A 144,179-nucleotide genomic window follows, 5' to 3' on the forward strand; every position below is an offset into this window, starting at 1 on the left:
TGACTGGTTGTGTGTATGTATAAGTATACAAATAAATGTTATGTTCTTATTAAAATTGCAGCTTGGGTTTACTTGATTATCCATACATGATTTTTTTTTTTTTGAAGGATTATGTTGAAACTGGAGAGTTAAATACTATACAAACATTTATTTATACATTTTATTGCACTTAGCATAAAACAAAGCATTTAAATATAATTTTATGAAGACATTATTGGGAAATATATAATGCATATAAATATCAGTTTTTACTGTAATTAGTCTGCTAGACTGTTATAAAGATCTCATTGATTTACAGTACAAGCTGTTAGTTCATCTACCTTTTGGTCATATAAATATTGGCAAATGCCCCGAATTGCATATTTTTGTGCAGGTTAGGCCTCCAAATAAAAAGAGGTGTTTATTGGAGTATGAGCTTCATGTTCTCTGTATCATACTATATTAGCCATAAAAGCAACTGTGATGTTTACTTTTTTTTTTTTCATTAAAAAACTAATATATATTACGTATAATTACTTTATACGTCAGGGTTAAAGCAGCGGTTAACCCAAAATTAAAATGACCCTCATGGTATTCCAAACCTGTAAGACTAACTTTCTCCTGCAGTGATATTTAAAAGAAAATATTTAAGATATCTTACCTCAGGTGTGCAAAGAATTGTTTTAGCTTTGCTGACAGTATAACACAAAATGGAATTGTACAGTTATGGTATTCATCTGTTCACATTGGCAGAAAAAACTTGACCATTTGAAAAGTCTTGACCTTTTCAATTGCGAAGTCACAAACTTGAATGACTACCGGGAAAGTGTCTTCAATCTCCTTCCACAACTCACATATCTAGACGGCTACGATATGGAGGACCACGAGGCGTCAGACTCTGACGGAGAAGCTGATGGAGATGGGGTCGATGACGATGATGATGAGGGTGGGTTTGGCAAGTATTTTTTTTTTTTTTTTGTTAACTTAGCAATGTTCACTAATATCACTTTAAATACAGAAGGAGAAGAAGAGGAGGATGAAGATGGAGAGGAGGAGGAGTTTGACGAAGAGGAAGATGATGACGATGATGAAGATGAGGTTGAAGGGGAGGAGGATGATGAGGATGGGAGTGGAGAGGACGAGGTACAAGTTAAATTGTATGCATTGCTTACGGAAACATAACAGAACAGCTGATTTAATTACATGGGCTTGTTGGTTTCAGGAGGAAGACTTTGGTCAGGATGGAGAAGTAGAGGATGACGAAGATGATGACGATGATGATGATGATGAAGGTGAGTTGTATTGGATTGAGCACATATTTTTGATTTCATGACTTGGTTTGCTTCTTTTGGTGTGTGAGTGATTATGAATTAATTGTTTTATCTCACTCAGAAGAAGAGCAAGGAGGCAAGGGTGAGAAGAGAAAACGAGAAGCAGACGATGAAGATGATGACGACGATGATGAGGAGGACGATTAAGAGCCAATGAACAACTCTGTTACCAACTCTACCCTCTCCTTCCTTTTCAACAACTTGGCTATCCCGTCAACCTTTCTACCCCTCCACAACTCCCTCTCTACCCAAGCGCTGAGCTCCCTGTGGGGGCAAGACTGTACCGGACGGGTGGAGCTGTTCATATGGAGCCTACAAGCTGAATGAAAGCCTTCTGGATCGGTGGCTTACTCAGCATTCCACAAGTCCACTGTCAATCCCCTGCCCGTTTGTGTTTCAAAACCTCTGGGGACTTTGGGGACTGGTATTTAGTTTTGGGTCTGTGCTTTTAATATTTTGTTGAAAGTGTTTTTTTCTCTCTCTCTCTCTACTTTTTTTTTTTCTTTTCTTTTTTGTTGACATTTCCTCCCCCTTTAGTTTTTGTTCCAAATTTCCCAATAAGATTGCTATAGCAACTGTGTGACAAGCGGGCCATAATTTTAGTGTGGCAGCCTGTTGCACAAATCAAGGTTGTAGCTACATTTTTACTTTCTGTAAGACAAAAACTTTGTAAATAAAATAACATTTTGTGCTTTGCTCTCTCTCCTATTTCTCTGTCCTTTTGTCTTATCATTTATTTGAAGGCTGACAGTGAGAGTTTAAGAGGCCCGAGTCTGTCTAGAGACACTCATTGCCTGATACAATAAAACTAAATCTGATCTTTTTCATCACATGCACAGTTCAGTATTGCTTGTTTTTATGTTGAAGTGCCTTATTTTCTATTTTCATTTTAGTATTTTCTTGAATACAATCAAAACAATGAAGTCAGAAGAGATCATCATTCAAGTTAATTCTTCATTGGTTTAAATGTATAAATATATGACTTATTTCATATATATATATATAAAAAAAAATATATATATATATAGTGTGTGTGTGTATACTAGGTCTTGAAGAGCTCATTTATAATCAAAATGCAGTGACCAACTTCTATATTCATAAATATCAAAGACTCTTTCTTTAAATACAAATCACAAGCGTTCTCAGAAAATGCATGTCGGTAAATCTGTCTTAATGTTTAATCAAATCCAATCAAGACTAAGATGGTAAATATAGTGTTTAGTGTGCAAAAGAAGGAACTGCTCAAATGTTAACAATTTCTAATGAACTCCTATAGTTCAACATGATCCTGTCATAATTTGTACATGTGTCATGTGATTTTAGCATATTGTAGTTTCAACAATAATGCAAATAACTGAAAAGCTGAAAAATATTTTGATTAAGCACTTTAAAATTGGTATTTTTTCTAAAAATTGTTTGTAAAATCTAATGGAGCTTGGGTCTAATTGCGGCTTTGATTAGTTTTGAAACCGAACCTGAATGCCTATCGAATATTTCAGGTTTTGAGAAGACAGTGTTTTTTTGCCCAGAAGAAAAAGATAACATTCATTATATGTATAATGGTCTTTTGTAATAGGTGGGGTAATTTTCACAAAAGAAACCTATCATTAAATGGCTATTAAATGCTTTATCAGTTAAATGAAAACAGTAAAACAGTTGTGAAAACTTTAATTGAAATTATGATTTAGTTTTTGGTTTATTATTGTTCAAAGTAGGTTTAAAGACAAATGAATTCAAAATTACCTTCACTTTCTGTAACTGATGAGATGTGGTTGTGTTTCCTCTCACAGCAACATGAGGGCACCATATCTTTTGGTAACTGTCAGTGTTTGGACAGGAATGTGAAGTTGTGTGTGCAGGGATCATGTAGAACAAACATCCTACAGGTCACAATACAGTCCCACTGCTGTCCACATACTTGTCCTGTTGAATTTTTTAACATCCAGCAAGAAATATATGTAATGTAAATTGTTAATATGGTTTGATTAGGACTTATTACTATTGCCATTTTTCAGTGGGCTATAATAATAGTGGTAAAGAATCATGGAGGACACACCTGCAAGATAACTGTATTCTTATAAGCACAGGCAAAGCTACAAATTACACGTTCTCCACCAAGGGCCCAGGACCCACTTTAGGGTGCCAGAGTAAATAAATTATATGAAATAATTTAACAATAAAAATGTTGAGATCTGTTCAACAAAGTGTGTTTTTACATGAACTTTACATGCACCTCTAGATTCACACCCCTATAACCTTTTAATTTGCCCATTCAACAGTATATATAATTCATACTCTGATTCTAGTAATACTTAGATATACTATAATACTATAGGCATTATAAGAAATGTGTTTACGTCTGTGAATTTGAGTATTACAATAAGATGAATTAGCAGTTTAAAGGTATATCAATGGAAATAACATGCATTTAAACAGCATTTACTGAACTAAATAAATTGCATTTATTTTCAACTCATTTTGACCAGTTGTCAAAGCTGCGTGTGTTTGTCAGGAAGGCATGAATATCTCCCAAACTGCCTGGAAATGGATATCAGTCACAATTTATTATAAATATGAGTGGCAAGTGGAAAAAAAGGCAGATACAATCCAGTGAAATTCCTGCAATTTGTGAAAAAAGAATGGTAGAGGCATCTGAGGGCCACATATTGCTCATTCATGGAAACTTTTTGTATATGAAGCACAATTGAAAAAAAACATATCCAGGCTTAAATCTGGATTCTTTCGATTATACTTGACCAATCTTAAATTAAATTCTGAATATATATCTGAGTTAATAAAAAGTGGCCCATTCAAGATTAAACTAGAAGGCAGCAGCCAAATGCTCTTTCATGTAATAAAATTGTTTTGTCGGTTCTTATAAAGATCATTGATCTGAAACATTACTTTTACATTTTATAATTTTTAATCATTGTATGTTTTTCTGTGACAACAGCATTTATTATTATCAGCAATGTATTCACAGTACGTTAACTGTTTTCCTAATGTTGTTCAGTTGCTTTGGCGCAATCTTTTTTGTTTAAAGCGCTATATTGATAAAGGTGACTTGACTTGACTTAATGTTATATATTTTGATAAAAAAAAAAAAAAAAATATATATATATATATATATATATATAAATATTAAATGTTGAAATTAACAAAGATGAATAAATAATGTCTTGTTCATTGTTAGTTTATATATTAATATAGTTCATATACGAGTGTAGTTGTGGTAATCATTTATTTGAATGCCTTATTGAGTCTCCAAAAGCCTCTTTATTTTGCTATTTTATCTGCTTTTATCCCAAATTATTGTATTCATTTTAGTTTAGGATTTAAAAAGAAAAGACCGCAATCAAGGTTGTTTGGACAACATTTAGTATATATCTTGAAATATTTCAGCTCTTATTCGATTATATATTCTGATGTGTGCATATACAGATCCATATATAAACAGAACATTATTCAAATAATTTGTAAAAAGTATGGCTTGTTCAAATTTGTGAAAAGCTTTTTTCTTTTTTTGTGTGTGAAAATTTTGAGTTAAACACGGTAAACCAAAAAAATGAGGTGGTACTTTCATGCATTTTGACCAGTTTGGCAGTTCATAGTAAGCACGTTGCACTCAGTAGATGGTCCATAATGCTTGAAGGAATGACTGAACCTAAACCCGATTTTCCTCAGATATTGTGTGAACCCCAGCCAGTTCCCACAACGCTACCACTTCAGTGCATGCTGGGATTTGGTAAACTCTTTTATAAGCATTTGAACACACAGAAAACTAAATATCTTAAACATAATATTACAATGCACATTTTCAAATGTTCTTAAAATTTCCATTTGCATAATTATCAAACTTTTATCCCACATTGCTCATCCATTTGCACAGAGATTTAAATAGAAAATAATCTGAAAAAAAAAAAATTCATTACAATTCTATACAAGCCAAATCTCAAATAACCCAATTTATAAAACAAAACACACATATGTTCATTTAGGCCATTTTTAAAATAGTAAAAAAAAAAAAAAAATGTTGATCACAAGCTAAAAAACAACAAACATTTGCATAGTGCTAAAGTCTAATAAAAATCTCAGAGAAGGTTGTACAGTATATATGTGCACAAAACGTGCATACAAGGAATGACTTTCCATAAAGAGACACTAGAAATGTGAATGTAGCCCATGTGTTTCCTTAAGGTGTGGTCACATTAGTGAAATTTTCGTGGGCAAAAAGGTCTACTGTCCATTGTCACAAGTGTAGCGATGCATGAAGCTCCTTTCAATCCAAGCAACTTGCTTTTGGTCAGTGGCTCAAATTTGTGTGACTAACTTGAACACAAACTCTGAGGGCAACTGTTTTGCCATCAAATGAAACTCCCGATCACAAGGATTCCTCTAGAAATGACTAACCTTCTGTACATGTGACCGCACCTTTACAGCATAATTCATGAGGCAGAACATATGTTATGAATGAATGTTAGTGAAGCAGACAAGGCTTTTGACACTGGGCTGTATTACTTTCTTTTAAAGATTGGCTTGTGAGTTTCTCACATTTTTGATCTCCAATTCCAACTGTTTTATCCGCACATCCTTCTGGTTAAGCTGCTCCTTCAGCCTTCGGATCTCTTCCTGCTGCTTGTAAAACATTTGTCGTAGCTATATGCAGAAACAGATACATAAATGCACATTAGAGGGAAGTATGAACACTTTTTTGTGCTAAGGGGGATACCTGTTCATTGCTAAGCTATATTAGCATACCTCATTCTCTGTTTTTGGTGGCGAGCAGTGTGTGGAATCTAGTTGTCCGTTGCTGACGTAGGTTGTAGAGCTGCTCTTTTCATTTGTGGATGGGAAAAGCGAGGTAGGAGGGGATAGTTTACGTGTGTTCCCTTCTTTGGCATCCAGCCGTTCCTGAATCAGGGGTGATAGTCCTGGCCGACTACAAGAATGCTGTGCCTCCATCGAGCCTATTGGGTCTTTTTCTGAGCCCGGGTCCACATATGACTCCAGTTTACTTCCAGGCCTCAGAGACATCATCACAGGACCTGCAGAGCAAGTGTTTTATTATTTCTGTGAAATTTGCAATAATGCACACAGTAAGCAAACAACCATTTAAAAAAAAATCACTAAGGATGCATTCAGCTGATTTAAAAGTGACAATAAAATATTGTCACGAATAAATGTTCTTTGGAACTTCCTATTTTTCAAAGAATCCTGATTTATCATTGTTTCCACAAAAATATTAGGGAGATATCAAATATGAAATATTAGATTAGTATACATTTCAAAATATTACTTTTCTGTTTTTATTTTGACCCATTAAATGAAGCCTTGGTGAGCATTAGAGACCCAAAACACACAACTAGTAAATAAATATTAAAATCTTTTATTTTTATTAGACTCTAACCTTTGTCAAGACCAGCGATCCACTCATCTGCTGTCACAGAAGGCTTGTTCCCAGCTGTCATGGGGTAAATGTCCTCTTGATAGGACTCTGACTACAGAACAGAACACGATAACATCTGTGAGGCTGCTAGGGATCCTCATCAACAGGGATAGCATAGTAAAGTGAGAACTAGCTATACTTTTTGTCATATTTCTTTCTATTTGAATGCGTGTGTGAACAGAATTGTGTATATACCCTTCGTGGAACAATCATGGATAGAGGTTCTATGAGACTTTTGATTGTCACTAGCTTGTAGAATCTGAAGATTTCACAGGAACACACATCAAGACCTCTCTTTGGCATGACACCTGGAAGAGAATGCAAAGAAATGTTCTGATTGAAGCAATACCAAATAACACACTACAGATAAAATTGCAGTCAAGTATTTTAAATGAGCTTAATTATGTCATAATAAAGATGAAGCTGAACATTCTCTATTGAACAATTACAATTAGTATAAATATCTCTGTGTGTCTTCTCCTGAAGGTAAAATATAGTACAGTACTTCTCTGACATCTAAAGTATTTAAACCTTTTACTTACCAATCCTGATAAGTGAAAACAAGATGCTGATTTGTGCAAAGGAACATTGTAATTGAGTAATAGATTTAGGATGTTGTTATAATTGTTTTTGTGTGTGTATACATGTAAACTATACAAAGAGTACTCACCCATTCCCTTCTGTGGTAGAAGAGACCGGTATTCAGTCAAATAGTGCACATATGGCTTCTCTGGGCTGATTTCATAATATCTGATATTTCCGTCACCCTAAAAATTAAGGGAGGATTGTGTTATCCATTAATAACCTGTATCATCAATACAGCAGTAACAAACTATTTGCTGATCTGGTAGTTTAGGTTATATGTACTCACTTTTCCAGCTATGTAAAGCATGTGTGTGTCAGGGTCATAAAACGGGAAGAGAACACCAGAGGAGCCGTCCAAGTCCTCGGAATAACACGGCTGAGAGAGGTCCTCCTGGAGAACACGCACGCACATGTGATTTTGGCACTTAATATGTCTAATACTGTTAGATTACAATTTTATGTTATTATTATTTTTTAAGCAAAACCACCAAAAATATCAATGTAAAGTTATTACTACCCTGGATCAGTATTTAACTCATCTCAGAAAGATAGATGAGTTGCATTGTAATGGTCAGTAAAATAACTGCTATGTCATGATTGTAACAATAGGGGGAAATCTAAAGTGATGATGAATGTTGTCAGAACAGAGCTTATATATAGAGGACAGGTCCATTCCAAACAGTCAGACATTAGCTTAGGGCAAAAATGCCATCAAAAGTGACAAAAATGTCACATATTTCGATGTGAACAAAGATAACTCAAAAGTGACAGTTAAAACATTGTTACAAAACGTTTCTTAAAATGTCAAATAAATGCTGTGCTTTTAAACATTTTGTTAATAAAAATATTCTAGACTGATAAGAAAAATCTTACTGGAGCCAAACTTCTGAATGGTAATGTATAATTATTTAAAGGTGCAATAGGGGATTGTCTTCGGAAACATTTTTTGTTATTCTGGGTGAAAGTCTCTTCACAGTCCTATAGTAATCATTAGGTTAAGTGGTATAAATGTTTTTATCTGTATTTTTATATTCTGTGGAAGGCGTAGGACCAAGAAATGTACGTCCAATTAAAACGCTGTGTCCGAGCGTTTTAAATGGCTTTCCTACCTGCCTGTCAACATATGTATCTGCATACCTCTGCGCATCCTGCTCGCGCAGACAGGATACATCATCAGCGCGTTCACGCACGCTGTGCAGACAGAGCCAGAATGGCAGACAAACATCAACAACCCGTTCTTCCTTACTGATATTGTAGTACTTTTTGAGTTTTCTCACTGGTGAATGACATGATGTAGCCCAGCGGTTCCCAATTCCAGTCCTTGCGCACATATTTTGCATGTCGTGTTTAGGAAACACATGCATTCATATATTTAAGAAAACTATGTTCCTTTTCAGGAACTCGAGCTGTGTCGAAGCGCTTTGGGGAACGTCACTGACGAGACCGACTCTGAATATCGTGTACAATCTGTCCAACGGAAGGGTGTGTCTGTCCCTTAGCCATTAAAAGATCGCTAAAACAGCTCAATATGCCTAAAGTCAAAGCAAAGACCAAACATATAAAGGGTGATTTCAAGCCACGTTATAGATTGTGTGTTCCTCCCTGCCCTCGCTACATTACGAGTGGGCATACACACAATCTGTGCGTGGCTTGCCTGGGAACTCTCGAGGGGGCCGACTGTCCGCATTGTGAGCGATTGCCAATGCGGAAGCTTCGATCCCGGAGGGCTCTCTTCGAGGAGGGAGCCTTTACCAGCATTCCTCGCAGTGCTGGCCCCGAGGCATAACGGCTGCTGCACTCGTGGGGTTCGCAGGTGGATCTGTCTGAGGGAATGGAGACGGGCCAGTCCTTATCTCCTTCCTCATCTGCCAGATCAGGTGCCCAAACCCTGGGTTCGGAAGCACACTCGTCGGTTTCTTCCCCCCAGGGTGAGGGATGAGCTCTTCACCTCTGAAGACCGTGACTGTTGCTGGGGATTCGCCACCCCTGTCGCCCCAGTATGAGGAGCTTCTGGAGGTGGTTACACGGGCAGTAGATAAATTAAAAATCGAATGGCCTGCCGAAAAACATACTGAGCCACAGAAAAGCAAGCTAGATGAACGCTTTCTGCAGCCGAGGCAACCACCTCCTCGTCGGAGCCTTCCGTTTTTTCCCGATCTTCATGACGAGTTATCGAGATCGTGGAATCATCCATATTCGACCCGCCTCTTTGGCCCCGATTCACTATACTATGGCAACGTGATGGGGCTGGGAGAGCGGGGTTATAGAGCGATGCCACAGGTCGAACAGACGCTCGCGGGCTATCTGTCGCCTGGCTCGGCATCGTCTCTAAAGGCTCCGACATTGCCCACTAAGCCGCTTCGTGTTACATCATCGCTAGTGGGCAAAGGTTATGTGGCAGCAGGTCAGGCTGGGGCTTGCCTTCATACTATGGCAGTCCTACAAGCTTATCAGGCCAACCTGATGGGAGATATCGATGAGGGAGAAGGGAATAAGTCTGAGGATATTGAAGAACTTAGAAATACCGCTGATCTCTCCCTCCGCGCCACTAAAGAGACCGCTCACGCAATTGGGCGGTCTATGGCAGCCTTAGTGGCTGCGGAGAGGCATTTGTGGCTAACCCTGTCAGAGATAAAAGAAAGAGACAGGGTCTGCCTCCTGGACGCCCCGCTTCAAGCCTTGGGCCTGTTTGGCGACACAGTCAACACTGTCGTCGACAGGTTCTATGAGGCACGCAAACAGGCGGCGGCGTTCCAGAATCTCCTCCCTCATCGCTCTCGTGGTGCATCTGGGCAGGAGATGACCACGCCACATACCTACGGCACCTCATACCGGGAAGTTCAAAAACAGAGTGTCACCGCTCGTGTTCCCCCACGATGGGACCGAGGGCCTCAGCGACGCTCTGAGTCGGGGACTTCCAAAGCTAAAAAGCCTGATTTAAGAACAGTTATCGAGGCCCGGAAGTCCTTGATGAAAAGATCCTGACGTCCAGAGGGTAGCCCCTACTGGGGTAGAGCACGGTTCACCTCATTATACGGTGCCCGCCTCACCTCAGTGCCCTCAGGAGGTCGGTCTGCCAACCCTGCCAGAGTTTCAGGACGCCGGGGCCTCCAGCGAGTGCTACTCGCCGCCTCTTCGGGGGCCTCTTACACCAGAGGTCAGTCTCGAGAGACTGATTCCCTTAGTAGATTATTTAGCAGCGTTGAAACTACTGCAAATGTATCTCATTGGGTCCTGCGTACAATAGAAAAAGGCTATTGCATTCAGTTCGGTCATCCACCACCGAAGTTTAACGGGGTTACACCGACTGTGGTCGGCCCCCGGCAGGCTCTGGTTATGGAACAAGAAGTGAATACCCTATTAAGGAAGGAGCCCATCGAGGTGGTCCCTCCTCTAGACAGGCAATCCGGATTTTACAGCTGGTATTTCATAGTTCCAAAGAAGGATGGGGGGTTGCGTCCGATCTTAGACTTACGTCACCTGAACCGCTCAGTTATGTCACTGAAGTTCAAAATGCTCACTGTCAAGCAGGTTGTAGCTCAAATCAGATCCGAGGACTGGTTTGTCACAATAGATCTCAAAGACGCATACTTCCACATTTCCATTCTTCCACAACACAGGAAGTTTCTGAGGTTCGCTTTCGGGGGCAAAGCTTATCAATATCGAGTACTTCCCTTCGGCCTTGAACTCTCACCCCGCACATTCACGAAATGTGTAGATGCGGTTCTGGTATCCCTCCGTATGCAGGGCATCCGCATTCTAAATTATATTGACGATTGGTTGATCCTAGCTCAATCAGAGCAGATGGCGGTTTGACATCGAGGTGTTGTTCTCGCACACATGGGGGAGCTGGGTTTGAGACTAAATGCCAAGAAGAGTGTACTTTCTCCAGTTCAGAGAACCACCTATCTAGGCGTAGTGTGGAATTCGACCACGATGCAGGCACGTCTGTCTCCTGCTCGGATCGAGTCGATCCTCACATCAGTCGAGAGAGTAAAAGAAGGCCAGTCACTCACTGTCAAACAATTCCAGAGATTGTTAGGGCTGATGGCAGCTGCGTCCAACGTGATACCTTTTGGCCTGCTGCACATGAGATCCCTACAGTGGTGGCTCAAGTCCAAGGGCTTTTCCCTGAGGGGAAATCGTGGCGATGCCTTCGTGCCTTAGACATGTGGAAGAAACCTTGGTTCTTGAATCAGGGCCCGGTGCTGGGAGCTCTTCGTCACCGTGTAACGCTAGCGACAGATGCGTCCCTCACCGATAGGGGTGCGGTCATAAGTGGCCACCCTGCCCGCGGTCTGTGGAGTTGTTGCCAACTGACATGGCACATCAATTGCCTAGAGATGCTAGCAGTCTATCGAGCATTTAAATATTTCCTCCCAGACCTGAGAGGTCACCATGTGTTGGTGCGCACCGACAACACATCAGTGGTCTCTTATATCAATCACCGGGGGGTCTGCGTTCACACCCCTTGTACAAGCTGGCACACCAGATCCTTCTCTGGTCCCAGGGCAAACTCCTCTCGATCAGAGCAGTGCATATTCCTGGGAGATTGCATGTGGGAGCAAACATACTGTCGAGGAAGGGGCCGAGGCCCGGGGAATGGATGCTTCACCCCGAGGTGGTGAAGCAGATATGGAGAGTGTTTGGCAAAGCCCAGGTGGACCTCTTTTCGACTCAGGAGACATCGCAATGTCCCCTCTGGTTCTCTCTAGTTCATCCAGCTCCTCTGGGACTGGACGCTATGGTAGATACCTGGCCGAGGCTTCGTCTGTACGCATTTCCCCCTATCGCTCTGCTCCCGGGAGTTCTGGCGAGAGTACGCCAGGACGGGGTCCGTCTGTTGTTAGTAGCCCCGTTCTGGCCGGGCCGAAAATGGTTCTCAGATCTAGTCTCCCTCCTCGACGGCTCTCCGTGGGAGATACCGATCAGGACAGACCTACTCTCACAGGCGCAGAGTACGATAATTCACCCTCGCCCGAATGTGTTCAAGCTGTGGGTGTGGCCCCTGAGGGGGCACAACTGTTAGCAGCTGGTCTCTCAACCGAGGTTGTTGAGACCCTCCTCCAATCCAGAGCTCCCTCTACGAGGAAACTGTATGCCCTGAAGTGGAAACTCTTCACTTCATGGTGCAGAGATCGCCACATTGACCCTGTTAACTGCCCAGTTGGTACAGTTCTGGAGTTTTTACAAGCTAGTCTCTCTGTGGGGTTATCCCACTCCACCTTAAAGGTGTACGTGGCGGCCATAGCTGCTTTCCATGTCCCTTTCAATGATCAGTCAGTGGGTAGACACCCCCTAGTTACACGTTTCCTCCTCGGTGCGCTGAGGCTACAACCTCCAGTACGGTCCCGTGTTCCCCCCTGGGATTTGGTTGTGGTTCTAGAGGCTCTTTGTAAAGCTCCATTCGAGCCAATACAAGATATCTCAGATAGACATCTGACACTTAAAACTGCCCTGCTACTAGTCGAGGCTATCAACGTCTCCTATGAGTCCTCTGGTCTTCCCCCTCCTTTGGGGGCCAAGGCTCACTCTACTCGGGGTATGGCGGCCTCCAAGGCCTTCTCAGCAGGTGTGTCCCTCTTGGACATCTGCAACGCTGCGGGGTGGTCCACGCCCTCTACATTTGTCAGATTCTACGATCTTGATATGCGAGCCACTCCGGGCTCTTCTGTTTTCTCGCCTTAGCTGTGCTCTCCGGATACACACTAGGCAGGGATTTGGTAGTCTAGCAGCGTGGGCACATCGTTCCCCAAAGTGCTTCGATGTAGCTCGAGTTCCTGAAAAGGAACTCCTCAAGGTTACGTATGTAACCCTAGTTCCTTGAAGGAACGAGACGCTGCGTCGCAGAGCCATACTCCCGGCACCCCTGCCGGCGCTTGCTTCTCTACTTGAAGCTGAAGTCAGCTGCACGGCACATGCTTTTATAGCTTCCTGGTCGCTACGTCACCCCGCTCGGTGACGTCACGCCCTTCCATTGGACAGATTGCACACGATATTCAGAGTCGGTCTCATCAGGGACGTTCCCCAAAGTGCTTCGATGCAGCGTCTCATTCCTTCAAGGAACTAGGGTTACATACATAACCTTGAGGCGTTATGTTTATATATTTAAATATATAAATATATTTATAGATAATATGAATATAAATATATACAGTACAGAACAAAAGTTTGGACACACCTTCTCATTCAAATAGTTTTCTTTATTTTCATGACTATGAAAATTGTACAATCACACTGAAGGCATCAAGGGCTATTTGACCAAGAAGGAGAGTGGGGAGAGCGGGGTGCTGCGCCAGATGATCTGGCCTCCACACTCTACAGTCACCGGACCTGAACCCAATCGAGATGGTTTAGGGGTGAGCTGGACCGCAGACTGAAGGCAAATAGGCCAACAAGTGCTAAGCATCTCTGGTAACTCCTTCAAGACTGTTGGAAGACCATTTCAGGTGACTACCTCTTGAAGCTCATCAAGAGAATGCCAAGAGTGTGCAAAGCAGTAATCAAAGCAAAAGGTGGCTACTTTGAAGAACATACAATATGACATATTTTCAGTTTTTTCACATTTTTTGTTATGTATATAATTCCACATGTGTTAATTCATAGTTTTGATGCCTTCAGTGTGAATCTACAATTTTGATAGTCATGAAAATAAAGAGAACTCTTTGAATGAGAAGCTTTGTCCAAACTTTTGGTCTGTACTGTATATGTAAATATATATATGTAGTGTCCCTGTAGCTCAATTGGTAGAGCATTACACTATCAAGTGTAAGGTTGGGGGTTCGATTCCCCGGGAACACATGATAGGTAAAAAATTGATAGCCTGAATACACTGTAGGTTGCTTTGGATAAAAGTGTCTCCTAAATGCATAAATTTAATTTGAAATGTAATTTTATTTAAATGTTTTCTAAATATATACTTTGTGTGTGTGTGGGTGTGTTTATATATATACATAATAAATATACACAGTACACACACATATATTATGTACACAAAATGGATACGATTAATCATTGCCCAGCACTAGTTTTTAATTTAAAATATTGTTTGCAAATGGTTCAAAATGATTACTTCCCTACTAGAATTAGACCTACTATTTCCTTTACCATTTTATTATTTTATACTTTATTCCATTATTGGATAATGGTTCCCTGATGTTCAAGACATGGTTACAGTCCTGTTTTATAGGCAGTCTAGCCATAGTTGCTCAGATCACAAATTTATTAATAATTAATAAATAAAAAATTAGCTTTTCACAAAAAAAGCAAAATAATGAAGCCTATTTTTGAGAATCACCTACCTGATCCCAGAGTGCAATCTGACGATGGTTCCAGCGTGAATTGCCCGTAGAGAGGAGCATTTTCAGGTTTCCAAGAAATAGCACTTTACTGGCTTTGTGTGATTTGCAGTTGGTCTCCTGAAAACACACATTACACTTAAGTGAGATTTAAAAGTAAATGCACATTCTCTTTGATAAAAAAATATACTGTACTTGTTGAAGAAAAAAAATCTATCAACCATGTCTTATAAAATGACTTTAATCAAGTTTCTATAAGTCTTGATTATCTGAGTCACATGAAGAGACACTACAGTGTGAATGGAAGATCTCTGGGTAAAGATTTTAAGGTGTTAGTTTTGGATGTGTGGTGTCAGAGGGGCACATTTCTGTGCAAATACACATATGATATTCTGTGTAAGTCCCAGTTCATAATTTAAATTAAGTGTGGACTAATTACTGGGATAAAGTTGTGTGATGATAAAAATATGACCCTCAAAAACATACGCATGACAGACAGAGAAGAACATGAAGCTTAATGCAACACACCTGTAAAAGTGTGCCAGTACGTGGGTCAATCACTCTGATCTTCTTGTCCTTACAAGAGGTGGCGAGTCTGCTGCCGTCTGTGTTAAAAGACATGGAAAGAACCACGTCTGAGTGCACACTGATGGAACGCAGAGGGTTCTTGATCACCTGTTCAGGAACATCGAGCTTCCACACCATAACCTACACATCAACACACAAACAAGCACACTTAAGGTAAATTAATTTACTTTTACTGGCATCTAATGCATGTACACTATACCATACAAAAGTCAGTAAGTGTTTTTTTTTTAATTGTTACAAAATTTCTATTCATCAAATAATTCTGTACAAATCTGTACAAAAGTTTTCACAAAAAATAAAGCAGCACAACTGTTTTCAATATTAATATAATAAATATATAGTTTTTTTTTAATTAGAGTGTTTTTGGAATGCTGCTTGTCTAACTAATTGCTGTATGTATAATCAATTATTTAAGAGATCCCCCAGCAATATTAATAAGGTCACTGCAGATTTTTGGGTCTCTTTCAGGTTGTAAATTAAATATACCAAAACTGCAGGTTTACAATTGTAACTTGTAACTTTTAATTAAATATTAACACCAATGGTATATAAAGACTATTAAACCCTAAAGACTATTATTTACCCACAAATATAGTGTTATTTTGCCTGGTTTTGTTTGGTTTATGTTTTTTTTTTATTTATGCCTTAACCTCTGATGGAGAGTTGCACTTATTAAACAATGAAATTTTATTCTTAAAAAAAAAAAAAAAACATTTAAGTAATAATTTAACCATTATCCTTAAAAAAATATTTAAGTATTTTACTTGTTTTGCTAACATACTGAAACAATACAACTATTTCGACTCTGGCCACTGCAACAAAAGTTTAGGATTTAGGATTATTAAAGGTGATGTGTGCTAAGAGCTTATTATCACTGTGAATATTTTAAATGTCTACCTGGGGACCATTTCTCAGAAATCTTGTCTGCCTTCATTCCATGAGAAAGGATGTTTACCTGATAGTCATAGCCAGTACTGAAAATGATGTTGTTAGCAGTGGGATGCCATTCAATAAGTCCGACACGTCGTGAATGACCCTGCAGCTCCTTCCGAGCCAGTGTCATGTTCTTCAAAACACCATGTTCAGGGATATCCCAGATCTTTACCTGAACAACAAACATGGGCACAAATGATCAACTGTAGATACTTGTGAAAACACTGTTAAAATGTATCAAGAACTTCTGTCTGAAATCAGCTACTGATCTGAAGGTAGAAAGTGGGATATGTACGATATGAGATAATCAGATCCATTTTAGTCAGTAAAATGTGAATATTTTTGGCATGAGTGTATGCACACTATATGTTCACAATATTTAACTGAACAGAGATGACATCACTGAATTCAATGATGACCCTTACGAAAGGAAAATATATTTACCAATATATTTCTTAAAATATATTGTGATATATTGATATATATTATTTTCCCTTTTTATTTTCTAATATATTATATATTTGAATACATTTAATAATATATTGATGATACATATATTATATAATATATTGCAAAATCATTGCCGCTTTCAATATATTTAAATATATTGGAAAAAATAAATATATAAAAGAATATATGCCTAATATATTACATGATATTTTCCAATATATGGCAATATATTCTTGTTTCATAAGGGGAACTGCCCTTAACTTTCATTTTGCATTATTGACACACTGTGTTCCTAATGAATGTTGTTCAGTTGCTTTGACGCAATGTATTTTGTATAAAGCGCTATATAAATAAAGGTGACTTGACTTGACACTTACTGTGGTGTCCTCTGAACAAGATGCTATGCAGAAGTCATTAAAGGGATTCCATTTGATGTCAAGTACATTGCCTCTGTGACCAGAAACCTTCGGATGATGAGGGTCAACCTTGCCGGTCTGGGAAGACACACAGATAATTACACACTGATATTTGTGTAAATATAGAGAAGACAACCATGGGGTCAAGGTTTGAAGTATATTTAGCATGGCCTAGTTAGTCTGTGCTGATAAAATTATCTACAACATAAAAAGCTGTAACCAGCGATTATCTTAAATGGAATAAGTAATGTTAAATCATATATTTAACCTAAATAAAAACAGGTAATTATTTAGGTTAATATTATTTTCATTGTTACAAAAAAAATGCTATAAAAATTTTATAAAATGTACAGTTTAAAAAATTAGGAGACGGTTAGATTTGCAAAAGAAGTTAATACTGGAAAAGACATAATGTTATAATGTTACACAATACTTCTATTTCATATAAAAGCTATTTAAACTTTATAATTATCAAAGAATCCACAATAATATAAGCAGTTCAGCATCAATACTAAGAATAAACGTTGCTTAAGAAATTAATCAACTATTAGAATGATTTCGGAAGGATCATGTGACACTAAAGTATATACTATATATAAAACATTGTTTATGTTTTGCCTGTTTTAAAAAATAAATCTCACAAAATTTGTATTAAAACAAATGACAAGATTGTTGAGGACACTTATATTCAATTATACCTTCTACATTCAGATTTCTCAATTTACTTTTTATACAGATATTTAGATATTTTACAGATCAGACTGTTTGTAGTGTAGTACGGAAAACTAGATCTAAGTCATTGCAAGTCTGACCAAGACTCATAGCATAGAAATGTGTTTACAAAAGACACAAGTCTCAACAAGGAGAACATCCTTTAGTAGCCAAAAAACAATTACGTAACACATATGACTCAGTTAACAGGTGACGAAACTTGACTTTATCATTTTTTTATATCTAAACTGTGGGCATTGGTTCTGGGTAAAGGCACTGAAATGTTGAAATGTTGAAACATGCATTAACTTGAATTGTGTGGTTAGACCATTGTATTTTATATGTTGTTACAAAAGCATATTTAATTGTGCACTTAAGTAAACAATAATATAACACTACTTTTTAAGACAGCATTTTTTTATTGGGGGAAAGGAGAAAAGACAGACAATACAGAAAGATGCCTCAAGGCTTTCATGTAACCTGTGCCATTCTTGAGACATGAGGTAATACCTGACTGAACATGAGAGACCAACAGACCAATAAAAGCACACAGAGAGCTAAAGTGTGTCAGAACAGAAGAGTGTGTGTGACAAAAAGAAAAGGTCGAGAAGCTATTTTTGTATGTTAGGCTATAAAATAATAGAAGCTCATAAATATGCAGATTAAAAGGTTTTAATTTACCCTAAAGAAAAGTGATACATAAAATACTATAGTATAGTATATAGTAACTTAAGTAGCTCACCAAGTTGTCCTTTAACCTAAATGTAAAAAAACTGGGTACAACTTCTGAGTTTTGGTTCATATAGACCTACCTTTGTTTCCATCCAGTTTACCAAAAATGTACACTGTGAAAACACTAATGACTTACCTAAAACAAGAAAACTTCTATTGTAGCTTGTTAGAGAATGAAAAATTGAAACAACATACTTATTCTGACCTGTACATATTAAAATATATAAAAGAATAAGTGAGCATACTATTTTTTTTTTAAATGACTAAAACAGTATTGCTGACAAATGGCCAAAAATTAATAGTATAGTATTTGAGGGAAAATTAATTAGTCTTTTAAAATGCCATAAACTGATTCTTGTGGTAAATATGCCTGACAAGATAGTTTCACTGAATGACATCTTAGTGTCTGTTTTCTGTAAATCATGGTAAAAATGTATGATTTTTTTTTTTCTTTTTAACTTTAATTCAACAGGATACTTTCTAATCTACTGAAAAACAACAATACATCACAATATCATGACACTAGAGAAATATTCAAAAAAATGTCAAGAAGAAATAAATAGTTAACCTGTGTTTTAATCAGTCTTAAAATTTAATGTGGGTATAAATGATGCAAACACAACAGCATTTACAGCCCATATATTATCAGTGCTAGTCACGGATATGAGTGCGTTTCACTTACGTGATTGATGGACAGTACCAGGAAGGCCCCACCCCCTGCACATTCAGTGATGACGGCGATAAAGCGAGGGTTGACGGTGCAGAGGTGATTGTCATGAACACTCCGGGTGATGGGGACACCATCATAGCAGTTCTCTTTTGTGGCCGGCTTTCCAAACACATGGCGATACTTGGAACTACGGTACTGAGGACGCCATGTCATCTAGATTGAAACAGAAGATGGATACACATTTGACATTACTGCTGATGCCAAAATGCCACAGGTTAAACAAAAAGACATAAACAGGCCTACGGGGGGAGAGAAAACCTTGCATCACAAATTTTTAACCTGAAAAAAACTTATTCATAAGTGGCTCCCATGAGGGCTGAAAGTTCTGTGTAGAAAGAGTATTTTTCCTGGGTAACTCTAACATTCAGTGAAGATCATGAAATCAGCTTATAGAATGCTGAAGATCTTACAGAACACTAACATAAACGTTAATTGGCCTGCAACAACTGATCAGTAAAGATTAAGGACACAATCTGAGAATGGAGACCATACTAAGTTCTAATCAATGCCATGTTTTTTCCTTATTATTATGATTTCATTTATTACTTTTCCAAAGGATCTTAATAGAGTTAACTGGAAGTGAATGTCCATGACGCAAATATAGCAGCCTCCAGGTCAGAGTGAAATATGCAATTGCGTGCATCAAAAAACTGCAATAATATTGACTAAAATTACTCTATTTAATAAAGCTGTTGTTTTTAGTTTTAGTTTTAGCCTTATATGTCCACATCTGTCTAAAGAAGGACACTGGGCTAAATGTATTAATGTATTTTTTTCAGTAAATACAGGGGAAAAAAACGAATATTGCGAAAGATGATTATAATTCAAAATAACCATTTCCTAGTTTAATATATTTTAGACCTTTAATATTCTTGTGATGGCAAAGTAGAATTTTCATCATTGTCACATGAGTCATGATCCTTCAGAAATAATTTTTAAATACTTGGTACTCAAGAAAGTTTTGCTTGCTTAATACTTTTGTGTGGTTCATTTTTTCAGGATTTTTTGATGAACAAAAAGTTCAAATTAATTGAGAAAAAAACATACATCTACAGATTAATTAATTATCATTAGACTTGTACATAATCTTAACTTGGCACAAATTCACAGAGAGCTACACAGATTTCCACAGAATTCTAACTACACATATCCATCTGATACGTGTTTGATTATAACATTTTATTGCTATTTTTTGATGATACTCTCAGCTGCCCCGTAAAGATTTCCACGTGGGCATAATAAGTTTCACCTTCTGCAGGAAACAAACAACAACAAAAAACCTCACTAGCCAACTTTCTAACAATTTCACAAACAAAATGCCTGTCAGAAACATCTGCAACAACCCTGATGACTTTGTAGATAAATGCCTTGTGAAAACAGCATGACTGATTTTGATGGAAAGATAAAGTTAACAGGTACTAGATAGACAAGCAAGATAAAACTGCCAAAAGTCTGGTGTTTCCACGACTGGATTTACATATCCGAGTTGTGTGCAATTTAATTCTGAGTGTGGAGATTCAAATCTGGAGAACATGGTGACTAAAACAGACGGTTTATATGCCTGACTGGAACTGCAACTATATGCAACTAAAAATGTTCAGCTGATTTCATAGTATACCGAAGTACACACACACAAAAAAAACAAAACAATTGCACATATATTTAAACACACCTGTGATTAACATACTAATCTTCCCTTAAATGCAATGCATCGTGGACCAGAAAACAGTCTTAGGCAATACAGGCCGAGCATGGAAAAACACGTACTGTAATTCATTAGAAATTTTTTACCATAAATCCATACTAAAATATATTGAAATTAAGTAAGGAACATGAAACACTGCAACGCTGTCAAGCATATGAGGAAATCCTTCTGTGGCAGGATTTGTATATGTTTGAGTTGTTCAGCTTTCAAAGCCTGGTGTAATAATTAACGAAGTGATGGATTATCTAGTGTGGGTGTGGTGGTAGGTAACAATAGATATAAAAATCATGGCAATACCACAACCTTCTTATTAATGTTTGAAGCATAATCAATAAAGTAACTTAAACATTAAGAGTAGATGCCATCCAGACACAATGTGGAACATGACATTTAAATCCATCTTTCTAGACGAAATGTTTACAATTATTTATTTTTTTCTGTTGTTTGTGGCTTGTTTGTAGCAGCTCCTGTTGTTTACTGCATTAACATAACCAAAAAAAGTTTAAGCCTCGACATGCAGATAATAATAGTAACAGTATCAGTACCATATGTAGTACCATTCTCCAAATTCCTTGTATGTGTGAACATACCTGGCAATAAAGCTCATTCTGATTCTGATAACTATAATTATAGTACGCATTGTAATATCTCTCCAAACTCCATCTGCCCTGAAATGGACTAACATAGTTTTTAAAGATCTCAATGGTTCATTCGAGTGAGAATGCAATCCATCTGTAACATCAAGATGAATTGTGTAAACTACTCACCCTGTCTGTGCCGAGAACACGAAGACCTGAGAGAACAGAGGTGAAGATGGAGAAACAAAACTAGAGAAAATCTGCCTATATGCCACTTCCACAGGCAGAGTTATTCCATTTAAGATCTCTTTTAAAACATCACAGACAAAGAAAAGATGACAATAAAGGAAGAAAATCCTAAAGACGGCTAGAAAACTGGTGTTAAACCTCAGTAAATGTGGACAGAACGCCAGCAGCATGTCCAGTGTTTGTGAGCGAAGCAGGTAAGAGATCATGTGTGCACACTCCCTAAATGGGTGGCGCCTCACAGCAGAAAGCACAGGAGATGGTAGGTGTGAGAAAGGAAAGATAGGAAAAAATCCCCTCAGTGATTTCCTGTACATTCATCACTAGGGCTAGGATGTTAAAATGTCTTTATACTTCTATATTCAATATATGTATTGACAGTTGTGTATTTTATTTGAACTCACAAATGCATCAATATAACAATCTTCTAATAAACAGCCAAAGGTATCAATATTTTCACTGAAACAAGTCACACAAAGATCATGCATACAAACTACTCAATCAGAATATGAATCAATTCAGTGAACAGACCGTTAGATTTTATTCACAAGAACGAATCTCACAAACAATTATGGCATTTTAACTGCTTTAATATAAAGCGATTAAAACATTTGAGGCAAGGAAAGATTAAAACCACTGCAATATTTACAATTTTGCTTGATTCTGTGAGGTTTTAAATAATTATTTATTCCATGGAGTTGTGGTGAGACAACTTCTTTTCATTTGCCTTTCTATTTTTGTTCAAGGACCTATATTTAGTTTCTCTATTCTTCTGGATGTGCGTGCTTTTGTTCATTTTCTCTCCCCAAAGAATATATTGTGAATTTTTGACATCACCCATTCTCATGGCATTCAAATCTGAATCTGTCTGCTGAGCCGAAGAAAAGGCTGTTTTTCTGTTTTACTGTACAACAAGGAAAGCTCAGGTCATTACCAAGTGTTATCTGAGAACAGCAAGAGGCTTGATAGAAATATGATTATGCTATGTAAATAAGCAGGGTAAAACAAATACACAGGAAATGAGGACTGGAGTCGTAAAAGGGGTAGAGTTACTGGATGCAACTCAATATGAGAAGCGTAAACACACACAGGGACGGAGTCCAGTCCAAAGGTAAGGTAAGGTTTAGTCTAAAAAGAGCAGACGGAAGTAGGAGAAGTATCATCTCTATCAGATGACTTCAAGTTTTACCTGGAAGGCGAGTTAGTAACTGAACACCTGCAAAGCGCAGGAGGATAGGAATCAATGACTTGCTGCAGGCGAACGTCAATCACAAAAAAAAACTAAAAAAAATTAAAAGACAGAACCATTAGCGATGAGGTCAGGATGTGTTATCTAAGCAATTAGAGAGCAGCTTGACACAGCTTTCTGGAGGCCTCCAGAGCTGACTAATGTGCAGAGATTACAGACATTATGCTAACAGCCAGCTACAACAGAGGAAAAGCTCTATGGGTCCAGATCTTTCAGTGTGGAAAGGTGCTTGATCTTGAATGAGGAGATCTGCATTTTGACAATACACCGCCTGGTTTCAGTTTCTGGGCCATTGAGGCCTCAGTAAATCCTGACCGTGAGGATGGGGCACTGGCATTAGTATTGTCTTGAAGTATCCAAGTCACTGACTGTTATGTTAATTGCCCCCCAATCTTGAGAAAGACTGTGTTTTGATATGATAAATCTCAGCGATGGGCTCTAGGAGGGTCTGGTTGAGTTTGTTTATCCTGTCTCAACTCTTCACTCTTGCAGAGAAGGTGAAGTAGGTGAAGTTTGATCTGGAAGGAGGACATAAGTGCATGTCCTGAATAAGTAATGATAAAAACGAACAACTTTATTGCTTTATTGCACCTACGCAAGATCATGAAACTGAGTCCGTAACAGTATCTGTTAACTGACACCCCTTAAGTCCAAAAATAAGCCAGTGACATGATAGCGGTTGTAGATAGCAATAAAAGCTTGATCATGTCTACAGATTTCAACACAAAATGTTACAATAAAATCTTGTTCTTATCTGTAAGTGTAGTAAAAAAAAATATATATTTTTTTCTAAATAAACAACCAAGGCTCAATGAAATTCAAGGCGTTTCTGCACAACGAAATTTCTTCTCGCATGTTTCAAAACATTGACAAAGTGAAATGCCAGTCAGTTGCACAAAAAGAGCATTTAGTTTTATCAGGAAAAAAGGATCTGGCAATGTTATATTACACTGGTTGTTGTACGTATTGTGGCAGTTCCGAAATGAAATGTTCTGTAAGCGGTGCTTAAAGGTTAACACTCTTTGAAATAAAAAAAATAATGTACTAACACTAAACCCTAACCTAAACATAACTGAAAAGAAAACATGAGATTAAAAAGTAGTTTCTGAAGCAACCATGTTAAAACCTAAATTTAAATTTCTCTCTCTCTCTCTCTCTCTCTCTCGCTCTCGCTCTCTCTCTCTTGCTGCTTCTGGACCCGGGCTGGCTGTGGCATACTGGTCCCATGTATGGTTTTGATTAGCTGTGGGTGGGTGCGATGTGGGGCCGGGGTCCTTGGGCTTTCGCCCTCCAGTTTGTACTTTTTAACCTGGCTGGACCAGCACTTGCCTCGCTGTTTTAATGCATCACATGTTAGATGATGTGCACACACAGTCATTTGGACCATAAAGCAAGCCAAAAAACAAAACAAAGAAAAGAAAAAAGAAAAGAAAAAAAAACACACATAGGGTAAGTGTGGTGTGGACATGGCAGCTTGGGCTTTGTGCTGGGCTGCTCCATGTTACACGCCATACTTTTTTAAATGTATTACACACTAGTTGACAAACATATCATGAGGATTACAATGAAAGCAGACATATTTATATATATATATATATATATAAAAAAACAAAAAAAAACACACTAGACAGAGTAAGCGTGGCATGTCTGGGACGGCTGGGAATGAGTGTGGATTTGGTGACCCTGGGCCCCGAAGCACCTCACCTTGATAACCCCTTGCAACTACACCCTGGCGGGGGTCTATCATATGCCATGGCCACGAGGGATGTCAGAGGCAGCTTTACAATACCTTATCATTAATAGTTGTATCAATATTATTATTATTATTATTATTGCAACTACTACTTAGCATTACTTTCAATGGCTGCGTCAATATTATTATTATTATTTTTATTATTATTATTACTACTACTACTATTTTATTTGTCCTTTTCCTGATCCTTTAACCTCCCCCTCATTCTGGAAGAAATATTTGTTGATATATGTTCATCATTACTACGACTGATAGTACTATTATTACCATTTGTCTATTCTTATTGATTGGATTTATCATCATCATCATTATTATTATTATTATTATTATTATTGTTATGATTAGTACTATTGCTATTGTTATGTGTGTATATATGTATGCGTGTATATAAATCTTTTTTTTTTTTCTTTTTTTTTTTTTGGTTAAGTCTGTTGTACTTCCCTACAGCCCCCTTTATTCATATATTTCTACTCCCTCACCCAGTTACACTAACACACACGCACACACACACACACACACACACACACACACACACACACACACACACACACACACACATATCGTACTGATATGTATGTTATGTTGGTCTCTGAATTTGTTTTCTGCATTTTGTAAATATTGTAATAGTCTGTTTGCATAAATAAAAAAATAAATAAATTTACAGGTTAGAACACATTTTGCACATGCCTACCCCATACATTCTGTCTTACATATACATTATTAATTTAGCAGATACTTTGACCCAAAGTGACTTACAATTTGTGAATACATCAAGCGATTCATCTTAAAGAGGCAAACAGACACAGGAAGTGCTCGTCATACCAAGTTTCAAGCATTGTTCAAATAAGTACAAGCTAGACAGAGAAAGGATAGGGGTTGTAAAAATCATTCCACCAGCCAGGAACGGTAAACTGTTTGCTCCATGCGATTTACTTAGCAAATATTTAAAACTTTTCATTTGGGACTGCTATAAGGTGATCTACTTTTGGGTTTGGTGAAATCTTTAAGGTGAGCAACAGTTTGTCAACGTATGTGTTGAGTAAGGAAAAATGCAAATATATAACCAATGTACTAAAGCTGAAGGACATGACTCATTTGCACTGCTCTTTTTTTTCTTCAAAAAGTGGGACTGTTTAATTTGACTTTCAAAGCTTACATTTGAATTTCCCTTTTAAGAGAGAAAATCCAGCTACTGAGGCTCACCAATCTGCTAGTCCTGAAAGAGAAACTTTTGGATATAAATATCTCCAATTTGTCCCTGAGAAACAAAACAGTCTATGATTATGTATTCAGCTATATCAAGAATAGTAGTTGCTTGTTAAGTCAAAATTGTGCAACATCACTTGAAGCTCACAAAGTGAATCACAGGATATAATAATGTTTGCAGTATGGGTGGAAAGTACATATGTGTCACATGGCTTCACTCTGCTAGCAGACACAGTATTGATTCGTATAATATAGCTAATATGTTAATAAGGAACTATGGCTTCCTCGAAAACTCAGTGATCAGTATTTTTAGTTCATAAATTAAGTGTGCTACATTTGTGCAACAACTGCTGTTTATCAAATTTATGTTAACATGATCAACATAACAAAATAGTAACTTCTCCCCTAAACAGACGATGAAAGGGAAACGTCTGATGTATTAGTGTGTATCATAATAGACATTGGACACTAAATACATCCACATAAAATTTGTTTATATACATCATGAATGTCTATTAATTTGTTCACCTGCCTAAATGAAGGAAAATGTACATCCTAATATTGCAAACAATAAAGCCATCTGCTCATCTAAACACTACGACATTTAGAAGAGTTTATGAAACCTGAAACTAAATCAATATGTTTATTGACTAATACAAAGCAGGGATGTGCTGCACACACAAACTATATAATGACTAAAGCATTACAGAGGGATGTGAAGTCAGGAAGATTCCATGCCACTCAATAACCCATTTAAGAAGAGAGGAGGCTGGGAAAGGCTGCTTGATGGCTTTTAGAGTGGGTACAGTAACTTTAATGTGACGCTAAAAATACAACAAACTGCTTTGTTTGGTAGATTATGGATGTATCTCTCTCTCTCTACACACACACACACACACACGCACACGCACACACACATATGTATATACTGTAGGGATATCGAATAAGCAACATTGTTCAGTATGAAATATGAAACAACATTTATGTATGTATAAGAGTTGTTTCATATTTAGCAATGTTGCTTATTTGTTAAGAGTTGTTTGTAAGCTCCCAGCATGCATAGCAGCATGATTGTTTTGCTGTTTGCTGACTTGATTTATGTTGCTGTTATTGTCACCATTGTAAGTTATTAGTTTTGTATGGGTTATGAGCTCTTTTTTTAATGATGTTTGTTGATTGTTATTGAGGTTTCTGTGCTAATTTTTGAGGACCATGTGTCTATATTTTATTACTGCACATAGTACCATTACTCAGAGGTCAAGATCATAGTTCAAATGAACTGTGTATAAGAATGAAATATTTCTAAGGCTTATAAGAAGATTTGAGGCATAGCTAATTTATTATTTGCTCAGCAAGAACTATGTACTTGTTCTGACATTAACTTTTTAGATGAACGAGACATTTTTATTTATTGCATGCTCAGATTAAATTTGGTCAAAGAAAGTAGTATTGCGGTATTACGATTACGTCAAGAGAACCTAACATTATTGTCGAGAATACGTAGACTTGTTTCTTTGCCCAACAGCTCAACAACTGAGTGATGGACTGCTATTCTAAAAAAGAAAAAAAAAACAACAACCTTGAATCAATATATGGGTGTGCATTTCCATCCACAGATGTCCACCTTCACCAAAAGCAAGACGAAATGAAAGAAAGTCCCTGTGGATTCCATGTCAGGTCAAGACAGAGCGAATGTCATCTGTTAGATTTGATTCAGTTTTTTTATCTCCAATACCAAATCAGCATTTTAGAATGATTTCTGAATGATCAGAAAGAAGTATTTTTAATTTGTAATAATATTTCACAATATTACAGTTTTTACTGTATTTTTGATCAAACAAATGTATCTTGGTGAACTTTTTCAAAACCATAGAGACAAAATCATGTATCGTTTATCCTCCTCAACTGACTGTTCGGCAATAATCTGCTAGTCCATTAACTGACCACCTCAACTCTAGTTCTTGTATTTGCTAAATTAATAATAATAATAAAGAAATAAATAAAAAAGCCTATGCTGAGAATATTCACTGAACTATTGCAAATGTACAGACAAAGTATCATTAAAAAGTAAGAATGGAGGAGCCAGAGTCATATATGTATAGGTAAAGACCCAGACTAAAGCAGCACTCATGGCTCATGGACGTGTCTGAACACGACCAAACCTTTCTTTGACATGTTTCACCCTCAGGACTTTGACACCTGGCAACCCTTCTGAACTGTCTTTCTTTACCTGGCCTCCCCTGAGTGTCTGTCTGTCTCAATCAGCAATACAACCAGGCCATTTCCTCCATTTAATAATAAAGAATGATCATATTCAAGATGATTCAACTAAACATTAGTGCTCTGACAGACGTGTTTTATGATAATGATTATTTGTATTAGTATTTTTAAAGAGTAGGCTTAAAATTAGAATACATGTCCAGGTTGCTTGTTTGATAAAAAATATAATTTGTATTCAGATTATCACAACTGTGGTTGTGGTTATAATGGGTTACAAATGGAAAATGGACACTCAACTGGATAGTTCATCCAAAAATGAAAACGATGACTGAATTTTCATTTTAACGTGAACTAGGACTATCGTTCTAATTGATGTGATATATCTGTCAATGTTACAAAAATAAATAAATAAAAACTTTTATCCTTCATTTTAAAGAAAAACATTGAAAACATTTTCGCTACAGAAATGCATCTAATGTAAGCGTCAGTTCAGCTCTGGAAGGGATAGTGAAAAGGTCTAAAAAAAAATAAACACAATAAAACAAATATCACTTTAAAATAAGTTTTTATGGGTTGACATTAGATAACTAGCCTATTAGTTAACATGTACTAACAATAAAAATAGCCTACCTCTAAGGCTTTTATTAATTTTAATTAACTAATCAGGCTCATGATGTTACAGATGTATTGCTAATTGTTAGTTATGTCAGTGCATTAAAACTAATGGGATCTTATTGCAATGTTACCAAAATTAACACAGTAGACTATATAAGATGAGATAGGTTACAAGAAAACAATCTGGAATATCAAAGAAAGCCTTCTTCAATCAATTGGTAGAATTATCTAATGTACACTTATTTGGCAATTTATCAAATTATATTCTAAGGTCTCCAAAAGTCGCTCTATCACCTTCAAAAATAGCCTCTAATAGTAATAATAAATTACATAAAAAACACAGTTTGGAACACAGTATGGAAAACTACAGCTAAGTGTAGGCCTATATATAATTATGGGTTTTCTTACCTTTGTGATGGTCATGCAGTATGAAGAGAACTGAGAATAACCCAAGGCTACTAGATCCGCGTCTTTTTAAACACTCACTCGCAGAAGTGTGTCAGAGAGAGAGAGAGAGAGAGAGAGAGACAGAGAGAGAGAGAAGGGGAGAGATTATAGGATGATGCCGCAGTGTTTGAGGTGAGGTGTGAGCATCAGCTGGCATCTGTTAGTGTTCATTATGGGACGCAAACTTGTCTTCCTAAAGGGGCGCTTGGGCGCTCAGAAAGACAAACGCACAATTGAGTTTCATTCAAATCCCAAAACACTGTTCTTTTAATTCGATACATATATACACTATAATGTGTAATCGTTTAAATGTATTAATTCAGAGAACTGTTATCCGGGAAACAAATATAAATATTATAACATAATCTCTATAAAATCATTAAATAAAAGTCTTAGTCAGTAATCACAAAACTACTATGATTGGTCCAAGCTTCTACAGCGAAGTGAAAAGTAACATATACCACGTGACACGGCGGTGTGCATGTTATACGAGCATTTGTCTGGACAATAATTGCGAATGATTAAGAGCATTCTCGACAAACATTAATACTAATTTTGTTTAAATATATGGTTAAGAGTCAAAACAAACCTTCGTTTTTGTGATAATTAGACCTGTCCAATAAGAAAGTACTTGCACGCACTAAGACCCGCCCATGTTCATTCTGTGTATTCCGTTCACCGTCCGTCCCGTCTTTCGAGGTCTATGGGTGTGAGTCGGCGCTGCGGTGGAGCAAAGGGTGGGGAGATGATGAGAGATGATATAACCCATAGCCCATAACCTGTGTTTGAGAACACTGTCCCCTCCCCCAGTCCCACAGTAAACAATCAGAGGGTCACATATGAACGAAAAACATGCAAATAAATAAATTAAGTATATGTGCGTGATACACAATAAATTATAAATCCGGTCGGACTTTTTTTTTTAGTTACATCGGCAATCAAGATCATGCCTAAATACGATTTATATCGTATTTACGTTTTTTTTTTATCGATTTTTTTGTAATAGCTTATTAATATTTGTAATACTGTATTTATTATTTCTAAACGTATTTATTTATTCGTTTTTTTTAACAGTATGATGATGGGGTATTCAGTGTTCTTTTTTTGATTAATCACAGAATACATAGTTTAATCTGAGGATTTGGCTGGTCAGAGTGGTCCCGGTAGGCCCTGCTGGTAAATATCAGAAATACACCAGTTTGTTTAAATCTTTCTTGACTGGTAGCTGTTCAAAGATGCAAATTCTTATTCTATAGCTTAATGTTTATATTTCAAATAAATGCTGTTCTTTAAATGACAGAATTACTCTATAGTACAGCGTATCCATTTGGAAAAGGGGGCCACTTTCTGTCACAGGTCCATGAATTTTAGCAAGGATTCTGATACACTGGTCTTCTTCTTGTTGTCTCTCTCTGCACTGGTTCCTGAAAACAGGGCTTTCCATCACAGGTAAATGTTTTGAAATATAAAAATAAAAACACACTATTAATATTTGTAAAAAAGAAAAATATTTAAAATAATAAAAAAATTATAATATTGCAGTTTGGATACTTTTGCTTTTAATACTATCTTTAACAGAAAAAAACGGTGGTGTACAAATAGCAAACATTTAATTATATAGTAGCAGTTTTTTTTTTCTTGCCAGCACACAATGTTTTATGGGATTGTTGTCTGTAAAGCTGCAAAACCTGATGTATGAACTTTAATATTACAATTCCTAAATTATTGTTGTATAATTCATTATCCAACATGATCATGAATGCAGTTCATGGCAAAATTATATTTGTGGGAATTAACAGTGGGAAAGTTCTCACTCATTCCTCAAACACATCTGTATATTGAACAAAACACAGATCAAGAACATGAATTAAAACCTTTAGTTTAAAACTAAAACATCACAGACAAGCATTTATATAGTTTATTCTAAGGAGGCGTGTTTATCCATAAATTAACCAAAACTTCAATCAAATTTCGCAAGTATACCTCTCCAGTTTTTTAGGAACCTGAAAATGTAGCATCCCGACATTAAGTGGGACTTCAGAAGTGTTATACTGAAGAACGCACACATAGTATTAACACAATGTAATGCAAAGTGGGTTGAGTGTGTCTGAACATTTGTGGATATGAATGTGTGAATGAACAATTCTGATAACTGCTGACCTGGAGGAATAGATGAAAGAAAAAAAAAACAACAATAGCCATTTGAGCAGGCAGTAATCTAAGGCGAAACAGGAAAAGGACAAAACTTGAATGAGATGTTAAACAGAGTCCACTATGCACCTGAGCAGAGAAGGCATGTCTTACAGAACACATCCATCCATCATCAAGACACTTACAAGTTGTCAAACTGTAAGGAAATGCAGACTGAACTTTCTTTGTGGCTTTGCACTATGTATAACAAAGAAGCAAATCTTTTCTTTATTGTCTCTTTTCCATCATTAGTGCAAATAGCTCTCCAGAATCCTCCACAGTATGTTACCAGGACATAAGCACTGGGAATGTTGATCAAAAAGAAAGTATCTATCTGTATTTATTATCTAAATAAATTCTAAGCTTGAAATGAGTCTGGTTTAGTTAGTTGGATTGTTCTGTCCACTGCAAAATAAATTCTAAAAATTAAAAAGCAGTGATGAAGAAAGTAAAGAAATAAAGGATTCTTCTAAAAACCAGAAGGCTTACAAATCTTTCTCTAAGCGTGTAAGTGACAGGTTAATATTAGCAGTCTTTCACTTCAATACTCAAAGTCAATACTTTTTTTATTCATTACACCCCTCGTCCTCCTCTTCATCATCATCATCATCATCATCATCATCAAACTGGTCCCTTGAATCCAATTCATCCTCATCTTCAATCTGTGGGCGAAAAGTCAAATCAGAACCAAGAATAGACTGAACTGAAGAAATGCAAGAAGCCAAAATGACATTTGATGAATACAAAGCCAGTGAAACTGTGTTCTGCATTATTGTGAGCAATGTACCGTCTCTCCCAAGTCCTTGAGTCTCTGTTTCAGGCTCAGAATCTTCTGGTCCTGGTCAGCGAGTAGCATGAGAAGATCGTCCTGCTCCTTCTTGGACTCCTGCACCTCCTGCTGCAACTTGCTCTTCTCTGCCTGCATGATGGCAGCTGTGCTCGTGGCTGAAGCAAGCTCTTTCTCCATCAATTCCTTACTATCTAGAAGTGTTTTAACTTCCCCCTGAAAGACAGGGTAGGACAGAAAAAAAAGAAAGTGTTAAATGGGAAGTTATGTAAAATGTAAAAGCGCATAAAATAAGTAAACGAGTGAAAGATGAAAAAAGGAAGGCGGCCATTCTTCTAGGGAGAAGTCACCTTGAGCTTTTGTGTCTCTGCTATCTGAGCAGAGAGCCTGCTCTCTAACTCTGCAGTCTTCTCTGTGTAGACAAGGTCTCCTCCTGGAGCTGCAGCCTGAAAGACAGACAATACTGAACTATTTCGTTCAAATGTTTAAGGTCAGTTACATATACAAATGCATTTATTTATTTTTTGCTTTTACTAAGCAAGGGTGCATCAAAAGGGACAAGACTTTACACGGTTATAAAATATTTTATTTCAAATAACATTTTTATAAATTAAATCAGGAAAATCCTGAAAAACAATCTGTTTTTAATATTAATAATAAGAAATGTTTCTTGAGCACAAAATCAGCATATTAGAATGATTTCTCAAGAATCATGTGACACTGAAGACTGGAGTAACAATGCTAAAAATGTAGATATGCCATCACAGAAATAAAATGACATTTTAAAGTAGCTTTAAACACAAAATGTAGTGAAATTTGAAAATGTGTGTGTATTGTAGGATCAGGTACCTTGTGAACGGTTTAGTTTTTCTGGTGGACTTTGAATCAAACTTCAATTCAGTATCTTACTTAATTGAAATGTCAGGAGTTACGTAATAAAAGTTACTTAAAATTTCAGGTTTTTGTCCTGCCTCTTTCATTTCTGGATGATAGTATTCAAATGTGACACTGCAGAGGTGGCACAGATGCTGCTTCTAAAGTGGCATTTACATGTATTTACAAATGAGAGTATTACAAAAAATTGAATAATACTTTAAATATTAAACTAAAACCATTAATAGATGGTGGCAAGTTCTTGTCTAAATTCTTAAGTAAGGTGGTAAGTTCTTGTCTGGTTCCATAGCAAGCATAGGCACACTATCTGATAAAACTAGGTTTAAGACGCCCAGGAATGTGGCTAAGCAACTCTCAACTCAAGTCTCTAAAAAACAGACACATAATGCACATAAAAAGGGACTCTAAAAAAACTCTCTTTTAATTAATTCACATATATTTTAGTGCATTGTGCATGCTGTTCCTGTTCTTGTATATTGTGTATTGTGTATGTTGTATACATGCTTATGATGGATAACTTGTTAATATAACCTTACTTATATGATGTTTGGTATCTATGAGTTTGTATTTTCATGATCTAAATGAGAGTGTATATTATATGTTGATGCCTATGCAACACATTAGTTTCATAAGAATCTTAAAGATTCTTCTCTTGAACCCCTCAATCTAATTTCATATGCAAGACACCATACTGGAAAAAAAAAAAAAAAGGTTGTAAAACTTTCCTCCAAAAGGTACCATTACTCATTGGCTCATTCAAATCCTGAGGGTGTGACATCATCACTCTATATAGATCACTGATCACCAGGTCAGGCGGGAAAGTAAAAGGAAAGTAGTTTCCTTAAAGTAACATTCTTAGAATTGACAGACAGTTGACACTAAGAGGTCAAGTAAATACTTACAGCGGATCTAAATATTTATAATGACAACTTGGTATGATTGATTATTTATATTTTATATTTAAGGTTGCGAGTTCGAGTCTCGGGTCGGCAGGAATTGTATGTGGGGGGAGTGAATATACAGCGCTCTCTCCACCCTCAATACCATGACTTAGGTGTCCTTGAGCAAGGCACCGAATCCTCAAATGCTCCACAGGCACTGCAGGATAAATGGCTGTCCACTGCTCTGGGTGTGTGTTCACGGTGTGTTTGTGTTCACTACTGTGTTAGTGTGTGTGCACTTTGAATGGGTTAAATGCAGAGCATAAATTCTGAGTATGGGTCCCCATACTTGTCTATGTCACTTTTTTTTTTTTAATCTACCCAACAGCTGCTCATGGAATGAAGTGCCCCCTTTAAACTGTCTGAGTGCTGCACTGCTCTCACAGCTGCCAATTTTATTTTGTTAATTATTATTTAGAAAATCAATTCTCATCATCTTGTAGCAATTTGAATTCTTAAAAATAGAAGCACAGTGTTTCCCCTCCACTCCTAGTGGACTGATGAAAAAAAGCCTGTCCATGATGACTCCTTTAGATTGAAATACAGGTGGTCTGTTGGAATGCTATCTGAAGATGAGACTGCACAATTATTGGAACACACTTACTGTGGTCTCAGATCCTCGGAGTAGCTCCTGTCTTTCACTCTGTAGCTGTGTGATCTCGGCGGTCTGGCTCTGCAGCTGTGCTTTCAACAACTCCACCTCCTGCAATCAAACATAAAAAAACTAGATTTTCAACTCTGTTCAACGTGTTTGGTATATATTATTAGCGTTTTGTATGAAATATATTGGAGAAAAAGGTTGGAATTTTACCTTTTGTAATTCTGTGACCTCTGAAGTTGAACCCTCTGCTGATGGCACTCCTTCAGCTTTCTGTTGAGCACAAACCAAATATACCACTACTGTTCAGGTCTGTATGATTTTTCTCACACAAGTATCCCACAAGAAAGTTTCCACAAAAATATCCAGCACAACAACTTTTTTCAACATTGTAATAGTTAATGTTTCCTTGGGCACCAAATCAGTATATTACAATAATTTCTGAAGGATCATGGGACATTGAAGATTTAAGTAATGTCTGCAGTAAATTAAATACAAATATATATTAAAGGTACTGTATGTAGGACTTTCACAGATTGGTTGAACTAGGTATTGCAGACCCAATTCTAAATATTGGATAGGGGTTTTTTCACCAGACCCCTCCTCCTCAGACTTGATGCACATGCAGGTTGCCGGATTGACGACACAAACAGGAATGAGCGCACTTGAAAATGAATACACTGTGTTTTCCGCTAAAAGGCAACTCATGGTGCCAAAATACAGTTGAGTAAACTCACAATACACCCGGCTGCAGCTTGAAGATCGGGGACGGGGCTGCACGTGTTGTCCACCCCATACCTACTCTAATTGGTTCGATCATCTTTCATAAGCATACATGATGTGTTGGTTTGGGGCGGAGTATGTTGTTTAAACGCTGTGCAGTTTTGCAAAGACTTCATTAATGGAAACAAAGTCTGAGAAATAGAAAATACAATGAACAATCTCATACCAGACTGGTTATTAGAGAGTCCTTTTCAGTCAGCTGTGTCTGCAGCAGCTGGTTTTGTCTTTGCAGTTCCTCAAGTTGTTCTCGGAGTTGGCTCAGCTCTTCCGGTTGCAGGCCGTTCACATGTGCTGCCTCTGCCTGATTACCTGTCTGCTGATTATCTTTACCTAAAAAACGTGAAGAAAGGGTAGACCAATTGTAACAGTAACTCCTAGTCAAATATTGCTAATTCTGCTGATATATATCTGAAATCTGCTCAGTACCTAGTTTGAGTTTGAGTATGTTATACTGATCCTTGTGCTGCTGGATCTGAGATAACTGCTGTGCTGTGGTGTTCTGCAACTTTTCATTCTGGGAAGTCAGCAAAGTTACTTGCTCCTTCAGCTCATTTATCTGAGAATCCTGCAATTAAACGGAGAAATGGAAAATTAATGTGTGATTTAAACATATGCCTATTTTTCCTTCTAAAACCCTACAGAGGAAAAAGAAACCAGTGATGTCAAGAAGGGGTAACCCACTTTTCTGCAGTCATAAGTTGTAAAGGTTTAGTTATCCTTATACCAATTATAGCCCTATAATACTATAATCATATTAGCTATATTACAAGCCAAATACATAAGGATTCACTTGTCTGGATTAAGATCCAGTAGGGCTACCTATGGTAGCAATCAAGAGCTCTAAATAAATATAGAAAATAGTTGTTTGTTCGCCAATTCTTGGTAACATTTGCACACTTTTGAACATCATCATTTGAAGGGGTAATCTCACAAAAGTTGCTCTAGGTGCATTGATTGAATCACAACATAAAAAATTATTTGAATTTAAGTGTATTGACATTTCAGCTTTAAGATAGGTACAGATAATAATCAAAAGTTCAATAAATAACTTAAATGAAGAGACAATTATGTGCAAGAGACTCTTTTTACAAGACTCTTTACATCTGCATGTAAATTGTGTGTGATTTTCATATAAAAATAGACTCATGAGGAGTGCAAATTATTGTTGCTACAGGAATAACCAAAAATAATTGAATATGCTACATGCATTGAAAATATCAAAAGGACTACTTTGAAACCTTGCACAGACATAAATGTGGGAATGGAATATAGTTTGATGTATTTTTACCTGTTCTCTAATCAACTCTTTGTACTGGGTTACAATGCTGTCATGCTGTTCTAGTGTTTTCTTCACCTCTTCTTCCTTTTTCTCCTCCTCGCTTGACCTAAGCACTGCTTTTGTTATCATACCTATAAACAAATAAAGAACCACAGAAAATTGTAAAATAACATTGATACAAAACTAAAAAATTTTGCTATATTGGACATCACTTTGAGATAGTCACCACTGATGAGCTATTACTAAATATAAATGTAGAATCTTTAATTTAATGAAAAACTTTAATTTTATTGAATGGAAGACATTAACAAAATGAACATTTTATGGAGCACATAATGAAGAGTGAACAACAACATAATGACACTTTAGTACTAAAACACAAAATGGCAGTGATAATAATGCAGTTATTACTTATGAGTGATGGTGGCTATGCACCCCTGGATTCTTAAAAGAATAATTAACCCAGAAAATAAACTTTTTTTTTTTCAACAATGGAATTTCTATAGTTCTGCATCATATTTAGATTTAATTTAAAACAGTGCACTTGTGATCGGATCACTCACAGATGTTAATAACGAGGGAAAAGTGTTATTGGTTTGTGTTCAGGGCTCCAGGACTGACCTTCCAACTCTTTAACAAGTTTGGTGAACTCATGATCAAACAGCATGTGTTCTGGGGTGGAAAAGGCTGGCTGAGGTTTCTGAGCGGCACGAGAATACAGTTCGTGTTTGGTTATAAAGGCCAGCTTCTCCACAAAGTTTTCTTTTCCTATGCGCTTCTCAATCAACTGCTTCAGCTTTTCTCTGTGGAGAGATATTTTAAAATATTTAGTGAAACATTGAAAGATAGGAGGCACAACTGACGGCACTGGGGTAAATGTTATAAGAAGGGCTGTCAATGGTAACATGTTAATTTCTCAGATTAATTAGACTGCCATTCAAAAGTTTTGGGTCGGTAAGACTTTTCTGATGTTTTTTTTTTTTGATATTTCTTACACTCACAAAAGCTGCAATCGTTTAATCACAAAAAGCTTTATTTAATTATTTATTTCGGTGTTGGCAAAAAAATTTTTTTTTACAGCAGCCATTACTACTGTCTTCAGTGTCTAATATCTTGATATGGTGCATAAATAGCATGTTATTATTGAAATTTGAAAACTGGTTTGCTTCTTTTTACAAACATAAAAATGTTTAGCATATATTTAACACCAAATTGTCCAATTAATTTTGTACCTAATTTTACACAATATAAGAAGAATCTTATCTGCTTTCTAAAAAAAAAATCTGTGTTCATGTAATGCTAATGTATTAATACAATAACATTCAATTATATGTAAATTAATTACCAATTAAAAGATTTTAAATCAACTGACAGCCCCATTTACAAGACAATTCAATATGTAATTAAATATAAAAAAAGGGTAAAGTAAGAACATACTTTGTGTAATTCTCTAAGCTGTTGTCATTATAGTAGATACAAATGCCCAACAACAGAGCACACAGACCCTGAACCAGTCGCTCATCCTCACCAAGGTTTTCTGAGATTTGACCTGTCAGCTGAAAACATAAGTTAAGGATAATGCACAGAGCCTGTGACAAACAAGTAACTGTACTTGATGACATGAGCCATCAAAGTCACAGACAAGTCCACACTGGTTGTAGTCTAGTTTGCAAAGAGCTAAAGATGTAATGTGGTTACTGTAAATGCAATTCAACAATTAGCTGTAACCAGAATTGGTCACATTAAAGCCCATAGTCGCACTGTGAATTATTAACCAAGATTTAAGCTTTATCATCACTGTACAACGAGATAAGTCATTGTATGTGTGTACATCAGCTTAATAAATCAGGTGTGTGTGTGTGTGTGTACACGTAGATAGAAGGATACAAAGGGAACATTGTCTTGATTATGCAGGAAGTGCATGACAGCAATTGGACAGTTGCTGATCCAGGTGCAGAGCAACATGAGGAGGCCGACCTTCGTCTGCACCCTACTGCCCTGTAAACAGAAACAAAAACAATTATAAGGTCTTAAAAATCACACACTCATACTGCCATACACATTTATATTGAGACACGCACATCTTTAACATCTGAGAAACGAGCAAATAAGAATATAAGAAACTACTGAAAGAAATTTATATTACATTGTACATGTCATTTTTAATAAAACTCATTTTAGACAATATTTCAAAGGTCCTCCGAATCATATTTGCTCATTTCTGTAGTAATACAATAAACAGCAAGATTGCACACGGTTGCTTTTTTGAGTTAGAAATGTGCCGAGCAGTTGAAGCCCATCTAACCCTTGTCTTTGACCTGTTTTGCAGTTGATTAAAAAAAATAAAAAAAAATAGATTAAAAAAAAAACAACAACAAAAGGACTTTTTCTTTCTTTATTTACAGATAATAAAAAATGTGAATTACAAAATGAAAAATGTTTGCTGTTAGAGGGGCAAATTATATGCAACACCTGTGAGCCTAAGACTAAACAAGAGCAGTCAGAGAGAACTGAGTTTGTGTGCCATTTCAATTTTAAGTTACAAAAAACCCAATCCATGTTCTATCACAGCATATTTGCAGTTAGTAACTGTGAATAAGTGATGCGCTTTATTTAAAAGTCAAAAGAAAAGGTTAAAGGCTTTCCAAGATTTGAAAATGTTCTGTTCTATCTACCGGCCTGACACACACACGCACGCTCTTTTAGTTAATTAGCTTGAGGATAAAATGCCATCAGGATAATCTTATCAAAATTAGATTAGGTTTATTACTTCTCATTAATAAAATATAAAGGTGTAAAGTATTTATAAGTCATGTGAAAAAAAAAAAAAAACAGTAGAAGAAAACATCAAACACAAGCTCAAGTCCACTGAGAGAGATACCTGGAACACAAACACAAAACCTGGACTTCCTCAAAATAAAACCAAGCCTCTACAGAAAATACAAGAGTTGCATCCCAAATGATGTATTAATACATTATTATAATGCTACCATCTACTTTATTGAATTTTAGAAAGGTAGCATAACTCAAATGGAACACAACATTTTTAGTACATGGAAGCATTCAAAGTTTTTCAGTTGCCGATAATTATGTCAAATTAATGTTTAGACTCTCCTCTTCTTAAAGAAAGCTGTGACTGAGTTTAAAAAGTATTTAAATTTTGAAATCATCCGGATATCCATACACACTACACCTCACTGCATATTTCAGTGTTAACACACATCAGGTCGATTCCCACCGCACAGACAAATGCCAACAAACACATTGACTGTTGGATTTAGAATTTTATGAAAAATAATGTTCACACTGTCACAAATCATGTTCACACTGCCCCAGCAGACACCAACAAACACTGACTGGACCTGTCAGTCGGGTAAAAAACAAACTCCGACCAACTGCAACATACACTGACAACTAAAAAACCCAACAAAAGTGTTTGTAGACATTTGTCTGTGCTGTGTGAATTGGCCTTTATATGCGTTACTTACACTAATGTTTGGTTTAATTTTTTATTTTTTTTTAAACAAAGCCTCTGATGCCAAAGTCCCTTTAAGACAAGTCACATGACGTGGCAGCCATCTTTGAAATGCCTCTCGTGCATTCAAGAGCAGCTCCTATCTCTTGGAATGGGGAAACAAAGTCCTCCAAAACGGTTTACAAAGCATGTTATTAAATTTCATATTTGACATCTCCAAAGAAATCTGACAACAACCTGTGTCATAAACGTTGTTTATTTTGTTCATATGGTGTTATAAAAAGCTTATTTTTCAGGCTAGATCAGCCAGTGTTGAATGTGTCTTTGATGAATGTATATTTCTTTACAAAAGAAAAAAAAAAAAGAGAAATGAATGGTATGCAATAATTTCGAGTTTGAAATGAAGCAATTTCCATTCAAACACTATGCAGTAGGTTTTACAGTTCAAAATATCCTTCAACGTTTATACCATTTTTCAAAGAAACAGCATGTGTTAGTGTGAGCTTATGTGAATTATGGGTTAAAAGCATGGGATGGCGGGATGGGAGAGAGTTAATTGCTCAACAACTGACACAAAATAGTCAATGTTTTTATATATATATTAGTGCTGTCAATCGATTAAAAAAAATTAACTAATTAATCGCACAATTTTTTACAATTAATCGCGATTAATCGCAATTAAAAGACTGAAACTTTTTGGATATGTAAATGTAAAATGTAAATAATTAATGTAAACTCAAGACAAAGAAACTATTTAAATTCAAAATATGATTGTTTATTGGAATTTTTGTTTAACTTGTAACACAGATTTTCTCATGTAAACAACATACCTGCAATAAACCATCAATATCCTCCAAATTAACTGTTGGCTTGAAAGCCATATTTATTACAGAAATAAAAACACAGGCATGTAAGTACCATTTGAATTTCAAAACAATCAATGCCAATAAAAAACAAAAATGATTTCCATGTTGAATTCTAAGTGGACTGCAAAAAAATTCCAAAGTATAGTCATTGCCAGTGCTTTAAGTGGGCCAGTATGCACCCATACTCAGTACCGCCACTTCCAAATATAGCTCTTGAACGTACCGCCACCTCTCCGTGCGCCCAGAACGTGCTTGTAGCGTACCGGTACGCTCATTTGGACATCTGTTTTAATAGAGGTTTTAATCTTTTACCTGCACTGCCGATTTTCAGAGCGCCCTTCACAATGCAAGCTTCCTAATTCATCCCACCGAGAGCAGAAAATACATTACCCATTCACCCTTAAGTTATACAAGTGAATAGCGCATTTGTGGCGCTTTCCCACTGTTAAGTGTCAACAACTCAACGTGGCCGGAGAAGGTGTGTGAAACTCGTTGTGAGTTATACTAAAGCAAAATCTTGAGTATTTATTGTCTGATAAACATTAAAAGCTGTCTGCGGAGGTTGAGTCGTCCTGCAGCCAGCCCCCGCAAGGCACAAATTTAGATATTCATTTATCTAATTAATCTATAGCCTATGCACAAAGACAATATGATCTTTTTGTCCCCTTTTTGTTTTAAAGCTTGATGAAGAGAGATAGCGCAAGTTGCTGCAGCTGAGGAGGCCAGTGATGCACGCGTACAGGAGTGATTGACAGTTCGCGGCACTGTGTACAAAAAATACTCCGCTACACAATTATTTCGTTATTTTCATTTAAGCTTATTAACGTTAGCGTTACAGAAAGGTCTGATTTACGCACTGTTACAGTCATTGTTTTTTTGTTTTTTTTTAAACAATGACATTTGAGATCATGATTTTAATGTTGCTGTTTCTTGTGGCAGACTAAATGAAGAGTAATGTTTCTTGTGGCAGACTGAAGAGTAATCCGGCAGAGTTTTATACTGAAACTTTCCGTCTAAAAGTCCTTCCTTGGTCTTATCCATATTTCTTTGCACGTTGAACACACATAGGCCACAACTGGAAATAAAAAAAAACTGCAACCGCGTTAATTGCGTTATTTTTTTTTTAACGCGTCAAATATTTCAAATTAATCGAATGCGTTAACACGCTAATTTTGACAGCACTAATATATATATATATATCACAAAAGCAAAACAGGAAAGTACTGGGCAGAAGAGAAAGCAATCAGAAAAATTTGTTTTGAATAAATATTTGCTGTCATCAACTCATTGGACTTCCAGCCACCTGGAAATGGGTGAATAACAGAAGAGATTTCATAGACTGAGTCCGAAATAGACATGTGCCGGCATTCTGCAATGCAATACATAATGATAATGAATATTCACAATATTGTTACTGTAGTCTCTTAAAAATATAGAGAATAATTATTTTTAATCAACTGGTCACAATGCACAACACCGATGTATGCGTAGATGCATGTGCACTGTTAACAAGCACGGTTCAGAAGTGTATGGCTGGATTAAGGCGCACATTCACTCAGAATGCAGCTCTTACCACCTAGACAAAGCGCTGTGTTCACCAAATATTTAGATTTAATACGCTATTAATTTAAAAACATTTTTACATTTGATTCTGGACTACAACATGCCCTAAATATTGTTTGAAAGTGTTTTGATTCTTTATTGTTCAGTCACACTTTCATTCATTAGTTAACATAAACTGCCAATGGAAATAATATTCTAAACATTTATATTAATCTAAGGTAATTCCCATACTTAACACGTTGTTGGAAACAAAAATGGCAACCGTGTTATTTAATGAGTTAACAGAGTTGTATTTAAAAAATTTTTTTAACAAAGATTATTAACTCCTGTAGCAAAAGTAGCTATTGCCCATTGTGAATGTTAATGCATTAACTAATGAGATCTTATTGTAAAGTGATACCTATTGGTCTTTATAATTATTTTGCACTTTAATATGTCTAAAAGTTGTAACTATACATTTGTGTATAGCTTATGTTTTTAAATATTCAGTTATTTTTGTTATAAGAAACAGTTATTAAACATGTTATATTGCATTATCACTTTTGTTCAACTAAATTTCAGTATTGTGATAATACCATATACCGTGATAAATGCATTAGCAATTAATTGCAAAATGAAAATGTGGTACCGGCATATCCCTAGTCCGAATAATCTGTATCTTCCAGAACGTTCCCGAAAGACCAGAGCATGCTGTGAGCAGTTGAAAATCAAATGGTCAAAGCAAGGGCTGCCAGGGTCAGTAAAGGGACACAACAAACATGGCAGAAAAAGCAAACAGAAAGAACACAAAACACCTAATGAACCCCCAATGTAGAAAATGAGGCCAAGCCACACCATCACATTAAACTGTCCACGCTAAAATACTCACCCTCCGGTTGAGCTTATCACCCTGCAAAAACCACAGCACATTTCATTTTGAAATTTAGTGACAACCACAAGGTACCATTCCCAAACGAGTTCATAGAGTCTCCAAAATTTTGACACCTGCCCCACACACCTGTTGAAAAAACAGCTTAGACCAGTTTGAACTTGATGGTCCAGGCTTGTTAATGCTGGGTTGCTCTTTTCCTCAGACATGTCCTCTTTTTGGACATGAAAAAAATTTCTAAATTGCCCAAAATGTCCGGGATTCGGATTTTGCTTTCAGTCACCATGCATTGTGTGTGATTTTATATTAGAGCCCCGCCCTGTTTTCTTAATCCCACTCCTGCTGAATTTCTGACCATTACCTGCACCCACAAACCTTCTAATAATGCATATCATTCTTGCGCATCAGGGAGCTGCTATCAGTATGCAGAGTATTTAAATCCCTTTGGATGCAGCTCGTGTTGAATGCAGAGTTGCCAAATCTGCATTTTTTGCATGGAATTTTTTGCTGATTGCTACGGGTTGATTTTCTCCCGTGGGTTACAGGTTTGAAATATTGCATGAATTACAACTGACAGAAATGCTTGTATTGAAACTTTTTGCATTCTACCTATGATAAAACGGTGGTAAGATGTTATGGTAGATGGCCACTGGTTGGAAGCTTCATAGTTGTGTTTATGATCAATCTGCATAACAGTGACTGTAAAATATGTATTTTACGTATGGAAATTACATATTTTGAGTTTTGATATATTTTGGGGGCTACTTTAACCCTGTAATCGTTACATTAAAGAAAAATGTATCATTTTGACACATACAATATATTGTTGGCCAGTGCTACAAATATACCTGTGCTAGTTCTGACTGGTTTTGCAGTCTAGGGACACATTTATTATTTAATTGATTTACAAAAGAAATGTTATCAACAAACAATAATAGTCAGTGATACAAACCACTTAACTTTTTTTTTTGTCAAATTTAGCTTTAAATCGATAATACAAGCTGTTATTTATGTAATTCTTTAAAATTAATGTGACGAGACAGGAAGATATTTTTTGCATGTTTGCAACATTATGCATACAAAAAAGAAAAATGGTGTATATTTATAAATATTATGGTTCGAATTAGTGCCTTTACCAAAAAGTTCTTTGTTCTTGTTTAGTTTTCTTTAACTTTATGTTTTTTCTTTATTCCTCTGAATCCATGTCAACCTTTTTTTAATTTTAATAAAACGAACATTGGGGTCTTTTCAAAAGACCCTTTAAGAAAATGCCCTCCCCTACCATAGCAGAAAAAAGTGGATTTGACAGTTAGTCTGAGAACAAACAAAACATAGTCTGGTGTTTTCAACAGTGAGTGTCTGAAAAAAAGTGGATAGTACGGTAGAATTACTGAGGTAAAAAATTCTAAATCCAAAAGTTTCAATACCCTTTACTAAAGTCCTCAAGCTCAGAGCCTTAAACCTAAAATGTCGACTAAACAGTCATGAAAACACACACTGCCACATTCTGAAGTTGAGAGAGGGTACCTGGGACAGGATATTGGTGCACTGCTGGAGAAGGGAAACGGGTGGCTTGCCGAGACTGGTGGCCAATTGTACCCGTAGCAGCTGTTCTTTCTGGGTGAGGTTATCCTGCAGCGCATGAGCCAGAGCCACAGCGGCACACCAGTTTGACAGAGAGTCTGCTGAGAACAGACCTCCACACAATAACTGTCCCGCTGAGATAGAGTTAGCTGAGGGACAGAGAGACATGACATAGGTCATAAAATGTATACAAATGAAAAAGGGCAAAAAATTATTTTGAATGTAAAAGTTTGCCTAGAGAAATCAAAAATAAGAGCAGAAAAATGTCCTCCTACTGTTCCCATGTATAAAACAAACATAACCAGTCAACTGATGCATGAATAGTCGACACCAAGTCATCCACTTATGGCAGAACTAGTCAGGGCAACCCTTACCATCTATAGTGGAGGGCAGCAGTGTGGCTACAATCTCCCCCTGTCCTTTATGGTTCTTGTACAGGAAGCATTGGAAGCAGTAAAGTACAGCACAGCGGAGAACAAATGGCTGTCTCTCGTTCACCATCGACATTAGTAGAACCACAATCGCAGGCCTGGAGGAAACAGCCAATATGTTAATATTAACTTCCTTTTTTTTTGTTACCATTTCAATAAACAGTGCTAAGTACAAAATCAGACCTTGGTGGATTGGATGGTGCGTTAACTGATGCAAAGTAGTCCTGATTCACTTCAGAGCCACGTATGACTTCTGACACAGTATTGATGGTCTGCACAAGGAATACAAACAGAAAATATTTGAAACATTTCAGTTGGTACATCACTGGTACAGTGACATTTGATGCAGGTAAAAATAAGCAAAAAACATCCGCTTTGTGTACATGGTGCAATACTGCACTTTTTTTAATGAATGCTACACAGTTAGGGGTAATGTTTTGATAGTAGTGCTGGAAATTTTACGTTTTAATTAGATTAATTAATTATGGCAAAAATAACACATTAAAACTATTAATGCATTTGACACACTTGCCCTGCCCAAGACCTTTGTGGATACTCTGCCCTTTCATACAGTCGACTGAGGACTAATATGAGGCAGAGCAACAACTTACTCTAGGAAATGTCCCTAAAATTCAAGACATGGGGCAAAACGCCCATTTGAGATTGTCTCATATTTACATCACATAGTATTACACATAGTTAAAAAATATCACGAGAAGTAGGCCAAGTTCAATATAACAGTGCAAATATGATACTCGTCTTATACAACAGTTCATTAAGAAGTTAATATTGTGTAATTTTAGACAAAACGTTGTCTGTTGTGCTCAGTTTTGCCAACCAGAAGATAAAGACAAAACAGAACTGTTCATCTCCGAGCAACCCACAGCGGCATTTCATTTCTTAATCCACAAAAAGTTTTGAGAGAATTTGGTGAACCATTTGGTGAGTTGAACCATTGGCCATAGTCACATTGGCTTAGAAGTGGCGCTGCACAGACCAATGTTATATGACATCAAAGCACCACGAGAGTAGGGCTGCACGATTAATCGCATGTGATTGTCACAAAAATTTCCATTACATGCTTTCAAATGGAGCGGCACTTACTACACAGAGCCTTAGTTCACTGACAAGCTACTCAATATTGTGTCATAATCGCAGATGTATCGCTCTCAAAGCAACTGAACAACATTCATTAGGAAAACAGCGTGTCAATAATGCAAAATGACAGTTAAAGACAGTTTATCATTGAATTCAGTGATGCCATCTCTGTTCAGTTTAAATAGTGTCTGTGCATTTATTTGCAATCAAGTCAACGATATCGCTGTAGATGAAGTGACCCCAACTAAGCAAGCCACTTGTCAGCAAACTACGACTCTGTATATTAAGTGCCGCTCCATTTGAAAGCAGGTGATGGGTATTTAGTACTAATCACAGAACTGACTTTACTGACGAGACACTTATGATGACAATTTTGTGCGATTAATTGTGCAGCTCTCTCAAAACCACAAGGAGTCGTCTGCTCTCTAAGCTCTTGCAGTACTTTGATGTCACACACCGATCGGTCTGATGGTGATTACCCGCTTCAAGCTAAACAAGCCTAATGATTTAATGAACCATTCATAAAGAACCATTTACTTCACTCCTAAATGAATCAGCCATTTGAACGAATTAAACGAATGAATAAATAACTCGATGACTTAATCATTAAGACATTTACCACCACCTACTGGCAGTTTTAGTTTATTATATAGAGTATAATTTCATTAAAGAAATAATTTCATATTTTCATAGTAATAATAATAAAATTTAATTATAGTTCACGCAACCAAAAATTACAATTCTGTCATCATTTACTCACATGGTCCAAAAAAGTACCGTATTTTCTGGACTATAAGTCACACTTTTTTTTCATTGTTTGGCTGGTCCTGTGACTTATAGTCAGGTGCGACTTATTTATCAAAATTAATTTGACGAACCAAGAGAAAACATTACCATCTACAGCCGCGAGAGGGTGCTCTATGCTGCTCATTGATCCTGTAGCCTCTCCCTGAAAACATAGAGTGCCCTCTCGCGGCTGTAGACGGTAATGTTTTCTTTGTTCTTGGTTCTAAATAAATGGGACTTATAGTCCAGTGTGACTTATATATGTTTTTTTCCTCGTCATGACGTATTTTTGGACTGATGCGACTTATACTAAGGAGCGACTTATAGCCTATACCGTATTTTTCGGACTATATGTAATAAATTTGATCAAACAAAATATTTCTTGCTGAACGTACTTTTTGTAATTTCTGTTTGATGCTTTACACAACAATGACTTTAAATTATCTTTTGGGAGTAACTTCTCCAAATTTGATGTGCGATTAATTCAATTAATTAATGGCCACATCTTGTAATTAATAAGATTAAAATTGTAATCGCTCACCAGCCCTATTTGATAGTTTTGCTAACATCTCGCATCATTTTCAGTATCTCACATGTGAGCACTGCATTTTTAGAATTTGAAATTGGCGTTACATTCTTTTTTTTTTATTCCACTACTCATGCCTCTCAATTTTAAATGCAAAAATGTGTACTGTGTGAATGACCAATTACTTCGTAAAAGCTTAATAGGGATCCATTTCTTTGAACAGTGGTTTCATATCTGATGTATGTTTACTGGTTGCTATAGTATTGACACAAGTGAGGAAAGCATGATGTCAAGTGACATAATAAGAGTAGACAGTTTTGCTTCATGTCATCTCACAGCAGCTATGAACTCATGAGGTGCATGAGAGCATAGGCGATGCAGGACATATTACTAGAGTCCACACACCCACATTTAAACACTACTGCACACTGAACGACAAAAAAATTAACAGACTTTAACTAATGCATTACATTAAAGGGTTAGTTTACTTCCAGAATAAAGATTTCCTGTAATTTACTCAGTCTCATGTGATCTAAGATGCTCATGTCTTTTGTTCTTTAGTCGAAAAGAAATTAAGATTTTCAGGTTTTTTCTCCATATAGTGGACTTCAATGGGAGCCAATGGATTGAGGGTCCAAACTACACGATCTTCATAATCCCAGCCGAGGAATTTGGAACTCATCTAGTGAAACATTTGGCCATTTTCAAGCTTGACCTCATGCATTACGTAATAATGTTGGAAAGCTCAGGTGTGGACTAGGCAGAAATACTGACCCAGTAATTACAAAGTGAATGTGCAAAGAAAGGCAAACCCATTACAAAAAAATGGGTAAACAACGATGTCGGTTGGTTTTGAAGTTGGAGTAGAAAATAAGATGGAATTTTTCACCCGACCCTACCTTTTAGAACCACAGCGCAGACAAAAAAATGACCAGGCATGACCTTTCCATCGTGATTACATAATGCGTGCACATCACAGAGCTAGTCCAAGACAAGAATTTGTAAAAAGTAAATACATTTTTATTTCTTTTAGAAAATGACCAATCGTTTCGCTAGATGAGATCCCTACTCCTCGGCTTGGAATGTGTAGAGCTGAAGCTGCATTGAAAATGCAACTTGGACCTTAAACCCGTTGGCTGCTCCTAAGTCCACCCTATGGAGAAAAATCCAGGAAACATAACTTCTTTGTGACTGAAGAAAGATAATCTCGGATGACATGGGGATGAATAAATGATCAGGAAATTTTTATTCTGGAAGTGAACTAATTCTTTAAGATTGAAACTGATTCATCAGAATGGATTTGGGCAGTTACATCGAAAGTACTGTTCAAAACTCTCTACATGTGGCAAAATATTGTGGTAGGTGACCAAATAATGCCCACTATTAAATTTCACTTGCAGGGATTGAGTTAGAGGCTTAAAATTTTAGCACAGATATATTTTCGCTCACCTACACTACGCTCTGATTAAATGCTTGAGTTTCTCTCTCTGTATTTTCAGTGCACTTTTCCTATTATGGCTGTGCAATCGATTTCGACGTCATATCGCCTAGCTTGTCAGTGAACTACGGCTCTGTGAAGTGAATGCCTCTTAATCTGAAAGCATGTGATGGTGATTTACTACTAATCATTGAACCGGCTTTACTGACGAGATGTGCATGATAAGCGAATGCAATTAATTGCATAGCCCTAATTGCTATTGATATCAATAGAAGCTCAACAGTAATCAAAAGCACTGTTAACTTTGAAAATAAGGTTCTGACAGCAATCTGACCTCTGTGAGGATGTCTGCAGGAACACCTGTGGCCATGAGGATGGTGCATAACTGCTGGAGGAGATCACACTGGAACATGGCCTTCTGACAGCTGGCTGTGGCCCCCGGAGAGTTCACTGGAGAAACCATCACTCGTACCAGCTACAGAGACAAAACACAACTAGAGATTTTAACTCATCTTCACATACAACAATGCTCGCTGACTGTAGCTTCTATGCAAACTGGAATTTGTTTGGTTTTTTTTGGATATGAAAGAATCATTAGCTGGTATAGGTAAATAACTAGAAGAAAAACAGAGTGCAGTAAACGGTTGAGCTATTTTGTGTTTAAAAAAAAAATTCATAATATGATGACAAATAGGCTAACAGGTTAAAATATAAATTAACATAACAGCCTGCCTTTATAGCAAGCAAAGCAAACAACGGATCAATCGTACATTCAAATTACCAATAGCCATGCCTACACTTATACTAAAAATAAGGTGAGTGATATTACAGGATCATCAATATAATAAAAATAAAAAATTTAATAAATAATCAAAATATTATTATAATTACTATTATTATTACTATGATAACTAGAACTTTTCACATAATCTTTTTACACAAAAACTAAATTCACAGTAAATTTTAATTCCACAATAAATCTTATTGTGACTAAAAAGCATTGTAATACTAAGCACAACATATCAAATGGATTCTTCATATCAGACCTGTAGCATTAGATGGAGGTTGGTGACCTTCTGTGCCGACCAGCCAGAGTTGTCATCCCCCACTTCAAACCACGGCTTCATCTTTTGAATATAGGAGCCTTCTTTAAAAAAATTCTGGTTTGAGCTATTGTTCTTCAGGAGGTTGAGCAACAATAAGAGACAGTCCTCCACCACAATACCTGTGAGGTGAAGATGTAGATTAATTAATAATCTGTGGCAATTCAGGATGGAAATTCATTTTCTGTTTTACAAATGAAAAGTATCTGTTAACTGGATACCTCCGTCACTTGAACCCTCCTCTGTAATAATTTCAAGAAGTCTCTCAAATGCATTTTCAAAAGCCACAATTTTCTGTATTGCAGTGTTGCCTTTCGTTAGCTGCTGCAGCAGCAAGAGACCCTTAATGGGGAAAGAAGTAAAATGGTTAAAAAAACAAAAACAAAAAAAACACACACTTCCTCTTTGAACATTCATGTTAATGTAGAGTAATAACACTTACATCATTACGGATAACCTCTCTGGAGTCAGCAAGTAGATCCATTAATCTGGATACTCCTATCGAGTGGTGAAACACAACATTATAAGAAACCAGATATCTAGAAAACAATCCATACAACTTTAAAAAATGAGAAAGTTGAATTCTGTGCAAAAGTCATCATAGATATTGACCTGTGAGTGGAAAATGAAAAAAATGAAAACGGGTGTGAGGAACAGAAATAACAGTTCATGTAACACTGAAAATATTTATCCTCCAAATTTGGTTGTGAATATCCCAAATCGACCCAGTGGATCTATACATTGTTTTTAAATGTAGTTGAAAAATGTTCACCAAGGCTGCAATCATGTGATCAAAAACAGTAAATCAGTGGCATTATGGAATGTTATTAAAATAAAATATTTTTTTCCATTTTTATATATTTTAAAATGTATTTTTTTCCTGTGGTGATTTTCCTGTGAATTTTTAACAGCCATTACTCCAGTCTTCAGTGTCACATGATCCTTCAGAAACCATTTTAATATGTTGATTTGGCGCTCAAGAAACATTATCTTTATTTTTTCAGTATTCTTCGAAAGAAGACAGAGTTTTAAAAGGACAGTTTTCATTATTTTGTAACAATGTATAAGTCTTTACTGTCAATTTTGTACATCCTTGCGTAATAAAAGTATTTATTTTGCTGCATATTAGCAAAGTCCCTATTTCAAGGAAAGTCTGTTGACCACCATATTTGCAACACCTCCGGTCAGCTTAAACAAGACCAAGACCTATCTAAATGAATGGGGGAATCCTGAAATCTCAAAACAGTTCACTGAACTTGTAATTAAATTACATATTTCAAATCAGCAACAAAATCTGAAATGAACTGCCCCATGAATATTGTTTCTTATTCGCAAATAGCTTTTAAACAGCTTATTTTTTTCAGGCTAGACCAGCCAATACGCATGCATAGTCCCAACAAGCTTTTGACTGTGCATGTGCATCGGCTGGTTCAGCCTCAGGTTTCTATTGGAAACGGAGCTTTGGCATTTGCAGTGACCCAATGACTTTACCAATCCACGAATGGCTCTTTCATTTAGTAGGCGGGACTATTCCGCCACATTGTGCACTTTCTCCCATTCATAAGTACAAGAGTACTTACGTCTTTGCATTTCTCTAGTCACTGATTAGTCTTTAACCACTAAACCTATAGTCACCTCAAGCCACATATAAACAGCTTTTGTGCCTGCTTACATTTTTGGGAGTGGCATTTATTCAAGGATTAACTGAACAAAAGGGTGCTGGAGTTGTCGCATTGTTCGCTTTAAATATGTATTGGTTACATTGCAAACAAGCAGTGCAATACCGAACAAATCTCAAATCATTTCAAATGACCACCAATGCTTTGGTTTTAAAACTTTAGGTTATTCTTTTTTTTTTTAAATGTTAGTTCACCCAAGAATAAAAGTCCAATGTATTCAGAAATAAAGCCAGTGAGAGTGAATAAATGAAGACAACATTATTATTTTGGGGTGAATTATCTCTTAAAGTACTTATTTTCATGATGCCAATGTGAACATCTGAAACTTGTATGAACAGCACCTGTGCCATTGGCTTCTGAATCCTGACTTGCCCCTGCATTCATGCACCCTATTATGTGGTGCCCTGCTTTTTGTTTTGTGTCTGTGTTGTGTTTTCTATTTACAAGTCCAGTTTGATTTTTTGATGAGAATATGTGGGCTATCATATCCTTCTTAATTGTAAGTCTCTTTATGTTCACCAAGGCTGCAATCATGTGATCAAAAACAGTAAATCAGTGGCATTATGGAATGTTATTAAAATAAAATATTTTTTTCCATTTTTATATATTTTAAAATGTATTTTTTTCCTGTGGTGATTTTCCTGTGAATTTTTAACAGCCATTACTCCAGTCTTCAGTGTCACATGATCCTTCAGAAACCATTTTAATATGTTGATTTGGCGCTCAAGAAACATTATCTTTATTTTTTCAGTATTCTTCGAAAGAAGACAGAGTTTTAAAAGGACAGTTTTCATTATTTTGTAACAATGTATAAGTCTTTACTGTCAATTTTGTACATCCTTGCGTAATAAAAGTATTTATTTTGCTGCATATTAGCAAAGTCCCTATTTCAAGGAAAGTCTGTTGACCACCATATTTGCAACACCTCCGGTCAGCTTAAACAAGACCAAGACCTATCTAAATGAATGGGGGAATCCTGAAATCTCAAAACAGTTCACTGAACTTGTAATTAAATTACATATTTCAAATCAGCAACAAAATCTGAAATGAACTGCCCCATGAATATTGTTTCTTATTCGCAAATAGCTTTTAAACAGCTTATTTTTTTCAGGCTAGACCAGCCAATACGCATGCATAGTCCCAACAAGCTTTTGACTGTGCATGTGCATCGGCTGGTTCAGCCTCAGGTTTCTATTGGAAACGGAGCTTTGGCATTTGCAGTGACCCAATGACTTTACCAATCCACGAATGGCTCTTTCATTTAGTAGGCGGGACTATTCCGCCACATTGTGCACTTTCTCCCATTCATAAGTACAAGAGTACTTACGTCTTTGCATTTCTCTAGTCACTGATTAGTCTTTAACCACTAAACCTATAGTCACCTCAAGCCACATATAAACAGCTTTTGTGCCTGCTTACATTTTTGGGAGTGGCATTTATTCAAGGATTAACTGAACAAAAGGGTGCTGGAGTTGTCGCATTGTTCGCTTTAAATATGTATTGGTTACATTGCAAACAAGCAGTGCAATACCGAACAAATCTCAAATCATTTCAAATGACCACCAATGCTTTGGTTTTAAAACTTTAGGTTATTCTTTTTTTTTTTTAAATGTTAGTTCACCCAAGAATAAAAGTCCAATGTATTCAGAAATAAAGCCAGTGAGAGTGAATAAATGAAGACAACATTATTATTTTGGGGTGAATTATCTCTTAAAGTACTTATTTTCATGATGCCAATGTGAACATCTGAAACTTGTATGAACAGCACCTGTGCCATTGGCTTCTGAATCCTGACTTGCCCCTGCATTCATGCACCCTATTATGTGGTGCCCTGCTTTTTGTTTTGTGTCTGTGTTGTGTTTTCTATTTACAAGTCCAGTTTGATTTTTTGATGAGAATATGTGGGCTATCATATCCTTCTTAATTGTAAGTCTCTTTATGTTCATCAAGGCTGTATTAAAAAAATTATAGTAAAAACAAAACAACGGTGAAATATTATTACAGTTTAAAATAACTGTTTTCTATTGTACATGACTCACATGATTTATTTACTACTATTTATTACTATTATCAATGTTGGGCTTCACAATGTATTTGTGAAAGCAATGTTTTTTTGTTTTAGTTTTTTTGACAAGGATTCTATGATGAATAGATTTTATTTAAAGTAGATTGTTTTTTAAATATTGTGTTTACTGAAAAAAAATAAAAATAGAAAATACTGACAAACATTAAGACTGTATTTGAAATGTGATAAAATATTAACCGCACATTAGTCATTTTTTAAAAAAAATAAATTTTCAAATAATAAAAGAAATTGTGATCTATCGCAAGAAATTTGCATGGAATGCTAAGCGCTTTCAGACAAAACCAGGCCACTTGGACCAGCAAATAGCTCTAAACAATCAGACACATTAAGTTTGCAATGATGCTTTCATAATTACAAGAGAAAGGGAAATTTTTGAACTAACCCATTGGGCTGACCAGGATGATGCCTTGGACCGGAGCACACTGGCTTTTCAAAAGTGCAGTTAGGAGCTTAACACCTGGCCAGCGGACATGGAAGTCAAACTCCTTTCGCAGGCAAAACAGTCAAACAATATCAGGAATAGATGTTAGAGAAACATGGAAAGCAACAAGACAACAAAAGTATAATTAGTAGATTAAACATCAGTTCTAGCTTACCTCCAACAGTGTGAGGAGAAGTGTGATATTATCTGGTTCCTGAATGAACTTCTCAGTGAACTGAGCTCCCAAATCATCCTCCTGCTTTTGCTGGTTCTCCTCTGAAAGAGAATATGAGATGCAGAAAAACTTATTCTTTGACATTTTTACTTTTCTTTGATAAATTTAGGACTTAAAAAATTTAGAGAGGAAAACAAAAAAGAGGAAGCAGACATGAAAAATATATGAAAACTAATACAAGGGAATAGGAGTAGCAGTGTGCTGAAATAAAATATGATTTCAAAATTTTTTTTATCATCAACCTTCAGAAGGAAGAGCAGTGGAACATGTCTGCTGACAAGAAGTATATTAATACAAAGAGAGACAGAAAAAAAAACACACATGGACCCACAGGTTAGTAAAGTGAATAAATAAATAAAAAAATAAACAAACAAAACCACACACCAGTTAAAGCTTAACCTCTTCCACACAGAGAAAAATGTACAGTTGTGGCCAAAAGTTTTGGAAGTGACATAATTTTGTGTTTTGCAAAGTTTGCTGCTTAAGCTGTCATGGGGTTCATTCACATTGTTTCTATTATTATTATTATTGTATATCAGACACATTTTATAAAATTGCATAAGCTTCAAGGCCAAAAAAAAAAAAAAAAAATGCATTTTTTACAAAAAAAACAATTTCACTGTTTTTTGATCCTGACACAAAATGACCAGTTAACATTAATTGACTAATCATAGCAGCACATGTTGAAGTGTGAATAAATACTAGTCAGGTTAATCACTACAATACTAATTAGGTTGCTATAAAAGGATGGAAGAAGCGCTCTTGAAGTGTTCTTGTTAGAAATGGTTACCTCCAAAGAAAAACGCGCAACCATCACTGCTTTACATCAAAATGGCCTCACATGCAAGCGAATTGCTACAAAAAAAAAAAAAATTAAAGTGAAAGAACCATTTACCAGATCATCAAGAACTTCAAGGAGAGAGGTTTAACTGCAGTGAAGAAGTCTTCAGGATGTCCCAGAGTGTCAAGTGCCAGGACAGTCTCCTCCTGAGGAGTTAGCTACAGAATCGTGTCTCCAGCAGTGCAGAGCTTGCTCAGGAATGGAAGCAGATTGATGTGAGAGCATCTGCACACACAGCGAGACCAAGACTTTTGGACAACGGCCTGGTGTCAAGAAGGGCAGCAAAGACACCACTTCTCTCCAAGAAAACAGACTGAAATTGTACAGGAAGTACAACGATTGGACAGCAGAAGACTGGTGCAAAGTTATTTTCTCTGATGAATCTCCCTTCCGACTGTTTGGGACATCTGGAAAATCGATTGCTCAGAGAAGAAAAGGTGAACACTACCATGAGTCCTGTGACGTGCCAACAGTGGAGCATCCTGAGACCATCCATGTGTGGGGTTGCTTTTCAACCAAGGGAGTGGGCTCTCTTTTATTCTTCCCCAAAACACTGCCACGATTAAAGAACGGTATCAAAATGTCCTGCAAGAGCGACTTCTTCCAACAATCCATGAGCAATTTGGTGAGGATACGTGCATTTTCCAGCCTGATGGAGCGCCATGTCACAAAGCAAGAGTTAAAAGGAAGTTGCTCGAAGATAATTACATAAAAATTTTGGATCTGTGGCCAGGAAACTCCCAGGATCGCAATCCCAGAGAGAACCCCTGGCCAGTCCTCAAAAGGCCTGAACAAGCAGAAGCCCCAAAATTGTGATCCACTCAGAGAAGTAATAAGACAAGAATGGATCGCCATCTGTAAGGATTTGGCCCAGAAGCTGATTTCCAGCATGCCAGAGCGAAGTGCAGAGGTTATGAAGAACAAGGGTCAATACTGTAAATATTGACTCTACATTTTTGCCAATAAAAGTCTTTATAACATATGATATGATTATCATTGTTTTTCAGTATACCATAGAAACATGTGAAAAAAAATCTACAAATACTGAAGCAGCAAACTTTGAACAACATAAAAACAGATGTCATTGCCAAAACTTTTGGCCATGACTGTATAACACTAAATGCTATTGATTATTATGCTTACAAAGCAAGGACAAGGACATAGCTAGAGAAGCGCAGTTTCCTTTGCCGTTTCAATAGAAATGTGATTTTGGGGCCTTTATTAAAAGTGAACAACCTAAAAAACTGCTAAATATATGGTTCCCTATATTTACAGTAGATGCAACCAGATTAAATCCAAGTATTATTCAATTATTACTAATTATTGTTAAATTACAATTGTTTATTAGTGGACAATGTTATTTATTTTATTCTTACAATTTAATTATCATTAACTTAGAAGTCCACTTACAACTAAACCATGTAATCCGTGCAGTAGCTCAACCTTCGATTGAGCTGAACATAAGGAACAAATGTCTGCTACCAAATCTTAAGAAGCTAAATGAATATCTTGATCAAAAGAAATTGTAGGTTTTGGATCATTTTCTAAACTCCCAACCATTAACTGACACATCTTTTCATTTAGGCATCTAAACAACATTTTAACACATTTTGGAAAACTGTGGAATTCCCTGAATATCAAATGCATAGTGGAGGTATTCTACAGGGATTTAAAAGCATGGATGGGCTAGTGGTTAGACAGCATCATGCACAAAAAAGTGCTTTACCTTCAGAATCGTCTGGTCGATTAAACATGGAAAGAAAAAGGAGGACGATCAGATATACAATATTTCCCTGCTCAACAAAAATAAACTGCAAGAGCGAGACTAGTAATAGACTGAAACAGGGTTTATGGACTGTAAGAACAATTTAAAGGAAAACAATTCATTTGGAATCAAAGAATAAGACTTGAATTAGCCCCAGATGCTTTATGGACATACCAATTAAAATCCCAACATGATAATATTGAATATAACATACCTGGTTCCTCCTCTTCATCACTACAAACAATGTTGTACAAAGTGTCCAAAGCGTAACCTAGGATTTCAGTGTCTGCCCTGTTTCAAATAATCACCAAAGACAAGAAATACTATGAGGCAAAGGGCTTTACAATGAATGTGTGTACAATATTTTTGACCCAAGTTTGAAACATACCGGTCAGTCTGCAGTATACGAACCAAATGATCCATAGCCATTGTGCCAACCTCCATTCGGTATTTCTGTAATCAATAAATCTACTTGACACATATCCTTATGTACATATTTCTGTCAATACAGAAATTTATTTTCTGAGACAAAAGTGCTTTAGAGGTGTGGACGGAAACATTTTCTGGCAAAATAAATAAAAATTAAAATCTCACATCACTTTTAAGGCATGTTTGTGAAATATAAATCATTCTGTGAGATTTATGCAGCATGTACTGCAGTCCTCCCTTCTACTTTAATATTCCATTTACTGTAAAATTACCAAAGTACATAGACTTATAAAACAGTTAACTTTGGTCCCGACCAGTGTTGGGTAAGTTAACTCTAAAAAGTAACTTCAACAGTGTAATTAGATTACTGTACAAATTACTCTACCCAAAAAGTATTTAATTACTTATTGCTTTCTAAATCCTATGTCAACCTCATAGGATTATATGATAATGACATAATAATGATTATTTTAATTGTTTCATATAAATAATACATAACTACATAAATTATTCACTTTAGATTAGGGTTCCATTCTCACTATTAACTGATTTTTTTACCTCAATATACTAGAGGTCAACCGACATGGTTTTTTTTCTGGCTGATGCTAATATTTAGAAATCAGGGCAGCTAATGGCCAATATATGATGCCAATTCTTTTTGCAGATATGTTTGGACATTTTTTTTTTTTTTTTTTTTTGCTGCTTAATAAACATTTATTCTAATTATAAATGTTGAAAACAAATGTGCTGCCTTTTTTTGTTGAAACCATGGTACATTTTATCAGGGGTCTTTGATGAATACAATGTTCAAACAAACAATTCATTCATTTATTGGACAAATTCTTAATTCAACCTTGCTGTTTTAAAAAGTAAATTACAAAACTTGCTGTTTTGTAATTTACTACTTTACTAAAACTTTTAAATGGTAGTGTACAAGTACAACACCCATATTACCTCAATTCCTAACATCAACATGAAAAGCATTAATTGCTGGTCACCTTGGACAGAGATTTGAGGGCACGGACAGCATCTCTTCGATCCTCCAACAGGGTGGATGAAGCCACTCGGTCACACAATTTTTGGATCTGAAAATGAACAGACAAAAACACAAGAACAGTTTGTGAATCCCTTGTCATTGCATGGCATAAGTTGACATCAAATTATCCATATATAATAAAGAAAAAAATTGTATATTATAGATAAATTAACACAGCAAACATACAGTCTGATTGCATATGTCATTCAGACTTACTTTACATCAAGGTATCATAGACATAAACACTGCCTGATTTGGATGTGTCATTTGGAAACGTTTTGAAATCCTGATTCATAAGCTTTCGTATGTACACACATAACTGCTGATCTGTTTAGCCTTATGTAATGTTTGTCATTGGCTCGATAAGCAGGTGCTTTCAGTAGTTTATGAACTGCATTCATTTTTATTTGTTCACACGTTTATTTGTTTATGCAGTAAATAAACTCACTGTTTCTGCTCCAGTCGGCTGTTGGCCTGTTGGATGCCTTCCCACTACTTCCCAGATGTAATTCATCCTGGTATGTGTCCGCTGTAGCTAGCCTTTTAAACGTCGATGTTGAGACAGATTAAACGGATGTTAAAGTATAGAAAATTTCCAGGACAGGCAGACAGTAAATGTCATTAAAAACAGCAGCTGCCTGATGTTGATCTCTCAACACAACAGCACCCAGCCCGGAACTGACTCGGATGCGCATGCGCAGAGACGTGGCGATACGTGGCTGATCAGAGCGTCAATGACGGCCTTTTAAAGAGACAGTTACACATAAACACCATGGTGTGCAACTAAATCCTTTCCAAACTATATCCTTATTCATGACCAATATGAAAGCAACTCTAAGCGAGGAAAAAAAAATAAATAAAAAAAAATAAAATAAAAAATCCTAGTGGATGTGCGGGGCTGACCCCGTTGCAATCTATGACACTATCTTTTGAAGACTGTGATTGGTTGGTTATCCAAGAAGAAAATAAAATAGTGTTTTTAAAGGCACAATATGTAAGTTTTCGCCGTTAGAGGGCGCGTATTCAAAACAAAACAAAGTAACAAAGGCGTTGCTTGGTGACTCCTTAACTGAGTGTTGAATCATTGGGAGTTGTTGTCTTCATACCCACAGTGGATGCAATCAGACGGGACTCGTGCAGAAATCATACTCAAGGATTAGGTAATGATTTATTAACATTGTAGAATGAAGCAGGATGAGGCTGAAAGCCATGAAACGAAGCCGCTGAACGAGCATGACACGTCTCGAAATCAGCGAAGCTTTAATTATGCCACAGTCGAGCGCTTCTGCTCCTTACTGGTCGTGTGTATGTGGGAGGAAAAAGCTGTTCCGTTTTATTATACTATACATTTGAAAGTTATGTTACAGTGCTACTTTGTGCAGTTGTCACCTGTCTAATAAAACAAAACATATTAAAGCATCTTTGCTGTTTCCATGTTTTCTACAAAACTGAGGGTGTGTGACGTCATTGGCAGGCAACAAAATGGACACTATAAAGACTAGTTAAAATTGCTTCTTTCTCTGGATTTAAACATCCTTCGAAATATTTGGCAGAAGTACACAAATCAGCAAACTATATAACACTGTTCTAGTGGTTTTTGGATATTTTCATAAAACAATCTTACATAGTGTGCCTTTAAGAGTAGGGTCTGTTATAAGTCTTCTCTTTGAAATTACAGACATAACTCTTCTGTTTTACCATATTCCCTTTCTCTCTCTCTCTCACACACACACACATACACACACACACATATTATATATGTATATATATTCTTTATTTTTTTATTTACAATGTTGTCATAATGTATTGTATAAGAAATGAATAGCAACACTGTAAGCTTCTGAAAGTGCTTTAATTGTTTGTGTTATAACTTTGCTTATAGAAGGTTGTGGCAAACCCAAATAATCACTGCTGCATTTTTTTTCCAGTTGCCAAACATGTTAATGTAAGTTAGTTAATAGTTTTGTTTATTAATTTTTTTACGCCATGTTAGCATCATGGCTATTTACATGGCAAAAAGGTTCACTATCACCAATACAATTAACATTATATAAACCATTTCAACTTAACAGTCAGAGGCAGTTAAAAAGTCCTGTCCGTGACCTTTATCAATATTTTCTAGAACAAGAAGTAATGCTCGAGCCTCAGCTGTAAAAATAGAGCTTTGAGCCAGAATTCGAATGCCATATTGTTGATCTCTTATCACTGCTTCTGCTGATACACTGTTATTGGTCTTTGATCCATCAGTGAATGCCGTATGTAGTGGAAATGAAGACCTTAGCTCTAAGAATTTATTTTGGTATTAAATTGGATCTTTTTGTGCTGATTCAGAGTCCAAAAAATGGTTGGCTTTTCCAGAGTCAAGGGAGGTACAGGACAATAATAAACCCGTTTTATACAATCCATAAGTTAGTTAATAGTGATTACATCTGGTGCTATGGTATTTCTGCACGGTGTTGTAAATGTTAGCATGTCTCTATCGGTCACAAACGTCTTATTAACTCACTGTCATGCATTGTGCAACTGTACAGTCTATGTGTGCAACACATTTCTTCTCTCTTTTCATGTTTCGTTCATTTTCTCCACTGCTAAAAAAACTCTTAAAAGTCCTCGTCTGTACTCCTAATAAATGGACCTGAAAATGCTTTCTGGATTACTTTTTTCTTTACTAGGATATTTTATTTAATTTTAAGACCAACTTTTCTAAGAATTTTCTTAGAATTTTGTTACTAGAAGCAACTCTTAGGACTAATACGATTTTCAGTAGTATGAGTCCTGATTTAAAGCCACAACACTTGCACTGAACAGCACATATTTCAGTTTATTGTATGTCAATTCTAACACATTGAAACTTAATGAAAATGAAATAAAATTAATAAAAACAGTAATAAATAAACACCCAGCTGCAACGTTCTACTCACACAAAGATGCAGTCTAAACATGGTAACCACCTGCTAATACAAGAACATGTTCTTGTTCCACCAAAATGAACTACATCTATAAACAGAGCATTTGTAAACCTCATAATAACTGCATGAAAACCAATATGTTTTGCATGAGGATTAGAGGGTTAATAGAGTCTGATTAAATGATATGAGCGAATAAAACAAATTAAAGTCTGATGCATATTTTGGGTTGAAAAGCACAGTTATTTGACCAAGCCCTAGGTGTATTGTCTTTTTTTTTCTCCTGTAATCCAAACGTTTAAAGTATCTGGCGGACTGAAGTACTTTACATCTAAAAAGAAAGGCCATTGTGGCATTTATTTACACAGTAATTAAAAAGTTCCAGGTCCCAAACTCAGAACACATAAGTACCAAGTAGATTTGATGGGGAAAGAAGTCTCTAGGGAGGTCTGTAGGCATATTTTCTTCCAAAATCTTCCAAAAGTAAATGTATCTGCAACCAAAATGTCTTTTTGGTTGCAGACACAACCAAGCAGTCCCCCAAAAAAATAACAAATAAAAAAAGAAATGCAATGTCCCTGATGAGGATTGTCCTAGAAATACTGCAATTAGTGCAATCTACCTGACACGGAAGACATTAAACATCAAAAATAGCGCTACATCAAACTGTACTTACAAAATCAGTGCAAATTGTTGACTGAGTACCACTGCACAATGAAAACAGTGTCTACCCCACTGTACTTATGCTTCCTTCCATTCATGAAGAACAGCATTAACACTTCCCTCATGAAAATTGAAATCGGGAGTGGATATCAATTAAACAGATATACATGAAAAATAATAATAACGAAAAAATAAAATGATGATAATACACAGCAGAAAATTCTGCTTCCCCCAATAAGGCAAAAATTGTAAAAAGACCAAGAGTTCTTGGGGTGGGGGCCTTAATGAAGCCTTGTGCTTCAGGGGCAAAATTGACAAGCACTTTTTCAAATCAGTGCTATAAAACAAAAGAAAAAGAAAAAAAAGTAATTATAATTTTTTTTTTAATGTAGAAAGCAAAATTAGTCCATTTGGGAAAGTCAGAAATGCACAAGCAAAATTTATTTGTACCCTGTATAAAGCCTGTTATGCTTTAATTTAAAACAACAAGAACAACTGTTTGGATGTAAAATAAAATTTGCATCACAAAATGAGATTAGAATTATAAAAACTAAAAGGAAAAATGTAATAAAGTGACTCTGCCTTAGAAAAAACATTCGGCATAAATCCAAAATGCCTTGACACAAAAATCATGGTACCTTTCCATTTTACAAATGCTTCCATTGATGCTCCATTCACTTATTCAGGCAGACCCAGAACATAAGAAAAATGTTTTCAAATCTGTACATTAAAAATAAAACCAAAAATAGTAACTGGAGAGGACATGTCTTGTCTCCACTCTCACGGTCTTGTACTTTACCTCCCCCCCCCCCTTTCTTCAAAGTACAATTCTTTACCAATAAATTAAATATTGTTATCTCACAGTTATGACTGTAGGTAGCCTTTAGCTTATTAATGAGCTGATAAGTGGAAAATATCTAAATAATATGCATTAAAAGGCTAGTCTGGAGAAGAAAAAAAATGATATTATATACCGGTATATATAATTTTTTTAAGCCACCTTTCAATCTGCACATTTTACACCAACAGCAACTGGAAGGTAATCTAATAAAAGAAACATCAATGAGCAGAAATTAGACTTCTATCAGCACTAAATATACCTAACTGATTTGTTTCCTTACAAAGTTTGTAATTGTTATCACTTGATAAATGACAAACCAGAGGACTTGCAGCACAATTCCAATTTAAAGTGAACAGTGTGTTTGAGTCATTACATTGTTCAAGCTGTTGATCTGTTTCACAAGAAACAGCTTACATTCCAAAGGCAAAAATGCAAGTGTACACAAGGAGTAAAACTGAAAAAAAAAATTGATGTATGTTTTTACATAGACTTCTCAATATCATCATACATGAACATTTTACTACTTCCGAACTACAAGGGGAGCTTCCTCTCAACGCCTCTGAGCAGTAAATCGACCCTCACTAGAACCTGTGCCCCTCCCAGAGGCCATGCCTGGTTTAGGTACAGTGGAAACACGTGAAGGTGGGCCTCTGCCGTCACGGTCTCGCATCATGCTGCTTCCGGGAATGCCACGCGGCCCGCCTGGACCACGGTCACTACGCCTTGTGTCCCGCCGGTCTTCTCCACCTCCACTACGAGTTTCCCGCTCACGCATCGCCCTCGTCTTTTTCTCCTCCACGTTCAGACGTACCTCTCCACGGAACATGATGGGCTAATCACAAATGAAATGGAGATGGGTCAAAAAATATTCTCTCAATACCATTTTCTTCCATCATTATACATTAAGAAAGGTATAACAAATAAAAGCAAGGATGCATGTTATATATCAGTACCATTTAGCAATGCCAAAGTTAGAGTTTATCCCATTTATAATATATATTTTTTTCAATATATTTCCTGAATATATAGTGATAAAAAATATTTTTTTTCTATAGTAGTATTTTAGTTAACAATAGTGACCATAAAACTGACTACAGTTATTAATATTTCATTGGTTCTCCTTTTTGATTACAACATTCTTCTGGGCATTGCCCAATCCTCCATACTCATCTTGCAGTGAGAGATGGATTTGCATCAAACACTTTATATTTTGCACAGTACCTGTCTCACAGTGCTTTGCAATAATTCTGCAGCTATCAATTTTTTTTTTTTTTGGTCATTTATTTAGAGAAAAGAATAGAATTGAAATACTGGCCATTTCTAGATTATTAGCCCTTAACTAAGTGTGTTTGGCTAGAACTGTAAAACAATCATAAAACAGTTTATTCCTAAAAATAGTTTTAAAACCACATGCATTAAAATAAAAATAGGTTTCCTTACCTTAACTCCTAAAATTCTTTGCACCGGCTCAGCATCATCAAAGACAACAAAGCCAAAGTTGGGAATCTTTCCTCCAGTGCCTTTGGTGTTAATTCGCAGCTCAACAACATTTCCAAATGCTTGATGGGAGAGAAAGAAGCAAATGTGAAGATGACTGATCACCAGATGTGAGAATGGATCAATGCAATGGTAAAAAAAGACAACTTACTCATGAAGAAGTCTTTGAGTTCATTCTCATCAATGTCATGAGGGAGATTTCCAACAAACAGCTGATGACTGTCTGGATACCTGACCACCCTTCTGCTGTCCATTTCACTCGACTCATCTCCCCTTCCTAAGCAACATACAAGATTTCATCTGCTATGACTATGCAGGGACCAACAACATCAACCTTTCTATATCCATTAACAGCATTATTGCCGAAACAAAAGCTATATCCTATTAACAATGGAAAGACACATTTATTTACCTTTATTCACAAAGCTGAAATGTGGCTTTCCAGTTTGAGAGTCAGAAGATGAGACACCATCTAACGATATAAGAAAACGTTTCAAATTTGTTTTGGAAAAAGTTCTGAAACACATTCATAACAAATTAAAGCTACCTGTAATAAAATAATTTGTACAGAAAGTGTGAAAGTTGTAAGTACTGTATTCTAGATTCCTACCAGATCTAGGCCCTCTCGAGGTTACTGAAGGTCTGTCGCGGATACGCTGGTCACGTGGACGGATTGTGGCTGATGACACCTCCGGCTTGGTCTCAACTCTGGGCTGACAACGTTAAAAACCAAGGCGGCATGCAGGTGAAGCATGGTTCTAGTAACTTGGAGTCAACAACAACTTTAAAAAGAGCAAGAAAGATATGAATGTATTCATAAGTACTTACCTGTGAGTTTGGTGCTTTAACAACATGTGGTTGAGCTCCAGAGGATGGAACAGTCCCAGCAAGAGGCAAATTTTTGCTGGTCACAGAAGCCCAAGATGAAGTCTGTCAGAGATATGATAATTAAGAATATAATAAATAATACATACATAATTAAAATAGTACAAATAAAACAATAATCAACAAAAACAACAACAACTACAATTTGGCATGCCTCCCAACCAAAACTTTTACAATTAATAAGAATGTAGCTGCAAGAATAATATTTAATGAGCCAAAAAGAATGCACATCACACCTCTGTTCATTAATTTGCACTGGCTACCTGCAGCTTCTCTTATTAAATTCAAGGCATTGATGTTTGCTTACAAAACCACCACTGGGTCTGCACCACCTTACCTAAATTAATAACGGTACTTCAGACTTATGTGACTCCCTAGCCATCTTCAAGAATCGGCTAAAACACATCTCTTTCATCTTTATTTTACCCTCAAATTCTAGCACTCCCTAATCTAAATCTATATTATCAATTTATTTTCTTTTTTTTATAAAAAGAAAACACTTATTTGTTAGAATATTTGTTTTCTAACTGTTTTTTTATTATTATTATATAAATTAAAACTAACACTAGCTTTCTATATTCTTTTTCTAATTAGTTTTCTTTTTAGTTATTATATAATTAACAAAAAACCTTGCTTGTACTGCATTAGGCTAACTGAGAGTTGTCATAGCACTTGCATATCACTGCTCTTTTGTTGACTTTGATTGCTTTCATTGCACTCCTTTTTAAGTCGCTTTGGATGAAAGAGTCTGCTAAATAACTAAATGTAAACGTAAATGTAATGTAAAGATCAAAATTTACTTTGGGTGGTTCTTGTATGTTAGGTGGCGATTCCATAGGAACAGGAGACGGTGCCTTCTCCTCAAACTCCTCTACGACCTTCTCCTCTGCCTTGAGCTTCGGCTCCTCAATCTTGGGTTCTGGGGCAACCTCAGGCTCTATCTCCATAACTGCTTCCTCATGAGCTTCTTCCACACCATTGTTATAGCTGAAGGTGAAAAAGAAAGGGATAAAGGTATTTCAACAGTACCATACCAGAACAAGAAACCTCTACAATTCTAGAACATTGCAGGAAGCTTTCTTTCAAGTTCCAAGTGAAAAGTGGGTTACCTCACAGGATGGGGCTCATAGCAGTTTGCATTACTGGGGCTGTCCTGCAGGGGTTCGGGTGATGGTTGCCTGTCTTCTGGCTCATCGGTTTCTTCTTCGGACTCTGTCCCAACATAACACATAACAAATGATGAAGTACCATCCTCTTGCTTTAAAACATTCCTGTAGCTCTAAAGAAATCAATTCACAAAATATAGCTGCAAGCAATTGAAAGATATCGATGAAATATACTTGGACGACTTCTGTAAAACATAATTGAGTCCTTTATGCCTGACCAAATCTAGGATTTTGTATGGTTAACTTTCGTCTATAATAAGGCAGCACTGATAGTTTATATCTTTAGATACTTAAGAGTTATATGAATCCCAAACGCTATATATATTTACAAACAATAAGATGACCATCCTTTTATGAGGAATGCCCTTGTTAAAGTAGCTTTGCATAAATGTAGAACAATCCGCATCAGTATGAAAATGCTGCATCAATTTGATTGGTGTAATGAATAGAAAAAAAAACCCTGACATTTTGGGATGTAAAACATCGGCATTCGCCAAACTGAAAGAATATGCAAATTCATAAAAGCTACATCCAGACAGAAAGAGAGAAGAAAGAAAAAAAAACTATCTCAGATTTGAAGATTACTTGTAACATTTTGACTGAAAATGTCAAAGAAAACATTTTCAAGGTTGGACTTACGAATACTTGGAAGTTATTCTTGAAATTTGATCCACATGTCTCATCATGCAGATTTTACCTTAAATGGTGTAGCAGTCTAGCAGAGCTGATGTTTGGAATATTGCAAATTTAACTGCTAGTTGCTAGGCAACCATATATCACATCCATCTCCAAACGACACAAAATGTAATTAGTCACAGACCATTCATGCACTTAAAGCATGATGAATTTTCACTAAATGCATAAAAAGTTCAAAACGTGAAGAACAATAAATGAAGCAACAAATGGAAATGCCTGGGGTAGGATGCCAAGTAGACTGTAAAAGTAAAGAAAAAGACTCAAAGATATTTTTATAGATGCTTAATGTATGAACTGTATGTGATAATTATAAACTAACCTTCATCAAGCTCCGCCTCAGAGTCACCAAAGACCTCATCCTCATATCGGAAGATGTCATTGTGAACATAAAACTTATTGGCCACAGAACCCTAGACAACAATGAAACAAAAAGGGCAGTTTATTTATAGGGCAAATCATGATCACCATGCAGATTATCATCTTAGCCGATCCACTGTCTGCACAGGTTAAATAAATATCATTCTATACATAAATATTCTGTATACACTAGCACAGAGACAGAAGATTTTTCTTAGCATTGTGGGGTAAAATTAACAGCAGACATGTAGTATGAAAATAGAAAGAAAAGTATATACGTACTGTAGGTTGTGTTTTTTTTAAATGGGCAAATCCATTATATTTTTTCATGTCATGTTTTACAGTTTAAATGCCTGAGTGTAAGTGAAAGTTTCTTACTGCTTTCAAGCTTTAAGTTTATTTCACACCTTTATGTTGGGCATGTCATTTTCTTTTCCATTTATGTTAACTTAAATATAGTGTTTGAAGCACATGCCTGTAACTCATTTACGACTATGAAAACAAACCTAGCACTTATTGACAAATTCAGGGCCTTTCATATTTGGTGGGGTCAGGACAAAGTGAAGACTATTAGGTTTACTTTTACATCCAACTACAAAACACCTGCTTTGCTCACGAAACATTGTTGTCGCTACAGACGCTTGAACGCGGAGAAAATGGTATACAGCATACAGCTGGCTGAGGGCAGAAATGTGCAATTGTCCACACACAGTGATAAGACAAATGTATATTTAAACTAAATTTTGCACCCGATGTTCCCTTTAAGACCAAGTTAAGAACATTTAAGGATTAAGTTAAAGAGAACTCAAAATGTATCTAAGTTTTCTAAATGTAACTGCCTAGAGAGCACACAATGAGTTGCATAAAAAATGCAACACATTTCCATTACGCTTTAATTCATTTTACAAAGCAATAGATAAAGCAATAGGTAAATAGATAAATAGTTCTGTTTCCAACCACTAGAAAAAGGAAATAACCATAACATTCACTGTACCTGCATAAAAAGATCAGTATTTTTGTCTTGGTTTTCATTATGAATGTCTAAAGATACAGCAAAATAACATGAGAAGTTGGTTTTCTTAGAATCTGATCAAAATTAAGTAAGTTTATGATTAAAACACGATCAATCTGTCAGTGGGCTCAGAGACATGAAAACAAGTTGATATTTGTTCTTGTTTAAGCATAAACTCACATATTTTTTTTTTTAAGTTTTTCAGATACAAGACTTTATGTCATCATTTTGCTTCTCATGTAAATCTATCTTGAGTTAAGGATGTTTAGATATTTGTACTGAAAACAAGACATTCATATACATGAATATATTCCTTTTTGCAGTGCATGCAAAATTAAATACCATAACTTTACAAATGTAAGACTTTCTGTTCCAGTTTAACACCATTTAAAGGACTTGATTTGTGTAAGGAACTTTGTAAGACCTGCAGAAACCCCATACTAAACACCAACTGTGAAGGTGAATACAGTGTCATTTTATTATTATACACACCTCTGGAGCCAGTACAAACGTCTGTAGGAACTTCCTCATGGGCTGCCCATTATTGGAAAGTTCTCCCATCACCTGGACAACCACCCCATCACTCAGAGTGGCATGGGCATCCACATGCCGGATTTTTGTGTGGCACTCACTGAACTGCAGGGACATTACCTTCTTATGTATCTCCTAGACATGAGGAGAACAGATGCTGGTGAATATATTTAAATGTCTGATGTTTTGACAGGTTATACATGAACACTCAAACATCTAGACATACAGCTTGCCCATAGACTGCCTCTGAAAGCTTTCCATTCGAATCCAGTCCACCGTGGACATAGGATGAGTTTCGTCCATAGAATCTGAATTATGAGAACGTTTTAAAATATTTTTTAGATGAAAATTCCATGAAAGATGAACTCATGAAATTATTATTTTACAAAGCATACCTGTGCAGAAAGTCTGGTGCCTTATTGAGAAGTGTGTAATACTGTCTCACAAACTCCCGCCCTACCAGCAGGGGACTGGGCTTCTCCATCACCATTTCTTTGCTAAAAAGTACAAATCTGAAGGGGTTTGAAGAAAAAAAAATGTATATGTATATATGTATTATACTACTAACAACAACATCAACAACAATAACATAGAAATAAAACTATCTTCCACTTCTCATTAGTAAATGTTCATGCCAAGGATGCTTTAGTATCTCATGTAATTTATTATAATGATGCTTACATGAGGGCTGTATGCAATACATTAAGAAATATGACAAAGAAACTGTCTGATAACTGTCAATAACGTCATTATCAACATTTCTTTATGCACAGTAATAATGAAAATATGACATCTAAATAAATCCTGTTAGACTACAGAGACATTAAGCGTGTCGAAATTAACTGAAATGGTTTGGAATTTATAGATCCACTTACCTTTTCTGGGATCTATTTGATTTATTTAAGTGATTAAATATAAAAAGAATAATTATTCAAGTCGTCTCATAAAATTATACGTTAACTGTTGTATGTGTGTCAGCGAAAGCTGCTCAAAATCAGAGAGAGATATATTCCATCTATGCTGTGTTATTAATGGAAATGCTGCTGTTTGGATCCTTATTGTCTAACCCCTGCGATCTGGGACAAGAACCCCCGTCACATCAGAACAGCCAATCAGCTTCTTACACTCGACAGGACAATTATGACGATGCTGCAACGCACTCTTCCGACTCCTGTCAACAACGCCATAATCTACGTGATTTGCCACTTAATTCCCACAATAAATACATTGGATGTTGTATACGATGATGGTATTTGATCGTTAATTATAAGACACCACTAACCATTTTATCAAGGATATTACAATTTTACGCACTACGTAGCATTTCCTTGTGTTACATTTATTAGTGTCCGACTCATTTTTTATTTGATTCGCTCTCATTTTGTTTGCTTTTTTCGTTTGTTAAATGTATATATAGTGATATTTGTAAATCATTTGAAGCTAAATATTCCTGTGGAGGTGTTTTGACTGAATATGACGGCTAAAATGCAGCGCTTGTATAATTTAATACAAACACAAAGCGTCATCAAAGATCTTTAAGAGTCTAGTCGGCAAATATCACGACAGGTTGTCTTCCTGTAGGGGGCACTTGACGGATCAGAAAACAGAATTTTACCATAGGATCCTACAGTGAGACACATTCACACTTCAGGGTGTTTTTTTACTTATTATATACATTTGTACAGAAAATCAATAATAATTTAACCCAGTTTACTCCGATGAAGATCGTGTGACCCACTTATGCATTTCCGTCACGTCATTTTCTTTTTAATAATCTAAAATTAGTAATAAAAAACGACTGTGATTGAGCCATTCTGATCAGCGGTAAGAAAAGTAACAAGTACCACGTGACAAAACAGTGCCTGTTCCGTTTCAGCAGTTATGTGAAACAGAATCGTTTCTACAATAATTTAAACGTGACATTGATAAACGTGTATTGACTTTAAATTGAAAACACGCAGAAAATAGATTAATTAGAAGGTAAAACCGAAGAACGATATAGCATCCGACCAATTAGAGACAACATCCTTGCCGCTAAGCCCCGCCCATTTTCATCAAAGGCTTCTCTGCTTATTCTGTTTCTGTTTGGTTGTCGGACTACTTCATTCCGCAAATGCTCAATGCTAACTTAGTTAATTAGCGTTACGGGTAATATTGTGATTTACTACTGTTTATAAAAACGAGCTTAAGGCAAAAAACTTGAATACATTAATCTCGAGTGAATCGGTTCCAGTTGCTTAGTTCTCTTAAAAACTAGAGGTTGTACTGGACAAAAATGCTGGTTATCTAGTATTACTCTTGTATACAACACATTCAATTCTATAGGAAGAGGGCTGATTCTTATATAAAATCATATAATAGCCGCTAAACAATGGCTGGAACAGTAAGTCTAGAGCTTGACCCCATCTTTCTGAAGGGACTGGGCTACCTTCACTCCAAGAGCAAAGACTCCGCGGAGAAACTCAAGGCCCTGCTGGACGAGTCTTTAGCCAGGGGCAGTGACTCCATCTATAGGACATCACTGAAGGTGATCAAATAAAAAAAAAAAATATATATTTTTATTTTTTAAACTTCATTGTTATTTGTATTAATGTGCAACTAATTTCCCATGCATAAGGAACCTGAAGTGAGCAAGGTGTCATTACCGAAAATGACCAAACAAGACTCCAAATCCTCCTCAAGTTCATCATCATCATCATCATCATCTTCCATCACCAGCAGCAGCAGTAAATCAAGCAGCTCAGACAAGACTAAGAAAGAGAGCGAGAAAAGATCTTTGGAAAAGGTATTTTTTTCAATGTCATTTTGCACTATTATTTATAATTGTAAATTATATAACTGGAAAAGCTCAATCGAAAACACTAATAAAAGATAATGTAATATGTAGATTAGGGTTGATCCTGGGGAAGGAGTGGAGCCACCAAAAAAACCTCGTGTGGATAAGCAGGACAGTCTTTCGTCGCCGATTGCTTTCCAAACCAAGGACATTCCCATCTCTGATTTCACGGACATTGATGAAACCAATGCTGACGACTTTGCCATGGAAATGGGTCTTGCTTGTGTGGTCTGTCGGTGAGTGATGTAGCATAACATTGGCCGAAGGGCCTGGTACCCAAAAGGTTTTTATCACACCGATATGTATCATTAAAACTCTTAAACCCTGGTTTCATTCAAACATTTTAACATTCAAAGTCTGCTGTTTAAATACCATTTACCTATTATCTTACCATAAATAAATAAGTTCTAAAGTACAAATTATTAACTAAAACCAAAACTGAAATATATTAAAGCTACATGGAAATATAATTTTACAAAATTGCTAAAACTAAAATTCAAAAGAAAACCGAAACTATAAAAATAAAAGCTCAGTGAAATGTCAGTGAATAATGTGATTTATAAGCATATATTGAACAGTATCTGTCTTGTCATTGACATCCATTAAATCCTTCACTAATCTCAGGCCATATATGTGTGAAATTGATCCATCTTTGTTTCTTCTCAGACAAATGACGGTCACTTCTGGCAATCAACTAGTGGAGTGTCAAGAATGTCATAATCTGTATCATCAGGAGTGCCACAAACCTCAGGTTACTGACAAGGATGTCAATGACCCACGGCTAGTGTGGTACTGTGCTCGATGCACCAGGCAAATGAAACGAATGGTAAGAATTTTATGATAAGTTAATGCATATCACTTAAAAACTTTCATATAGTAGCAGCAACACTAAGTGTGATCTTTATTAATGTCTCAGGCCCAAAAGACCCAGAAACCTCCACAGAAACCCGCTCCTGCTTTGGCAACAGCCGCACCTATGTTAAAAGATCCACTAGTGAAGAAAGCTGAACTAAAGCCCAAACCGGAAACAGCAGGTTCATTCCAGGCCTTTAAGAGAACGGAGGTGAAGGTGAGTGTATTCACACCGGTACAGAATATGGACCGGGGTTTCAAATTCAAATACTTGAGTCAGCTGAATAATTACAAGTGTTTCACAGCCAGGAATTAAATGATATGGTTACTGATGTACGATAAACTGACTACCAACTAGAGATCAAAAACATTTGTTTACCTTCATTGTAAAGGTCAGTTATTATGTATTTACTGCTGGTGAAAAAGCCTTGTTAAGGACATTTATTATCTATTTTAAATAAATGCTGCTCATTTGAACTTTCTATTAATCATGGAAAAAGTTTCACTAAAATAATTTAACAGCAGAACTGTTTGATAATAATGTTTTTTAGGCACCAAATCAGCATAATAGAATGATTTTTGACACTTGAGTAATACGCTTGTTAAGTCTGAGATCAAGTCTGAGATCAGATGGCAAAAGCAAACAAAAGACAGTAGTAATGTACAATCACAGAATACTGTAATACTACAGAAAAATCATTACTCTGACCTTTTATCTCCATACAGACATCTCAAAAGGCCAGCCAGTGTTTCGTAAAATAAATAAATAATAATAATAATTTTTATATATATATATATATAATATTGGTGAATATGATGGCTGATAATTTAGCTTTGCCATCACAAGTAATTAATTCCATTTCAAAGTATTTTCAAATAGAACATTTACATTTGTTCATTTAGTAGACGCCTTTATCCAAAGCGACTTACAGCAATGATATATAAGTGCTATAACAAGTCTGAGTTAAGTTAACACAGTACACATAGCATGGGATTTTAAATAATATAATAAATAAAAAGAAAAAAGATAGAATAGAGCAAGCTAGTTAGAGGTATTTACACACACACACACACACACACACACACACACACACACACACACACACACACACACACATATATATATATATATATATATATATATATATATATATATATATATATATATATATATATATATATATATATATATATATATATATATATATATATATAATTGCATAATAAATGAAAAGAAAAATAGAATACAAAAAGATTAGAAAGGTAGTTAGATTTTTTTAAAGAATAGAATTAGAATAGTGAGTGTTAAAGTTAGAGGGTCAAATAAAGATGGAAGAGATGTGTTTTAAGCCGATTCTTGAAGATGGCTAAGAAATCCGTTGCTCGGATTGAGTTGGGAAGTTCATTCCACCAGGAGGCAACATTTAATTTAAAAGTCCGTAAAGTGACTTTGTGCTTCTTTGGGATGGCACAATCAAGCGACGTTCACTTGCAGAATGCAAGCTTCTAGAGGGCACATAAGTCTGAAGTAACAAATTTAGGTAAATGGGTGCAGAGCCAGTGGTAGTTTTGTAGGCAAACATCAATGCCTTGAATTTTATGCAAGCAGCTATTGGAAGCCAGTGCAAATTGATAAACAGAGGTGTGACGTGTACATTTATTTTTAAATTGTAAAAAATTTCACAATATTACTGTTTTTACTATATATCTGATCAAATAAGTGTCTTTTTTTGTGTTCAGGCGTCTGTGGCATCAGGAAACTCTTCCAGCAGTAGCTCCACTTTGCCCCCAGGCCTCACAGGATGGGCTGCATTTACCAAGACCACAAATGTAGGACCTACCAATACCAAGTTGAGCACCAGTCAGCCAGGTAGCAGTAAATCAACCCCACCTCCCTCGGGCTCCAAACCTGTGGGACTCTCTGCACTGGCCAATGTTAAGCCCAGTCTGGCTACTAAACCTTCAGGAAGCAGCAGTGGAAGTGGTAATGGAAACAACGGCTCGAGCACAGTACCCATGAAACCACCCCCTCCACTCACACTTGGCAAGCAAGTGTTGAGCCGCTCAACAAGTGGAGATAGCGTGGGGAAAATGACTGTGACTGGATCACAGTCACCTGTGGCAGCACCCTCTAGCAGCCTGGGAGGCAACGGTGGGTCAGCAGGCAATGGAGGGGGCAATGGGGGCAACAGTGGTGGCAATAGCAGCAGTAACAACAACAGCAACGGAGCAAAAGCCTCAGTTGATGGCAAGACGCCCACTTCCCAGGAGTCTCAGCTCAATGCTATGAAACGGCTGCAGATGGTGAAGAAGAAAGCAGCACAGAAGAAACTGAAGAAATGAGGAAGAAGAAGCCAGATTATTATGTAAAAGAGCAAGTCATATCCTGTTTTTCAAATCAAATATACTTGAATTTGAATGTTACTGGTCTTTCAGAAACGGTTTGGTTTGAAGATGTGCCTCATTCTTTCTAACCAGCCACTTTAGTGAAAACAAGCTGCTCATTTCAATGATGTTTAATAAATAACACCTTTCTTCTTTTTGGAAAAAAAATTTGATTGTTATTTCAATTATTTTTTTTTTTTATGATTATGCTTATAGTTTGAGAAGTGTAGGAGATGAATGAACAACAGCTCGCAAACAAATAGACATGGTAATTTGCTCATAAATATTTTATTCTTCACACAATCTTTGATGTATTAATATTACTATATACAATTACTTAGAATATTTTTTGATTAACAAGCTCTCTATAACAATTTGTATATAATTCAAGCAAACACTGTTGGAAGCTTCACATGTGCAAAAATATTTGTGCAGGGGTGGCCTTCATTAAACAAAAACAAAAAAATCTATATTCATATTTTTCTTCTTTTAAATAAAAAGAACTATTAATATAGAGAAAGAAGAAAAAGAGTTTTAAGCATATGACATCTTTCCAAGGTAATTTGCTGGGACGTAGCCTTTTTGTCCATTAGATTCAGCGAGCCACCAGTCTTTGTTACCACCGAGGTCAGAAAACTGAAGGATACGAACATGCTGGTACTCCTGAAGCGTGAGCTCTTGTTCACAGCGTGCCTGGAAGGCATAAACTGCATAGAACTGTGAAATAGAAAAGTTAAATTAGCCTCTTTAATAATTCAGCTTGACAACAGTACAGTCACAAAGCAAACAATAATTACTTTACAGAAAAGATATTAGTTTGAAACTACAAAATGCACAGTATTGCCAGATAACAGAATAGTAGCTGAATAGTATAGTTTTGTCTCATTTGAGTTCCTTTCCAGGACATATTACCAGTAGATGGTGCTGTCTATCCAATGTTTAATACAACAGAAATTGGACATTTGACTGTCGGTTTTACTCCACTTGTGTGTGATAGTAGCATTCCATACATGTTATCAGTTCTGCAAATCAATATTTTACCAGTAGGAATGACGAGTAAGTTGCTTTTTGTATCTTACAAGTCATTCACTCATTCTTAGGGAAGTCGTGGCCTAATGGTTAGAGGGTTGGACTCCCAATCGAAGGGTTGTGAGTTCTAGTCTCGGGCCGGACGGAATTGTGGGTGGGGATAGTGCACGAACAGCTCTCTCTCCACCTTCAATACCACGACTTAGGTTCCCTTGAGCAAGGCATCGAATCCCCGGGCGCCGCAGCATAAATGGCTGCCCACTGCTCCGGGTGTGTGTGTGTGTTCACTGCTCTGTGTGTGTGCATTTCGGATGGGTTAAATGCAGAGCACAAATTCTGAGTATGGGTCACCATACTTGGCTGAATGTCACTTCACTTTCACTTTCACTTTCATTTGCTTATCTGACTAGTTCAAAAGCATGGATTCATTTAGGAATGAAACTCTAAGACATGCAAAGGTTGATCCTGTACGACTTTGCTGGGAACCATTCCATTGTGCCTAATGTGTATGTTTCTGAATATTATCTTCTTTTTTATTGTATTTTTTATTTTTTTATTTTATTTTTTATACAATCATTGTCACACTCACAACTGTGCTGTTGTTCTGAACCCAAATCCTAGAATCTAAAATCCTATTTTCTGTTGTAGTGTGAATGAATGAAATTTATCATCTAAGAAGCACTAAACTAAACTACTAAACTACAAAACGACTAAACATCACTGTTCCGGTCAATGATTCTGCCCATCCAAAACACACTGTTTTGCTGTTTCCACTGGTTGGTAAAACTTTGAAACGACAGCATTTTTCTTATGTGAAAATGATTAAATTTTTAAGCCTATTGTACTACACATGCACACTCTTCATGTGTCTTACATGTTGGTCCTCTGAGGGGTCCGGCTCGTCCTGTGGTCCAGGCTGAGGGGACATACTGTCTGAAGTGCTGTACGGACTGAAGCTCCGCATACTACTGCTCCTGCTATTCGACACGAACAGACTCAGATTGTCAAAGTCATCTGGCCTCTCAGTCACCTCCCGCTGGGGGTTGTAGGCTTTCAGGAATGATGAGTACACGTAGCCCTGTGTACCTAAACACACATAGAAACAGATATGTCATTATCAAGCAGCAGGAGCCTGGTTAACCTGATAGGAGCAGAAAAATGTGCTTTGTGAGACCATAAGAGTGAACGTGATCTCAGACAGATCAGTTTCAGCCCTCAAACTGAATTAATTATCTGAAGATTCAAATTTATGGATTCCACTTTTCACATTCATCTTAAATGATAATTAAAATATCTCTTTCGCGACCACATTACAATGAACACTCCCCCCCCCCATATTATGATCTTTAAATATTTCACGCAAAATGTAATTTCAAGGGCTTTAGTGGCTAAATTCTTCTCTTTTTTCCCCCCTACTTTCAATCGCTGTGGTTTTATTCCCCATTGACCTGAACAACCTGCAGTAGTTGATACAGACAATAATAAGTCACGTGACATAACAACCATAAGAACGCTGGTCTTGTTGTGAAGCAACAGTCTCCGTGGAGTTAATGAGAGGCTAGTTCATAGACATGTGATGAAAGAATATCCCGAGGAGACTTCATTACTTTCTGCCATAAAGTTATGGACTGATACCACAGATGGGATTCATCCAGAATTTCCACCAGCCTTATGAATGCTGTAGTTAATGTTTCTTGGTTTAACTCTCATGTGAATTCATAGCATAAACATGGGTGAAAAAAAACTGTTCATTTTGTTACAGCATTTTTAAATATGGTTTAAGATCATTTACAAATATACTATCATTTATCGTTAATTCATATTTATTCACGATACACAAACTACTGTTTATTTATACAACTTATGTGAACAATGTATGTAGAATTTAACATTAAGACTACTGAATACAGTAAAACTTGAGTTTGACCAAGAAATTTTAGTTTAACACACAACAACCACTCATTTACAAATAAATAACAGAACATTTTCTATTTTTCAAACACTTGGGGTCAGTAAAAAATGTATTAATACTTTTATTTAGCAAGTACACATTAAATTGATCAAAAGTGACAGTACACACATTTATAATGGTACAAAATATTTATTTAACTTTCTCTTTTTTAAAGAATCCTGAAAAAAATCTGTATTTCACAAAAATATTAAGCAGCACAACAATTTTCAACATTAAAAAAATAAGAAATGTTTTGCGAATATCAAATCAGCATTTTAACATGATTTCTGATGGATCATGTGACACTGAAGACTGCTGAAAATTCAGTTTTGCCCTCACGGGAACAAAATTTAAAATAAATATATTAAAATGTGAAACTGTTATTATAAATTGTAATAATATTTCACAATATTACTGATTTTACTGCATTTTTAAAAAGATATAATCAAATAAATCCAGCCTCGGAGAGCATAAAGGAGTCTTAGTCTTAATGACGCCAAAGTTTTGAATGATTGAAATGAGTGATGTAAAAAAGTTTCTATATTTCAAATTAGTTAATGACTATCAATATTTCCTTTTTTGTACATTATTATATATTTTTTGTCTAAAAACAAATGTAAGGGCATTTGAACAAACATAAACAGACTTACTCCCAGTGTGCACCAGCCAGCGGCTGCTGCTTCCCATAGGGTCTTTGTCTTCCAGCAGGGCCACCAGCTCCCCCTCCAGCAGGCTGATGTCATTTTCCTGACAGGCATTGCAGTTACGCTTGAGCTGATAGAGCTGATCCACTGCAAACTCTTCCAGGAGCCAGGCTCTCTGCTCCTCTGTCTGTCTGGAGACCTCTGGGACCTGAAGAGAATGTACGAGTCAGCTGGGACCTTAATTGGACCTTATGGATTTACCCTTTTTTTCCCATTTGTAATCCTACCATTTTCTTGTCCCGTTTTTCAAAGCTCACTTTGCGCTCCATCAGCTTTTGGGAATTATCTTTGAAGAATCCAAGGTTGCTCAACTCCTCCATAATTGAATTTTGGACTTCACTAAAGTTTGACAAGGGAACCTAAATGACCAATGGTTATAACGTCATATTAAACATCCATGACAGAATTGAATAAGTCTTAAAATTATTTAACATTAGTTATATCAAAACAATCTTAATTACAATACTAAAATACTTAAAGTAATGGTGTACAAAATTAAATCAACTGTATGCAGTTTTGTGTATTACTGAGGTTTGAAGCCCCTACAGTTAAGTGAGTGGAATTCACTGTTGTACAGTGAATTACAGTGTTGTAAAAAATCCACCCTTTTATCAAGCTCTTTCAACAAACATACATATTTTTAGGACATATGTTTGAGAGGGAACATGTGGAAGGAACAGAAGCCGTTTGCCATTTTAGAAGTAAGTGTACCATCTTAAAAAATGATATCAGGATAAAAAAACGTACATACAGTTGTTTTAAACTTACATAATATTTGGAGTTTATTTGTTGTTATTAGAGCAGAAGTCATAGAGGGTCATATCAGCTTGATATATGGACCTTTGAATATTGGCTTGTATTCAAAATGGTAGAGAACCCATGCTGTGGATGAAGAACCACTGTAATATTTAAAACCTATATTACACTTTTGAATTTTGGTATTTATATGCATTATTGTTCTTTTACAGGAAATACTTGTAACTAAGTTATATCTTGTAGCCTCTGTGAATTTTTCCATTTTAGATTTTGTGGGAAGCTATATTACATGCCTGAAGATCCTTTATGCTTCGAATGGCTAATGGTTTTGGATAACATAAAGGTTGTAGGTTTTAATCCAAGTGTGGACCACAGAAGTAACCTGATAAGTAAAAAAAAAAAATACTATTTTGCCCCTGAGCAAGATACCTACACCCGAGCTTTCTAGGGTTAAAAGGGGCTCTGTCACTTTCTCTACATTTCATTGTGATTTTTGATCAGTATTTCAGCATGGTTTTTCTACCTTCTTTAACTTACCGGTATCTGTTGGATAGGCGGCTGAGCTGCTTCCATCAGCTTTCTAATTAATTTTACTACACAAATCAAGCAGTTGGTGAGGATTGTCCTGACAGCTCTGTTGAAGCATTGCAGCTCCTCAAGCAACTGGGCATTGAGGGCCAGGTAATCTTTTTTGGCCTGGCCCTGTTCCTCTTTGGAGGATCGGGAATCCAACTGGCTGCAGTAGTCCAACAGTTTATCGTAGCGCTTCTGTATCAGCTTCTGTGGCGAGGAAAACATTCCCAGCAGGCTCGAGAGTGGAGCAAGAACAAGATGCTCCATGTGATCTTTCTGAGGAATGCAAACCATACACATTCTTAAACAGGATGAAGGCTGGGAAAGCTGATATTCACTGATGCATGCATTTATTGAACAAAACAGAGAGTTATATACCTTACAACTAAATGATTTGATATAAAGAAAGCACAGCAATGTGTGTATGAAATGTGAAATAAGCCTTAATGGAATAATCAAATGAGTCTCACAAAATATTAATTTCAGAGTTCTGCATTCTGGTGGTATATTTTGCTGTTATTTCACCCTTGTACTGTACTTCCTATTGCTTAAATGTAATTTTATAGAGAAACTTTATATTGTCATTAATCGTCATTGACTGTTTGAGATGTTTATGGCTGACACTGCAGGGCAGATTTTTTTTTTTAGAAAGAACTGAGGAGTACTTAAAAATTTCTTGATAAATTATGCAAGTGCATGTTTGTGTGAGGAAAAACACTTACAAACTGTTTGTATGGGTCATTGCCGTTCCTCTTTTGCTGAAAGCCATTTGTGTCTATTTTGTCTGGATCCTTCATTATAGCTTCTAGGTCCTGTGCATTTTGAACAGCAATGGATATCATCTCCTAAAATATAAAGAGAAATATAATTAAATTCTTAGGGTCATAAAAAGTTTATATAACTTTTAAAGCATATTTAGAAGTTTGCTCCGAAATGCTTAAAAGGCAAAACACCACGGATGAACTGGATTAAAAACTTTAACTAGATATCACCATAATTTCCCCAGCTGATTGGTATGTTTTCTGAAATGTTGTTTATATAAGCAAAAGAGGAATTGTCTAATTAACTATGCACACATTTGTATAAATGTCCAGAACAGTGGATAAAACCATGTTTACAATTCTGGTTTCATTTTGATGACATATAAAAATGGAAGGTTTCTGCTATTTTTGTTTTTAAACATTTGAACATATATTTTGGATGTTTTAATTGTTTAATTTGTCTAGATAAAATTTTGCATGCTTATATTTCACGTTTAGTAATGCATCTTCATACCTGAGTATAGAGCAAGTAACAGGTGATGTTTTTGACTAGCTGTCTCACAGCTTTCTCAAGGCTACGGAACAGTTTTTCCTCTTTGTCAAACGCTTCATCTCTCACCTGTGAAGACAGAAGCCATATCAATACACTCACACTGCCTTTACAGAGGAAAAACAAGGTAATTTGAACCTTGTTTGATTAAAGTACCTGTGGCTCGACACCAGTGAGAATCTTGAAATAGCTTGTCAGCCGGTCTGATTTCTTCCTGATAGAATGAATGTTTAACTTGTTGAGTTTACCAATCAGTGAGGTTTCATCGTCACTCCTCTTATACTTCAGCACTGAAACAACACAAGTGTACTTTATTTGCATACTTGAAAATTTGTTAATCTAAGCTAATTTGATTTTTACAGTGTACTTCATACCGTGTACTTGATATAGTAAAACTTCTGTTTATGTCTCACCTATGTCTTTCCTCCTCTTGAACTCATTAATGTTGATGTTAATAATCTTTACAGTGGTCAGAGCTTCCTGTAAGGGTCTGTTGTCAGGGTGGTCCGTGGGTGTGGCATTCCACAATTCAGCCAATAGCAGCGGGTATTTCATGATACGCTGCACTGGTTTAATGAGTAGAGAACCCATGTCAAGCAAATTGGGCTTCCCTCTAAAAATGACATTGAATGAAGAAAACATTAAAAACAAACTGTATAGATTACTTTTATGATATTTCTATAGCACAGCTGGTACAGCATGGTGTTAGCAACAACAAAATCACAGGTTGCCTAGCTTGAGTACACTAGGTTGTGTTAACAACTAACACAGGTCTATAAACTAACATTCATATTTATGATTATGAAATATCTGAATGAATATTATTTATTACATTTGAAAATGCATACTTACTCTTGGTCGTATATTTTCCTGTGAGAGAAGAGACGACAAATCATTAATACGAACTTCAAAGCCAAAGGCCTAAACATTACACATATACCTAAGAGATGAATGCAGTTAACATCATTACTTGAGTGTGGATATGCATCTTCTAAAATGCTGCTGGATGTCTTCCTGTGCTTCATAAGACTTTAGTAAAGCATTAGCCTCGTCATGATGATAGCAGTAAATTTTGTATACATCCTCCACGACGGCTTTGGCTTGGATAAACACTTCTCCTAAAAAAGATCAGACTACATTTTGGGCAGAACTTTATGAAGTTTTAAGAGGTCACTATTTGAAATTAAATTGTAAATACATTTTAAAATATTTTGATATATAAATCTTTACATAGTTGTGTTTTTTTTATTGAAATCAAAATTATAGTAAAAATATGAAATGCTTTAAATGATCAAATAAAGTTTAATGTAATTATAAATAAGAATGTAATTATGTAAATTAAAAATAATTTTATTTCATTTTTTTGTATTTTAAAAATATGTCTGAAAAGTATTTTATAGGGTTTATTAATTGTATTAATATTTAGCTTAATAATAAACATGAATAAGGTAATGCTGATTTACAATGCTGGCTGTTGCTTTACAGAAATTTTGATTATCATTAGTCATTATCACTAGAAAACATTTTTGATTGTTAATATAATACGTGTTACTCAAATATGTTTTTTTTTTATTCTTTTATTTTATTTCAAAATTACCTATGAGTTGTGTTTCAGGGTCAGGGTCAGCTATGGCATCTCTCAGTCTTTGGAGCAGTTCAGCAGAGACAACACACACCGACTCAATGTTGGTGAACAGCCGATCTACATCCACCAACTATAAAAAAAAAAAAAATCAGACCCCATTTAAATCAATTCATTTAAATCAAATCATTTATTTTTTATTTAAGTAGCAACACTAAATATTGATAGATTTTTGTTGTTGTTGTTAAGAGAGATACAACTCTATGTAATTATGGTTGTGAGACTGTGAACATGCCTGGGCTGCTCTTAAAGGAAGCAGAACCTCAGTTATGCAGAGCTCCAAGTCCTTCTGATAGTCTCCCTCTGTCCTAACTAGCTCCTCGATGACCTTTGACCTTTTTATCATCCTCCTGTGGCGGATCTCTTCAGGATCCACGGCTGGGGATGTGGGTGAGGAGAGATCATGGGGGGACATTTTCTCTGATGTGAGAAAGGAAAAAAAGAGACAAATTATGCTGTTTAGATTTACATACGCAGTTAAATCCTGTTAAATTTACAGTAAAAAAAGGCAGCTGTGGTTGCCAGAAATTAACCATAAAACTATGGTGACAGCATTTTAGGTATTAGGAAATAGCATATTGCCTGTAAATTTCTTTTACAACTTATAACCCTGTATTTCATCAAGTGATATAATGGGTCATAGGATGCCCATTTTTCACAAGTTGATATGATTCTTTAGGTTCTTAATGAAAATACTGTAACATAGTTTGGTTAAAATTTCTCAATGGTAGTGTTAAAAACTACTTTTTACTCTGTCAAAAACAGCTCTTTTCAGAGCACAGTTTTGTTAGCATTTATGTAAGATTTTGACTCTACTAAAGCATAGAAATACCATAATATGTTTGCAGATATTTAAGAAACATGCTAAGTTATCATATTTGTTTATCTGTAAAACAATGCTACAGTCAGTTATTCTCCTTTGAAAATGTGCATCTGTCTCTGTTTTGGTTTGTGAAACCCGCCCACTGCCAGTTTACCCAAGTAATTGTATCTCGGCACCCCAGGTTACCAGTTGGTTGGAAACAAAGCGTATTTAATTTAATTTATTGTCAAGTGTGCTCGTTGTTTGTGTCGTCAATCTGGCAACCTGTATCTGTGTGAAGTCTGAGGAGGAGGGATCTGGTGAAAAAAACCCTCTCCAATATTTTGAATTTGGACTGCAATACCTAGTTCAACCACTCGGTGTCAATCATACAGCACCTTTAAATGAGCTTTCTGAGAGAGGATATAATAGAATAATATATAAATAAACCACAGATTTGATTTTTAAACAACTACATTCTCGCCTGAAATACTTTTAAAATAAAATTTTTATGACACAATAACAGTAATATTTTGAAAATGATCCGAATAAATGGTGGTCGAAATCACAATGCTGCGTGAACTCAAAGGATGTTTAACGCCCAAGTCCCGCCCCCAAAAGTTCCGGTGTTTAAAGACTCCATTTGTCCATTCATTATTTCTAAAGAAACATGAAAATATATAAAGGCCCCATTACCTTGTATTTTCCGTTGTGGGCCCGTAGAAACAGTTTTTGTAAAAATAGGCTAACGATTGCGTCATAACCTGCGACTCTCTGTTGCACAGTAGAGAAATTACCTTATGAAAAGGAGGAGAAGCTTACAGGCAATCTTTTACTGTCTATGAGGCTATCGGGGGGGACGTGGAGGCATGAAGTCAAGAGAGAAGCCCATAGAAGCATGAGAGTCCATAAAAGCAACGAGACAAAATGATTCAACAACGTCTGCAAGATTCGGTGGGTGATTCAGATTTCTCTTGGCACAGCGATTAGAAGACTTACAAGTTGCTCACGTGAGCTTTACGTCATCAAGCTCAGTTTGAGTCTGCGCAGTACGCAAGCCCCCTAGGAAGTGCTTGCTTTTACTGTCTATGTTTCTACATCAGTAAAGGCAGTAACAAAGGGTAACTAACGTCATTGACAGGCGACTGCACTGCCCTGTGTCACTGATTAGAATTTTCTCATGATTTACAAGTAGTTGAAAGAGATATTGTTAGTAATCAGCTGGACAAAATGTATAACACTAGCCTAGTGGTTTTTGGATATTGTAGTGCAAATATCTTACAAATTGTACCTTTAATGGTGCCAACAACATTTCAGTTCAAACAACTTGTAAAAGTGCATGTACCATCATATGATCCCTTTAACAATGATATAATTTTACTTGAACTGCCAAAATCTGTTTTGTACCTTAAAATGTACTGATAACTATCATTATAATACAGGTTGTAAAACAGAAAGCCACACAATGAATCAAAATAACCATCATGATAACACAAAATAATGCAATAAAGATAATCTATAACAGAAAATGCAACATTGAATGTATGTTAGTTGCTACTGATACCAAAAATGGTTTAAAAAAGGTATTCAGAGAATGTTTTTGCATTTCACTATAAATGATGCAAAGTGCCTCCCCCCCCCCCCCCCAAAAAAACCCCATTCATTTTAATATATATTTTTATAGCAAATTTACATATAATGCAATGTTAAACCATGTACAGGCTTACATCACATATGGAATACTATCTTTTCCTGTTTTATTTTTTTGTAAACTGGATAAATATTTATTTAAAAAAATAAAATAAAAAATGATGTCTTGCTGCTGGCAATAAGAAAGTTGATCAAAGCAGCTATGTACTTTGGGAAGTGAGATGATTCTTTGTTTCCTGATCACCTCAATATGACACTTCCTCTTACAGAAAGAAACACAGAGAGGCTTCTGGCAAAGGTGGGGCCAGGTGTCATATTACTTTTTGTGATGCAATTGCTGTCTAGGCCTTATATCTTTTAGTACTTGCACATCCCAAATATAAAGTAGACTTAATATTTAAACAGACTAATCATTAGACCACATTTGAATAATTTCTGCTTTAAATAAGGAAATTATTGCAATAATGCGAGGATTTTCCCTTGCATTTCATGGTAATGACACTCCTAAAAAGAATCCAAAGTTTAAAATTCAGTAACTTTAATTAACAAGAAAACAAAATGGTTTCTTATTCTGTGCGAAATAAAAAAAGTACAGTGCAAAGATATAATTTAAGGAGCAAGTCTTAGAGAAAGAGTTTGGTTATGACAATAGAGGAGTTGTATTTCACTCATCCCATTCACACAGAATCATATAACAAATCTCTGCCCTACAAATCACCATCACGTGTTCCATTATTCAGAAAAAAGTGACACATGAGCTAATACCGTGGATTTCCTTATAGCAAATGCTTCATCTAATAAATTATTCTCTGAAGCTGCATTTTAACTGCCTAAACAATTTAGAGTGGCAGAAAGGACTTTTCACTCAAGGCCGACTAATGGAAACTTGTGCCACACAGAACAGATCACATTTCTGTAAGAAAACGTGACCTGACTGAACTCAAGCTTGGACATGTGCTTCGAGCTCTGTGTGAGTGTACAATACAAAGTGCCTTTGTATTGTATTGATAATGATTTGCCTGTTTTATTTTAATTATTTTCAATCATTTGACAGCCTCAAGCGAGACTCTCATCCTACTCCCTCTGCTTGGTTTGACTTAATGACACAAAGTAAACATACAGGATGCAAACACATTTAACACACAAGTGAAACCTGCCCTGCAAGTGCCTATTAAGAGCTTGTGTCTCATGTGATCAAGTGTTTGCTTTAGTCATTTATTTTTCTTTTGGGACAGACATGAAAATATCATATTTCAAACACATATACCAACTTGCTACCACAATATTATTTTTTTCACTAATCTATTGTTTCATTTGGTTTATGAATGCTTTAGCACACTCAGTTTTTTTGAGCACTTCCTGTTCAGGGACCAACATTTCCTCAATTATGTCATCATATTTGATTTGAAATGTGCCATATTACAAACAGTACTGCTGCCTGTCAAACTAAGAAATGTAAATATAAATAATATAAAATGGATTACAACACTGTGCTGGAAATATTTGCAGATATATTAATAACTAGGACTAGTTCATTTGAATAACTAACATATCTAGAATTTAAAAGTTCTGAAAATTATTTTAAAGTTGGATAGCTAATGGCTCTATAGAAAAAGGAACTAAAACTGCTAACATATTCCTAGTTGTAAGCGTTCCAGATATTCAGTACGTAAAATGGTTTGTTTGCTTTTCAAAGATATAGCTGTGAAGTCTCAGATATCTCATTCACATGATTTGAATGAATGACAACTCATTTTGTTTATATAAAGGCTAATTGTCTGCAAACTAAGAAGCTTGTATGACAAGACTGTCCACATATATGTAAGATGTCCTCAATGTCATGACTTGGCTGTCCTGAACTGCTTCATTCCCTGTTCACTGGTTAAACTAGATTTTTTTTTTTTAAGTGATGTCATTTTCAAGTTAAGTTTATGATGACTCTGACATATTAGCATGACCAGACTGTGACATGATGTTCACAAGAAAGTGAATGAATGAACAACTATATATTTATAACAATATTTCTTTTTTCACTGAATTTAAGGCTCTAATAAAGCAAAAAAAGATTGCAATGTGGAATTACCTAACTAAATATTATTAGATATACCCAGAAACTTTTAGATGAAGTAAACAACAAAGGCACTGTGGCTGTGCTTGTTTACGACTGTGCCACAGCCGTGTTCAGCACTGTGGCTGAGGTTCAGTTTGCATATGTGACATCAGTCCAGTGGGAATAGGTCTTTCGCTGTAACGTATCAACGCAACAGGTGCTAAGCATCAGCACACATACATGCCCTCTTTTTACTTCACTGCATACAAAGATCTAATGGAATTTGAGATGAGAGGATTTACGAGAGTATGATTGGTATAAAACCAATTCTGTGCTAACCTGCTGCTCTGCAGGATGACAGAAAAAAAACGGATGACTGTGTTAAAACGTGTTGCAGTTTGTGTAACAACTGTCTTTATAAAGTTAGCAAAGCTTTACTACAAAAATATTTTATGTTTAACCACTATAAGAGTGCGCTGCTTCATACAAATTAACTGAAAAGGCACATTAAATTTAGCTTGTGACAAAATAATTACCTTTAAGTTTAGCACTATACTCTGTCTTGTCAGAATGGCTCCTTCTCACCAAGGTTGCGATGCTGATGTCACCTTTGGAAGCGTCATCATCCACAATAGTATCTGTCTTCCTCCTTTCCAGGTATCTTGTAAAAAGTCTGTTTCTCCTTTTAATTCCTTTATCCTTCTCTTTTTTCTCCCCTTTTTCATTCTCTCTGTCATTCCCACTGGCCTGGTTGGGATCCATGTTGACCCCTTTCTGCTCCCTCTTGTTTGGCTGTCTAGTGTAAAGGTGAAAGTGAGAGACAGAGAAGGGGAGAGTCTGGGAAGAGGAACAGGTGCAGTGTTGCTGCTATTGCTGTGTACACTGACTCCATGCAGGTAAACCCTCCCCCTCTGTTTCCGCTATACCTGCCTCAGGAGAGCTGTAGCCACACCTCCTTCACTTTTCTCTTTACAAAATACACACATATGAAGCTAAAGAGTCTGGTCTACCTTAAGGTGAAGATAGATGGTAAGGAATGGGATTCACACAGCGCAATATTTTGCAGAATGACTTGAATTTGCAAAGTAGCATTTGCATACCTGTTGGATCTGTCTCTGTCTGTCTGTCTGTCTGTCACCACAAAGAAAGCCATATCTGAAACATAAACTTTAATTTGGTTGATATACATACCTTCAATGTTTGGTTGTCATAATTGTGTGGGAAACTAAACAATCCCTTTAGATTAATGAAAATGTGTGTGCAGATAGAGTTAATATTAAATAAGAAGGAGGGTCTGATGACTTAACTTTAAAGGGCATGACAAAGGTCGACAGATCAAACAGGCCTGTAAAGATTTGTGTCAACATTTACAAAGCATTATGACAATGCTGGTGTATATATCAACATGAAGACCAAATTTGTAAACGCTGACAAATGTGTCATATGCCCGTGGTCTTTCAAATATGATTTTATTTTCGTTATCTTCTGGTTACTGTTTTAATAGATCATATTTCATATCAAATCTCAAATTGACTTAATGAGAAATGGTTGTTGACTCATTTCAACTCTGACTAACATGCATGACTACATTCAAGGATCAGCTGGTCTGTCTGTGTAAAAATTTAGTAAAAAAAATGTCCCATATACAGGCATGTGAACAGATAATTTACCTTTCATACAAGTCAAATCTGGTAAATCTGGTAGTATGAGCTGCATATTACTGTGTCTAGTGTAGATAAAGAATGAGTGAATGGATGCATTCATCCGCCCATCACAGAGAGAAACAGCATCAGAATGTATTAATTTTTTAATTTTAATTTTCTATTTTTCAAATGAACTGGAATGTATAAACTAGATATATTTAGAACAATTAGGAAAATACCATACGAAGGAAACAATACAACACACAACATACGCCATGTTAACAGCTAGTAATGGTAGTGACCTTTCCATATACATAATGAGGAAACTGTTTAGCGTTTTGTTTTTGTTTTTCGGGGGGATAGGGAGAATACAATATTAGCAACTGAGGCAGACTGCAGCCATGGCTCTGTTTAGAAACAGAAACACAAGACAAAGAAATTAACTTTCAGATAAACATTGGGTAGGTGTAAAAACTGTACCTTTAGGGTTACAACACCTTCAGTAAATCACTTTCTTTAAAGGGACAACTTTGTATGTTATCCCCCTAAAGCTTCATTGAAGTACCCAGTTGATGAAATGATTTTGCACATGCAACTCTCTCTGCAGATGACAGTCTGATTCAAGTCATTTTGGGTGATTGCGCGCCAAAAATAAAAAATAAAATGCTGTGACATTAATCACTCAGACATCTGAATTTGGTCTGTTTAATTAAGTAATTCTTTCTACAGATCATTTTCTTTAAATTTAAACAAATAAACAAACAAACAAACAGACATTATAGCTAAATGCTTTTATAATAAAAACATAACATTTGTGTGTTTGTATTATTAGTATGTAAATAATATTTAGTAGCCGATTGCTCTTTTTGTGAGCAGGCAGTGAAACTATTTTTTGTATTTATTTGTTGTTGAGTATGAGTTTAGGGTCAATCAACCCCTTGCCCTCTCCTGTCCTGAAGGTGAATGATAAGGTTATTTTTTCTAAATGTATTTATTTACTGTTATTTACAATAAATAAGGAAGCTAATCTGGTTTCTCCTGACCTGTGGTACCTGTACTCTACTGGTAATAAGATTGATAAACTTTCTTGTATTAGTAATTTATTTATATTTTTATACATTGTGCCCGTATCCAGTGGCCTCTTTCTGCTTCCTTTTTTCTTTTATCATATAGTACACTTTTAAGGTTTTTGTATCTTTGTGGTCAACATGACTCACTCACTGTATTAATGTTTCTGATCAATTTTAGCAGCAGAAAGGAGTATCAGTTTATTGAGGTGGAGAAGATCACAGATTGAATTTTTTGAAGTCTACTGAAAAAAGGGAACTGTTGACATTGTCCCTTCTTAATTAAACCCAGTTAGATTAAAACAGATTATAAAAGTCAAAGGACTTCTCAAAATTTGCGATATCACAGTTGAGCTTAAAAAGGTTTAGATTCGATTAAGTACATTTGTTTAAATAATAAACTGTACACACCACAATTTCAGTATTATGGCGAACACACTGCAGTCTTTAGGACTCTCTTTTAACTGAAGAATGTTGTGGGACACATTATCTTCTTACTTTACTGCACCACAGGAGCTTGTTATAGCTAATAATCACATCTAACTAGACCTAGTTTTATAGAGGCCTGAATTGACATAGGCTAGTATATTTGCACAGCATTGATTGGTTTTGGTTGCCTTTATTCTTTGTACAATAACAAGTCTCTATCATCTCATTGCTTACCTCGAGTACATTTATGTGAGATTAAAATACTTTTCATGTCAACGTGTGGAGTTTTATAGTTGACCTCTTTGCAATTGGTGAGATCAGTCCTGGTTTGTACAATGCAAATATTTCCAGATACTGGCACCTTTTGACCTGTTAGCCAGTTCTTCTGCATTTGAGGATGCATTCAAAACTTCCTACAACGGTTGTGGTTAATATGCTAAGAAACTTTTTTGTATAATATGCTAAGATACAAGTTTTGGATATCTAACAACATAAAATTTAATTATTCTCTAAACATCTCTAAAATATGACATGCACATTTAGAAATGGTTAAGATACAAATTAGATTTTAGAGGAAAAGATTATCATTGAATAAGTTTCATTTCAGTCTTCTCACACAAAGCTATTGGATCTAACAATACCTGAAGAACAATGTGTGATTGGTTTGGAGTAAACATTTGGTTCATTTGTATCTGCTAAGAACGTTTAAGGTTATATTCTTGTATGTAACTACAAAACAAAAAGGTGATTATTTGGCAATGCAGTTATCTACATCATTAAAGCTGAGTTTTTACCTGTCAATTTTAGCAGCCATTGAAAGAGGAAGAGCACCCCCTACTGAGCACTCATCAGCTGCCTTACACTTTTTGTACTTGTATAGCCAAACGAATGGCTCTTTTTTAATTAAAATAACCCTAAAACTTAATAACAAAAAATATTGAGTGAAACTTAAATTTCAATTAATCTCTCTATACAGGTAATATCCACACTGTTCCTCATTCTTGCTTATTTGCTTGGATAGATACTTTGGCTAACCTTTTCTGTGATTCACGGTCATCTGTCTATAGGTGGCAGTATAGAATATCTAAAAGAGAATTTGTGACGCGACACGTTTAAACGCAAGCAGGAACATACATCGATGTAAATAATGCGTTTAGTTATTCACACTGCCACGTGGTTTTCTGCTACCTTCTTCTCTGCACAGTACTCTAGAAAAAGCACGCCTATATTTTCAGCTACTTACATTCATTTTAGAAAAATGGCGCATTACCTTACAGAGCTGCGAGGACGACCAAACTCAACTGACTATAGGGTTTACTTGAGTAAGTTCGCCCTTCTTATCTTTTAATACCATTCATAAAAACGAGCATTATAAACTGCTCACAATTTTCAAATAAAATGATTATTGGTGACAATATCGCCGCTGATTTATGCACTCTAACGGTGGGAGAATTCTGAACGTCATAAGTAAGAGACAGAACATGCATGCATTAACAGTTACATTCACACAAGTTAAAAATCTATCTATAAAACTATGTAATTTATCGTTGTATTTTGTTCACTTTATCAATACGCAAGGTCTAATGGTAATTTAAATTTACAGAGAAACGTTAGATAATACTTCATTGATACCTTAGATCGGATGAATGATACAGATTGTAACATTTGCTTTGCAGAAAGTTCAGACGGAAAGTACATATCCCCTTTCCATGACATCCCTCTCTATGTTTCTGATGAACAGGTTTGTGTAATGTACTTCAAATCAGTGATGTTATGTCTGATAGTAAAAAATAAATGAGTAATTAATTGAATAACCTAATTGACATCCAGATAAAAGGCACAATTCTTGCCCAGTCTTTTTTCTAATTTGTTGGCATTTTGTTTCTCACCTATCAGGAATGTGGTGTTCCACCAAAGAAGTTAAAAACTAATGAGGTAACCATTCATCATCAATCTACACATTTTGGGAGCTTATTGTCGCAAAATATAAGTTAATCATTTTGTGCTGTCTTTAACAGATATGGTTTAATATGGTTGTAGAAGTACCTCGTTGGTCAAATGCCAAGATGGAGGCAAGTATATTTTTAGAGTTGTATCAGTTTTTCTAGTGTCTGACTGTGGTTAAGATGACCAGCAATTCTCTAGTGCTTACTTTGATTGATCATTGGCTGATTTGGCCAATAAATTAGAAAGCTAATTTAATGTTGAATATAAGACTTGCATGAGAAGAAAAATAGAAAGAATATAAGACTTGCATAAGATTAATAATAGAAAAAAGAGAGTTAAAAAATCAAGTCAGTTATTTATATATCAATAGGTTGCCAAAAGGAAGATTTATTTGCCAATAATAATTATAAATAATACCATATAGCTAATTTAGCTTTGTATGTGGGCTGTGTAGCCTCATGCTTATACAGTATGTACCAAATCGATAAAAAAACTTCATTTTGATATTAAATTAAAATTTTGAATCAATTAAATATTGTGTGTTCTGATATTGTGCTCAATACAATGCAAAAGTATGTTATTTATTTATTTATTTATTTTTATCCACAGATAGCAACAAAGGAACCACTGAACCCAATCAAGCAAGATGTGAAGAAAGGCAAGCTGCGATATGTTGCTAACATTTTTCCACACAAAGGTTACATTTGGAACTATGGTGCACTTCCACAGGTGATGTCATAGATTTGATTATGGCTATGATTTTCAAAACTGTCTGCCATCTGATTTGAACATCTTAATTGTACAGTATTCTTGCGTTGTGTGTATGTGTGCAATTTTTTTTAATTTTTAATCCTCTGTCTGTTTGCATAAATACTAAAAATACTTTTTTTTAAGACATGGGAAGACCCCAGCCATACTGACAAGGAAACCATGTGCTGTGGAGACAATGACCCCATAGACGTGTGTGAGATTGGCTCCAAGGTCGGTGGAATCACTGGTTTATATAATATTTTACAAAACTATTTGCAACATTTAGCAGTTTTGCATTTCACAAGCAAAAAAACTAAACTACAACAACAATCCTATAACTAAAATTTGCTTTCAGTTAAAAATACTGAAACCTTAAAATCAATATTTCTCAGTCTTTTCAAAAAAATATATGCATACCTATTTGACAGTTTTTGCCCCCTTCTAATGCTGTGTAGGTGGCATTTTTGGCCCATTGTTCCATCAGTGTATAATTATTTAGCATAATACATTCTTCTTTCTTTCCTAACACAAATTGGTTATGGGTCTGATTACTACTCTATAAGCCACTGTATATTTCTGTGTTACAGGTGTGTGTAACAGGGCAGGTGATTCAGGTTAAAGTTCTTGGAATTCTGGCTTTGATAGATGAAGGAGAGACTGACTGGAAGGTAATAGCCATCAATATAGAGGACCCTGATGCATCAAGCCTTAACAGTGAGTCATTTGTAAAAATGTTTTTGTTATTAGCACATTACCGGCATTTATGACTCTGTAATCTCAACTAGTGTATCTTTAACAGACATTGAGGATGTGAGAAAGATTAAGCCTGGTCACCTTGAGGCTACCGTGGATTGGTTTAAAAAATATAAAGTGCCAGATGGGAAGCCTGAGAACCAGTTTGCATTCAATGGAAAATTCAAGGATAAGGTAGTGTATCATGGAAGATTGATTATGAGAAAGAATTCGATAATTCACTTGATGATCAATCATCTAATATAATCTTATTAATATCATGTTAGGACTTTGCTATAGAAGTCATAAAATCAACACACAGCTTCTGGAAAGCATTAGTGATGAGAACAAAGATGAAAGGTGATGAGATTGTTTGGTGAGTGTAAGATTAGATTTTTATTTCAGACTTGTTAAATGACAGCAGAGTTTCTTTTTGTGATACATTTTAGTTTTTCTTCATTTTCAATTGTTTGATATTTTGATAGTCATTTTGATGACCGTTTAGATTTTCGTGATGGTATTTACTTTGATCCATCTCTTTCTTAGTCAAAACACTTCCTTATGTGAGAGTCCATTCAAATGCAGTGATGCAGAGGCCAGTACTGTAGTTGAAGCTGTAAGTATTTATGTTCTTTCACTGGCTAATTTTTGCTATTAGACCGAAGGTAAATTCTCTTTTGCTGTTGTAGGCTGCAGAATATGGGGAACCCCTTCCAGTACCATCTGAAGGTAAATTTGTATTTTATGTTTTTTTCAATACTTTTACAAGTTACATGACTTTGTTAACTTCATTTCTATTTTACAGTGGACAAATGGCACTTCTTCACGAAGTAAAAGATCATTACCTCTTTGCAGTGTGATCTCAGAAGAAGGTAGAAAAGGCCAGACGATGCCTTTATTTGGGTTCAGTAATGTCCTTGGTGCAAAGATTTTTGTTTTATTAATGTTTTATTTTTTAAAACATTGCTTTATTTATTAGAACAAGACACACCCACAAGCACCACTCATTAATTTGGTAAAATGACCAAGTTATTTTTGCAGTAACATTGGTGAACATGTTTCTGTACTTAAAAAGCACATGCTTCAGTGCCAAAGATCATGTTCATAATCTATAGATTGAACAGTTAATCTCTAGTTTCTAAAGATTTTTCCTTATTGTTCTTCAAACCGTGTCTTTTCATGCGTGTGTGTTTTTCGTTTATTTCTATTTATACACTCTTTCTGACAAGTCGTTTAGGAGCAAGTGAACAAGTTTAAGCTTAGGTACAAGGTTAAGAAAACTTTAGTTTGCAATTGCTGACATTAGGAACCATTATGCATTGGGTATTTGGACAAGAAGAGTTTGTCTTGTCAAGATGACCAAGAAATCCAACTCTGTAGCAAGAATGTGAAGTTCCCTGCTTGATGTAAAAAATAAATGATATTCTACTTCTTTCTCTGGAATATATACAATCAGAATCAAGTACTAGTATATAGGAAATAAACTCAATGATCTTTGTTTTGTTTTCCATGATAATAGGGTTAACAAAAGAAAAAGTGTTTGATTTTTTACTTTAATATAAAAAAAGCTTAATTAATGCACTGAAAGAAGAATTGTTTTAAATGTATTCTAATTTAAATTGTATTATCAGTTATTGTAAAAATTATTCACACCCTTGGACGTCATTGTTTGTTAGTAATGTAAAATCAAAGTGTTGTAAAGAAGTAAAACATCACGGCTTCAAATACTTTTGTAAACACTGTTTGTAATTGTACCATTTTCAAATTATAAATAAAACCATATTATTATTTTTGGTTTATTTAATCATTAAAGGAGTCAAAATGATAAATATAAAGTTGCACAATTTACAGTATATTCTTGAAATAAATATGATTTTTATTTTTAAAAAAAATTCAGCAATATTAGGAATGAAAACAAATCATAACAAACAGCTTTCAAATAAAATGCATTCATTTCTTCAGTACATTACAATACTTACAGTATTCAAAGCCATTCTTAATTCAATGTTTTAAGCATTACAAATTGTAAGGGAAAATGGAAAGCAATGCAAAAAGGCAGAAAATAGCACAATTATACCTTTAGTGTCTAATGGCAAAATACCAATAGGTGTACTACATAAACCGCAAGCTTAATGTAAAAGCTGCGCACCCCAGTTCGTTAGTTGAAGTCAGAAAGTCATTTCAAGTAAAGTTGACTCCACTCAAAAACTCTCCGAACATCTTCAAGTATGGCTATTCTCGTCACTCACTAAATGTTAACCACCACTTTTGCTTCATACACAACCTGCTACTCAAACTGGGTTCTGTGCACAGAAATTTAAACCAATAAATTGGAAGTGTCTAGTCAGTCCTTCAAAGTGATTCCTAATTTAAATTTGTTTGTTTGTTAAACTTTGCTGTTGTATTCAAAAAAAGAAAAGAAAACGTAGCTGACCTGAATACCAACAAGATGTTTTAGGGGCAAAATCTATATTATATGTGTGGAGAAATGGTACTTTTAACATTAAATTAAACTGTACATAACATGGACTTAGACTTCTGCAACGCAAGAATGTAGTATATACAATGTGGCACAATCTATTTAGTTTACAATAATCTACCTATTTTGAATTTACATAGATTGTTTTGTATTATTTCTGGAAAAAAAAATCAAATGAAGTGCTTTAATTATGGAATGAGTTGTATATATTTTATAATCAATTATTCATAACTTTTCTAATTTGATTCAGTGGACAGGGTTGTGTGAGAGGCATTACCATGTTTAGTGGTTGTATATACATTTAGCCTCAAGATGTACATATGCATTTAATGTGCACACAAAAGTTGAACTGACTTGGTCTTACCTTTCAGTAAAGAGCAACTGCATTGCATTATATATTTTGTGACACTTTCCCTTTAAATCAGTGCATGTTAAAATGTTTTAAAATTACTTCTTGAAAAGTTTATCAGCATTCTGCTTCAGCAGTTCACAAATTCAGATTCTTAATTTTAGTTCTGTAACAAAGTTAGATATGTGTGTAGTATATACAAGAAATTTAGATTGATTTAAAATACAAAGGCTCAAACCTGATTTAGAGAAGACAACATGAACACAAGTGATATTTATGTACAGAAATGAGCTGATATCCCTGATTTTGCAGTTCCATTGAAACTTGAAGTTCAAGACAAGTAATACTTTCTAACAGATCAAGTGTGAAGAAAGTAAGAAATGAACTTAGCATCAATGATGGCCTTAAGGTCTTTGTTATATTTGCTACAAAGTGTTTGGAAATAAAAGAACAGAAACACCTTGGTATTTTAATTCTATTGCCAAACTAGTTCTGAGGTATATGATAAGTAGGGTTTTCTACGTCATTCATAAGCCTTTTCAACAGCCTTAGAAATTCTCACATTATATGTATAGCAGGTCAAGTAGCACCATTTGAAATAAGATCAGTTCAAACCCAAAGTAATAGTACTCATCTTTACTAAACTATTATCTAAGCATACATTCGAAATAATAATAATTTACTGTACAAATCTAAACTTTTTTTATACAGCTAAAGTTGCATTATGTAATAGCCACCACAGCAAGCCAAGCCAGCTGCCTTTGGAACAGTGACATTGATGCAACGGTAACCCTGTTATGTGTTCCTTGATACATGCTTTAATGACCTAATATCGACCATTGTCTTTCTTGACTCTAAGTATCAGTATTCAGTGTTCTGATATGTCACATTTAGTGAATCAGAACATTATTCTTGCAAAATTGACCCTCAATGGCTCACTATACAGTAAGTATAAAGGATTTCTGAAATTGTGTAAGCACCAGAGAAATTCTTTAAAAGGCTGATACATGATGTTTGACTAGCCACCATGGAGTTCATCATTGTTTTTCACATTTTGAAACTAAAATGGCTGAAGTGTAATGAATTGTCTTTCAAATTAGATGGCATAAAGTTATACCCTCACTGTTATAAAAAAAGTGCTTTTAAAACACTAATTAAGCTAAGTATTTCCTGTGTATTACTTCAAATTATTATACAAGTGATTTGTTAAGTGTTGTTAAAGAAAGGCATTTGAAAACATTTGCATTTAAAACACTCCCTAGCACCATAAAAAAGTGATTAGCCACAGAAGTCACCAAACATTAGCTTTTTTCTCTCCCAGTAATATATCCATCTCCATGGTTTGTTGGACTGTGCACCATGGATGGAGAACTGTGTGTTATCATATAGCAATTAAATAATAAATAAATATTTCCAATTGATTAAAACAGTAAAGCTTGACTTCTTAGGAGAATGAAAAACCCATTGATTATCTGCATTTCCATATAGTAGGATAATGAATCTATCTACTGTTAATAACTTCAAATCTTCGGCTAAACAAATTACGCCAAGCTGCATGAACACATTTGTTCGATTTGTTGGGTTTTGATAACCGATGTAGGTTCACAAAGCCAACATCAATAGAAACGTCTCTCCTGCCATTGTTTATGGTGTGTTTGGCACTTCGGCACAAGCGTTGCTGGGAAAAATTAGACGTATTCGTTGACGTAAGACCTGGCTCTGTGGTGGCTCTCTAGTCTGTGGCAAAGCAAACCTGTTCTTAATGGGCTCGCAAATCGAACCCACTTCGAACCAGCTATAGCACTAACTCTGAGCACTCCAGCACCCGGTTCCTTCTGGTGGTAAAGGGGTATTTTACTGAAAAAGCATTAAGGGTTATTTGGCCAGTGGCATAGAGGTCTGCAACCCTATATTGTAGAACCATTAAATTTGTCTGATGCCACTCTTACGCTTGTGTTGCTCTGGACCTATGGAGGTTTTCACAGGAATTGATTGTAAGGCCCAGTCACTTTGGTGAAGGCATAGGGAGATGTGCTTACATATGTATTGGTAGTGCAGGATGTTGACCGCTCATTAAGCATGAGAAGGAACTGCTTATATGGAGGCTCTGAAGGTTCAGAATGTTCTCTTTTTACCTTCTTTCCACTGCTCTTGTTGGATGTATTTTCAGTACCATACTTCTCAGCATCCTCCTCTTTCTCTCGGGCCTTCTCTGCCATCTTTGCTTCCCACAGAGCCAGTCCATGTTTTGCCTCATTCAAGTTCTTGTGCTGGTAAAACACTAAAGAGATACGGGTAGGATGGTTGCGGTCAGGCTTCTTGAGTGGTGTAGTCGCATGGAGCTCCCGCTTAGCACACTCAATAATGATTGACCCATGACTAGGTGCCACTGCCACTCCTCCAATTTCAGGGTCAAGGAAGTTGTGCTCACTGTCAGACCACACATCCTCTTTTTCTTTTTGTTCTGAAGTCTGGGTAGGGGGTTCCTGTTTGACTATGGGGTTAAGGGCATTTTCACTGGAAAGCCTCAAACCTGGAGGTTGGATTGGGTTGAAGCATTCAGTACCCAAAGGAGGAAACACCTGAGAGATACCATTGTTTATCTCTAAATCTTTATTATTTTGCATACTCAATCTATTGAGATTTTGGGGAAACATTTGAGGATTCTGTGACATATGAGGTTTGCCGATAGCTTCATAGTCCAAATATTGATGGGCAGAGGGAGGCCTGGAGAAGGTATCAGATGGCATATTAGGACCATAACCTGGGTAACGTTCCATGGAGTGCATGCCAGGTTTCATGTTACAAGTACCATAACCATTTACTGGCAAGTTAGGCTCTCCAAAGTGTGATGGGTAGTTTACCCCGTAATTTTGAGGTGTGTTGTACTGCTGCTCAGAGTACAGTGAATTTCTCTGAAGATGATACATATCTGGATGCTTTAGATTGGAAGAGTAGTAAGGGTGGTAGTTGTCCATGGGGAGTCCTCCATTACATTGGTAACCAGTGTAAAGTGGGTTGGGTGTAAGAGACCTGGGATATGGGGTGGGTGCATTTGACACATTAATGTAAGAGTTGGGTGCATGCAAAGGAGAGGGATAAGGACTGGCAGAAGATGGGATTTGAGGATGTGGGGTTGCAGATTTAGAACTGTTTAAGAAGGTTCCTGATGCATTTGAGAATCTAGGAAATGGTGGGACAGTGTAAGAGGGGTTAGGATTAGGTTGTGCTTGCTGCTGCTGAGGCTGATGGGCAGCATGAGCATGTGGGAGATGCCTAGGGTCAAGATTTGTTCTCACATTACCTGGGCCTGGAAGAAATAATGTGATTAGACCAAAATGTAAACTTTCAGTTGTTATATTGACAAACACTTGGAATCTGTGCCATTACTTGGTTATATAATTACATTTATCTTCCTCAAATAAACTATATATATATAACTGAATAATTGTTTTTGAAGCTTTGCTTCCATACCTGTTACAGTCTGGCCTGGGTTCTCATAAGAGGACTGTTTCTGCTTTGTTTGCTGGGTGTTGTCCATTTTAGAGTTAGGTGTGTTGGGGTTGTTTGGTTTGTTAGCTGCAGCTCTCTTGGCATCCAGCTTCTTCTGTCGGCAAGACTTCGCAGGCTCTGGTAGCATACGCACCTGTCTACGAAAGGCACTGAGCACCTGAATAGCACCAGTCTTTGTCTTCTCCAGCTGAGCCTCAGCACTGCCAAACTCATCAGTGGATGAAGCCTTGTATAAGGGAAGCACATGTAGCTGCTCATCCTCAGGAATTTTTCCAATCTCACGATTGTCCTCTCGTGTTAGTGTGCAGACCTACAACAGGGGTAGAGAGGGAGGTTTGGAATTTTTAATATTGTGTACTCTACTTTGTTTTAGCCCTCTTTAGTTTTTCACCTGCAAGGTATATAGCAAAATGTAAATTATTTGTTTTGGTTCGTAAAACAATCTTGTGGTTTAAGTGAAAGATTTTCATTTGTCTTATTATGGCCCTCTATCATAAGCATTTATTTCTTACCACAGTACTGCCCCCCTGCATGTTGTGAAGGTCTCTGTGGGCATGGGCACAGAAGTCTAAACAGGCTGTAACTCCAGAAAACGGCCGGCCTTCTTTTAGACCCAGACGGCAATCGGGAGCTCTGTGTTCATGCTCTACCTGTCAAAAATAGGTAGATATAAAAATTTTAAATTTAGTTCTAACATTTTAGTCGCCTTTTTTAGATGCTTCACAGTATATGCAATTTACTATGACTTTCAAATATTACAACATCACTGCAGCTTATTATTCCACTTTCTCAGGAAATGTAAAAATCCTACATATTCTTGATAGTGGTATAAAACCTCAAGCAAAGATATATATACCTGATTGGTGTATGCATCAGGCGCAATTTTTTTATACGTTGGGGCAATTAAAGTTGCAAGACCCTGGAGATTTTGTTCCAGTTTCTCTTCCTATAAGGGAATAAAAATACTCCTGTTATTTTTAATTTTATACGCCCTTAATTCAAATGTAATCAGCTGTGTGTTTGTGTGTGAGCATCTCACCTCCTTGGGATCATCCCCAAGTAGTTTGAACTTTCTAGGGATTTTACTCCTAGCAAATTTGCAGCCATTATAGTACATACTCCACGAGCAGCCAAAGGAGAAAGAAGCTCCACAGGCATCAGCTTCAAAACCCTGACATGCACATGTTCTCCTGAAGACAATAACCAGAATTTGAAGAATAACATATTGTAAATATACCTAAGAATGTCTAGGATTTTATGTTTTTTTAATCGGGAACATAACTATACATTACTATTATGTTAAGTAGAAAGTGGTTAGAAACATACATAGCAATAAAAAAGGCCTAAGAATTGATAATAATGAGTTTTAATGTCTGAGTGTTCAATGTATTTGCGAGAAAGTAGTAATAAACATTTGTCCTTACTCCTCATTTAGAGCACATCTGCGGTTGGTTAGGGCACCATGTTTTGTTAGAGTGTCACTGAGTTCTGAGTAGAGACGGTCAGCCAGGTTGATTTGTATGCCTTCCCAAATTAGGATGACCACTACTATACAGGATGTCTCACATGAATGACCAGCCCGCTCTCGTACCAAGACCAGGAGTTTCTCATCTACATTTGCTCTCCGTATTACCTAGACAACATAGTGCACATGTACACATATATTTAGAAAATATACAGAAATCAGTTTGAGACATCTGTTAAGTAATTGTGTTTTCCATAGGGGGCGCTGTTGAAAACCAACAAACATGCTTTACATTTTTTTACAATTGATACTAAAATTAAAAATAACATACAGCTAGTGAAACCCTACACTTAAAAAGAAAACCTCAGCCCAGATCTGTCTAACTATAAGCACATTCTCAGCCTCACACTTTTTACAAAACACTACACACATTGTTTTGCAAAGCACTAAACACACTTTCCTATATTAGACAAAGAAATCTATCATAATGTCACTTCTTTGCCATTTCAAGACACTGCTTTCCAAAATACTACACATATGAACCTACTGCTCAGACATGGCCATCAGGTGTGCTTCACTGTAAACTCAACAATCAAGGTGTAAGCACTATAAAACGTTAACAGGTGAATTTTTGTCTTCAACAAAAATAAAAGGCAGTGGTGCAGGAAGAGCAATAGGGGGAAACATCTTTGGCCAGAGAGGTCTCATGTGTTATGTTTGTTATGTGTTAATATATTGATGTACTATATATATATGCTTTGTTTTGCAAAAGATCTGAGATGTTCTGACACTTGTGGATGTGTTCATTGTGTGTAGTTTTTTGACAAAATGAGCCTAGTTTTTAAAATTGTGTCCAAGCAATCGTAAAACACTGTAATATTCAACAGACAAAGAGAGGCAATACATATATACACACACACAGAAAACACAGGATGAAAATAAATAGTCTTTACCCATTTAGCAATGGGACAGCCCTGCCCACTCTTCCCTTCCTTTCCTGTATACACAACTTTTTCAATCCTTATGGCACTTCCAGTCAGTCCGGATCTGTCAAAGGGAAAGGTAATAATATTAGGGCCTTTCGGACTGCCTTAGTTCCAGAACTAAATGTACAATACCAAAGGACTATTTCCCAGTACCATTTAAAGGGTAGCATTCACACCAACAGTGTGTACTAGGACGTGATGTAAGCCGGTCAACAGCGATGTAATTTGTGCATGGTGTTCAACAACGTTAACAACAGGAGGAAGGAGGACGCTGTGATTTTGTTGTGTCTCCCGGGTTTCACAGTAATGGACATGGAATGTCGATGTATACATGAAGCGATTAAAAGAACGGAAAGGAGGATTAAGAATCTCCAACGACAACTGGCAGTGCTACATTTCCTACAAGTGCCTGCACTTTAGTGTCCGTATATTTATCGCTGTTCATCATACTTGTGAAATAAGTTGACACAATGTTTACAGTGTTACACGCCGTTTTAAATCATGGCGGGTGAAGGCGTTTTCAAATGTGTCTGGCCAATCAATGTCTACTTACATTACGGTTAGTACCAGTTGTGATCGTTAGACCCTGCCCATGGAGTATGAGCTAATTTTGTTCTCGAAAAAGGCAGTTTTTTTTTTGAAAAAATTTCACCTAGTTCCTGCGGTGCAAAAACGCTCAAAATTGGGTGGTTCCACAATTAGTTCTGGTAGTATGAAAAGGTTCCTGCGGTGTGAAAGGCCATGTAATATATGGTATATTAGTTTGTAATATCATTAGAGTTCATAATATAATACCTTTCCTCCATAATTTTGCGGATGCCTGCAACAGTTGGTGCTGATCCCAAGTGAGTATAATATGGGCCTTCATCCCTTTCACTGATTTGATCTGTGGATTCAAAAATAAGCAAAATATATTGTGTATTATTAGTAGATGGTCATAAACAAAACTAAGTTTAACTAACATGTGATTTAATGTCATTAATAGAAACAAAATATCACTAAGATACAACAATATTAAGTATTGCAGGTTGAGAAGATCTAATATAGTTCGAATGGTTCTAATGTATAAAGAATACCGAATGTGTAAAAACTGGACTAAAAGTAGCTGTGTAAAACCTCTTACCAACACAATGACAAGACGGAATGTCATACTGTGTCTTCAAAGGTGTATCTAGCAAGTTTTTTATTGGTGTATCAAGCAGCTTCATGGGTGACTCCAGAAAGGTTTGTAACCCAGGTTCAATCTTTTTAGGTGGGGTGAAGTTTTGAAGTTTACACTGTTCCTTGACATTCCCCTCAGCACTGGTTGAGAGCACAGTCACAGCCCCAGCCATCTCTACCTTCACCTTATTGGGTGACTTGTTGACCAAAGACTTTCTTTCAAACACAGGTGAGAGCTGATACTGTTTTAACTGCTGCTCCATGGCTGCTATAATACTCCTCTGCTGGCTTTGTTCACAGGATGAAGAAGGATGCTCCTGCTTTAGTACCACTGGCATGACTTTGGTTTTGTTTTGATCTTGCTGTTGTACTTCTATTGGTGGATATTGAGCTGAGGTTTCTAAACCTGAGCAGTTTTCACTTTTTATGACTGGCATACTTGGCCTGATGTTGTTGGGGCCTTGTCGCTCCTGCCTCTGTAGAAGGTGCATTCGCAAGGCTGCGTGCCCCTGCATATCTCCTTGAGCACCTTGGCTTGGCAGAGAATCTCTCTGGATTTGGCCAAAGGGTTCTTGGAATTCAGCTTTGGTAAATATTTGAGCAGGTATCTGAAGACTATTAGAAACTTGTGACAGTTGTGATTGAGAAATCAGAGAATTAGGAAATTCCAAATGATTATGTGTCCTGTGTTGGAGGGGTTGCTGGTAGTTTGGATGTTGTTTACTGCTGTTCTGAAAGTATTGCATGTCCTGCTGGAGTTTTCTGTCTGTTAGAGCTTCATCTTCTTTAGTTAAGAATTGTACATTTGACTTAGAAAAGCCTGGAAATGTTGAGTTTTCTCTCGTAGCTGGACTAGACAGTGTTTGTGCTGGTGTTTCTGTACCTAGAGATAACTTCTGGGATTCTGAATGAAGGCAGCCCTCTGTTTTTAGCCTTTTCAAGAGTGGTTCATCTACCTGGCTCTGGGAAACATCCTGTGATTGGGGAGCTGCTTGCATATTCTGTCTATCCTGAGGGAGCTGATGGGGAATTGTGCTGTTTTCCTGTTGTTGAGGCTCAGCAGATGGTGGCTGAGAAAGGAAGCTCTGGGATTGTATCTGGTCTTGATCATTTTTGCACAGTTGCTGGGATGTGTGTTTGTTACATTGCATGTTACTATGATCTTGCATACCAGAATGGTTCTGTTGACATTCAGGGACAGAATTGTGGGGGAACTGTGTAGGAGGTAGGGAGTTTTTGTAACCATCTTGTGCCTTATTTTCAAATGAGGGACAACCAGGATTACTGAAATTTTGAGACCGAAAGTTGTTTGAGGGCATGGAATTTATACAACGACTTTGGCTCTGTGTGATTGTATGCTGCTGCATGTGGTTCCGTGGAAGAAAAAAATCCCACATCTGGGGGTGTTCAGTAGATGGCTGGGGTGCTGAAGCCGAGTTTAAATCTATCCATTTCATCTGGGATGAGTGATCTGTATTCTCTGACGTTGTCTTTTCCTGATCTGGTTTAGTCTTATTTTTGTATTCACTTTGTTGATTGTGAGAAGCTGATGTACAGGCCTCGGATGTCAAGCTGCTGTCTACTACATGTGGCTCAATAATCTGTTGCTGTGGCAAGGAAAAGTCTCTATTGTCATGGAGGCTTTCATCTGTTGGTTGTTTCTGTAGCACGTTAATCTGTAGGTTCTGCTGACCTGTCTGAGTGTTTTGTGATGGTGCTCCTGCCATCACTGGGGGCAATATATAAGATTTATGGCTAAAATCTTGGTTGGACTTGCTTAAACAATCAGAATCATTTGGAAGGCCTTTTCTATCTTCTGGACTCTGTGAGCAACCATTGATGCCTGTCTGTGATGGCACATTGGACTCTGAAGTTTTCTGACTCAGCAATTGTGTTCCCATATCTGGTAGGTCAGAGAGAGGATAAGTAGGCTTCTTTTGCTCGGCTACAAAACTAAAGTATTCATTCACTGTGAATTCTGTATTGTAGCCATTGCTGCCTTTTACTTCTAGGGGTGCCTTGGCAAGTGGCTGGGAGGCAGATGTTTGGGGTGAAATTGGAAAACCTGAGGTTAATGAAGGTGAAGTTTCCTGCTCCGGCAGGTTGCTGGTGACCTGATCTGCTTGAGATGAGTTGGATTGAGGTGCGATAGACACATGCTCTGGGTAATACTGAGACAGTGTTTTCTCTAAGAGGTCACCAGTTGTACCCTTTACTGAGGGTGGGCTTGTTGTAGCACCATTAGGCATTGGAACTTGCTTGTTCCTTGACAGTAAGAATAAATCCCCATTGGGAAATTTACAGTTTCTTTTACTATGTTTTATCTCAAAATCCCCTGGTTTATTATGCTTAGGGAATCCCTCTAAATGGTTCTCCATTCCTGCATCTCTATTGTCACAAATACTCAGATCCTTATTTCCATTCACCTCTGAATCAGTGCAGAGTTTTTTAGGCTGGTGAAAATGTAAAAATGTCTGTTCTCTAAGAGCATGTTTCATCTGTCCATTCATCTCATGCATGCTTTGATCCAATATCCCTTGCATATTAGCAGGCCCAGAACAATTCTCTTGTTGACTTTTCATTGGGTAAACTACTGTGTTGGGCTTGAAATGGCTCCAATTAGTGTCCCCGTTGAACTGCTGAAACGGATCTCCATTCTGGCGCTTGGCGAGAAGAGGGTCTGTCTGCTGAGTTGTACTGATTTGTGAAAGTATCAGACTTTTTTCCGTCTCATGGCTGGTCTTTTCTGTTTCCATCTGGTCTGCTCAGGGTCCATTCACAAGGCTGCCCTCTTTGCGTCCTACATGGAAGACATGGAATATTACCAATAGTAAAAACACATAATTTTTGTTAGCATAATGTTCTGGAGTAGTGTGGGCTGCTGGCTAGTGATCTGGACTGTCAAACAATTTAAAATTATCAAAACAGAAATTACCTAAAGAGGTGCACAGAAAAGATATAAATTCAAAAGAAAAGATTCCAAATTCCAAATGTTGTTTCCCTCCTCAAGTCAGACTCTGCCCCTGTTTCAAAGCAGACATGATCACCAGAGCAGCTCAACTGCAACTACACAAACTAGCTGGGGACTATTGTCAGGTGCTGTGTAATATCACTGCACCTGCTGCACCAATGGTATGGCAACAAAGTTCCTAGATTATGATTATTATGCCAGAATGAGAGTATATTTCCTAGCCTAGAAAATCACATATTTCATTTTCTGTCAATCTTAGTACACAATGTACCTACAGAAGTGTCAACTTTTGAATAAGAAAAATATAGAATAAATATGGTAATTTTTGAGAGAGATGCTAACTGTCTCATCAGATTCAATGATCTATGTTAAGCTTAGCTAAAATTGCAACCACCAGACCAGGAGATCAGCTGAATGGATTCGAAAATGGTAAAACTCAACTGTTTAACTCTAGGGGAATTGGGAAATGAGCTTATTTAAAAAAAAAAAAAAAAAAAAAAAAAAAAAAAAAAAATTGGAGTCTTCCTTTAAACTGGATCTTTTTAACCCTTATGCGTTGTTGGGGACGTTTTAATCCACAAGAAGGTAAAGTTGAGTCTTATTTTGGCCACAACTTTCTCTGTGTTTGAGCTAATGGAATGATTTTTGGTGACAAATCTTATTTTGACCCATATTTTGGGAAAATGCTGAAATTTTTCAAAAACTCAATGGTACACTGTGGGCAAATTCGGTATGTTCGTGGATGAAAACATCCACTAAATTAAACTGCTGTAAAAATGTATCAGATAAATATTTTTTTCAAAAATTATTGCATAAATCTATTAATCAACCTCAGTCCTGATCAAAACTACCAAATGTTTAAAAATATTCCAAGATTTTAACTCTTTAATTTCCAAGTTCATAAATGATGTCACTGTAACCTCAAAATTGTGTTCTCTAATGCTCTAATGAAGTCTTTGATATTTCTGATGTTGTTTATAAAACATTGTTAATAATATTAATAATGTTAACAACAACAACAACAACAACAACAACAACAACAATAATAATAATAATAATAATAATAATACAACTTTTCTGTTACTTACCCTGTGATATTTTTGACTGGATACAATCCAATACGCCTAATAAAAGTTTGATCACATTTTAACATTTAATCTATCATCATTTCTGGAAAGGGGAGATTGTGACTGGTTTGCAGCCTGCATGTGTGCTACATGAAACTTGAATATGGTCCACTCCAGAGCCATTTCAGGGTTTCCCTTCAGCTGAGAAAGCCAAACAGCTTGACACAGTAGAATAAACCCACACTGAAAACAGCACAAAAAAGCACGAGATCTCAGCTGAAAGCTGCCTATTTATATCTTTCATACAATGGGTTTCCATTAGCTGTGTCCATACATGTAATTAAAGAAGTATTAATGCCTTTTTGTTTTAAATATGATTCATTTAAATATGTTTTGCAAGAACTTCTGTGGAAAATCCTGTGCCTAAGTGTACCTTTTAGTGAATCTTACAGTCTTACATAAAAACAAACTATTTAATTTTTTTTTATCTTAAATATCTTTATCTTGTCTCTTGACAACTGGGAGTGGTTTTGAATTCAGTTTGTTGTCTGTCCTGTTTTTTGAGTTTCCTTATTTTCTCTTTTCTTATTTTTGTATATTTAAAATTATCTCTCAAAAACTCCTGACTATGATCTTCCAGTTTACTAAATAAATGTGTACACCAAAGCACACTACTACAGCAAACAGACAATCAAATAAATAATTAAATAACTTTTATCTTCTTCTTTTCTTTCTCTTTTGGTCTTAGGCATTCCAAATATGCAAAATCTATTTGTTTAAATAATATGTTTTAATATATATATATATATATATATATATATATATATATATATATATATTTTTTTTTTTTTTTTACACACATATCTCATAAAAGTTTGAGATCAGTAAGATTTTAAATGTTTTTATTGGAGTATCTTGTGTTCATCAAGGCTGCATTTATTCATTCAAAAATACAGAAAAACTGCAGTATTGTGAGATATTATTTCCAATATTGGTTTTCAGTTTAATATACCTTGAAATATCATTTATTCCTTCATATTCCATATTCCTTATTATTCCATATATATAAGTATCCTGAAAAAAATTATCACAGGTTCCAAAAAACATAAAGCAGCACAACTGTTTCCAACATTGATAACAAATCAGCATATTACAATGATTTTTGAAGGATCATGTGGCTCTGAAGACTGGAGTAATGATGCCGTAGATTCAGCTTTGCATAACAGGAATAAATTAAATTTTAAAGTATATTAAAATACAAACTGTTATTTTAAATTGCAATAATATTTCGCAAAATTTTCTTTTTTTTTGATCAAATAAATACAGCCTTGATGACCATAAGAAACTTTGGTAAAAAATATAAAAATCTTACAGATTCCAAACTTTTCAACGATAGTGTATACATATCAAGAACAAACATTTAGAACCACTTGCTCCTGCACAGTTCTGAATCTTTTTCAAAGTATTAAGGAAATGGACAGGTATGAGGTCATTCTTTTGAAGTTACAGAGTTATAAACAATCAATGGATGAAGAGCAAAAGAACAACCCCCCCTTTTTTAGGTTTTAAAACATAACTTGCTTGGATACTCCAGTAATGAAATAGATAACGTCATTTAGCATGTTGTTCATCTCAGCTTTAGTAAACATACTGCTGATAGGTGTTTGACTGCAGTTGTGGTTTTGAGTGAAACTTCATCCTTTGGTTCCTCCCACTGTAATTTGATCATATAGCTCATGTGCAAGTGTGCTTTAAATGTCACGCATGCATGGCTGTAAAAGTGTCCTTCTCGCACTTCTCCAGTGTGTTAACCATACCTTATTTTCCCCTGACATATAGACAAGGAAACAAGCTCAGCAAGAATGTCAGCTTTCATTTATCTACAATTTTGATTTGAACTTGCCAACATTGACTTGAAAATATATTTTCCAAGATTCTATAAAGAGTAACAAAATAAACCACAAGCCACTTAACATAATCATGACCAGTGTATCTTTTCTTTTCAAGTGTTATGCTGCCATTCAGGAAAAAAAACTGCACTCTCGCTCCATTCAGCACATCAGCACTATGACTCAGGAAACATTTCTAACAAACTTGTCTAGTTTGGGCTCTGAACTCCACAGCCTAAGCTTTAATGGTGCCAACAACATCCGTGACATTTTGACATTTTCAATAATAGGCAAGAAGACATAAGCATAAGAATGGAAACAAAGAGGAAAGAACCCCTTTGAAATGAACGGGTATTTATAGAGAGTCAGCATGTGTACGGGGGATGAAATTATGAGACATGCCTAAGAGTCTGTTTGGAAGAGCACTGCAAGTTTGTTTTGTGATATTTTAATTGTATGTATCACATTCTGATTTTAGTCTTCTTAAAACAACAGAATAGAAAAGATGACAAAATAGTAGAAGTTGTTGTATGCTTTTAAAGTTGCTTCATTTTTCCTTGTCTGCACGCTTTGTTCATCCCCAATGACATTTCAAATCCTCTTTGTGGGAGAGGATTTTAATAGAGGTAGATTACAAAAGCTGAGCAGATATACACTTCTGTTTGTAATTTCACTCATAGACCCCTCTGAAGAGTCAGGTCTGTGTCAGACTTGCCATTGTCCTTTGTTACTAACAGAAGGCAGATGTGGCTCTGCTGTTTGCAATCAAGTCTTTGTGCCCAGGTTCACTCTAAACAGCCTTTGCATGACCTGAATTGATACAATCAATGATTATGTTGTGTTAGCTATGAAAAAAATTAAGCCTAATAAGAAAGAAAGTCTAGCTGAAAAATTGTAAATAATCAAGTTGACATGACAGAATTAAGACTGAAAAATATGTTATAACGACAGAAACATTTCATACAATGTGCAGTTTCTATGGTGTGTTCACTGTTACAGATTACGTCTATCTATCTATCTATCTATCTATCTATCTATCTATCTATCTATCTATCTATCTATCTATCTATCTATCTATCTATCTATCTATCTATCTATCTATCTATCTATCTATCTGCCTGTCTGTCTGTCTTTCCGTCCGTCCTTCCGTCTGTCCGTCCTTCCTTCCGTCTGTCTATCTATTGTAGTACGTAGTTTGGTAGTCATTTACATACACACTGCCTCTTTACTTACCTGTGGTGGCGATTGAGAAGAGTGGATGATAATTAACTCAGCAAGTTGTATAACTAACATTATAACATAGCAGACTGAACCTGCTGACCCTTTATTCAGAATCAAACACTGTCGGTAAACACAGTAAATACAGCCACAGATTACTACAGTGTAATTAATGTATAATTATGCACATTGTCATATACAGTAACAACCTCCCTTCCTCCAAATCAACTTCCAAAAAATACTTCCAATATACATTCCTCTCAACTTCTCCATCTACTACTACCCCCTCCCCATTTCTTTTTATGTGCTCCAGTCAAAATAACTGAATAATTTGATGAACTGTGCTCAGGGCAAAGCAAATTTCTTTCAGAGAGTGTGGTAGCCATGGTGATCATTATATTGGTGCTGCATGGCCATCTGCTTTAAAAATTAACTGAGGATTAATGACTGACACAGATAGAGAGGGACAGAAATAGAGAAAATGCAAAAGAATGAACACATGTGCTAACCACTTTGATTCTAGTGGGATCAGCTCTCTTTTATTTGTATGTGACAGAGTTTTATTTACTACCATGACATGAAAGCTGAGAAGCAACAGCCATCTCTTCACTTTAAATGTAACTCTCATATCTGGACAGGGGCTTCCACTTGAAAAAATAGAAAATCGTCCAGAGTAACAAAACAAGGCTAAAAAAAGTAAAGCTTCTTAATGTTAGATATTTGAGATTGCCATATGTGTCTGCATTGATTAAGGATTTTGATAATAAAATTTCCCACTGTCCAATCCCATCAGAAGTCCTGACACAGTTTCCCCTACACATATTGGTGATGCACTGATTTTTTTGCCCATTGCCTGAGCCACAATGGATTTCATTTTGAAAAAGTCTACAGTAAAATAAATAAATAAAATAAATAAATAAATAATAGTTTTGCTGAGGAGTAAGTTAAAGTATAGCATCCATTCAGCATACACTTGCAAAACTAAACCTTAACTGAAGTGTAACCTGTGGATGGGATAATTTGAGCTAGCTGCAGTCGGGTTTCATATTTTTTAAACCTCAATGCAATACCAGAAGTATACAACTTTGACAAAAAATTATCCAGCTACTTGCATCCTTAAGGAATGCCAAGGACATTTGAGCAGTTGTGCTGAATCACACATCAGGTTTCATCAGAAGGAGACTGTAAAGAAAGGCTTCTACAATAGCTCAAAGCAAAAGGTGGCTACTTTGAAGAACCTAGAATATGACATATTTTCAGTTGTTTCACACTTTTTTGTTATGTATATAATTCCAAATATAATTCCACATGTGTTAATTCATAGTTTTGATGCCTTCAGAGTGAATCTACAATTTTCATAGTCATGAAAATAAAGAAAACTCTTTGAATGAGAACGTGTGTCCAACCTTTTGGTCTGTACTGTATATTGTTACCATATTTTAAATTTTAAATATAAAATCAGTAAATATCTGGCAACCGCAGCTGTCAGTTTTCTAAAGTAAATTTACTTTAAAATGTATTATTATTATTATTATTTATTTTCTGTAGGAAATAGAAAACCTGGAAATCACTTGTGCTTTATTTAAATGCTATACAGACTTTGTCATAGATTTTCTGAATAATCGTTTCATTACAGTGAGTTCTGATTGATGGAGATATTCTGTAGATGATAACTGTCACACGATAAGCTAAGTCTGATTGATATCAATTCATTTGAGATCCTTCGAAATGTTAAGGGACCATTCTGCTTCATAATCATACATGTTTAGCATGAAATCAACTAATCTGCCACAGAGTGATTATACCTCTCATTGACTAATAAAAGTTAAACAAACTGTATTAAATCCAAACCTACCAAATAGAATTGATTCAAACACTAAAAATAGTTTCTCTATCAACCCCATATCAGTGGAGTATTGCACTTATAAGGATGTATGTTGTGAGTAACCATATATAGTAGTATTTCTAACAGTGATCCCTTTATTGAGTTTATTAAGTTGCATTATTTCCTATAACGTGGGGGAAATCTATCCCATTGATACACGGCAGTACACAACATTCAGTATAGAGGAGACAAAGAGTTGATGTGGCCAATCTGTGTTGGGGATTAGTAGTGCATTATTGTTTGAGGTGCAAGATTCGACTTCTCAGGTCAATCACTTTGTTTGTATAAATAACAAGGTGTCAGAAGTGACACAGGTGGTTTCCAAAATGCTCAGTCTCAGGCCTTTGCTTGTTCTCCTTGCACTTACTCCATTGCTCCATATACATGTGTAAATGTAATGAATATATTATTATTACATATTAAAAAGTCGTACTACTCCAAACCATTAAAATATTTATATGGTGTAACCTTAAGTAGTCAGGTTTATGTTTTTGGTGGCTTTAGCTGTTTGTTATAATGGGGATAACACTCAGTTCTGTATTTTCTCTACTCCAGAGTGGGTTGACTGCATTAAGGACATCAGAGACTGGATCTTAAGCAAATTATTTCTTAATTCTATTAAAATGGAAATACTAATCACTGGATCAAACATTTCTAATAGCTGCTTGACTTGTGTCTAGATGGTTTTACTGCTCTACAGTTAAGGACGTAGGAGTCATGTTGAATTTGTCATTTCAAAGTAGCATTCCAGTGTCTCTGGAACAGCATTCCTCTTAGATATATCACTAAGTTATGAAACATTCCTGCTATTTAAGATGCAAATAGGCTTTACACTCATAACAACTTTTTAACCTGAGACTTCATAGCATACTGCTAATTAATCCTGTTCCGGTCATAGTTTCTTAATCTTAACAAATCTTTTTTTTGTTTAAGGCCTGGGAGCTGTAAGGCATTATTCCTTGTAAATCCACAACAGTATTATATACAGCTCTAAAAATAAATAAATACATATATACGTACAATTATCATTATGCAATTTTCCAGGAAAAAGTTTTACCCAACACTTTTAATTTCCTGACAGAGTATGTATTTTACATTTCATGTTGGCTTGCAATATCTTACAATTTATTTTTCACCAAACTTCTGCTGATGCTGATACAGCATTACTTTTTTTACTGGGGGGAAATGCATTGCACAGATATGGTCTCTGACACAAAAACCACATGAAAAGTATTGGACCACTTTGAGACATCCTCTGTCTGACCCAAATTTCAGATCGACCCCTGCTCATCTTTAACCTCTTGAAATGTCATCCAAAAGGCTTACGGGTAGTTTACAGTCTTGAATCACATTAAGGTCCAGCTGTCTCTGTGGTAAATCTGCTGTCAACAAGGTGACTTTTGGCTTATAAACCAGTGAATATACATGCAAATCTTACACCCCTTTTTCTCCTTTTCAATTTTCAGCTTATTTCAGCTAATGCTCTTGTGAAGTATTTTATGAGAAAGATCCTTTTAGATTTCTTGACTCTGTGGCCTTGTTGCTCTGAGGCTGTGATTAGTGTGTATTGTAGTGGTATTGAATGTGTGCACCCCCACATACACAGACAAAATGTTACACAAACACATGCAACAGACCTCTTCTTGGTAGACTTACTTCTGAGCAATTCATATAAAGGCAAAATCCCCCTATGTGGGGGTCATGTGGCATATGATTCTTATATTAGCCTGACATATTTTTTCTAAATCTTTGCTTCTGAGGGGAAACCCATCAAGCATTTTTGTTATGAACCACTATTCTACGCCTAAGCTGTAACCAACCAGATTTTCTCTAAATCCACACAGCTGGAACTGAAGAAAAACCCTACTGAAAACCACATTCATAAGTGCATCATCACTTCATTTACCACAGATGAAATGAACATTTGCTTTTCTCAGAAGTACAGTACCAATCATTACTTTATTTTATAAGTAATGACAAATCTTTTTTAGTGATTCACTGAACTTTACAAATATATTCAGCCAAGTCTTCTAACCACAAGACATTTGTAGTTTTCAGAGAACCGAAGGTGGCAGAAACTATGCAAACCATGTGCAATGAGTTTAACTTAGCTAAAGACTTTTGAATCCAAATGTTCTGGAAAGGGTCTTAATTGGCGTAGTCAATGACCGTGCTTTCCAGTGACCTTCTTGGCTGGTGTAAGTACACTTCTCCATCTAACCCTGTGACTGGGTTGTGAGGTAATGTTTGTAAACAGAGCGACCATGTGCGCTTACGCACGTGGAGTGCGATCTTCAATTCACGCCTGAGACTTAAACCTTGACAACAATACATAATCTAAAAGCCCAAAATTCTCTTCAAAAATGCAAACATCCAATGACTGTATTGAAGGATGAGACAAATGTGTATATGGTGTCATATAGATCTCATTACTCAGAGCTATTGTGACACAAATGCTTAAAACATTACTGAATCAAGTGCAGTACAAGCTGTTAACTAAGACAAGAAATGATTATGCAGGCTGGAAATGTTTTTGGCCAAGGGTTATGATAATTGATATACAGTACAGTATATATGCTGTAGTCTTTTTAGAGAAACTGTCCTAAATTGTAATTTTTAAACACTGACCCCTAGCAAAAATATGATGAGCACAAATCACAAGCAAAACCAAATTAAAAGTGACAGAAATGGTGGAAGAAAAGATGATAAAAAATAAATAAAAATCAGATGTCTGTTTTTACCTCATACATTTAATCAAATAAAAACATTTCAGTATTTTTATATATTATATTTTTTATAAATAATAATTTGAGTCTACAGCAAACAAAAAGTCTTCTTATCATGCAAAGAAATCTACTGTCACTAAACAGAAGTACATTATTATTTTGTACCAAACACTCTTATCAGAGAAAAGGGTCTGTGTGTACTTCCAGTCCAGATAAGATCCAGCTAATGTTGAATATTCTCACCAGTTACCTTAGACATGAAAGAGTTACAATTATATTAAAGTAGAATATGTTTATGTGTTGCTCTATCACCACTACTATCATCAAATAATTATCTATCCCAAAGATACTGTAAAGTTTGAATGGAAGCTTATAAAGTATCCAGATTCCTTCAGTGTGGTTACATTAGCATTTGCACCACCTCTCTATCATGTTTATTGACTAGAATCCATCAAGGATCCCCTTGCAGGCATGGGCTTCCACACTTCACATCTAAACAGAATGTTGGAATACACAAGCTAAATACACAAAATAAGAGAACAAGACTCCCATTTGTATTATTCCAGCAGTCAATTATGATGCAAATTCTAATAGGGCTGTTAAATCAGTTAAGCAATGGTAACATTTGCAATTCATTAGTGCAGATAAAAGAGTTGCTGCTGTAGCCTTTTATAAAAGTTTATTCAAGTTAATATGTTTGATTGTTAGTTGTCAAAAGCAACAATGAATTAATAAATACATCTGAAACATTCAGAATTGGTTATTTCCAGCTGAATATTGTCTTTCTAAATATAACGGTAAAAGTTATTTAAGCATTTGAAATTTTCTTTGCTCAGTCTTAATTTCAATAGCATATAGCTTAATGTCAGACATATGCAAATATATGTTCCAGGCCACTAAAACACTATGGATTGTGAACTGTGGATAATATCTTAAGGGAATATAAATAAAATTGAGCACACTATTTAATTGATTTATATAGAGAACTGATGTTCTCTAATTGTAACATTCTAATGAAAATACTCACTGTAAGCATAAAATGTAGACATAAACACAATTAAGATGTTGTGTACAAATAAACAATGGAAATTCTATTAAACTCAGACAAGGCAAAATTCCACTCTCTGGTGACCCTCAGCTAATGGTGCTATGGGTTTGGGTTTCAGTTCTTTTAAAACTTCTGACCTTGTGGGCTTCCACCACTACGCTCTTCTGTTTTGTTTTGTTTTTAATCCTCAGGACTGTTCCAGTCTTTGTGTCTGCCTGTCATTGTCAATGAAAGCAAGGAGCTTGACTAATCCTAGCCAAACACCTACATTCAACAAAGCACATATCAAATAAAGGAGAAATGTACCAAATATAACTTTGTCATGTATATATATATATATATATATATATATATATATATATATATATATATATATATATATATATATATATATATATATATATATATATATTATTCATTTGTTTATGATTTTATTTTTTTTCAGACCCTAAAATGCCTCTTTCTTGGACATACAGATGTCTAGCTAGATGGGTGTATACTGAACAGATAAGATAATTTTGTTAGCAGTGTGACTGTTTAGTCTTTCTCTCAGCACAGGAGATGTATTGGGAAATAGTGCCTGAAGAAGAATTGGCCAACAGCCTCACAAAGATCACCATTTTTCAAAGTAGACACATACCTAAAGCTGGCCACTGCACAACATCTTAGATAAAAATGACTGAAGATAAATGAGATTTAAATGCTTGAAATACATTCTGTCTGCACAAGCCAACAAAAAGAGAGAGAGGGGAGGGAGAAAGACAGACAGAAAACGTCAGCCATGTTGGGGAAGCTTTATCTAATATCCTTTCATTCTTATGTCAGCTCACAGTTTTAAAAAGGACAGTACATTGTTCAAAAAGAGCTTGAAGCCATTAAAGAGACTCTGGAGGCCAAAAGAAAAGGGCAAGAACAGGCAAACTCTCTCACCTTGTTTTAAGTCCTTCCACTTTGTAGAATTCCAACCAACCGTCTAGGTCTCCTCTTAAACAAATCCTAAAGGGCAGCCATCTTGCTTCCTTCTGTTCTGTCTATGAAACAGACTACCTCCGTATCAATATTCATGGGCTAGTCTGACGTCTGCTTTCATCATCAGGGGCAGAAGACTTGCATTGCTGTTGGCTCTTGAAGCGCGCCCAGACGCAGCCTGTAAACACACGCTCACTCTTGTATGTGCTTGTATAAGCAGTGTGCAGAGTGAGACAGTCCACTGTGCAAGTGTGTGCAGATAAGAGGAACCAAGCTTGCTTCACCGGCAAGCTGGAGTAATTGCAAAATCGCTTTCCTGCTGGGTCCTCTGCACACAAAGGGACTGAGTTTCTTTCTTCCCCCTCCTTCTTTGCTCTCTTTCTTTTTTCTTTTTTTCTTTTTTTCAGCTGTACACAATAGTGCACACTTTACTGGCTGCCCCGAAGCACTGGACTGGATTGCATAGTTCATGGCTTCACCGTCCACCCACTCTAGCAGACACAGAGGGAGGGAAAACCCCTCCACTCATAGTCAGTTTTAATGACACAAAGTACACTACATGCAAACATGAAAAGAGAGACAACTATGACAAGACAGTAAATCAACATTTCTTACTGACGCTGTTTGGTCTTAATAATTGATTCCAACCCTCACATATTAGATGGTGAAGCACTGCCTCAGCTTCTATGAAGCCTTACCCTTGTTTACACTTGCTTGGTCTTATTTTGGCACACAGCGGTTTGGGGGCTGCACACCTCGACCTTAAAAAAAACTCTAGAGCATGAACAAATTCTTGTATGACAAACAGGAAACCAAATTTATACTACTGTGAGACACTTTGGCGAGAAAGAAATTTGATATTTGATCTGAATGCATTAAAGGTTTTCTGTACAGATGACAGAAAGTTCAAAGCTTCTCTTTTAACACTGTGGCCCTTGTGTGCAGTCATGTACATGTGAAAGCTAGCACTATCCCATCTCCTCCTCCACCCTCCATTAAGAGCTTTTAAACATCCCTTTTTTGTCTTGTCTGGATTTTAACAGCTGGTTCTTCTCTGAAGAAATCTTCCTTTGGCTCCACTCCAGTTTTGAAAGGGGGACCCCACCTCTTTCCTGTAGACCACAGCCTAGCTGGAGTGACGTTTGTTGACTCAATAGTTTCAGGCAGTGAGCAGAAAAGGAGATTTGTTGCTACACCGCGTGGAGGAAGGGCAGTGGGGGAAGGCAGGAAGGCTTGCATGAGCAGTAATCACCAGAACTGGCCATTCCACATAGATCAGGTCAGCAGTGGTATGAATTTACACATTACAATGATCAAAGAATAATTCAAGTTATTTGGTCAAGTTTTAAGAAAATGTGACAAAATGAAATAATAATGATTGCAACAATTGTCATATTTTAAATTATCAAATTATTACTAGTTAATACACTGTAATAACTACTTAATAACATGTGCCTGCAAGTATTGAATTTGTAAGATCTTACTCATACAAAAAAATTACAATTTGTATGTAAAATGTCACCATGAAGGTCCACCCCTAAACTTAACCCTCAGTGGTTTGAGAGTCACCACAATTTTTTTTTTTACAAACTGTCAAGACCATGTGTTTGTAGCTTTAACAAGAAATTACACAAGTTGGCTTAAATACAACAAAATATAGCTTTGGCTCAGTTTCTCTCATTTTAGGGTTGTCACATTTTTTTTTCCTGTATGATCCTGTTAATACAAATTAATAACTGATGTTAACTACACTGTGCCTCCAAAGCACAAAATCATGTATGCCTCTCTCATAAAACTTCTGTGAAAATTTGTTCTGGCAATGTGCAGTTTTGTCAATTTGCATTTCCAGAGAATTTCTGTGCTTTAATTAACACACACCTTTAAAGACAAACATCACAAAGTGACTACTAATATACCCACAGAAAACAGAAAAACCCTGCAATTTTCTAAAATCACTCCGGGTTGCTGCTATTGCTGTTATTCTTTCACTGGTCCAACAGTCACAATTAAATAACACCCTTGACAAAACCAAACATGTTCCGGTCTTGATATTTGTAACATTGCAACTCTTATACCAGGATTACATTTCTCACCATTCTACCTCTGCATTGTGCCCACACAGAAGACCCCATTTTCCAGTTTGCTGGAATCAGAGCCTATAGTGTGAATACTCTGCAGTTGAAAATAACATAGCTGCCATGTTGAACAAACTAAACTAAGCATCCCTCTTGGTACTAAGTGGAGGAATGTTATGGCTTGTGAAAAAGTGTCAGAAACGACAAATCATCCTTTCACATCACTCCTCACCTCTTGGGGGGAAACCTCTCACCTTCTGAGTGAAAAAGGGATTGACCCCAAACTAATGGGGACAATGATGGGATGGACACACTTTTAACCCGAGTGACCTCACACGTCTGCTTGATTACAGGCATTAAAGAGGGCAACAATTGAGGCAACAATAGTGATGCTTCAACTCCAATTAAAAACTTGAGAAATACCAGCCACATGACACCTGACATTTCACATAGGCTTAAATAACATCATGCATTATAAATTTTTTAGGATCGTCATTTCCTAATTAATACAAATCCAACAGGATTTTTGCCTCCCCAAAAGTGGGGAGTTCAGAAGACAGGGCAGCAAGTTACAGCAGTAGACATTAAGCAAACAGAGCCAACTCAAAGATGCAAGAAAATCTGAATTAGTAATGAAAAACTTCATATTCTGCTTTGTGTTCATCTAGTTCTTGCAACTGCATTTCTATTTGTATCTTACTCTATTGTAATAAACCATTTTCACTTATCCCAGACTAAGCAGTTGCTTCAAGCGAAAAGGGCCAGAGCTCTTTTCACGCATTCTGAATGCAGGTGCCTGGTTCTCTCTCTGTAGGGATGCAGGATTTTATGAGGCTCTATTCACAAAGGCTTATTATTCTCCTAGCATGGAGGGCCTTGAGGGGATGAGACCATATTGTGGCCACTGCTGGCCCTGTCTGTTCACGTGAGCTTCAATGCCACTTCTGCTTTCCAAACCAAATTATCATGAACAGGTCAGGTCTGGTAAATACTATTAACTTTTGATTTCTATAATATATTAGTAAAAAATAAATAATAATGACATAATTAACATGAAAAGATGAATAAATGTTTAGAGTTTTTTTTCCATTGTTAGTTCATGCTAACTGTTTCCAACTGAAACCTCATTGTGTTACCCAATGATTTGTAAATAATTACATCTGCACTGTGTACTGTGTACTTAGTGCTGTTTTCCTAAGCATAAAGATTAAAAAGTTATTCATTTGTGATGTCACATAATCTTATTTGTGAATAATTCTAAATAAAATAAGTTATCTTTTCATTTATTTTTATTTGTTTTTGTCACTTTTACAATTCTATAGATTTTACTGTGGCTGTAACTGGGTCATTAGAGTAACTTTATTTTAGTGTAGTTTTATGTGTCTACGTGTGGAATGACTTTTAAATTGTAATTGTGAAAATCAATTTAATTCAGTATGAAAATTCTTACTATCAGGAAATTCTGCTATGCCCATTTATGCAAAATTATAATGTATTAAACATCAAACACAAAGATTTGCTTCACTACGATAAATGCTGTTTTTCTTTTTAAGTGTAAATGTGCCCATTGTTTTCATCACCAGTAAAAACTGGCAAAAACTGGCAAATATTCAATTTTCATAGGAATAACTATTAATTAATTTGATCTGGCTGTTTTGAATATCTGGATGAAGTGTTTATCTTCTGTTTTCAGGTCATCTGTCATGATAGACAGTTTACTATCATTCTGTAAATATATAGCCAGATGAACATCTGTTTCATCCCATAAACTTTGGTTTAGCTCAAGGTATGGCATTTTAAAGTAGATGGGAAGAATCTTACTAGCCAAAGCTAAAGGTTTGTCAAGATTAACATATGCTGCTCTCTCTCTCTGAATGTTGACACTGCCATTCTTAGAAAAGTTTATACAGTGCTTCCAATTTTGTTTGTAAGAATAAAGCTAATTTTATTAGAAAATCCTTTACTTATGAACACCATTGAGAAAGGGGGTTTAAACTTCCTTGATTTACCACTTTAAAAACACTTTTTAAAATAAATTAGATAAAGAATTGTATCAATAAGCCACTATTGAAAACATCCGAACTGATGCTATTTTACTCAGTCACTGACTGTAATGCACGACTGTAGCTTTCGGCCAGGAGAAGATGTCATCAGGTGGCATCCTACTTTCACGAGGTGTTTGACCCTGAACCACAACACCCTCCAGTTGGCGGGTCGGCAGTGGTGGCCAGTCACTGCCCTCCTCCTCCTGGCCCCCAGCTCAACTCCTCCCTCCTACTCCAGAGCCAACCAGACGCTCTTTCTGTTGCCTCACCCAACCTACGGACAGCTGCCTTCCTCTCCCTTCCTGCTATACCCAAAGCAGTGAGTGTCTTCCACACAGACTGTGCCGGGAAACCCCTACACCTGACCTCAATCGGGAATAGCCAGGTCTGCCACCCTTTGGCCCTGCACTGCTCAACGAGGTCCTGATACTTTGTGGCTTTCCGCTCATGGGCCTCCTCACACCCGTCTTCCCATGAAACCATCAGTTCAATTAAGATTATCTTACTTGCCTCCTCAGACCATAAGAAAATATCTGGCCTCAGCAGTGTTTGCACAACCTGGGGGAAGACTAGTTTCTTTCCCAGGTCCACCCTCATCTTACAGGATTGTGCTGCTTGCAAGAGGCTATTTTTTTCTTCTTCTTGGGGGCCTCTCCAGCTCCATAGTGTGACAGCCTTGTCATGGCGCCACCTGTATCTACCTTGGCTAAGGGCTGTTTTGCATCCTGCCAGTATGTGCGCCATTGTTCCCCTCCCTCCGTATAGCCTACACGATGGGTCCTCCCTCATACCCCATCTGTGGAGATTTGTTGGTGATGGAAGGGTGTCGTACACTGAACAGAGCAGGAAGGAGATACTAAAGGGCTCCAGTCTCCAGATCTCAAGCCACGTGATCTTCTGCTTCGGCAGGTCCCACTTCATCCAGACACCTTGTACTCCAAGTTCGACGGCCATAGACCGTCTTTCTTCCTCCAGGTGTCAGACCTTGGCTTGAATCATGTCCCTCCTTTGCCTTGGGTCTGCTTTTCCCCACTGCTGGAAGTGGGTGGATCCAAATCCTTGCCTCCCTACACATGGGTTCCCGATGATGACCTCCAGCTTCAATGCACTTTCGGCTTGTGCCACTGATGTGTCAGCCACCCACTTGCGTCCTGATCTCGTATTGACACCTGCTCTTCTGACTTTTTCATCAGTGGAGCCTTGGTACATCATCACAAGCCGGCACTTTGCCACCTTGAACTTCTCCACCATTGATGATAGGGGCAGCTGTACCTGACCAGACCTGGGCCCATATTCATAAAGATTCTAAGAATTCTTTTAGAAAACTCTTAATTTAGCTTAAAAACTTTTACATAGGAGTTTTAGCTTAAGAGCTATTCGAGACAGATCTGAGGGCAACTCTGAGTAAGGAAAAGACAAAAACTTTCATCTAAGTGAGGAAGCGGGGTTGACCCCGTTGCTATGTATGACATAATCTTTTGAAGACTGTGATTGGTTGGTTGTCCAAGAAGGAAAAAAAAGAGTGATTTTAAGTATAGGGTCTATTCTAATTCTCACTTTGAATTTACATGCGTAATTTTTCCTATTTGACCGTTGTCTCTCTCTCTCTCTCTGTCTCACACACACACACACACATATATGTGTGTATATAAATATTTTTTTTATTTACCACGCTTTTAATTTCCTATAAGGTATTTGATTGGATTAGAATGATGAAAATTGTTCCACTCTTTCCAATTACAGTGATTGTTGTCCTATTTAAGTGGCGGTTTGAATGTTGGTTTTAATGTATCAAACATGGAATCAAAACCAAGAAGGGCGAGAAAGCCAAACTGGACAGAGGAACAGTGTTTACTGTTAGCCCAGTTAGTGGATGAACACAAGGCCATTCTTAAAAGGGAATTCGGGCCGGGTGTCACAGCAAGGGACAAGAAGCAGACATGGGAGCGTATAGCACAAACTATTAACGGTTCATTCCCCCTGCTTGTGCGCATCTATAAGCCTGCTATATTCATAAATGCAGTTTTTTGAGCCTACAAGGTGGGAATGTCCAGTGAAACAAAATGAACTGCGACACAATAAGATGTCCTGAAAGTGCTGTAATTGTTTGTGTGATCAATCTGCTTACAGAAGGTTGTGACAGACCAAAATCATCACTATTTCATTGTTGCATTTTCCCAGTTGCCAAATATCGTAATGTAGTGATTATTTTAATTTCTGGCGCTATGGCATTTATGCGCTGTGTCGGAGATGTTAGCACGTCTCTAATAAGATCAGTCACAAACATGATCCCTGCACGATCTAATCTATAGCGCCTTATTAACTCACTCTCATCCATTGTCTGCAACACATTTATTCTGCCTCTTCATCCTTCTGCCATTTTCTCCTCTGCTAAAGAAACTCTTAAGCCTCTTAAAAGTCCTCGTCTGTGCTCCTAACAAGTTTGACCTTAAGACCTCTTTTAAGGGTTAAGATGCTTTCTTAATTACTTTTTTCTTTACTAGGATTTTTTCTTTAATTTTAAGAGTAAACGCCCACATTTCTAAGAATTTTCTTAGAATTTTGTCACTAGGAGCTACTTTTTGCATTAAGATTCTTTATGAATACGGGCCCAGGCCTTGAACTTTCCTGGCAATCCTGACCCCTCGATCTTACTCAGCCATGCATCTGACTGTTTCTCTGTCCTGGAAACATTGCATCTGGCGGTCAGGGATGCGTTGTAACATTTCCCTAGGCACTTAATTGGGTTTTCCTCAGTTGATGGTATCGTCTCCCCCTGTACTCGCAGCTGGAACTTGCTGGTCACTTTCCCATTTCTAATCAACATACTTCTTGATTTCCTCGTTTTGAATTTCATCCGAGCCCATGTTACTCCATCTTCAAGGGCCTTCAAGATCCATCTTGCTTGCACATGGGTTGAAGTTGTTATGGTAAGGTCATCCATAAAAACTCTAATTGGAGGTTGGCGGATGCCAGACTCCATTGATGGCCCTCTGTATTCCTTTTCTGCAGCTGTTATGAGAAGGTTCATTCCCATGACAAACAGGATGGGGGAGATGGTGCAGCCTGTCACGATTCCCTTTTCCAGGTCCTGCCACTGAGTTGTAAAGTGGGCAGTTTTGAACCATAGTTTGAATCCTCCGAAGTAGCTGGTAATTATACCCCTGGTGAGGTAGGGGATATGGTAGTGTTCCATAGCTGTGTTAATGAGGCCATGTGGGATTGAACCGTATGCGTAAGCCAAGTCGAGCCAGACAACCGTTAAATTTCCTTTGCTCCCCTTGGCCTCACTGTTTAACTGATTGAGGATGCCTGTATGTTCCAAGCACCCGGAGAAACCTGGAATGCCACCCTTCTGGACTGATGTATCAACAAATTTATTCTTCACCATGCAGGTAGTCATTTTTTTTGCCAGGACAGAAAAGAATACCTTGCATTCGACACTTAGGAGAGAGATGGTTCGGAACTGACTGATGTCGGAAGAGTCCATTTCCTTGTGTACAAAACACCCCTCTGCTCTTTTCCAGGATGCTGGAATGATACCTTTTGTCCATATCCTTCGCAACAGTTTCCATAACCTGCGGAGGATCATCGGGCATCTCTTGTATACTTTATAAGGTATACCGTTTGGTCCTGGGGCAGATGCTGAACGGGCTTTCTGCACAATGTCCTGGACTTCTCTCCATGTTGGTTCACTGGTATCAAGCCCTTCCTCAGGAGTTTCAGCAGTTCTGCTGATCTTTTAATAGATTTTAAAATATTGCTTATTACTTATAAAGCCCTGAATGGTTTAGCACCTCAGTATTTGAATGAGCTCCTTTTACATTATACTCCTCTACGTCCGCTACGTTCTCAAAACTCAGGCAATTTGATAATACCTAGAATTTCAAAATCAACTGCGGGCGGCAGATCCTTTTCCTATTTGGCGCCTAAACTCTGGAATAACCTACCTAACATTGTTCGGGAGGCAGACACACTCTTGCAGTTTAAATCTAGATTAAAGACCCATCTCTTTAACCTGGCATACACATAACATACTAATATGCTTTTAATATCCAAATCCGTTAAAGGATTTTTAGGCTGCATTAATTAGGTAAACTGGAACCGGAAACACTTCACATAACACCGTACTTTCTACATCATTAGAAGAATGGCATCTACGCTAATATTTGTCTTTTTCTGTCTTATTCCGAGGTCACCGTAGCCACCAGATCCAGTCTGTATCCAGATCAGAGGGTCACTGCAGTCGCCCGGATCCAGTACGTATCCAGACCAGATGGTGGATCAGCACCTAGAAAGGACCTCTACTGCCCTGAAAGACAGCGGAGACCAGGAAAACTAGAGCCCCAGATACAGATCCCCTGTAAAGACCTTGTCTCAGAGGAGCACCAGGACAAGACCACAGGAAACAGATGATTCTTCTGCACAATCTGACTTTGCTGCAGCCTGGAATTGAACTACTGGTTTCGTCTGGTCAGAGGAGAACTGGCCCCCCAACTGAGCCTGGTTTCTCCCAAGGTTTTTTTTCTCCATTCTGTCACCGATGGAGTTTCGGTTCCTTGCCGCTGTCGCCTCTGGCTTGCTTAGTTGGGGTCACTTCATCTACAGCGATATCGTTGACTTGATTGCATATAAATGCACAGACACTATTTGAACTGAACAGAGATGACATAACTGAATTCAATGATGAACTGCCTTTAACTATCATTTTGCATTATTGAGACACTGTTTTCCAAATGAATGTTGTTCAGTGCTTTGACGCAATGTATTTTGTTTAAAGCACTATATAAATAAAGGTGATTTATTGATTGATCTTTGGGTGTGCACCACAGGCCTGATTCCTGAGGGCATCCCTGTGGCTCTCCTTCAGGAACTTCTCTACAACTTACTTAGGGCTGGTCAGTCTTCCAGATCTTGCATCCGCCAGCAGGGTTTTGGTAAACCTGTATGGGTCCTTAATGAACTGAGCCCACTTGACCTCCTTCTCTTTCCTCAGTTTCAGAGACCTTTCTGGCCTTCTCAGTCTGCAGAGTTTCCCTCGAACTCTACTAGTTAGCTCTTGTTTGCCCTTCCTTTCTTCAGCACTTGCTATTCTGAACTGCTCATTGAGGGTCTTGATCTCCCTCCTCAATTGCCAGATCTCTCTTGTCCTCCTGTTTACATGAGTTTTGCTGCTACCCCTTCTCTCTTCTGTGCCAAAGCGCTATCTGGCCATAGTGGTGATGATTTTTGTCAAACTGTCAATTTTCTTCTCGGCTGTTCCTGCTAAAGTTGCCTCAAGTACTCTGTCTAGGTCCACGTCTAGTTGTTTCCATGCAGGGTTGTTGTTTGCTTGGGCCCATCTCACTTTCTCTTTCATAAGTTGGGTGTCTGAGGTAGTGTTAGGAGAGTCCCTCCTGTGGCTTTGGGATGGAGCAGGTGCTGAGAGGTCTCCTGTGCTGTGGGGCGCTTCCTGACTGGAGTCCTCCTGCATCTCACTTAGTGTCTCCACTATGCTCTGCATTTGCTTCTTCCCTTCTCCACATTGGGTCTTGGATTGATGTATTTTAAGTCCCCTTGCATTTTCGCAAAGCTTCCCACAGTGGCACTTTACTTCCAACACTTCCCCTGTAAGTGTGATTTGGGTGAGCCGTCTCATTATCTGTGGGTTTTCCATAGCCATAACCGTTGTGTCCGTCCAATTGGGTCTCTCACCCCCCCACCCCCTCGGGAGACCCTGGGGGTATTGCTCATCATTTCGTTTTGTAGCTTTAGTTGGTGCCCTCTTGCGAGTGCTGTGATTGAGGTTGCTAGACTCGCCCACCCACGCCAGTCTTTCCTGGAGGTCATCTGTCTTTCCAGCGTCACCAGTCTTCCTTGGTTTCCATCCAGCCTATCCTGGAAGTCACTAGTGTCCCAGGGGAAATACTATTGAAAACATCTGAACTGATGCTATCTTACTCAGTCACTGACTGTAATGCATGACTGTAGCTTTCGGCCAGGAGAAGATGTCATCAGGTGGCGTCCAACTTTCATGGGGTGTTTCGACCCTGAACCACAACACCCTCCATTTGGCGGGTCGGCAGTGGTGGCCAGTCACTGCCCTCCTGCTCCTGTCCCCCAGCTCAACTCCTCCCTCCTACTCCAGAGCCTGCACTGCTCAATGAGGTCCTGAGACTTTGTGGCTTTCCACTCATTGGCCTCCTCACACCAGTCTTCCCTCGGGACCGTCAGTTAAATTTAATGAATTTAATGCTACTTTTTCCAAACTAGGTGGTTTAAGTTTATTATTAATCAGTAACTATAGTTAACATCATGAAAATCCCTATCAAATGATCTATCTTTTCATAGTAAAATGTTATTAGCTTGGCCCCTCATTTTTAAACACAATTTTACACATCACTCATATCTAATCTGTAATAGTAAGAATCTACTGCATAAACACAAATCTCTCTATGTTTTTTGTTAAAATTGTATTATTTTTATGTCTCAACTTTTCAATCAAAATGGTTCAGTCTGTAATTACTAATTATTATGTTTTAGTCTAAAAGAGTTTGCAATTGTTGCTAATGCAGTGCCACATGGAGTTCTCATGCTTTTTAGAAGTCTTGTTTTTTTCCAATCGCCATTCACTCAGTGGATCTTTGTTAAACATTTGTAGGTAAACAGTGCCTTTCGTCATCTAAATTTTTGTTTCAGATGGAATCTATTTCTGTGCCTATTTCTGAAAATGTAATTTCTTATTGGAATGGTTTTGTAAGTGATATTCCCTGGAAAAAAGTTTGGTCATTTGCTCCTATAAAATCTAACTAAATCTACTAACAAAATGAGAGAAATTATATTTAAGTTGATTAAGATTAAACCCTGAAACCTTATTTATTCTGGAATTGCTCTAACACAACATCATTTTGGTGTGACATTCTTGTTCTAATGTTATATGAATGCTCATTTTTGTTTTTCATCTACAGGTATATGAAAAAGTGATCCTATTTTCCTGTTAATGAATCATGTCCATTTTTGAATCATATTCGTAAATGTACATTTTCTAAATGCAAACCTCTTTTTTTAGATTCAAAATTTAAATAAAAATGTATTTTGAATCTTTAAAACTTAAAAGCAATAAAAACAATGGCTTTGCTAAAGGACTTTGCACTTCCTCTGGACTGAAAGTCTGGATGAACCTGGACTGTTGTTGTATTGTAATGATTTAACAATGATGACAATTGTTATTGCAATTGTTATCCCATAATTTATCATTTATCATTTATCCCATAATGGATATAAACAATACTGTGCCTGAAGAAGTAAGACATAAACAAAGGAATTACCATCCATATCACAACGTTACTGCTTCATTGGACTATAAGTGCTCTATGGGATGTCATTCAGTGGACCCTCACCTTTCTAACTAATCCGGGATTTACAGCTGTGGATGCATTTATAACTTGTTATTAAGATGAATCTGGTATGTACTGCATTTTGTTTATGCATGTTTTGAATAGTACTGCTTACACAGGTTTGGCAAATACATTCCTTATAAGCTTTCGATTAAAAATCGATGTTTGAGGTTTAGATCTTTAGAATGATTTATAGTTTGTAAAGATTAATTTAGTGGCATTTCATTTAATCTATTTTTAAACATTGACACATGCAAACAAAGAGTGTTCAGTGTGTTGGTGTCCAGGTGCGGGATAACAGGTTAAGTAAAGCCTCCTCTCCTCATCTTTTGATACCTCAGGAGTTGGATGCCACCATCACCTCCTTGGGCAAAATGGTGTCTACTGATTCTTCCTCCTCAGGGGCCTTGAACAGACAGATAGAGCATAGGGCTTGATATTTTTGATAAAAGTTTTCAAACCCAGGAACCGCTGCAGAGCCTTACGAGAGTCAGGAACTGGCCACTCGGCAACAGCCCTTACTTTACAGTGTTCCACTCAGATCTCTCCAGCAGAAATTATGAACCCCAAGACCGGAAGTGACTGGGCATGGAAGACACTCTTCTCCGCCTTGACATAAAACTGGTTCTCCAGCAGTTGTTGTAGCACCTGGCGAACATGCTGTGTACCTTTGCAGACGGTCTCTCAAAATGTCATGAACCAGGGCCTTTAAGACAGCTGGGGCATTGGTCAGACCAAACAGAAGGACATGGTACTCAAAGTGTCCCATGGGTGTGTTGAAAGCTGTCTTCCATCCATCCCCTTTCACATATGCGAACTAGGTGACAGGCATTCCAGAGGTCAAGCTCAGTGAAAACCTTGGCACCCTGCAAAAGCTCAAACGCAGACAACATAAGAGGCAAGGGGTACCTGTTCTTTATAGTGATGTCATTCAGGCCTCAACAATCTATACAGGGATGCAGGGAGCCATCCTTTTTGCCTGAGACCATAAGACTGAAAGAAAGGGTAGCATAGGAAACAGTAGTGATTAAAGTGCCATTCAATGGGAATGGGAACGGGCAGGAATAGGTTCAGAAAGAAGAATGGTAGGAATCCCCCACTGGGTGGCTAGACAGCTGTCCATAAAGTTGCCCATGGCGCCTGAATCAATCAAAACTGAATTGAAATAATTAGGAGAGTATGGGGGGGGGGGGGGTGCAATAAAGTGCTAGCACTCACCAGGATCTCCCCTTTACTGGTGAGTCTTGGCTTTTAAAGGACAGCCTACTGTGAAGTGTGCCCTAGGCCGTTTCTCGCCCTAGAATTCTACCAATCCAATGACGACTTTTGACACTTCTGAAGTGTTTCCACTTATGTATCCCAGTTGCATCAGAGATTAGCCATTGGCCTGAGGGGGAGATTTCAGAGGCTTATACTAACAAGGAAGTGACTTAAACTGTTATTTGTCAACTGGCTATTAGAGTCTGGCTGCAAAAGGGAGTCAATCCCATAGACTCCCCATGTTAAAGTGACAAACTTTACAGCAGAAAAAAACATGTTTTACAGCCTGGTTTCAAAAATGTATGTATATATATATACACACACGACAGGGTTTAGTGCAAAAGTGAAGCCCCGGAGGGTGTATTTATTGACAGGTGCTTGAAACTGTGACGGTGCCAGTAGTGTCCAGTGCTCGTCCTCTGTGCCACGTGATCCTGTTTGCCAGCCGGCTGAGTGCAAACAGTGGGCTGGTTAATCCGCAGCTTTCTGGAGGGACAAGAGACACAACATTAGTTTCTGTCCTCTGGATATCCTCTCTCCCTCTGTCACCCTCAGACGCAGCTTTTATGGTCCTCTTCTCATCCGCTTCAGCTGGGAATGATCAGCCCGCTGTGATTGCATTCAGCTGAATCTCCCTCGTTGCCAGGGCGATGCTGATAGGTGCCCGGGACACGGCACACACTACCCATCCCCCACCCCCCTAAGCGTCGTCCTGGTTCCTCAGGCAAGGGGGGAGGTGGGGGCTGGGGGAGGAAGAGTACCTGACAGACCTGCGAAAGCTGTCCACAGGCGGGAGAGTCCATCCGCATTTGCATTGGCGGTTCCAGCTCTATGTCGCACATCAAAGTGGAAGTCCTGGATCACCAGGAACCACCTCGTCACCCTGGCATTCGTGTCCTTAGCCAGGGTGAATTTCCGTCCCAGTAGGTAGTATTTCAGCTCCAGGAATGTCCACTTGACGGCCATCGCCTCCTTCTCCACTGCCGCGTACCGTTGTTCTGTTGTGGACAGCTGATGTATACCACCGGGTGCTCCTCACCGTCTTGTACTTGGGATAGTATGGCTCCGGTGTCGGATGCGTCCGTTTGCAATAAGAAGGGATAGTTAAAGTTGGGAGCACACAACACTGGCTCAGACGTGAATGCCACTTTTATCCTACTGAACGCTTCTTCTTCCTTGGTTTCCCCACTTCACCTTCTCCGGCTGTCCCTTCTTAGTGAGGTCTGTCAGGGCTGTCGCTAGGGAGGAGAAGTTAGGTATAAAACACCTGTAGTACCCAGCTAACCCCAAAAAGGCCTGTACCTGTTTCTTGGTGGAGGGCCTCGGGGCCGAGAGAATGGCTGCCACTTTTCCCTGTTGCGGACGGATCAGGCCCCGGCCCACCTGGAAACCGAGGTATTTTGCTTCAGGTAGGGCGAGGTGGCATTTCTTGGGGTTGGCTGGTGAGCCCTGCCCGCCTCAGCTCGAGAAGCACCCTCCGGAGCCGCTCCAGATGGTCCTCCCAGGTCTCCGAGTGGATGACGACATCATCGATGTAGGCTGCGGCGTAAGCTTGATGGCGTCTCAGCACGATGTCCATCATCTGCTGGAAGGTAGCCGGAGCCCCATGCAGCCCAAAGGGGAGAACCCGGTACTGCCAGTGGCCAGTGGGGGTGGAGAAGGCGGTCTTCGGTTTGGCGGTCTCCGTTAACGGTACTTGCCAATAACCCTTGGTGAGATCGAGCGTGGATATGAACCGGGCTCTCCCCAGCCACTCCAGCAGCTCATCGACACAGGGCATCGGGTATCCATCGAACTCGGAGACCTCGTTTAGGTGGCGAAAGTCGTTACAGAACCGGAGGGTGCCATCCGGTTTTGGGACCATGACTATGGGACTGGACCAGGGACTGCGGGAGGGCTCGATGATCTCTAGCTTCAGCATCTCTCGTACCTCCCCTTCGACTGCGCGTCGCCGGGCCTCCGGGATTCGGTAGGGCCGCTGTCGTACAATGGTCCCTGGCGGTGTGCGTACGTCATGCTGCAGTAGGCGGGTCTGCCAGGGATGTGGGGAGAACACATCAGAGAACTGACTGACCAGATGTTGGAGCTCCGTCTTCTGGGCGGCTGACAGGTGGGGGCTGACGTCAACAACCACGGGTGAGGAGGCGGTTAGAGTCCTCGTCCCCTCCCAGCGCTTCAGGAGATTGATGTGGTACAGTTGGCTTTCCTTCCGGCGCCCCGGCTGGCGTACTCTATAAGTCACGGGCCCCACTTTCTCCGCAGGTGTTCCCGGACGCGGGGCATGACGCGGTCGGTCCTTTCCCTCATCTCCCTCAAGTGCTCCCGATCGTGGTCCGATGGGCGGTCGGCTGCTGCTCCCAGGCCTCTTTGGTGACATCGAGCAGGCCACGGGGCTGCCACCCAAACAGAAGCTCGAATGGTGTGAATCCTGTGGAGGCCTGGGGGACTTCCCTGATGCCGAAGAGCACGTACGGCAGCATCTGCTTTAATGTTTGGTTAAACCTTTCGACCAACCCATTGTCTGAGGGTGGTACGCGGTGGTCCAAAGCTGCTTTACCTTCAGGAGGTGGCAGAGGTCAGCCATCGTCCGGGACATGAAGGGGGTGCCCTGGTTGGTTAGTATATCCCGGGGTATGCCGACCCGGCTGAACAGCAGGAAGAGCTCCTGGGCGATGGCCTTGGATGTGGCTTTGCGCAGTGGAATGGCTTCGGAGTACCGGGTCACATAATCCACGATGACTAATATGTGTTCGTGTCCCCGGGCGGACTTTGGCAGCGGCCCTACGATGTCCATTCCTATCCGCTCAAAGGGCACCTCAATGATGGGCAGCGGGATTAGCAGAGCTGGGGGAGGAGTTTTGTGGCGATGTCCGTTGGCAGTCCGGACAAGCCTGACAAAACCGCTTGCTCTCCACATCCATGCCGGGCCAATGGAACCTGTCTCGGATTCCTTGAGTGGTGTTCTGCGCCCCTAGGTGGCCCGCCATAGGATGGGAATGGGTGAGCTTGACGATTGTCTGTGTCTTCGTGCGTGGGACTACCAACAGCTTTACCTCCTCCCCTCTTCGCTGCGCGACACAGTACAGCAGGCCATTCTGGACCATGAAGTGTGGGGTTGGGTGTGGTGGCGGTTGGACCTCTTTCCCCTCAACCACTCTCACCTGCTTCCAGCAGTGCTTCAGCCGATCGTCCCCAAGCTGCTCCTTCATAAAATTTCCCCCACCCCGCACCTGCTGGAACACTTCATAGAAAAGGTTAGAACTTTGGGGGGAGGGACTCACCATCTCGGGCGCTGACCGAAGCCAGGAGGACAGGGCGCGGTCGGGGACCTCAGCTGAAGTTCTTCCTCTTCTGGCGGTTCCCTCACCCACCGGGTGGGTACGTTCTGGGTGTCCCCGTGGATGCAGGTAATGGAGAGGCGGGTTTGGTTCCCATCCGCGGGGGAAACAGGGAGGACTGGACCAGGCTTGCCGCACTTCCAGAGTCCAACAGGGCTGTATATGGACGGCCGTTAATGAAAACCTCGGTCTGGGGTGCCTCTCATGGTGGCTCCAAATGGACGGCACAGCCTGCCAGCCAGGCGCGATTGGGAGAGCGTGGTGGCTCCATTGGCATTGGCTCGTCCTGTATGCCGGGAACCGCCTACCTGCTGACTGTGCACTTGGTTCCCTCTGGCGTTCGTCGATCCTGGTACACCCTCCGGGGAAATGGCGGTGCTTGCTCCCCAAGCCTCTTGTCACATCGTCATCTCCGCTAGCTCAACAGCCTCGATGAGCTCTCCCACGGTGTGTAGATTCCTCATTCCGGCCGCCTGCCGAAGGGGCCGTGGCAGGGCACACAAATACCGGTCCACGATGGCGCGTTCGGCCACTTGGGCGGCGCTGGGGCTGGCAACCGACTGTTATACTCCCAGGCTCAGAACAATTGGGCTGCGGCGATGGGAGACAAACCCACGCGTGCCAGAATTTCCTTCCGTAGTTCATCATAGGATTCCTTTTGGGTACTGGCATGGAAAAGTAGGCCTGCTGGGGTTCCCCGGTTAGCAACGGTGCCAGTATCGAGGGACTGCCCGGTTTCGATCTGCTAAATAGTGAGGCGTGGCCAACTTCAATCACAGGTAATCAGGAAAATACAAAAGCGCTAGGTTTCACCGCAGCAGTGGTCACGGCAGCCTTCACGAGTGTGAAGACAATCGACTCTGCGCGACTCCACTGAGCAAGGACACCGACTGGGCACTTGAGTATTGCTTTCCCCCCCCTTTCTTTACTTTTTGTATAATTGTTCTCAAATATTTCTTACACTTGCAGTCACTATGTGCTTTCAGATCTCTACTATCACTACTAACACTCGGAGAGCACGCTATGTACGTCACAGGAAGGCCTTTCTGACAAACCTATGGCCTGTCACCTCATTTGAACTCAAGCTAGTGTCTACTACAGCGACTCACGAATCAGGCAACCAACTGGACCTCATCTACATGCGCTGTTGCTCTGTGGACAACTCTTCAGTTGCTCCACTGCACACCTCAGACCACTTCCTAATTACTGCAAACCTAGCACTTACTCCTGAAGTGCCTCACACTCCAACGCAGGTCACCTTTCGACGAAACCTCTCTCCATCTCGCCTATCTTCTGTGGTTTCATCCTCGCTTCCTGCCCTCTCTCAGTTTTCTGCTCTTAGTAGCAGCGCTACGGACACTCTTTGCTCCACTTTAACTTCTTGCTTGGACAACTCTTGCCCACTGTTGTCTAGACCAGCACGCACCGCCCCATCTGCCCCCTGGCTGTCTGTGGTTCTCCATGAACATCGCTCTAAACTTAGGGCTGCAGAGAGGAAATGGCAGAAATCAAGAAACTCTGCAGACCTCAGTGTGTGTCAGTCTCTCCTCTCTTCCTTCTCTGCAAATGTCTTTACGGCTAAAACATCCTACTACCACAACAAAATTAACAGCTGTTGTGACGCTCGGACACTCTTCAAGAGTTTCTCTTCTCTTCTTAATCCGCCACCGCCACCACCTCCTCCATCGACTCTTACAGTGGACGACTTTGCAGTTTTCTTCACAAATAAGACAAGATCTATCAGTGACCAATTCTCCACACCGCAGACTGAGGACAACTTCACAATGACCGACGCACACTCTTTCTCCTCCTTCTCCCCACTCTCAGAGATGGACATCTCCAAACTTCTCCTGTCCAATCATCCTACTACTTTTCCACTTGATCCGATCACCACTCACCTCCTTCAAGTGATCTCTTCTTCAGTCATACCTTCGCTTACTCACGTTATCAACTCCTCTCTTCACTCTGGAACATTTCCCTCAGCATTCAAGCAGGCTCGGGTAAGACCACTGCTCAAGAAACCATCTCTAAATCCAGCACTTCTTGAAAACTACAGACCGGTATCCCTTCTTCCATTCATTGCAAAGACACTTGAGCGAGCTGTGTTCAACCAGCTTTCTATGTTCCTTGTACAGAACAACCTCCTGGACAGCAACCAATCTGGCTTCAAAAGTGGCCACTCAACTGAGACTGCTCTGCTCTCGGTTACTGAAGCCCTGCGACTGGCAAGAGCAGCTTCAAAATCCTCGGTACTCATCTTACTGGACCTTTCTGCTGCTTTTGACACTGTTAATCACCAGATTCTCCTGTCCACCCTCAGAAAGATGGGCATCTCTGGAACAGCACTCCTGTGGGTTAAGTCCTACCTCTCTGACAGATCCTTTAGTGTGTCTTGGAGGGGTGATGTTTCAAAGTCACACCACCTTGCTACTGGGGTTCCTCAAGGCTCAGTACTTGGACCACTTCTCTTCTCCATCTACACGACATCATTAGGATCTGTCATTCAGAAGCATGGCTTTTCTTATCATTGCTACGCTGATGACACCCAACTCTACTTCTCATTCGAACCAGATGACCCGACGGTAGATGCTCGCATTTCAGCCTGTCTGAGTGACATCTCTAGCTGGATGAATGACCATCACCTTCAGCTTAACCTTACGAAGACAGAACTCCTGGTGATTCCAGCTAACCCATTGCTTCATCACAACTTCTCTATACAGCTGGGCTCATCAACCATTACTCCTTTGAGGACAGCCAGAAACCTAGGAGTTGTGATGGATCATCAGTTAAGCTTCACAGACCACATTGCTACAACTACCCGGTCCTGCAGGTTTGCCTTATACAACATTAGGAAGATTTAGAGCCTTCCTGTCAGAGCAAGCAACCCAACTTCTTGTCCAAGCTCTTGTTCTCTCCAGACTGGACTATTGTAATGCTCTCCTGGCGGGCCTTCCTGCATGTACTGTCAAGCCTCTGCAATTGATCCAGAATGCAGCAGCGAGGGTTGTCTTCAATGAGCCAAAAAAAGCTCACATTACTCCTTTCCTCATCAGGTTACACTGGCTACCAGTAGCTGCTTGCATCAAATTCAAGGTACTGATGCTAGCCTACAAGACGACCAGTGGCACGGCACCAACTTACCTAAACTCATTGGTTAAATCTTATGTGTCCTCCAGAAGTTTGCACTCTGAAAGTGAACGACTCTTTGTTGTTCCATCCCAAAGAAGTTCAAAACCACTCTCACGGACCTTTTCCTGGACTGTACCCAGCTGGTGGAATGACCTCCCAATCTCAATTCGTACAGCAGGCTCCGGCCCCCTGGCGAATGGCACCGACTCCTCCGCTCCCTCACGGACGTCAGCCGCCCCTCCACATCACGGGCGGCCGGCAGCGAGCTCGTCCATCCCCAGCAACTCACTCCAGCCCACAGCCTCGAGCATCCATGGCAGCACACTTCGTCGCCAGCTCGATGGCACCGCAGATTCACCAAGGTGGCGAGGGACCATGAGCAGCTCGTCCCTCCTTCTCCCAGGCTTTGGCACCACTGTAATAATAAAACCTTCATATTCATCGGGAAGAAGGAGGCGGGAACTTATTTTTATTTTTTTGAATTTTTATTATTACTTGAATTTATTTTTATAACTCATCTGTTTAAATTGTTATTAAGCCTTAAAATTCTGCATAATTAAGGGCATGGCCACTTGAGTGATAGGTGGATTGCCGCTGCTGATATTTCCTTCGAGCTAGGTGGACGTGGTTTCAGCAACCAGCTCCTGCCTCCTTGCTCATTTTCGATGATCCGGGAGTGACGTGTGGTGACTTGCTGCCCAAATGGCAACGGCTGACTTTCGCCCACTTTGAGCTTCAAAAACGCTCCTCGGAAGCATAGGGTGATGTCACGGACACTATGTCCATGTTTTGATAAAGTCTATGCTGGAGACCCGTCATCCATCTTTTTTTTTCAATTTTATGGTTGCCTCTTTCAAGGTGTTGTTGAAAGTAAAATTTCTCTCCTTGTTTACAACACTGTTTCAGTGTTTTTAATATAAAAGTCTTTACTTAACGGCTGACTCACTCATAAAAACAGTCTCTTGTCGCCATTGTGGCAAGTAAGTTTAGTTTCCCTCACTAAATCTCATCGTCACCCCATCCCTTGATCACCACCCTTCACCAGGCTCCTGACAGGAGTGGGTGCATGAGAGAGGAGGTGCGCTGAAATACCCAGGGCTGGCGGCATGTGATGAGGCACACTTGACACAAATGGAGCCTCATCACTGCCACTGTTTAAATGCTGAGTGCTCCTATCGTTGGGAGACCAGTCTCTTCCCTGTGCATGCACGCATGCATGGGAAGGAGACATGTTGCACTGCGTGAGGCAAATGATGGTCACACCAGATACTGACTGGATTTCAGATCCCTCAATACAGTAAAACTGCCCATTTTAGAGTGGCCTTTTATTATGGAGGCAAATCAGTAGCTTAACTCGATAGGTTGAAAATCTGAATGTGAGAACAGCCAGATCTGAGAGGTTGTAAGTGCCGACTTGACATTGTGCAGTGAAACTGAAGTGCGAAAGTAAATATGTTGTAAACATTTGTGTCTGTCATTTTCTTTGTGTGAATATAATTTTACACATTTGTGACTATTAATCTACAGCTCCCAATTCAAAACACGGTTATTTTGTTAATTTTCTGTGTGTACAACTTGAAAGATTCAGCTTTTCACATCAGAACTCTGAGTGTAAATTTCAACTTTCAAATACAAATGTTAATATGAAAGTTCTCACATTCAGATCAACCCGCTCTTGAGTTTTGCTACTGTATTACCTTCATATTTTAATGTGTCCAGCCCAAGGCACACCTGTGCAATAATTATGCTGTCTTATCAGCATCTTGATGTGTCACACCTGTGAGGTGGATGGATTATCTCGACACAGATTTAGACAGACTTGTGAACAATAATTGTGAGAAATAGTCCTTTTGTGTACATAGAAAAAGTCTCATATCTTAGAGTTTAGCTCATGGGGCAAAAACAAAAGTGTTGCATTTATAATTTTGTTCAGTATAATATTATATATATATATATATATATATATATATATATATATATATATATAAAATGTTACTGTTACTCTAGTCTGATTGTAACAGGGACTCAGAGGCGTTCAGATCCAAGTACAGAACTTTATTCAGAGAATGGTTGGACAGGCAGAAATCAGGAATGGCGTCAGGTATGTTAGGGGTAACCAGAATCGAAAACAGAACCAAGTATAGATCGGGGCAGGCAGCAGGGAATCAGAGTCGAAATACACAATCCAAGATCAGTCACGGGAAGAATAAACACAAGGGAAACACTCGGAAATGCTAGACAGGCTAAACAAGACTTCGCAGTGAGTGAGAGTGTGAGTGATTGTGGTGCTTATATGTGTGTGTAAATGAGGTGTGGCAAGGAATTTGGCTGATGAATGAGGTGCAGGTGTGGCAAGGTGATTGTGATGCATTGACTCATGGTGATTGTAGTTCGGGTGTGGTGCAACAGAATGAAGGGTGCTAGTGTCCAAGTAATGATATGGTGACATCTGGTGGTTGATGGAAATAGAAGATGCCAAAGTCCTGAGTGGAGTGCCCTATATTAGAGTTCATGGTCACTCCAGCTGATGATCGTGACACTCATGACCCTTCAGAAATCAGTAGTAACATTTTTTTTTAGGTTTCTTTAATTAAATGAAAATTCAGAAGAACCTCATTTATCTGAAATAGAAATCTTTTGTAACATTATAAATGTCTTTATCATAACTTTTAAACAAATTAAAGGAGCCGTATGTAGGATTGTGGCCTAAACTGGTACTGCAATCACTATAAAAATACTGTAGAGCGGTGTATCCCCTCCCCCTACCCCCTGACTCGAGGTTGCCATATGAGCTGCAGGATTCAACAGAAACGTAGGCTGCTTCAATGAGCTTCCAATGGCAAGTGACGAACAGACGTACACAGTAAGTTTTTTTTCTGTTAATTATGTTTATGCTTCATGAGAGATATTTTGATAAGTAATTATGTATTTAAAAAATGTACTAATTGTCATTAGTTAAATATAATCGTAAAGATTTATGCTCATATGTGACAGTATAATCGTAAAGATTTATGCTCGTATGTGACAGTATAATCATAAAGATTTATGCTCGTACAAATTCTTGTTTTATTTCGGACTTTGTCAAGACGAATTTCTGAATTATAACAAGGTCTTTTTGATTTAGTAACATTAGACATTTTTATCCGACTGGAGTTAGGGTAGGTTACAGCAAAGCTGGCAACACAGATCCCAAAACACTACTGACTTCGTGATTGGTAGATAGGTGGAGGGAGGCGTGTCAGGCCAAAACACAAAATGACAACAACAACATCAGTTGAGGGCTGCAAGTCCACTTTTTACATGACAATATCCTGGCCGGACTTCTGTTGTCAGTGATATAAGTATTTTTAAATGAACATGATTTCTTAATGTTTAGTGACACATCAGGGCCATTTTATTGAATTGAAATAGATTTCTTACATACAGCTCCTTTAAAGTATCCTTTCTAAATAAAACTATAATTTCTATAATGCTGGTCTTTGGATCTATTCCTTGAAGATTCCTGAAAAATATGAATAATTATTCAAATAAAAAAGTTTATTGAACAGCAAATCAGCCTATTAGAAGGATTTCTGAAGGATCATGTGACACTGAAGACTGGAGTAATGATGCTGAAAATGTAGCTTTGTTCACAGGAATAAATTAGAGTATATTCAAATAGAAAGCAGTTATTTTAAATGGTAAAAATATTTCACAATATTACTGCTTTTGTTGTATTTTGGATCAAACAAATGCAGGCTTGGTGAGTAGAAAAGAATTCTTTAAAAATACATAAAAAATAAGTCTGTTTTTTAAAACATGCATTCAAAATTCACTTTGGTAAGTTAAATATTTTGTCTACTTGTTTAACATCTATTTTTCACTCTGCCTCCACAAGCAAGGACTAAAATGCTGAGGCGCCACATGAGCTAGAGGTTTTGGGATCCATTGTTTTGCTTGAGGTCATGGAGAGTGAGCAGACTGTCTCTACTTTTCTTTCACTCTCCTTGACTACATGCAGTGTGAGCAGTTTGGATGTGGGGAATTAAATTTAAAACTGAGTCTAGAAGCTTGCAACAAATCTCTTTCAACTTAAATATGTCTCCGTTCACTATGTCTCTGTAACTTTGGGCCACCAAGCATTTGGCTCATGCAGTGAGTCACAACTGACTCGCATGTCACAGTGCAGTGTTTGCAACAAACAAGTGTCCCATTTGCCCACATCATGTTGAATACACAGTGGAACAGTTGTTCCTTGCTGCTCAGTCAACTTCAGGGGTTCAGTGTAGAAGGCCTACCCCTATGGGTCATGATAGCCACTCGACAAGCAAACAAAACAATCTTCCTCAAGTTTCAGACATGCAGTGCCTCTCTTAATAATTGGCAGTATTGCATCTTGCTGAATTTATTTTCTAGTGCTAAAAAAGGATACCAGTTTGCGGAATGTTGATGCTGAAACACATTATGTCTCAGATTCAAAAAGGAGATTAGTTTGTAACTAGCTATCTAAATGCATATTCAATTTTTAGATTGTCTAGAGGTAAAGAAGACCTTGGGTTTGCTTTTGTCAAAGCTTACCAGTTCAAGCTCAGTCTATGCTTGATGCCTCGTACGTTCATGAACAATCACAACGGACACCCCATTAGCAAGTTGGGGCAGTGTTTACAAGGGCACTTGGCCTATGCAGTCTGAAGGGGCAATCATCTCACATTGGCACATAAATAGGCTGGAGATGATGGCAGGTTTCTTGGCTTAACCATTCCCCCCTCCCCCACCAGATCCACAAGATTGCCATGTGGTCTTCTTGAGAATGGACAACATATCAGTAGTCTCATACCTAAACTGGCAAAGGGAATGCACTCTCACATCTGTTGTGCTTAGGGTGAACACCCGTCCCGCGTAGCATGTGCGTGCACAGCGTTTGAAGCCCAATTCATGCGTCTCACAAATTGAGCCATAATTCCTAAAAGTAGCAAGACACACTGCATTAAATATCAGCTAAAATGACAAACAAAAGACAGACATGCAAGCACATTCACCTCAAGTGCAAGCAATAATTACAATAAATAACATTGTGACAAGGGAGCAAGAGAATTGAAACCTCTCACAGAATATTATGTTGTCAGAACTGAAAATAAATGTAGGTACGCCCAATATAAAATAGAGATCACTTTTTCATTTTCAATTGCTATTTTTTTTCTTCTTTAAATAACTCACTGAATAAGTGACCTAACTGTGGGTGTTTCCACCAAGTGGATCCATTACTTGAAAATGAACAGAAGTGCGCAGTTATAGATAGACATTCTGGGCTGTATGTGCACAGTTCATGCAGACCCGGCTGATGACAAAATGTACAGACACAAACCAAAAGAGGCAAATAAAAAATTAACGCATGTTCAGCAGAACCCAGCCTATTAGAAATGATTTGTAGACTGGTCAAATTAATCCAATAGTATCAAAGCACAAGGTGTGGGAAGAATAGTTAATTTAAAAATTTGGTTATAAATACCATGAAATGAGACTAAACCATTTAGTTATTACTTTATTACATGAGATTGTATTTGGGTGAAGAAAAAAAACCTTAAAACCTGTTAAATCTTAAATGAAAAATTAGTTTTGCTTACTTTTAAAACCTCAAGTGTGTGCTATAACGTGACATTACTGCAACCAAAATGCAAGTTTTTGTAAAATTGCTAAATTATTATAAAAAGTCAAAAATTTGATGCATAGATATATTTATTCCTGCAGAGGGCAGTATTGAACTGAGTTACGGAAGTGTATGCGTGCATGAATGAGGCTGTAGGAACCAAATTGCATTCAGAAGTGAATTGTTTACTCACCATGAATGGCACAGCTCTAAAGTGTGAACTTTTGAAGGAAGCATTTGCTGTTTTAAATAAATATACATTTATAGTTACATATAATTTTTAAATTATTGTATTTGTGTTACGTAACATGGCTTTCTATTTTTATTTGTCTTATTCCAGCAATGCTGTTGAATGCCACAAAAATGCTTTTTGAATTCACCCAATGCTAAGTGATAGGAAGGGTTTGTAAATAAAATAATTTGGAATTCAACTGAAATTAAAATGATTTTATTTATGATTAAACAAACAAAACTTTCACTGGTGGAGATCAGGTGGGGTGAAAATAAAACAGTATAATACTTAGCATCTCAACTACCATAATCATATCCCCCACTGAAGTAGTATTCTTAGTGTAGTCAGTCAATTATACTTACCTGGGTCACCACTGAAATTTTAATTAATAAAGTCAATAAGTCTCACAGAACATTTGGTAATGTCCAATTCATTAGGTCAAACTACCATGTGCAGGCTGGTACTGCATTTTAAACAGTTGTTATAGTAAGCACCTTTGCTTATTATTGTGGATTAGTTAAGTGCTTATGGAAGTGGTCTGCCTTCAGATTTGTGTTCATATTTATATTTCTAAAAACAAATAAAAATGATAATAAAACAACTGACCAGCAATTACATGAAGGTCATCTACAACTTCATGTTTTTTTATTATTATTTTGCTTTCAACTTTTATGGGCCATTTTTGTAATTTCTCATGATGTAAAAATGTCATAGAGTCATAGTTTAAATAATATCACAAGTTGCAGGTTTTATAATAACTTCCATTGCAGGCAAAAAAATTTTTTTAAC

At 37.4% G+C, this 144,179-nt stretch overlaps 9 protein-coding genes across 15 annotated transcripts in view; 3 read left to right on the top strand and 6 right to left on the bottom strand.

Annotated features, from left to right (window-relative positions):
- anp32b (acidic (leucine-rich) nuclear phosphoprotein 32 family, member B) overlaps positions 1-2,018 on the top strand; it is a 4,930-nt gene extending 2,912 nt beyond the window's left edge. Inside the window, exons 4-7 of one of the 2 annotated variants that reach the window (XM_026204415.1) lie at positions 733-925; positions 998-1,122; positions 1,202-1,271; positions 1,372-2,018. In XM_026204415.1, coding sequence (XP_026060200.1) covers positions 733-925; positions 998-1,122; positions 1,202-1,271; positions 1,372-1,457 — 474 coding nt within the window. In that variant the 3' untranslated portion in view covers positions 1,458-2,018. The remainder of the gene's footprint in view (positions 1-732; positions 926-997; positions 1,123-1,201; positions 1,272-1,371) is intronic. The other variant, XM_026204416.1, reaches the window with a different exon arrangement.
- Positions 2,019-4,494: 2,476 nt separating this feature from the next.
- Positions 4,495-29,901, bottom strand: coro2aa (coronin 2Aa). Of its 3 annotated transcripts, none has more exons than XM_026204422.1 (12): positions 29,808-29,901; positions 19,152-19,352; positions 16,988-17,104; positions 16,183-16,332; positions 15,168-15,347; positions 14,643-14,759; positions 7,628-7,732; positions 7,427-7,523; positions 6,952-7,064; positions 6,718-6,808; positions 6,069-6,355; positions 4,495-5,966 (listed from the first exon to the last, which is right to left on the bottom strand). In XM_026204422.1, the coding sequence occupies exons 2-12, from the start codon at positions 19,350-19,352 to the stop codon at positions 5,835-5,837; spliced, it is 1,590 nt and encodes a 529-aa protein (XP_026060207.1). In that variant the 5' UTR covers positions 29,808-29,901; the 3' UTR covers positions 4,495-5,834. The 3 variants fall into 3 exon arrangements, with proteins under 3 accessions (XP_026060207.1, XP_026060204.1, XP_026060205.1); XM_026204419.1 differs by lacking the exon at positions 29,808-29,901 and adding an exon at positions 29,180-29,763; XM_026204420.1 differs by lacking the exon at positions 29,808-29,901 and adding an exon at positions 21,672-21,931.
- A 1,171-nt stretch (positions 29,902-31,072) lies between these two features.
- uso1 (USO1 vesicle transport factor) lies at positions 31,073-59,620 on the bottom strand. Of its 4 annotated transcripts, XM_026204423.1 has the most exons (26): positions 59,369-59,620; positions 58,883-58,969; positions 57,844-57,908; positions 57,670-57,746; positions 57,417-57,428; positions 54,790-54,890; positions 54,576-54,678; positions 50,871-50,926; positions 50,650-50,770; positions 50,372-50,550; positions 49,660-49,800; positions 45,661-45,749; positions 45,421-45,575; positions 44,990-45,195; positions 43,463-43,483; positions 38,578-38,688; positions 38,128-38,246; positions 37,312-37,493; positions 36,700-36,821; positions 35,838-35,976; positions 35,578-35,741; positions 34,842-34,901; positions 34,635-34,733; positions 32,546-32,641; positions 32,196-32,411; positions 31,073-32,070 (listed from the first exon to the last, which is right to left on the bottom strand). In XM_026204423.1, the coding sequence occupies exons 1-26, from the start codon at positions 59,432-59,434 to the stop codon at positions 31,975-31,977; spliced, it is 2,883 nt and encodes a 960-aa protein (XP_026060208.1). In that variant the 5' UTR covers positions 59,435-59,620; the 3' UTR covers positions 31,073-31,974. The 4 variants fall into 4 exon arrangements, with proteins under 4 accessions (XP_026060208.1, XP_026060209.1, XP_026060210.1 ...); XM_026204424.1 differs by lacking the exon at positions 57,417-57,428; XM_026204425.1 differs by lacking the exon at positions 43,463-43,483 and having other exon boundaries at positions 59,369-59,619.
- A 2,101-nt stretch (positions 59,621-61,721) lies between these two features.
- On the bottom strand, positions 61,722-70,570 carry g3bp2a (G3BP stress granule assembly factor 2a). Its single transcript, XM_026204427.1, has 13 exons — positions 70,350-70,570; positions 69,870-69,986; positions 69,701-69,782; positions 69,436-69,609; positions 67,894-67,984; positions 66,822-66,924; positions 66,513-66,699; positions 65,656-65,757; positions 65,438-65,540; positions 65,240-65,299; positions 64,979-65,104; positions 64,771-64,889; positions 61,722-64,162 (listed from the first exon to the last, which is right to left on the bottom strand). Exons 2-13 carry the CDS (start codon positions 69,962-69,964, stop codon positions 63,881-63,883), a joined length of 1,524 nt encoding a protein of 507 aa, XP_026060212.1. The 5' UTR covers positions 69,965-69,986; positions 70,350-70,570; the 3' UTR covers positions 61,722-63,880.
- Positions 70,571-71,528: 958 nt separating this feature from the next.
- On the top strand, positions 71,529-75,715 carry ints12 (integrator complex subunit 12). Its single transcript, XM_026204429.1, has 6 exons — positions 71,529-72,001; positions 72,092-72,259; positions 72,362-72,546; positions 72,977-73,136; positions 73,227-73,379; positions 74,903-75,715. Exons 1-6 carry the CDS (start codon positions 71,846-71,848, stop codon positions 75,503-75,505), a joined length of 1,425 nt encoding a protein of 474 aa, XP_026060214.1. The 5' UTR covers positions 71,529-71,845; the 3' UTR covers positions 75,506-75,715.
- A 61-nt stretch (positions 75,716-75,776) lies between these two features.
- On the bottom strand, positions 75,777-89,233 carry arhgef38 (Rho guanine nucleotide exchange factor (GEF) 38). Its single transcript, XM_026204428.1, has 14 exons — positions 88,552-89,233; positions 83,749-83,933; positions 83,469-83,586; positions 82,842-82,989; positions 82,724-82,741; positions 82,285-82,484; positions 82,028-82,161; positions 81,836-81,940; positions 81,283-81,405; positions 80,525-80,836; positions 79,459-79,590; positions 79,178-79,379; positions 77,451-77,662; positions 75,777-76,264 (listed from the first exon to the last, which is right to left on the bottom strand). The coding sequence occupies exons 1-14, from the start codon at positions 88,775-88,777 to the stop codon at positions 76,082-76,084; spliced, it is 2,298 nt and encodes a 765-aa protein (XP_026060213.1). The 5' UTR covers positions 88,778-89,233; the 3' UTR covers positions 75,777-76,081.
- A 2,983-nt stretch (positions 89,234-92,216) lies between these two features.
- Positions 92,217-96,015, top strand: ppa2 (inorganic pyrophosphatase 2). The gene is made up of 12 exons (XM_026204432.1): positions 92,217-92,476; positions 92,831-92,895; positions 93,051-93,089; positions 93,173-93,226; positions 93,711-93,830; positions 93,996-94,082; positions 94,439-94,565; positions 94,651-94,778; positions 94,871-94,959; positions 95,130-95,199; positions 95,273-95,312; positions 95,389-96,015. The coding sequence occupies exons 1-12, from the start codon at positions 92,302-92,304 to the stop codon at positions 95,415-95,417; spliced, it is 1,023 nt and encodes a 340-aa protein (XP_026060217.1). The 5' UTR covers positions 92,217-92,301; the 3' UTR covers positions 95,418-96,015.
- Positions 96,016-96,489: 474 nt separating this feature from the next.
- On the bottom strand, positions 96,490-118,805 carry tet2 (tet methylcytosine dioxygenase 2). The gene is made up of 10 exons (XM_026204431.1): positions 118,271-118,805; positions 104,499-107,336; positions 104,171-104,261; positions 103,343-103,436; positions 102,349-102,557; positions 101,964-102,114; positions 101,781-101,870; positions 101,437-101,574; positions 100,886-101,234; positions 96,490-100,721 (listed from the first exon to the last, which is right to left on the bottom strand). The coding sequence occupies exons 2-10, from the start codon at positions 107,290-107,292 to the stop codon at positions 99,391-99,393; spliced, it is 5,247 nt and encodes a 1,748-aa protein (XP_026060216.1). The 5' UTR covers positions 107,293-107,336; positions 118,271-118,805; the 3' UTR covers positions 96,490-99,390.
- Positions 118,806-122,571: 3,766 nt separating this feature from the next.
- On the bottom strand, positions 122,572-128,091 carry LOC113043970 (uncharacterized). Its single transcript, XM_026203519.1, has 4 exons — positions 127,777-128,091; positions 125,041-126,168; positions 123,501-123,734; positions 122,572-123,398 (listed from the first exon to the last, which is right to left on the bottom strand). The coding sequence occupies exons 1-4, from the start codon at positions 128,089-128,091 to the stop codon at positions 122,616-122,618; spliced, it is 2,460 nt and encodes an 819-aa protein (XP_026059304.1). The 3' UTR covers positions 122,572-122,615.
- Between the last annotated feature and the right edge of the window lie 16,088 nt (positions 128,092-144,179).

The sequence above is a fragment of the Carassius auratus genome, chromosome 26 (assembly GCF_003368295.1).
Source record: "Carassius auratus strain Wakin chromosome 26, ASM336829v1, whole genome shotgun sequence".
Lineage (NCBI taxonomy): Eukaryota > Metazoa > Chordata > Actinopteri > Cypriniformes > Cyprinidae > Carassius > Carassius auratus.

What these genes read in the sequence shown, in the direction of transcription:
- coro2aa (XM_026204419.1), bottom strand. An exon ending in TGGTACTGTCCATCAATCAC is followed by an intron (nt 17,105 to 19,151) that starts GTAAGTGAAACG and finishes GTGTCTTCCCAG; the next exon opens with ACCGGCAAGGTTGACCCTCA. An exon ending in GATCGCTGGTCTTGACAAAG is followed by an intron (nt 6,356 to 6,717) that starts GTTAGAGTCTAA and finishes CTTGCTCTGCAG; the next exon opens with GTCCTGTGATGATGTCTCTG.
- uso1 (XM_026204423.1), bottom strand. Translation starts at nt 59,434, where the DNA reads ATGAATTACATCTGGGAAGTAGTGGGAAGGCATCCAACAGGCCAACAG. An exon ending in AGCCGACTGGAGCAGAAACA is followed by an intron (nt 58,970 to 59,368) that starts GTGAGTTTATTT and finishes GTTCATTTTCAG; the next exon opens with ATCCAAAAATTGTGTGACCG. An exon ending in CAGAGACACAAAAGCTCAAG is followed by an intron (nt 32,412 to 32,545) that starts GTGACTTCTCCC and finishes CCTGTCTTTCAG; the next exon opens with GGGGAAGTTAAAACACTTCT.
- g3bp2a (XM_026204427.1), bottom strand. Translation starts at nt 69,964, where the DNA reads ATGGTGATGGAGAAGCCCAGTCCCCTGCTGGTAGGGCGGGAGTTTGTG. An exon ending in GCACCAGACTTTCTGCACAG is followed by an intron (nt 69,783 to 69,869) that starts GTATGCTTTGTA and finishes CTCATAATTCAG; the next exon opens with ATTCTATGGACGAAACTCAT. An exon ending in TTAAAGCACCAAACTCACAG is followed by an intron (nt 65,541 to 65,655) that starts GTAAGTACTTAT and finishes TAACGTTGTCAG; the next exon opens with CCCAGAGTTGAGACCAAGCC.
- ints12 (XM_026204429.1), top strand. Translation starts at nt 71,846, where the DNA reads ATGGCTGGAACAGTAAGTCTAGAGCTTGACCCCATCTTTCTGAAGGGA. An exon ending in TCTATAGGACATCACTGAAG is followed by an intron (nt 72,002 to 72,091) that starts GTGATCAAATAA and finishes CCCATGCATAAG; the next exon opens with GAACCTGAAGTGAGCAAGGT. An exon ending in CTTGCTTGTGTGGTCTGTCG is followed by an intron (nt 72,547 to 72,976) that starts GTGAGTGATGTA and finishes GTTTCTTCTCAG; the next exon opens with ACAAATGACGGTCACTTCTG.
- arhgef38 (XM_026204428.1), bottom strand. Translation starts at nt 88,777, where the DNA reads ATGGATCCCAACCAGGCCAGTGGGAATGACAGAGAGAATGAAAAAGGG. An exon ending in CAAGAGGAGGAAAGACATAG is followed by an intron (nt 82,162 to 82,284) that starts GTGAGACATAAA and finishes GTGTTGTTTCAG; the next exon opens with TGCTGAAGTATAAGAGGAGT. An exon ending in ATGACCCATACAAACAGTTT is followed by an intron (nt 80,837 to 81,282) that starts GTAAGTGTTTTT and finishes TGCATTCCTCAG; the next exon opens with AAAGATCACATGGAGCATCT.
- ppa2 (XM_026204432.1), top strand. Translation starts at nt 92,302, where the DNA reads ATGCGTTTAGTTATTCACACTGCCACGTGGTTTTCTGCTACCTTCTTC. An exon ending in TGTGTGAGATTGGCTCCAAG is followed by an intron (nt 94,083 to 94,438) that starts GTCGGTGGAATC and finishes TCTGTGTTACAG; the next exon opens with GTGTGTGTAACAGGGCAGGT. An exon ending in AAAGGTGATGAGATTGTTTG is followed by an intron (nt 94,960 to 95,129) that starts GTGAGTGTAAGA and finishes TCTCTTTCTTAG; the next exon opens with TCAAAACACTTCCTTATGTG.
- tet2 (XM_026204431.1), bottom strand. Translation starts at nt 107,292, where the DNA reads ATGGAAACAGAAAAGACCAGCCATGAGACGGAAAAAAGTCTGATACTT. An exon ending in CGCAAAATTATGGAGGAAAG is followed by an intron (nt 103,437 to 104,170) that starts GTATTATATTAT and finishes TCCCTTTGACAG; the next exon opens with ATCCGGACTGACTGGAAGTG. An exon ending in AGATGTGCTCTAAATGAGGA is followed by an intron (nt 102,115 to 102,348) that starts GTAAGGACAAAT and finishes TATTGTCTTCAG; the next exon opens with GAGAACATGTGCATGTCAGG.
- LOC113043970 (XM_026203519.1), bottom strand. Translation starts at nt 128,091, where the DNA reads ATGGCTATGGAAAACCCACAGATAATGAGACGGCTCACCCAAATCACA. An exon ending in CCCAACTTATGAAAGAGAAA is followed by an intron (nt 126,169 to 127,776) that starts GTGAGATGGGCC and finishes ATCTATTAAAAG; the next exon opens with ATCAGCAGAACTGCTGAAAC. An exon ending in TCATCATCGGGAACCCATGT is followed by an intron (nt 123,399 to 123,500) that starts GTAGGGAGGCAA and finishes TGACACCTGGAG; the next exon opens with GAAGAAAGACGGTCTATGGC.